The 144,179-nt window shown below is 38.5% G+C and overlaps 1 protein-coding gene and 1 long non-coding RNA gene across 2 annotated transcripts; one reads left to right on the forward strand and one right to left on the reverse strand.

Annotated features, from left to right (window-relative positions):
- The first annotated feature begins 14,260 nt into the window (after positions 1 to 14,260).
- Positions 14,261 to 120,151, forward strand: PTGER3 (prostaglandin E receptor 3). The gene is given in 6 exon segments (XM_032426120.1): positions 14,261 to 15,771; positions 45,626 to 45,805; positions 117,249 to 117,353; positions 117,355 to 117,754; positions 117,757 to 118,068; positions 118,071 to 120,151. Coding segments are annotated over 6 exon segments (2,115 nt in total). The 5' UTR covers positions 14,261 to 14,877; the 3' UTR covers positions 118,295 to 120,151.
- On the reverse strand, positions 98,498 to 102,806 carry LOC116645750. Its single transcript, XR_004302022.1, has 3 exons — positions 100,299 to 102,806; positions 99,354 to 99,532; positions 98,498 to 98,749 (listed from the first exon to the last, which is right to left on the reverse strand). It is a non-coding gene; the product is annotated as an uncharacterized LOC116645750 (long non-coding RNA).
- Positions 120,152 to 144,179: the final 24,028 nt, after the last annotated feature.

The raw sequence follows: 144,179 nt of genomic DNA on the forward strand, positions 1-144,179 counted from the left end.
AAACTAAGAAATCAGCATTGATGTATTACTATTAATTACAATCCAGATTTCATGTGAATTTCACCATTTTTCCATTACTCTGTTCCAGGATCCAGTCTAAGATACCACAGTGCAGTTAGTTGTCATATCTCTGCAGTTCTCCTCTGGTCTGACAGTTTTTCATTAGTTCCTTGACAACCTTGAGGAGTACTGACTGGGTATCTTGGAAAATCTCTCCCATTCTGAATTAGTCGGTTTTTGTGATGATTAGACTGGGAGAAGGGGAAATTGGAAAGAATATTAGAGGAAAAGTACCTTTTTCATCATATATCTGGAGTACATAATACCTGGATTTGCCCAAATTCATCATTGTAGTTAGTATTTGCCCCTTAACCTACTCCATCTTTTGGAAGCAAGTTACTAAGTATAGTCCACCTTCAGAGTGGAGATCAGGGAATTAAACTCCTGTTGGGGAAGGCGATCTACTCACTTGGAATTCTTCTGTAAAAAAAGCTCTCCCACTGTATCTGTATGGACTCATGCATATTTCTTTTATACCAATGCTATGTTATTTTATTGCTCAAATTCTTCCAGCTTTGGCCTTGGGGAAGTTCTTTGAGATTTGGCTCCTGTGTTTTTTTGACATACCTCCATTCTTCCAGTAGAACATAAAGTAGATGATGGAGGAGGGAGGGAAGAATTGTTGGGAGAGAGATCATCCAATAGGTGAAGGAATGGGATCAGATTCATCATGGTGGGGTGATGGGCAGGGGCTAGGGCACTTTGACCTTAAAAAAGAGCCTTGGCAATTAATTATCAGGAGGGACGGATCCGGGTAGCATTAGAACCAAGTTTGTAGTCACTGAGAGTCACCAATAAACAATATAATTTCTTTACATAGCATTGCACACACTTATAAAAAAAAAATGTAATAATAGTTCCTAAATGTACATATTTAGCAAAATAAAAGGTACTAGCATAAGAAAAATATTTACAACCAGGTAAATTCCTAAATAATATACCTAAGAAGATTATGAGAAAAGTTATATAGTAGTATTCAAGAATGTAAAAAGGATTTGAAACTGAAAGTACATAGGACAGCCTTTTCCCATTAATTTAGTGGAGGAGCACCTTTATAAAATATTTAATGGTAGAAATAAAGTGATAAATATTGGGAGAATTAGTTCTGCCTGAATGAAAGCAAAACTCCTGACACAAATAGTTTTGAAGGAGACGTTTATAATGAATGTGAGCTAATTTGCAAAGGCTCAAGTTCTGGTTATGCTTTTAGGGTACCAAAAATATGACTGGGAAAACTTGGAGAAAGGAGGAACCTCAATCTGTCAGAATTAGACTAGACCACATTGAACACTGACTGAAAACAATGATGAGTTAAGATCTTAGTGTTGTACTCAGAGCAAAAAGTTTTGCTTTTTGCAAAGATGAAACAGCTGTGGCCTATTAGGGTCATCACAAAGGCTGAGTATATCCAGCCTGCAAATACTGACTTTTATTTTCCTCCTACTTAATGTTATTTCATATATACTAATGCTCAAATGTTTATTTCATCACTGGTGACAAGCAATTCTTTATGTCATTTCTTTGCTTAAAACCTGTGCCTTCTCCTGGCTTTCAGGATTAAACTAAAATCCTTTCACATATCATTAAGAAGTCATGACTTATTTTTTCCAGTATTCACACCTTTTCTTCCCCTGCGTCTCAGGCACTAGCCACCTTAGCCATGCTGAACCACTTGTGATAGATTTTCATCATTATACAAGTTTCCTACACATGGAATGCCCTGTACAACCCACCCCCCCCATTATCACTCTCTCACTTGGCCTTCATGACTCAATTCAGAATGCTAGGATGCTATTCCTGGTTCCTCTGAGTTTCCACAGGATTTACATGATTTTCCTGCGAGGCTTGGTCTTTACCCAGTATTCCTAGCTTTTAAACATTTTGTCCTGGCAAGCACTCAGTGTTTGACAAAGGAGTCCGTTAATAGCTGTTATGTTTCTTAAGAGGTTTTTATTAGTTGTCTTTTTTCCCGTATTAATGTAGGATAAGTTTTTGTTCTTTACCAAAAATAATTCTTTGATTGCTGGAGTTTTTCTGAAGTTCTATCTTTGCAAGATTAACCAGCATGAAAATTAGTTCCCAAACTTAAGTTTCAAGAACAGGTTTTTTTCTACTTAAGTTTAATAAGACCATTTCTTCAGTGAAAGCTTTGAAGTTACCAATGCAGCTATGCTTCATTGGCGTATAGAATCTCTAGAAATTTCATGTAAATAAGCTGTTTTCCTCAGTGTTGTGTTTAAAGGATGCAATTTGTATTTTTGGCAAACAAGATAAAATTGGGAACAACAGCCTCACTGGTATACATTTTTTAATCTGCTTAGATTTTTTTAATGACAGAAGCACTAAAAAAATACTAAGCTGGAAGTAAGATCTTTTGGTCAGCTACTGATTTATTCCTAACATGCCTCAGCAAAAATATTAACCTGAGCAACTTTGCTATAAATTGGTAAATTGTGTTCCTGCAGTGCATGATCATTGAACTAAGTGTAATGGGGTACATTGTTTGCAAAATAAACAATATAAAATGTAGTTTGCCTCATTCTGATGTAAGAGCAGATTAAATAGCATTCAAAATGATTCTATGTATATTAAAATATTATAAATGTAGGTCTTTAGAACAGTAGGCATATCATGCACTATGTATAACCAAATTTAGTAAGTACAGTTTTTTTTAAAGTACAGTTTCAAGGCTTTAAAAACTTCAGTGGAAAATAGCATAGAATATATCACTGCTTGATAGTTACAGCACTGGAGTACATTTTATTGGCAAAAATGATTTGAACATTTTCTTGGACTTATATAACACTGGCTTTTATGAGGAAAGTGATCTATGAGTTATTTGCTCACTAGTGAAATGAAAACATGAATATAAATACAAAATGGGAGTGTTAAATCGTGGATGGAAAAAAAGTGATATAAGTAAGTCTTTATATTAATCTTCTTGGTGAAATTATTGCTTCTTTAATCTACCTGTTGGCTTCAAACCTGAAAATGTTCCCTGAATACTTACATCATAATTCTGAGCAGAGAAAATAAATTATCTGCATTCTTGTAATCGAAAATTGTAGGTTAGAGTTTAAGAATTTTAATGTGATATTAGTGAGTGATCAGAGAATAGGAAATTATTTGCACCTTTGTAAGTGGTGTGATTAGCATTACAAGATTGCATTGCGTTATGTCATATAAAACTGCCATTGTTGATGCATTAGAATCAGAAAAGGAAAGGTCAAGAAGTGGTTCAGTTGGCTACCAGATAGGAAGACCACATCAATACTTCCTAGGCTACATACCCAGCGCTGCAGAGTCTGCAGTACTAAAACCCTAAGATGGAAAAGTGCTGAGACAGATTGGGACATTTTACTTCTGATAGTTGTGTTTTTATATTTTCCCTCATTTAATGATGATGGGTTTAAACCCAGGCTTCTCATAAAGCATCTCATAATCAAGATCTAAATGAAGTATTTGACCATTATAAACCACATTTTGAAGCAAATGATGACTGACAGGAACTCTAACATTAGACTTGTGAGTTTGGTAAGCCATTTAGGATGTAGCAAACTTTCCTCTACATTTGATTTCTTATGTCAGCAAAGGAGGAAAGAAAAGGAAATATCAGGATTTGTAAGTAATTGACATGTAAAATCTTGCTCAAGGATTACAAAGACTGAACATTTAACACCCCATCACACTCTTGTCATTAGTGCCATTTTTATTGCATTTGCTGGGGCTTTTTGAATCAATATGATCTCTTCATTTTAAGATCCTTAATTTTTTTTTATCATTGGATGATTTAGCACAGGCCTTTTAGAGGGTAATTTGCCAATGTCAATATTTAGAACATACTGAAGCATTGTTTTATTCAATTATTTACAAATGTTGATTGAGGCTACTGCATGCTTGGCAGTGAACTAGTTAATGATTAGATGGGGAAACAGCAAGGTATTCTAATGAATCTTTTATCAAAACTAGGAAAACAATAGTTACAAATTTTGATTAGTACCGTGAAGGAAATGAGCGGTGGGTAGAAGACCTGAAGGTCAGGCAAATTATCCTTAGGAGAGTAATTTCTGAAAGATCTGTATCAGAGTTGTGAAGTCTGTTCTAAGATGATAGCCAGTGAAGGTGGTGTAAGGTTTAATGAGTAAAAAAAATAGCATAAAATGTAGTAGAGGTAGAGACTCCATCATGCAAAGCCTCTAGGCCATAGGAAAGAATTTGAATTAGATTCTGAAAACAGTTGGGAAATATTGAAAGGTTTGAAATAGTCCTACTTAGCGTTAACATAACTTTGGCTGCTTCTTGGAGAACAGATTAGAAAGACCTACTTTATGGGAAAAGAACAGTGAGAAGGCTTGCCTAACCAGATTAAAGTTACAGCCTTCATGTGACCAAAATAATACAGTCCTAAATTTAGGATTATGTGACTGTGTTGGGCTTAAAACCTGGAAGTAAGATAACACAAGGAAGAAGGTAAGGGATTTTAAATCATTTTTAAGATTTCATTCCTCAAGAAATGATGAAAATTTCATACTGATTTAAGGTAAACTTTAATAGTCAAGGAAGCGTATTTCAGTTTCTTCAATAACCACGAAAGAAGGTACAACAGAAAGTTGTAAGAAAAATAGGATAATGAAAATTTGATAATTGCAAAAGATTCTCTTAAAGAGAAAATCATGAAATACATCAGGCTAAACTGTATCTGTAATTAAAATGGATTATACATCCCAATTATAGGTTATCACACTGGATTAAAATTTCCAAAATCCCATTATATCTTATAAGATGCATTCAGAGTAAGAACATAGGTTGAAAATAAGATGGAAAAAAGGTACCAAGCAAATACTAACCAATATGTGGTGATATTTTTTATTGTTAATCACCATACATTACATCATTAGTTTTTGATGTAGTGTTCCATGATTCATTGTTTGCGCATAACACCCAGTGCTCATTTAGTATGTGCCCTCTTTAATACCATCACCAGCCTAACCGATCCCCCCCATCCCCCTCCCCTCTAGAACCCTCAGTTTGTTTCTCAGAGTCCATAGTCTCTCATGGTTCGTCTCTCCCCTCCGATTTCCCCCCCTTCATTTTTCCCTCCCTGCTATCTTTTTTTTTTTTTTAACATATAATGTATTATTTGTTTCAGAGGTACAGGTCTGTGATTCATCAGTCTTACACAATTCACAGCGCTCACCATAGCACATACCCTCCCCAATGTCTATCACCCAGCCACCCCATCCCTCCCACCCCCACCACTCCAGCAACCCTCAGTTTGTTTCTTGAGATTAAGAATTCCTCTTATCAGTGAGGTCATATGATACATGTCTTTCTCTGATTGACTTACTTTGCTCAGCATATTAATATTTTTTTAAGATTCTATTTGAGAGAGCACAAGCAAGGAGAGGGAGAAGCAGACTCCCCACTGAGCAGAGAGCCCCATGTAGGGCTTGATCCCAGCATCCCGGGATCATGGCCTGAGCCAAACATAGCCGCTTAATCAACTGAGTCACGCAGGCACCCCTGATAAAAGGGTCAATTTAACACTAAGATGATCATCATAAACTTGGAAGTGAGTTTAAGCCCAGGCTTCTCATAAAGCATTCCATATCAAAGTCTAGTAACTTCAAAATGTTAGGAGTGAAAGGGTGAATAGATCTGTGTAGTTAGAAATCATAATAGCTTTCTAAGTAACAATAGCGTTAAGCATATGGAATAAAAATGATCAAGTTGATGTAATTGATAATTGCAAAACATTACTTCGAGTAACTGCACATGAGAGTATTTATACATAGACTGTTGAACCATACAACAATTCTCAAAGGATTTATAGCACAGAACATATTTGGCCAGTGGGCTTAAACTAGAACTCAATAGCAAAACTAGAAAGTAGTTCGGATTTAACATCCCCATATCTCAAAGAACAAATGACAATGGAAATTTAAAATATCAGTGAGATTGACCTAAAGCAGGACCTAGAGGGAAATGTGTAACTTTGAAAGCATATATTAGGAAAAAAGGTAAGCCAGTATCTTAAGTTTCAATGTCAAAAATAGATCAAACACGAAATAGAAAGAAAACAAAAATAAGCAGAAAACTTTTGCTTCCTGGCAAGGTTTACCCTTCCACCCAAAACAATATATTGAATAGGGTATTGCAATACATTGAACAAAAAGAATGGAAGACAGTGATAATCTGGTAAAGGGAAACAAGGTGAAACCTATTGAATGTTGCCACCTTACTCCTTTGGGTTTCTGGGATACGTCACAGGAGTTTCCTGGGTGGAGACTCCCTGAGATGGAGTGGGGAGGACAGGAAGGACAAAGTCACAAACATTCATATGGCAGGTAACAGGAAAAGTGCACAGGTGGAGATCCCTGGTAGGTCCTCCAAGTCTTCAGATAAGTCATGAATAGCACATGCCTGAAAAGAAACTTCCTCAAATGCAGGAAGCAAATAACCCCAAGCATAGAAACAAAATTACAGCAAATCTGTTAATAATTCCCCCCCATAGTAGTCCTTCAAAAAGGAAGTTAAACTTCTACCTCTTTACCACTTGCTACAAAGTAAAAAATGTAAATCTATTGGGTTAAAGATATGAATATTAAAGCAAAAATATTTCAGAATGTAATTTGGGTTTAGGAATCAAGAGATTGATACTTCTTTTTATTTATTTGAGAGAAAGGCAAGTGGGAGGGGAGAGACAAGCTGACTCCACACTCCACACGGAGTGCACAGCCTGATGCAGGGCTCGATTCCACAACCCTGAGATCATGACCTGAGCTGGAATCAAGAGTCAGAGGCTTAGCTGACTGAGCCACCAAGGTGCCCTGAGACCTTAACTTTCTTAAGCAGGAATCCTCAAAAACATAAGGGAAGGGGCGCCTGGATGGCTCAGTTGGTTAAGCGACTGCCTTCGGCTCAGGTCATGATCCTGGAGTCCCGGAATCGAGTCCCGCATCGGGCTCCCTGCTCAGTGGGGAGTCTGCTTCTCCCTCTGACCCTCCCCCCTCTCATGTGCGCTCTCTCTCTCTCTCTCATTCTCTCTTTCAAATAAAATCTTAAAAAAAAAAAAATAAGGGAAAAAATGAGCATTTTTTTCTGAATAAATTTTTTTTACATATGATAGTAGACACAACACAAAAAGTAAAAAAGGCAAATGACAAGGTAGGAAAATGAGAAACAGGCAATATCTCATTGTGCAAAGAGCTCCTATAAATTAATAGTATATGACAATCCAATAGGAAAATGTACAAGGCAATTAAAGAAGTTAATAGACATGGAAATAGATTTAACTTCACTAGTGAAGTTGGATTTAAATTCACTAGTAGGGAAATTCAAAATACATTTCACCCATCAGATTGTAAATATTTTATTTTATTATTATTATTAAAGATTCCATCTATTTATTCGACAGAGAGAGACACAGCGAGAGAGGGAACACAAGCAGGGGCAGAGGGAGAGGGAGAACCAGATTCCCCGCTGACAAGGAGCCCGATGCGGGACTCAATCGCAGGACCCTGGGATCATGACCTGAGCCAAAGGCAGACACTTAACAACTGAGCCACCCAGGCGCCCAGATTGTAAATATTTTAGACAGCAATACTACTTCAGTGCTGGCAAACAAGCAGAAAATCATGATATTTTGAGAAATATCTTTGCATGAGCATAGAAAAAAATTGGGAAGAATACATCTCAATCTGTTAATATTGGTTTTGGGAGTGAAAAGGAGAGATGAAGAGGATATTATTAGCATTTTAAAATATAATCTAAATGCTATTTAAACTTTTTTGTATAGCTTAATTTGTTATAATAAAGTTTAAAATGATAAAATCAAGGCAATTAAAAAAACTATTGCAGTAGATTAGGGGCACCTGGGTGGCTCAGTCATTAAGTGTCTGCCTTCGGCTCAGGTCATGACCCCAGGATCCTGGGATCGAGCCCCGCGTCGGGCTCTCTGCTCAGTAGAAAGCTTGCTTCTCCCTCTCCCACTCCCCTTGCTTGTGTTCCTTCTCTCGCTCTGTCTCTCTGCCAAATAAATAAAATCTTTAAAAAAAAAAAAAAACTATTGCAGTAGATTAAAAGATGGTAGTGACCTGAACCAGGTGGTAGATGTGGAGACAGAGACAAGTGAATGTATATGAGCTATATTTTGAATTAGAATTAATATTATCGGATGATAGATTGGAAGACAGAGCTGATGGAAAAGGAAGACTCAAGGATGGCCATTGAGTTTCTGGCTTCAGCGAGTGGATGGTACTGTTGTATTCTGAGATGGGGAGGACTCATAGAACCAGGAGTGGGGAAGAAAATTTGAAGTTCCAATTGAACACACTGAGGTGTCTATGGGCTATCCAGATGGAATGACAGTCAGTTGGATATATGAAGCTGAAGTTCAAAGAAATATAGACGGTAGATATAAATTTGGGGGTCATTAGTGTATAGAAATTCATTTTTTTTTTAATTTTTCTTTTTAGATTTTATTTATTTGAGAGAGACAGAGATAGTGAGAGAGAGCACAAGTGGGGAGGAGAGGGAGAAGCAGGCTCCCCGCAGAGCAAGGAGCCCGATGCGGGGCTCGATCCCAGGACCCCGGAATCATGACCTGAGCCGAAGGCAGATGCTTAACCAAATGAGCCACCCAGGTGCCCTAGCAGTTCATTTCTAAGGATTTATCATGTAAAAAATAAGTCATACAAGTACACACACCAATATATACAAGAATATTATTGGACCATTGCTTCTTATAGCAAAAATTGTAAATAATCCAAACATTCACAAAGGATTTTGTGGATTATTTGTGGTATTTAAGAAGAATGAAGAATTTCTATGAATACTGACCAAAAGAGATAATCAGATGTTGTTAAATGTTAAAAACAAAACACAAAAAACAAGTTGCAAGAGTACTTCCAGTAATGATTGGAGGCTAAAGAAGTCACGGGGAGGGGCACCTGGGTGGCTCAGTCGTTAAGCATCTGCCTTCGGCTCAGGTCATGATCCCGCGGTCCTGGGATGGAGCCCTGCATCTGGCTCCCTGCTCGGCGGGAAGCCTGCTTCTCTCTCTCCCACTCACCCTGCTTGTGTTCCCTCTCTCGGTATCTCTCTCTCTCTCTCTGTCAAATAAAATCTTTAAAAAAAAAAAAAAAAATACTTCATTTAAAAAAAAAAAGAAGTCACGGGGATTTTTCTCCTGTTTTAATCTAGAAGATTAAGTAAAATTACATTTAATCTACAGTCCATTTTGTGTGGCATGAGATAAGGTTTATGTTCATTTTTATTTTCATACAGGTATCCAGGTTTTTTTGGTAACATTTGTTGAAAAGACTTTATTAACACCTTTGTTGAAAATTGATTGAATTTATATGTGTGGACAGGTGTGTGTGTATAACCTCTCTTTAATCTCTCTTTTACCTCTCTGTCTATACACACACACACACACACACACACAGCTATATATATCTACCTGTATAGATACAAATATATAGATATAGGTAGGTAGATACAGTATTCTGTTTTATTGAACAGATGTGTCTGTCTTTATGTTATTATCACACTGCCCTACAGATAACACTTATAAAATCTGGTTAAAAATTTTAAAACAACTAAAACTCACTGGAAAGCATTCAAAAGCTTACAGAAATTAGAAAAGAGTTTAATCTCAAAACAACAACAACAACAAAACCCTGCAACTAAAAGGGGTAAGAATTAAGGGTTACTGGCATTTAGGACTGAGGATGATGCCCAACCCTCATGACTATGTCTGTGGGATATCAGTGGTGGAAAAATCAGTCTCATTGGCAAAAAAGTGTCAGAGATTGGAGTTCAAGGCTGAAAAGACCACTGCAAATTTAAGTAAGAAATCCAAATGATAAGAACCATAAAAGGAATGAGAACTTCTGCCCAAATATATGTTTGACAGCTAAACTATGCATGAGAGAGAATCCTCCTGAAGCCTGGTGAAAAAGCAAGCAGAGGTCAGAGTGTAATCTAGTCTTAAAAGGGAAAACTACTCAAGGGGCGCCTGGGTGGCCCAGTCGTTAAGCGTCTGCTTTCGGCTCAGGTCATGATCCCAGGGTCCTGGGATCGAGCCCCGCATCGGGCTCCCTGCTCGGCGGGAAGCCTGCTTCTCCATCTCCCGCTCCCCATGCTTGTGTTCCCTTTCTCACTGTCTCTCTCTCTCTCTGTGTCAAAATAAATAAATAAAATTTTTAAAAAATATTTAAAAAAAAAGAGAAAACTACTCAAGACTATGTCCATGACTTTGATGCTTTTCTTAAATGAGTTTATTCCCCATCATATGCACCTTAGGTGGCAAAAAGTTGAAGCTTTACAAGCTTGAAATGTCAGAGCACAACCCAAGGCTGGCAGAGAAGCTGGAAATTAGAGGAGAATCACTGTAAGTCAGGAAAAACACAGAGAGGGTGGTCCCCATCACTAACTGACCAACAAATTATGTAGTATAGGGTAGATCAACTCTCAGACCAGCCATGAGAAACTATGAGAACAGAGCAGAGATAGAAACAGCTTTATACCACGAGAGGAAATGGTGGCAATCTGAATTCAGGCAAGTTAACCACCTGATGGATGACTGCACCATCTGCCCTCCTCCTCTACACCCCCTCCCCCCCGCACCCCCGCCCCAGACCAAATCAATAATCCCATAAGAAAACAACAGAATCTGCAGTCACTACAGTATATTAACTACAATGTGCAGTCTTCAACTAAGACTACTAGGAATATAAAGAAACAGGAAGAGAAGTTTGAAGAAAATGCAGTCAATACAAAGGGACTCAGTGCACCAGATGTTTGATTTAGCAAAGACTTCAAGGATTTCCTTTATTTTGTTAAAATGGCAATTATATTGATTGATGTTTGAGTGTTTAAATCTACCTTGGGTTCCTGAGATAAATCTCATTTGATCATTAAAACTGTACATATTTTTCCAGTTTTTCATGAAAATCGTACCTAAATTTTTAAATTGGATTTTATATAAGATCTTACCTCGATGGCAAATCACAAAAACCACTGAAATTAGCACTCCTTTCTTCTGTTATTTCAGATTTTAAAAACCAAGAATTTTGTCCTAAAATATAAACTCCATAAGTGTAGACTTCCATGTATTTCTTTTATATCCCTAACAACTAGTACAGTGTCTGACGTGGAATAGGTGCCCAATAAATACTTTTTGATTGAATGAATGAGTAAAAAACATGCTGAAATTAGCAGTTGGATCTATGGAGTAAGAATTGCAGATATTTTCCATCCATGATGAGGTAATCAAGGGCCCGTTTATTAATCTTGTTTTTGTAACCGTGTCTATTTTAAGATTTCTTAATACAAGTTCAGTAGAAGTAGCAGAATAAATTCATCAATACTAGCTAAATATTGATATATGTTGTGAATTTAAAAAAATGTAAGATACTGGGGGAAACAATAAATCTGTAAATTAAAATCACTTCTAGAGAAGGATTTAATTTAAAAATAGATAATGGGTGAATATATACTTAAATTTTTAAAAAACATATTTGAATATGTGGTCTTTCAATGATCTGACTCTAACTTTAATACTCCACTGGTCTATTGATTAAGAAGACATGACAGTTTGTGCCCTCAAAGGAAAATAAAATGACCATAGTTATGTATTAATGAGTAAATCTCTAAGAAAGGTATCAGAGGTTCCTTAAGCAAAGCATATACCTGTCGTTTACAAATTCTCTTTATTAGGGCGTACAGCATGTTATTAGGTTGGTCACTAGAGGGTGCTGGTGTTTCAGACCAACACAATTCAGACTTGCTTTGACACCAAAAGGTGCCAACCAGAATCCAACAGGCAGCATCCTATTCTGTGACTCCTCAGATTCCCTAAATCACTAGTTTATAAGGTAAATAACTACAAAGCAGGCAACTTAGAATTCTAAGATGAAGCAAATTGCTGAAAGGAGGGAAGTGTTACACAAAAGAGCTGAAATGCAACACATTTAGAGTTGATTAGAAACATCAACTTCGCTTTCTTTGCTGTATGAGTCATGAAAAAGTCTTAAGTCTTTAAATATATAATTACACTAGAGACTCACTGCTGAAAAATTTAATTTGATATGTACTTTCATCCCAATGCTTTAGATAAAGTATGTATCTAATAATAACATCAATTATGATTTTATTTTTAAAATGACATTTTAGAAAAAACTTTCACAATTATGGGTTTCAGATTAATTCGAATTAATTAGATAAAAGTTTGGGGAAGATTTAAAAAGTAAACCACTTTACTATTCCTTCCTAGCTCTTGTTCTCATTAGAAACATTTTAAAAGAGAAAATTCATGGGATGCCTGGGTGGTTCAGTCAGTTAAGCATCTGCCTTTGGCTCAGGTCATGATCCCAAAATCCTGGGATCGAGTCCTGCGGAGCAAGGAGCATGGTCCTTGCTCAGCGGGAAGCCTGCTTCTCCCTCAGCCTGCCTCTCCCCCTGCTTGTGTGTGCTCTGTCTCTCTCTGACAAATAAATAAATAATCTTTAAACAAATTAAAAAGAAAATTCAAAAGTGTAAAAATTTTTAAATGACATCAAAACACAAAATGAATAATAATGTCATTAATGCATGTTGTTAAAGTTTAAATTACATTTTTGCTTTTCTCCTTTAAAAACTATATAAATTCGGGGTGCCTGGGTGGCTCAGATGGTTAAGCATCTGCGTTCGGCTCAGGTCATGATCCCGAGGTCCTGGGATCCAGCCCCGCGTCGGGCTCCTGGCTCGGTGGGGAGCCTGCTTCTCCCTCTCCCTCTGCCTCTCCCCCTCCTCATGCTCTCTCTCTCTCTCTCTCTCTCTCTCTCTCTGTATTTCTGTGTCTCAAATGAATAAATAAAAAAAATCTTAAAAAAATAAAAACTGTATAAATCCGGGTGCCTGGGTGGCTCAGGCTGTTAAGCGTCTGCCTTCAGCTCCGGTCATGATCCCAGGGTCCTGGAATCAAGTCCAGCATCAGGATCCTTGCTCAGCGGGAAGTCTGCTTCTGCTTCTCTCTCTGCTCCTACCCCCTTCCCCCACTGCTCGTGCTCTCTCTCTCTCTCGCACTCTCACAAAAATAAATAAAATCTTTAAAAATTTAAAACTATATAAATCCTATAATGATATTTTTCAAGCTCTCATACAGAATCAATACAACAGCACAGAAAGAATGTGAGAACATGCTCCATTCTCATCACCTACCATTCATACAGCCAAAAAAGATAACAACTAAGCTAGGAAAGGCAAAGGAACTAAGGGGGCTTGCTCCAGAAGTCAGTCTGAAGTCTGAGTAATGGTATTCATACAGCTATATGATCAGGTTTAATTTCTTAAATATGAGGAAAAAATGAAATTTACAAATATTTTAAAATCTTTTCATCTCCTGGACAATGTGAAGAGGCAGAAAATCCAGACCCTTCCAAAATGTGGAAACAATGCTACTATTGGTCTTCACCTGCTAAGAGTGGTTATGGTATCCACGCAAACGACACTATAAAGACGGAGGCTGGAGAATTGCTGGAAGACTTTGCGCATAGCCTTTAACTTCATGGAGCCTCAGTACCTCATCGTCAAAGGGGGGTAATAATAGCAACAGGACCTTGGAAGATCTCTGATCAAACGGGAAACTGCTTGTGAAAACACACTAAATACTGGTTTAATAGAAGATGTTACTAGACAGTTATGCCCATTTTCACTAAATGTGAAGACCTTCCTAACATCTAACTGCAGTTTCTAGTCCTAACTGTATGAGAATGGGCAAGGGTTGGAGAGTGGTTGGAGGCTTTGGAAGAGCGTGCTTCTCTCCGCACCCCAGTCACTCCAGCTCCCATAGGCTGGCGGGCGGCAGTTGATTTCACTATCTGACAGGCAAGTGGCTGCCACCTGCCTCTAGCCACTTTAGCCCTAGCTAATTTTTTAACAGGGGGAGGGGGAGATTTTAGGTGGAGAGCGATAGCTGAGATTTCATCTTTGAATCCACTCTCTGATTTTGTTTCTCTTTACGTATTCCCTTTGTCGCAAGGCACTATTAGTTTTATATTTTCAGAGCGCCCCCTGGCAACAGAGCAGCTTGGTCGGCTCATGATCATTCTGGAGTCCCCAAGTACAGAAAGGGAGAAAAGTTCACATTCAACTATGCAGAGTGTGGTCGGTCTGGATTGATTAGGAACAGGTGAGTTACACTTGCCAGGGTTACAAAAGAGCTTCAGGAGGAGGATCCGGTCCCTACATTAGCGTCGGTGGGTGGGTAAGGAGAGGGGCGGGCGCTCAGGTCGGCCTTGGCAACTTGCCTGGGGTCTGGAAGCGCGGGGAGACATTTTAGCCCGGGCCGCCCGCGGCCGCTCCTCTGGCAAAGAAGAGGAGGCGCGGCGCAGCGAAGGGAGGACCGACTAGGCGTCCCGTCCGGCCAGGAGTCGGAGCACGGAGTCCTCCGGGGAGTTTCCAGGCCAGGCGGCCAGGACAGCGGTCACGCAGCAGCCAAGAGACGCGCGCAGTTGCTTCTCCATCCTCCTCCCGGCGCACTTGTGCCCACACCCCCGGGCGCCCCGCCCTCCGCCGCCTTATAGAAGGGGCCCGCACCTCGCGCGCCTCGGAGCTACGGGCTTCCCCGAGCAGACGGCGCGGCTGCCTGAAAGCCCAGGCGCCACGGCCAGAGGAAAGAAGTGAGGCGGCGGCTACGCCCCGCATCATGGAGGGCAGCCCAGCCCTAGCCCCAGTCCGGGTGGACACCGACCTTCGCCGCCGCCCGCGCCCCGTCCGCCAGCTCCCGCTGCTGCTCTCCGGGCGCCGTCCTCTCCTCACCTCGAAGCCAACATGAAGGAGACCCGGGGCGACGGGAGCGCCCCTTTCTGCACCCGCCTCAACCACTCCTACCCGGGCATGTGGGCGCCCGAGCGCTCCGCCGCGGCGCAGGGCAACCTCACGGGTTCCCGGGACCCCCGCGAGGACTGCGGCTCGGTGTCGGTAGCCTTCCCGATCACCATGTTGATCACCGGCTTCGTGGGCAACGCGCTGGCCATGCTGCTCGTGTCGCGGAGCTACCGGCGGCGGGAGAGCAAGCGCAAGAAGTCGTTCCTGCTGTGCATCGGCTGGCTAGCGCTCACAGACCTGGTCGGGCAACTGCTCACCAGCCCGGTGGTCATCGTCGTGTACCTGTCCAAGCAGCGCTGGGAGCATCTCGACCCGTCGGGGAGGCTGTGCACCTTCTTCGGTCTGACCATGACTGTCTTTGGGCTCTCCTCGCTCTTCATTGCCAGCGCCATGGCCGTCGAGCGGGCGCTGGCCATCCGGGCGCCGCACTGGTACGCGAGCCACATGAAGACGCGCGCCACCCGCGCGATGCTGCTCGGCGTGTGGCTGGCGGTGCTCGCCTTCGCCCTGTTACCGGTGCTGGGCGTAGGCCAGTACACCATCCAGTGGCCCGGGACGTGGTGCTTCATTAGCACCGGGGGAGGGGGCAACGGGACGAGCTCTTCGCACAACTGGGGCAACATCTTCTTCGCCTCCACCTTTGCCTTCCTGGGGCTCTCGGCGCTGGCCGTTACCTTCGCCTGTAACCTGGCCACCATTAAGGCCCTGGTGTCCCGCTGCCGGGCCAAGGCCACGGCGTCGCAGTCCGGCGCCCAGTGGGGCCGGATCACCACCGAGACGGCCATCCAACTCATGGGGATCATGTGCGTGCTGTCGGTCTGCTGGTCGCCGTTGCTGGTACGTAGTTCCAGCGAGTGCGGAGGTCAGGGTGGGTGTGCGTGGCGGCGGGCAAAGGAAACCTCTGGATGTGGCAGCTTCTGCAGGGGTGTGTTTGCAACCACAGAGGACTGGAGAGGCCTCTGCCCCCCCATCTTGATTGTGGCTTCAGAGTTGAGCTCTTCATTTATTTGCTGAGCACCTTTCAAGTGCCAGGCATCGTGTTAGGTTTTGTTTATGCACAACTGGAGACTACAGGGCTGCTCACATTCTAATCAGAGAGAGTAGGAGGATGCCCAGCTGTCATTTCAGTGCTCGTGCAGAGATACGGGTTTCTAATGGGTGCAGTGGGAGCTGAATGGCTGAGACAACTGTAGCCTGGTGCTATGCGTTTTCTCCTTAGTGTCAATACCTCTTGCAGGCTGAGGCGATTTTCAGTCTGCGAAAGTACCCTACCTGCGACAGCAGGCAGGCACAGCCGTCTAGAAGTTTCTGAGGCTGTGTGCGCTACCCCAGCAGAGCTGGGCTAACCTTTCTTGCAGGCTCACTCTTGACTGGAAGCAGGAGTGAAGACACATCTTGCCGCTGCAGCCTGCCTCAGCCCTTTGGAATGGTGCTGTACCCTCTAGGAAGTGTTTGAACCGACATTCCGTCAGTGGGACCCCAAGGCCTGGGAACTCTGTGACCAGGCTGTGCTTGCCCTGGTGCCGAACACGCAGCGCTGCGGCAAGGCCAGTCCTGAGTTAGGATGGTAGGGGTTTCGGCACTTCCTAGCTCCTCACAGAGGGGCACAGCCTGGGAGCACGTGATGCTTACACTTGCTTCTTCTGTAACACCCAACCCTACCTGGTACTTTCCAGATTTTCTTCTGTGGTACTTTTAGCTAGAGATTTCTGTGGCTAAGTGTTGTTTAGAAATACCTGATGAATGGATATTTGTTTAGGTTCCAAGTAGCCTGGCTTACTAAGGAGGTATGGCAGAAAGAGTGACCTGGTCATTGTGGCAGAGTTATAGGTGATTATATATTGGACCTGGAACGTTATTACTCAGTTGTGAAAAACTTCTGAAACCCATGGACACGGTTTGCAGAACCACTCTCATATTGTTTTTCTTTTTGGTGATGAAATATACATAACATGAAATTTACCATTTTTTAGTGTGCAACTCAGTGGTATTAAGTATATTGACCTTGCTGTGCACCACATTTAGTTTTAAATTCCTTGTATTTAAAAACAGAACCTTAGTTCCTTTTTCCTTCCCACTCTCCCTTGCATTTGACAAAGCAGGTATTGCAGAATACCTGTGTTTAACTGGTGTAGTATATTTAGAGTACAAGTCTGGGCTCCAAATCAGTGACATGTGGTGACAAGGAGAGTTATGTCGGGACCTAGTTGCTCACAAGTCACTGTGTGGTCACAGTTCTGCGTTCCAGGAGCTGGAACTCAGGCTGATGACGTCACCATGACTTATCAAGACCAACACCAATTTTAGGCATATTTACTTCTATGGTTGGAGATATATAGGTGGCCAAACAGAAGGGGGAAAGAGTTCTAAGAAATAAACACTTTATTAATGTGGTGATTAACATAACTTTAAAGGCAAACAGAGTATCTGAATTTTTCACAGCTATCATTTGAGGCTGAGTTTGCTCTTATCACACACTTTATATCTTTGAGTTTGCTCTTATCACACACTTTATATCCTAAAAGAAATGCAATTAAATCATATGAATAAAATGCTTACCTCTACAGTTAGCCAGACGAAGAGAAACTATGCAGTGTGTTTTTATTTCAAAAGTTTGATTCTAATGCCATGGGATTGGTAGCCCTAAGAATTTAGATCAGTTTTGAAAGTTGTAAGCTAGGGTGGCAAAACTCACTCTCTTAAGAAAGACATATTTGGAACTAGTCCTATTTAATTTCTGCATTCAAAAAATATTAACTGGTTTGCAACTTTTTAGTGGACACTGTATTGATTCAGTTCTTATAAAAACATTAAACTGAAAATGAAATAAATTCAACATGTAATCATATCAAAGAGGAGAAATTCATGGTTTCCAAAGTAGGTATTTTTTAAACCAAAGGAAACGGTTCTGTCTTCTGTTTTGTGCACCGTCGAAGATAAACCTTCAACTATCTTCAGAAAGATCTGCAATAAAAAGTTATTGCAAAGAAAAGAAACTGGCAAAACTGCTTTCTTAATAGGTTAGGGAATTGTAAGAATAAAAACACTAGAACTTAGTGAATTGAATTTTTAATGTGTTAATGTTGAAGGGAAAGATCTTTTTTTTACGTCTGTTTTATAACTACAGAAAAATATAGATTCCCTATTAGTTTTTGTTGAGTTGGGTGTAGGATAGTAATCTAATTATTCACACTCCTTACATAAAAGGACCCTGAGTATATCTTATTTTGAAGACTATCACAACTATAATAATATTCAATGTTACTGATGGAAAACTTAGCAGAGAAGAGATCCCGTAATAAGAAAACGTCTAACCTGCAACAAGTTTCTGTTACATAAATACTTAAATAGAGGTTTATCCATGGTGTAAACAAAACTTTTTTACTTTTTTCTTTTTCCCAAAAACTTCACAAAATACAATGTGAGATGTGAAATTGAGAATACAGTGGGAAGTGATGTCACTGTGATAGATGACCTACTATTTGTGGTCGCTTTATGTTTATATGTGGCATCAAATCCTATTGGAATCAGCCAGTTGACTCAGCAATGCAATCTATTTGACTTTTTATTATTATTTTATTTTTTTACCCAAATTCACCAACTAGTCCAGTTATTAGACATGATAGCCAAGTTTCTAGAAACAGGAATCACCTCAGGATGTTGTTCACCAAAAGCCATGAGTACATTTTGTCTTTGTGTAAACCTGACCCTCCCCAAACAGGTGGAATGTGGCTACCACTGTCACTCTCTTAAAAATAGTAAATAGCTCAGTCAGTTAAGCGTCTGCCTTTGGCTCAGGTCGTGATCCTGAAGTCCTGGGATCGAGCCCCACGTCGTCAAGCCCCAGGTCAGGCTCCCTGCTCAGGGGGAGTCAGCTTCTCCCTCTCCCTCTACCCCTCCCCCTGCTCCTTCTCTCTCGTGTGCGCTCACTCTCTCCCTCAAATAAATAAATAAAATCTTTAAAAAAAATAGTAAATATAAAACTAACATTGTGAAAAGTGAGGTCTGAGGAACAAAGTTTCTCTTCTACAACTTTGGAACTGGATAAAAGCAGCCGTAGAAACTTTTGCCTTTAATCTTGAGCCTGCGAATTCTGCTCCGTATCCACAAATGCAAATAGGGATGCTTCAATTCAAGAAGATATTTCACAATGTGGATGTGACTTCTTTTAAATTTAAGGAATCACTGATCTATTGTGACAAATGAAACTTGCTTTAAATATACCATGTGTGACAAATATATGCAATAGACTATTTATAGAGGTAACCCTGTTTGTAGTACAGAAAAGTATTATGGAATTGTTAATTTTCTCTGCCTGTAAATTTCTCCCTTATTTAGGATGTTGCTTGAGGGAAAATGATTACAAATGTGAATTGGCATTATAGGAAAAATCTTCTCTAACTTGTTTTTATAAGAATTGAGATTATTCAGAATTCTTTACTTTTGTTTGTTTGTTTATTAAAATATACTTTAGGCACTGTGGAAGGGATATTAAGTAGAATTATTGAAAACTGGTCAAAGAACTATAATCTGTTCAGAGAAGCAGAAACCCCACATTTATGAGTGAAACAATTAGAGAACAATGCAAGATTTTATGTAATTAGTGCCTTTGGTTCTGGGAAGAATGTCCATCTGACTTTAGCAGTGTAGACTTCAGGGAAGAGGAGGGATGGCAGAGCTTGGCCTTGCAGCTGAGAATTGAGTGTGCCCAGGAACCAGAACAGAGCGTGTCCACTAGAACCATGGGAAAATGCTTTGAGAAGGTTTATGGGATCATACTGAGGTTGTTAGGATGAACATGGGATGAGGACAACGTTCTTTTGCCAGTAAACCATAGGACTTCTATTTTGGGTTTCTGAAAAGGGGAGAGAGTTTTTAAAAGATTGATAGGGCTGTGGTGTGTGGATAGATTTGGGCTGGAAAATGGGAAAGAGAGATCAGTTACAAGTTGCTTTTGCAAGTCAGTTAAGGCTTTAGTGTAGAGACAGTGAGAAGAGATGAGTCAGAGAAGGAAAGGTAATAGAGAACTAAAGTTATCAGAAATGGTTGATTTAAGGAGTGATTGATTGACAAATATTTCTTCTGCATCTATCCTCTTCATTGCAGTTAATATTTTCACATCCATTATCCCATTTAACTGCATCCTGTAAGATTGCCACTATTCTTTACATCATTCAAAGAACACAAGTATAGAGAATATTAGAACTAGATTTCATTTATTTTCAGTTTTTGTTGTTGTTGATTTGTTTGTTTTTGCTTAGATAGAGGACAGGAATTCTAGCTCTAATAGTGGGCCCTGATCAACTTATATATATCTTCTTATCTGTAAAGTATGGAGGTAGGACCTATAGACATTTAAGGTATTTTTCCCATTTATGTTATTCTCAAGTTCTCTTACTGGGAAGAATGATGGTTCAATGAACAGGAATGGGAAATTTGGAAAGGAGACTGGATGGCCAATTGTTTTTTTGTAAGAATGAGCTCCTGAGTCACTGGGGTTTTAGACAAAGTACGTATGATGATGGTGGATTATCTAAATGATATATCTAGAAACCAATATAACTTGAAGATTAATGAGATAAATCTGGGCTTAAAAAATACAGAGTTTTTATTTTGAGTATAACAGAGAGAGCCAAGAATTAAACAGTTCTTAAGCCATTCTATTTGAAGAAATTCAGATGGTCTAGAGTTGTAATATAATTGTGACTCATTGGCCTTTCTCTTTTGAAAAAGGTGTAAAGGTCAAGAAATCAATTATGAAAGTTTCCATGGGCTCAGTTTCCTGGGAATAACCTTCAGGAATATGTGTTTCACACATTTGTAACAGACAGTGATTCCTTCTGGGGTGCTGAGGGGTGGCAGTGAGGGATTCCGGGTCATGTTTCAGTTTTCAGTTCTGGCCTTGCGTGGCAGGGAAGTTGGGAGGGAAGTCCTCCCTTAAACTCATTACATTTGTGTAATATTTTTTTTTAAAGATTTTATTATTGATTTGAGTGACAGAGAGAGAACAGGGGAGGGTCAGAGGAAAAGAGTTTCAAGCAGACTCCGGCTGAGCATGGACACCAACACGGGGCTCCATCTCAGGATCCTGAGATCATGAAGTGAGGAAACCAAGTCTCTCTTAACCGAATGAACCACCCAGGTGCCCCACATTTGTTCCACATTTAGACCTCGAAGGTCTAAAACTGTAACATGTCAAATTTTGACTCCCCCATTTTCCTCAATTCCTTATCATAGAGCTAAGTAGGAGGTTTGTATTTCAACTCCCACCATACTTCTTGAGGATTATTAGATGGCCTCTCAAGTACGCCTTATTCCCTAGAAAATTTCAACTTCCATAGATTAAAGAAGATAACCAAAGGAGCCTGATGTTCCTTGGGGTTCCCCTTCTATCTTGACGCCTAAATATATGCCCATATTTTACAGTAATTCATTCATATGCAGAAATGACAGTTGGACAATGAGTGACTTCTTTAGCAAGGGGAACACCACACACACACACACACACACACACACACACACACACACACAGAAGTAGCATTTTGGAGTGCAAGAAATTCTCTGTGCTCTTTAATCAGAACTCTTGTCTCTCCATTTTTTCATTGGCCACTTCACCCTGCAGTCAACTGATAGCTGCCAAGCAGTCACCCTTCCTGGATTGTCTAAGGTCTCAAGTTAGAAGTCATTTTATTGGAAAAGACTTCCTTCATCCTCTCTAGATTTGATCGGATGCTCTGGCCATTTGGTTCCATCGCACCTACCTTGCATTTCCCAGTCATAGACTGAGTCACACTTCATCGGACATATTGGTTAATTGACCTCCTGAGGCCAGGTACAGTATCTGTCTTGTTGTCTTGTTCTTTTCCCTGGAATGGTCATAATTGCATGCCATACAAGGTATGCCCAATATATGGTTATTGTTTGACTATCTAAGCACCCAAATCAGAAGACACTGTCTGGTCCCAGTTACGTAAGCAATTAATTGTATGACTTTAGACAATTTACTTGTTATCTTTGTGAACTATTTGCTTTTCTTCGGCAAAGTAGGAATAAAAACACCTACCCAGCCTGTTTCACAGGATTGTAATGAAAACCAAAGTAAATCTATGTGAGAATAATTAGGAATATCCCTTTAATATTATGAATACCACTATGATGTTTTACTGGATAATAATGTTGATTTCTTGTGTTCAGATAAACCTTTCCCCCAGGAAACTGAAGAAAAGAGACAAGTGATGTTTTACAGCTCAATTAGTTATAGTTCACTGGGGGGAAAAATGTGCGGTGCAGATTTTTTTTTTTTTTTTCAGAAAAAAAGAAAATAAGAAAAATGGTCCATCTCAAGTGCATAAATTTTTACAAGGTATTATAATTCATCCCTTCTCCCCTACCCCTGCCACCATTTTGTCAGCTCTGGAACCCTTTTCCCCTCATGGCTACCAGTTAATTAACTCTCTAAATCTAAAACATTCTGGGTCCCATCTCCCCTTTCCCTAAATGTGGAGGTGTAACCACTACCTTGCCCTCTGAAGACCTCTGCCTCAGGTCCATAATGTGCCCCCTTGTTTTTCGAGTTGGAGACTCCTGTCCTCACATAAATGTTTAAGTCAAATTAATTGTGCATCTTGTTATTGTCATTGGTCAGATTGTTCTGCAGACTTCTGAAGGGTAGATTTGGCAACTCAGTTGTCCTCCTCTCTTCACAGATGACCACTAATGTTGACGCTACACAGAATTTAGGCTCACAGCCTAAGACTGAGTTTACACAATCCTTAAATGAGGCCCAAGCATGAGAATTGCAGAGTTGTAAATTGTCTCACAATTTGACCAGGTCCTGACAAGACATTAATATTATTTGTGGTCTATAAATAGCACAGAGTATGATTTTCCCATCCAGTGGCCCTCCTAGATGGTCCCTTGGGCAACATTCATAAGAAAGACATTTCATTGAGTGATTTTGGAACTTATTAAACATGTATAATATTACTTTACCATATGATAGGCATTTGAAGAGCCATAAATCTAAAAATGAAAGATAGTGGCAGAGATGGAAGAGGAGGCTTGATTTTTCACACCTTAACTCTGTTAGAAAGAAGGAAATTAGCTAATTTAGGCAAAAGTTATATAATAGAAGTACAAATAGCTGTACTATTTTTTAAAATCTTGAAAATACAAAAAATGGAAGGTCAAGTTAGAGCTGGAAGCCTACTTTTTAAAAATTTTTTAAAGATTTTATTTATTTATTTGACAGAGAGAGAGAGAGAGTACAAGCAGGGGGAGTGGCAGAGGGAAAGAGAAACAGGCTCCCCTCTGGGCAGGGAGCCTGATGCGGGGCTTGATCCCAGGACCCTGAGATCATGACCTGAGCCGAAGACAGATGCTTGACTGAGCCACCCACGTGTCCCAAGCCTCTTTATTTTAAGAATTATTGACCCTCCAAAAATTCAAGTGTAATTTAAAAGATATATTTTTCACTAATCTTTTGATATTTCTGAAAAATATTTGATTCCTGAAAGTAGATTTGATCTTTTTTCCCTACCTTCTGAACTTTATAAGTGTCATTTTCTGTGGTTGAGAATATGCTTCTGTTGGTGTAACTCAGGAAAATTTGGAAAAAGAAATATATTGTTAATGTGGAAAATGCTGAGAGATTGTAAAACATAAGACGCATGTGGGGGAATTCACCAGACAGTAGGGTGGAGCTTTCACCATGGTCTCAATGTAGGAAATTTCCCTGATAATGTCCTGCTACCAACCACCTTGCATGGGTCTGGTAGAACATGCACATCTGCATTCCTGTGCCTCAACAGTCCTAAGGCCCGAGTGGCAGTTAGTGATGAAATGCCCCCGTGAGCACTCCTCTCTGCTTCATTAGAACAGAAGAAGATGACTAGAGAAGTAGGTGAGGGCCCCAGAGAGAATAAGGCACTGGGGAGCAAAAGACCGGGATTCTGGTCTAGGCTTTACCACCACATGATAGAAGTCACTTTATCTTTCTGGTTTTCCCTTCCTCATCAGTAAAGTAAAAACTATTATCAACTCTAACCTTCCTTTCAGCTCTGACTTCCTGTGGCTTGAAATAGATAAAACTGTCCCTTGTGGACATACTGTATTAGATGCGTGAGAGAAAACACCCAAAGACTTCCTCGGAAGAGGCAGAGGAAATGTATGCAAGTGAACAAAGTATTTCACACATTCTTTTATACAGTCATTCTATAAATATTTTTGGAGGGCTTGCTGTGTGCCTGCTATTCTGCTCACCCTGGTGGTACCGTAGTGACCAGGGCTGACTTCGATGATTGTACGCGTTGAGCAGTTATGCAACTCTAGGGGGCACTGTTCACATTATATTCTAGGTGAATGACACTCTTAAACAGTGTGCAATCTGTGCTACACAATTTTCTCTCATGAAGCTTTCAATCTCCTGAGGTAGCAGACAGTGAAGAAAAATGATGCCAATAAATAGATGTCACCAGGCTGATGGGTCATTACCATGGTTGCTCTCACTGCCACATGGTGCTCCCTTGTCCGGGCAGAAGGGCAGTGCTACTGGTCATCTGCAGCTCTGAGGCCCTGCTGAAGCATGTCCCTATCCAGGCTGTAGTAGGTCTGTGCTTGGGCGCCATTGTCAGAGAGCACATTGATTCACACCCATAGCTACAGCCACAAAGCTCAGCAGTGATTACCCAGAGGATAACCACTGTGCTACAGTTTATGGACCCAGAGGGCAGCAGGCCTCAGGCCACGTACTGTCTGGAACCAGCCTTCTTGGGTCCTTAGTCTCTGGGTTGTATTCAGATCACCTCCTGAGAAGTTTGCTTTTCCTTTCCAATGAATTTCCTTTTAAGACTTTCCATGTCTTTTCCCACCACTGAATGTAGCCAAAGTCACTCTACTCCAGGTTTCTTAGCTTCAAATCTTGGGAGAAGAGGTGAGTCTGTCAGCAACCCCTCCTTTTTTTTTCCAGAAAGCATGATGGTTTACCTCTTCCTAAGCAATCAGTGGTGTGTACCAGGAGTGTTCTGTGGATTTTCTTGTTACACCAATTTCCACTAAGTAACCTGTTCATTCTACATTTACCAAAGCAATTGCTTCTTATTCTGTGAGGTCTGCTCCGATGTGACTTGCTCTGTCCACCTGAATAGAGAAATGGGGGATAGCTTCTGCATCCCCTTACATATATTACTAAAACAATAAGCATGTTATGAAGGCAAGAAAAAAGGTGCTTTGGGAGAATGTCAAAAAGGATGCTTTCTTCAACCCTTGGTGGCATGTGGCGTGGTTAAGGAGGGTCTGCTGAGAAAATGTCACTTATGATGAATCTTGAAAGATGATACTTAGAGGAAAAAGGAGCAGTGTGTGAAGTCCAGTGTGGGAAGGAGTGGAAGCATCAAAGGAATGGACAGAAGGCCAGTGGACATATTGGAGTGAGAACCTTCAAGGTGAGGCCAGGGAGGTGGGTAGGGCCAACTATTCAGAACCCTGTGGGTTTTGTTTGGGTGTTTATATTTTCATCTTAAGTATGATGGAAAGCGACTAAGAAGTTTGTGTGAGGGAGTGAGTTGATCTACTTTATGTATTAAGAAATATCGCTCCGTTGTTGCTTCCTGCATTAGAGAGGCAGGGCATCAGAGCCCACCAGTACTAAGGTCAGATGGAGATGTAGAGTCATTAGTAAAGAAAATTTCTTTCCCCTTAGTGTTACTTGAAAAGAAGGGATGGCCATAGTTTGGTACTTGGTTGGGGGAGGGGGGAGGTAGTCTGTGCAGATGAACAGAGGAAAAAAATTGAACCAGGTGTGCTAGGAATGGTAAGAAAATCTGTTTTTGTTGAAATATGTTTGAGAATGTTAAGAAATGTTATGAGTCAAAAGGGATTGAAGGATGAGGGAGAGAGAAGTGCATTTGTAGATTGCCTTGAAGATTAGAAATAGGAATTTGTATTTCATCTTGGGCAAGTTGTATTGCTTTTCTATACTCCTGTTCCATATTTGTAAAATAAGAAGGTTCACATTATAAAATCTCTTGGCTTATGAAGGTCATTTAGTAGAACAACTCATCTAATGTTTGATATCTTTCTAGAATATTCTTGGTGAGATTGTTTAAACTTTGAACACCTTTACATCCAGGAAATTAGTTGCTTTTCATGGGGCACAAAGAATTCTCTTATAGCCAAGTACTATGCTGGGCTCTATCTTACGAACAGTTGTTTGTTTCAATTTCTTACAGTTACCCTAAGAGGTAGGCATACTGGCTCCTACTTATAGACAATGAAGAAATGGAAGCTGAAAGAGGTTGAGTGATTCACTTAAGATAACAGGGCTAGTATGTGGCCAAGCTGGGAGTCAAAGTACAAGCTCTTTTCTCCAAGCCACCGTGCCTCAGATAGCTCAATTCATCTTGAGTTGTTCTTTCTGTTATAAAAATTTCAATTCCCTTATGTTGGTTGAATTGGAGTGTTGATAACGCTAGTCCTTGGTTTATATGGAACAGTATTAAACTTAATTAGACTTTTTTTTTGGTTATATGATACTTCTGTATTAGGTATCAAGGAATTCCACTAAATTTATGAATGGCAAAATAGCATGAAATTATCTTGACAATGTCAGGGGCAGAAGCCATGATGTAACAATTAATTTAAGTGACACTTTGTTGAATATCAGTTGTGTGCCAGGTACCATGTTACAACCCGACAGGATGATGGCATGCCCTTTCCTCAAGGAATGCAAGGAATGGGTTGTCTGCTGAGTGATTCCCTAGAGAGACTTGAGGTTGTGACTAAACAAGCAGTATTATTTTCCATTGTCAATTTTGAACATTGGATCAAAGCTGAGGACCATTTAGAATTCATTTATCCATTCATGCTTTCAGTGATTGTTGAGTATCTACTATGCACCAGGCACAGTACTAGATGCTGAAACTATAGTAATGACATAGACTAGTTTCCTGCTCTCAAGGAACATGCATTCTAGTAGAAGAAGAAAGTCAATCCACAAATACACTAGAAGTCAGATTGTGATAAACACTGCTAAGAAAATAAAGCAGCGTGATGTGACAGAGGAAGCCTAGGGAACTTTTATAGATTGTCAGGGAACAATACCTCTGAGAGGTAGCATTTAAGCTGAGACCTGAATGAAGTAAAGAACCAGGTATGGATGATCTACAAGAAGGGCATTCTAGGCAGAGGGAACAGCGAAGGCCTCACCTGGTGTGTTTGAGGGAGAGAGAGAAGGCTCCAGTGGCTGAAGGGAAGTGAGAAGGAGGGAGTGGAGTGCTGTAAATTGAGATCAGAGAGGGTGCTGGGGGTCAGACTGGATCAGGCCATACTAAGGAGTTTTGATGTTAATTTAAGAGAACGCTAGAAGGTTTGAATCATGGGAGTGACATTATTGGATTTATGTTTTTGAAAGGTCCTGGAGTGCAGAAAGGCAAGAGTAAGGCGCAGGGAGACCAGAGAGAAGGTGCTGAAGTTGTCCAGGTGAGAGACGATGACAGCTGGGCTTGGGCTGGAGAAGTGGATGTATTCACACAAAGGGATTTGAAGATAGAGTTTATAAGACATTCTGAAATGTCTCTAATCCCTGCCCTGTGACTCTGACAAGAAATAGGGTCCTCTCTTCTTCTCTGGGCCTCTGGTAGTAAGGTGGCTCTCTGTCTGCAAAAGGCTTTCCCTTTGGCTCCTTAACAAGGAAGTGACCACTGCAGGCTTACACAGCTAATAATGGGCAGAGTCAGGATTAAGTTCTATCTAATGGCTGCTATTTTTTTTTTCCTGAGACATAAATCAGAGTAGTCACCCAGAGAAAGAGAAGTAAGCAAGTTTGCTTATGAAATAATAGGATGCCATAAGAATCCTGATCTCCAGAAGAAGATCCAGACCAAGCTAAGCTTAAAAGTAGAGAGAGAGACAGGGAGAGGATTGCTTGATTCACATAAATTGCAGGAGTGTCAAGGTTGGAGGTGGCCCTCTGGAAGACTAAAGCCAGGACTGTCTCTTTTCTGTATCTTTGATTTCATGCCATGTGTCAGAATCCCCAACTCAGGCTCTTCTTCTAAGGAATTAATTTAAGGCATAGCTTTGCAGCTCATTGGCAAAGTCCTATGCTGTTTTTTTGTTTTTTAAAGCTTTTGGTTAATAGGTTTATATTTACAGTCTGCATGTGGGGTTTTCATTTCGCTTTCATAGCAATACAATATTTCAGTGATTATGTCATCTCAAAACACTGTTTCAACATTTTTTTTCTTTATTATAATTTTTTTTTTTTTGCAAATACAAGAAACAGTTATACATGACATAAAATCTCAGGACCCTGCTTCATCTTCAAAGACTAATGTAAATTTTGTTAGGCCACAATTAAAGATTTAGGCTCAGAGAATTGTCCAGAAGTGAGTAAAGAAGGCAATGTGAGATTTACAATGGAACAGAGGTGGCCATATGAGGCTCTGAAAGCTCACGCTTTATTAACACTGTAGCGAGATGACCAGCGAAGAAAATAGTTCTTTCTTGATGTTGCCATAAAGGGTGAGTTGTAGTCTGGGTTTGATGTTAATCTGGCAACTTTCTCTTTATAAATCAGTAGATGTGCTAACGGCCAACATTCTGGGTGGCAGATTTTGAATTTATTAATGGTACTAATTTCCTCCAAGAATAGACTGAGGATTTTCCAGGATCCAGAAGTATATTTCTAAATATTAGCTTTTGTTCCATAAAAGACATGAAGGAACATTTTGAATTTTTTTTTTCTGTAGCATCTATTTCTAATTAAATTATGCCATAGATCAGTTTCAGGAAGCATGGGAATATCTTCTGACTTCAGAGCTCTAGTCTCCTCCCTAAACTTGGTTCTTGGTCACAAACAACAGATTCTGACTCCAAGCACACGGGGCATATTATGAAAAGGATATCAAGGGCTCATGGGGTCCATAAGAAGCTGGCAGGCCAGGTTTGGAAGACAGGCAGGGCCCAGGCTATTCTGGATGCTGAGCATCAGACCACACTGCCAAGGTCGTGCTGCAAGACAGTTTGCTGCCTGCCGCTGGGATGAATCCGCCATCTCAGAGCTCCCTTCCCTGTCTCACTCTCTCAAGACTCAGAGTGCTGGGTGCAAACCTGACTGCTATAGTTTAGAGTTTTTACCCACTGGCTATATCAAGAGGTCACCAGAAGAAGGATCAGGCACCTGCAGCATCTTGTTTTTGAGGTAGGAGGTGATAGTGGGAAGTTAAGTGCTGGGATTTCTCTCCCACTTAGAATAGCAGAAAAAGTTCTTCATACTTGAGGTATTAATAATAAGAACAGGCAGGGGTTCATTGTTACCACTGAATTCATTTTCAGAAACATTGTGACAGGGGCACCTGGGTGGCTCAGATGGTTGAGCGTCTGCCTTCGGCTCTGGGATCGAGTCCCGCATCGGGCTCCCTGCTGGGCGGGGAGCCTGCTCCTCCCTCTGCCTCTGCCTCTCTCTCTCTCTCTCTGACTCTCATGAATAAATAAATAAAACACTTAAAAAAAAAAAGAAACATTGTGACGGTAACACTGTATCTTTCAAGCCTGTGTGTGCCTGCATGGGTGTGTGCGCATGTGCGTGTGTGTGCCTGTCACTTATTGGGTTGGAGTGGAAAGAAGACCGAAGGACAGGAAGCCGAAGAGATGCACAAAACAAAAAGACATATTTCTTCAATGCCTGCTACGTGCGAGTACTTGAGAATTACTGTGTTAAGCCCTTTAAGATATTATCTAATTTAATCTTCACAACAGTTTATCAGTGTGGTGTTCTTCATCCCTGTTTCTCGGTTGCACATTCTAAGAGTCCAAGGGTTATACAACTTTCCCCGATTATACCCCTAGAAATTGGTAGCCACGAGGCTTTTTTGTGCTATAATGTTTTGTTTCATATTGGTTGTCTCTGCTTTTATTGGTTTACTAAGACACTGTCCTATTAATTCATTGAAATTGTACAAAAAACGAACAGGTTGAATGAGAACAGTCAAAAAATCACACAAATCGGCTGGGTCAGATAATCACAGGGATTAAAGATTTTCTGCAGAATCTCATTGACCCATTAATTGGCTGGCCTTCTGAGGAGCTTGGATTTCTAGAGAATACTGTGCAAATCCCATAGAGATGAGAATTTTCACTTGTCCTACAATAAACTCTTCAAAGTTTCCATTCAACACGATACCTACAATGTAGGAGGTGTTTTCTGTAAAGGTGTGACATCAGTTTAATCCAGTGGTCTGTCTTTTCAGGCTTAGCACACTCACATACAGTGATAAAGTTTTACTAGACAAACATTTTCCAGTTAGTAAAATTCACAAATATTATTCTTTTCACTGAACTATTTATAAAACAAATAAAACTGTTTATTGAGTTCTCTTTGCTTAGTGGGAAAGTGTTTGACTACAGTCAAAATTAGAAAATTTGTTTTGACAGTTTTAAAACTTGCAGCATGATATAGTGCAATTGGGAGTCTTGCAAACCTGCTTTCATCCTTTTTTTTCTTATAATTGTGGAGAAGAGAAAGAGCCCTAGCAAACGAACTTCAGTGAGCTCACAGGGACTCTCTTAGAGGAATTCAGACATATTACTCGTTAGCACCCTCTCACCCAGATTAAAAGGCTTCAGATTCCTTAGCTGAATCCTTGAGATCCTGAATTTGGCCACACTTACTACTCACTTTCTCCCCCTCCCCCAGCATCCTTACCTTCAGTCATCAAGATCAATCTGCAGTTCCTAGGATGATTCACACAATTTCCCACTCAGCAGTAGGAACTCTATCTCTTAAAACTCTCCAGAAGTATCTGATATTTTAGGAGGCAACGCTTTCCTGATGCTACAGACAGATTTAAATGCCTTACTCTGTACTCCATAGTGCCTGTGTATACTCTGATCACTTAATTATGCACAGTTTTATTTACAATTGTCATAATATTTATTATGGCACTGAAGACGATTGTCCACAGTAGACAAATGCTTACTTTACAGGAGGCACTGTGCTAAGCATTTCACAGACATCATCTCATTTCATTCTGTCAACAACACTCTGAGAGGATATTGCTATCTCCTTTTTCAGATGAGGAAAGCAGTTTGGAGATGTTAAGTAACTTTCCCAGATCACATAGCTAACAAAAAGCAGAGCTGACTTTCAAATCCAGATTTGTCTGATTTTATAGCCTACGTGATAAATGACTAAACGGTATGGCCTCCCTCTTGTTAATATTCATTTATTTGTCTGATTCACTGTACACTGTAAAGTGCTTAAGAACAGAGCCTTTGCCTTATTAGTCTATCAATTTTCCTGGCCCATAGCAGCCACTCAATAAGTGATTATGGGATAAATGAAAAAAATGAAGTTGAAGTGAAAAAGACACTAGATTTGGAATCAGAAAATCGACATATAAATCCTGGCCTTTAGAGTTTTACATATATTACATGGATTTAATCTTCACATAAATTCTTCAAGGTGGATGATATCTATCTCTTTATTTTATTTTATTTTACTTTACTTTTTCACTTGTTGGGGAAGCAACTTGCTTTAAGGTCCAGAGTTTGCAAATGGTATTGAGCAAATCAAACCCAAGTATTCTGGATGCCAGAGCCACCAAGACAGCTGTGTCTGATGAATATTGGGTAGTATTTATGCAGTACAACTTGTGAGCATTTTAGAAAACATACCTTTTCCTTTATGTGTTACTTTTAGTTTTTCCATGTTGTTGTTAGTAATAACAATCCTTAGAAAGATTAAAAACTACCTTCAGGTTAGACAAGAATGGGAGACACAACATTGTTTTTGTAATGGGAGAGAGACGTTAATTAGAAGCAGTGGGTGGAAGCATTAGAAACCGTTACTCTAATGTCTGGTATCCAAAGCAGAAAAAACAAAAAAGGATGTTTAGGAAGGTGCCCTGGGGAAAACAATGGAACAATGAGGAATTTTAGCAACAATAGGGAAACAGTAAAAATAACAAAGAAAGGGAAAAACAAGGCTTCAAAAGATGCTCAAAAGTTTCAGTATAATTACTTTGCCCTCAGTTGTTATGAGAGATGATATAATATATTGCCTTCAGAATAATAAAACCTAACTGCAAATCCAGAGTTAGGGCAACCTTCAGAGTTGGTTAATCCAGAAGTTTAGCATTGTCATGAAGGACCAAGGCTTGTCCTGTTTTTTGCATTCTGCCGTGTTGGCCTCATCCTGTTGATGGTTTGTTCCCCTCAGGTTTTAGGATGGTTGGTAGTATAGCAACCTAACCCCATGTCGATCCACAGATTCACTGTCCACGGTTTCAGTGGTCTGGAATCGGATGATCCTTGTGCTAACGTATTGTCAGGAGGTCAGTAGTAGCCTAATGCTACGTCACAATGCTTACATCATTGACCTCACTTCATCTCATCATGTAGGCATTTTATCACCTCACATCATCACAAGAAGAAGGGGGAGTACAGTACAATAAGATACTGTGAGACAGGGCGCCTGGGTGGCTCAGTCGTTAAGCGTCTGCCTTCGGCTCAGGTCATGATCCCAGGGTCCTGGGATCGAGCCCCGCATCGGGCTCCCTGCTCTGCGGGAAGCCTGCTTCTCCTTCTCCCACTCCCCCTGCTTGTGTTTCTGCTCTCGCTATGTCTCTCTCTGTCAAATAAATAAATAAAATCTTTAAAAAAAAAAAAAAAGATACTGTGAGACAGACCACATTGACATAACTTTTATTATAGTATGTTATTATAATTATTATATTTCATTATTAGTTATTGTTGTTAATCCCTTACTGTGCCTAATTTATAAATTAAACTTTATCATAGGTATGTATATATGGGGAAAAACATAGTATATATGGGGTTTGGTACTATCTGTGGCTTCAGGTGTTCACTGGGTGTCTTGGAATGTATCCCCTGTTTATTATTGGAGGCTAGTGTACATGCTTTCTAGTTCACTTCTAGCAGGAGTAAGAAGCTGTGTTTTTCTACGGCTCACTCCTAAAAATGTAGAAACTTTTCCCTAGATATCCTCAAGGAACTTCCTCTTGGATCTCATTGCCTAGTAGGGTGTCACATCATCCTCCTGGATCCAGACACATTCTAGTATTTAGCAATGAGGTCAGCTCTGAAGTACCCAGACTCCAATAAAAATACATGTACTGATGAGAAGGGGAGATGGAAGAATGGATGTTGGGTCGGCAGCCAACAGTAGACACTACAGTGATGAGACCTATGCGGTTTAATTGAAAGAATATATGGGAAAGGCCATCAAAAAGTATAAAGCCCTAGGGGCGCCTGGGTGGCTCAGTTGATTTAGTGTCGGACTCTTGATTTCGACTCAGGTCATGATCTCAGGGTTGTGAGATCGAGCCCTGCATTGCCTCCATGCTGAGTGTAGAGCCTGCTTAAGATTTTCTCTCTCATTCTTCCTCTGCCCCTCCCTCCCAGGTCATGCCTACACATGTGCCCTCGCTCCCTCTCTCTCTAAAAAAAAAAAAAGTATAAAGCAGTAGCCCTGCATTGTCCATGGTGGGAACCACTAGCCACATGCGTTACTGGACACTTGAAATGCGATAACTCCAAATTGAGAGTGTAAAATACACATCAGATTTTGAACATTATGTACAAGAAAAGTAAAATATCTCAATAATTTTTATATTGATTACATATTGAAATAGTATTTCAGATATATTTAGTAAATTAAAATATATCACTAACATCAATTGTACATGTTTCTTTGCTTCTTTTAAATGTAGTTACTATAAACCTTAAAAGCATATGTGTGGCTCTCATTTGGCTTGAATTATATTTCTTTTGGACAGAGCTGCGTTAGGCCATTGACTTTCCAATTGTTTCAGGTGGAGAAACTATTTCAAAAAGTTTCTTTAGAGAAACAGACAAAAACAGAACTGCTCTCGTCCGGTGGGGTAGGGAGCGGGAAATGCCAATAACATCTATTCACCAATTCCTGCAAAAACATTTATGAAAATACTTACATCAAATATAGATTTTAACATGAAATCAATAAAAGTCCCTCAGATAGTAAGAGGAATAATTTTATAATTACTTGCTTAAGATCTTCCTTAGGAAGCTAAATAGCGCAGTAAAAATGCCTTCATGGAACTCACACGTTAAGGAGAGAGGGAGCTGATGGGATCGGTTGTTGGGATTTGATTATCTTCTCTTAGGAAACTATAGTCTTTGTACGAGTTTGGCTTCTGAGTCATGGGAAAAATTGATTTCCTCCTCATGTTTGCTTTCCTCTGGTTCCTATTAGTTACTGTGCTGTTGGACCAAATGGTCTGAATCCAACTAAACCAACAGAGGAGACAAAAGCAGCCTGAGGGGGCAAACAATGGAAGATGAACAGGTTACAAGTTTCCATTTTCCTACATCCCATGTAATATGAATTCAGTCTTCTTTAAACTTTCCTCAAACCTGGTACAAAATTGTAAGCACTAACTGTACTTTAAGTGATCTGTAAAGTCTGATTTTCTGAAAACAAAAAACACACTCTTTTCAGAAGAACATTTTGAAAAATAAAGTTTATCATTTATCACTCAAATAACACATGGCACTTGATAGTTTTCACCAGCCACATACATGGTGCATGAAAGGAAGGAGTGATTGTGAAGGCATATGACGAGGCTGCTACATGAATCTCAAGGAATAATGGGGGTAAAAAGGGAGCTGTGTCTCTATGGACATAACAAGTTACCATTCTGTGGTGTCCTAGCCACATTCTTCCTAATCAGAATCCACGTATTTAGGAGGCAACAGTGAGGGGATCTTTTATGCTTCCTTTCACTACTTCACTCTGAAGAAGAATAACAAAAATATAACAACTAATATTTACATAGTACTTACTATAAGCCAGTAAGTCTGAGTGTTTTACCATTTACTATACACCTTCATCCCTGTTAATACAGCAGAGCAGCGAGCTGAGTGGGATGCAGGAGCCGATGTCTTCGATGCTGCCACTTGGTAGACCCGAAAGGAAAAAGGGTCAGCAGAAATGTTTGGTGGCAGCTTTTTCACACAAGCAGTAAAAGTAGCACAGTTCTCTTTAGAAATGTTGAGGCAGGGGCGCCTGGGTGGCTCAGTTGGTTAGGTGACTGCCTTCGGCTCAGGTCATGATCCTGGAGTCCTGGGATCGAGTCCCACATCGGGCTCCCTGCTCAGCAGGGAGTCTGCTTCTCTCTCTGACCCTGCTCCCTCTCGTGCTCTCTCTCATTCTCTCTCTCGCAAATAAATAAATAAATAAATAAATAAATAAATAAATAAAATAGAAATGTTGAGGCATTGGATACTGACCATCCTGCCATGATTGGGAAATTATAGCATGTTCCTTTTAATGTCAAAGAAAAAGTGATGTCAATGCATGACACCTTAAGCCCCTCCCGTTGTGGATCTGGCACTGCACAATTACTTAGGCCCTGTTTACAGTCAACACCACAAGAGTTAACTATAAAGAAAGCTGGTAAATTTTATGAAGAGGTGTTTTGTATTGGGGAAAAGGAAAATGAGTTACACATAATGTTAGGAAGTTCCTGTGCTGACGCCAACTAGCAGCCTAACATTGGCAGAGAATTTTACAAGTAAATTAAACTATTATTGATGTGTTATCTGTTAGACTCTGAAGGGTATTTTAAATACTTATTAGAACATACGTATAAGATACATTTTCATATTTGTAGGCAAGAATTCTATAAGCAAGGAACACTGGAATCCTATGTAACATTTTTATAGTAATAAAAGAACTTTTAACTTATGATGTATTATAAACTGATAGAAAATAGCCTTACTAAAGACTGTGTTGATATGCATGTTTTATTTTGGTTTTGTCTTGAGGTATAGTTTTGGAAAAATTGTTATTAAATACACAACAAGAATTCTTCCCTTCTTATAGATTCAGTATGTTTTATTTTAAATATTTGCTTCTCCTATTGATTCTACAGCCCAGCTCTCCAGCTTATTCCAGGTTACTGCTGTAAATATAACATTCTACTTAAAATCATGAGTGATAAGAAAATGTACTTATAGCCCATTAGTACTTAAATTGAAACTGTTATCCTGGCTAATTATAATAACAGAAACAACAACAACAACAAGACTTGAAGAGGGATAAATATTGGTGGATTTGTACATTAGATAAAAATTCTAGAATCTGGTACCCCCAAATGGGAAGGGGTACACTTTCTAACATTCATTCATTGGTTAATTAAAAAATATTTATAAATCTACAATGTAATATACTCTGTGTTAGGTGCTTTCTCAGATACACCTAAAAGGACCAAATAATCTCTACTCTTGTAACAATGTTTATTAAGAAAGACTGAAAATAAAAGCAAGCAACAATATAAAATGTTTAGGGATGATAAAGGAAGTAAAGAATTTGGGGAGTCCACATTAAAACTTATCCACTAGGCTTTTGGCAAGGGAAACACCAGGTAAATTGACATTTCAAGTCTACACAAAAAATAACTTGGAATTAGTCAAGTAGAAAAGGAAGTAAGAGTTATAAGACCTAGGGATCCACATTTGTAAAAGCTCAGAAGCAAGATGAACTTTTAAAGGACTCAGAGAAGTTCAAGGTGATTGGAATATAGATGTGAAGGTAAGGAGTGGTGAGGCTAGTGAGCTCAGCAGGGGCTGAGTAGTGATGAGCCTTGAATGCTCATTTAAAGGCTTTACTCTGGGCAATGAGAAGCTATTGAAGAACTTTTCAAAATGGAATAACACAGTAAAATTTCCATTTTAGGAGCATCTTTTGTAGGCAGAATGGCGGGTAACAAATCATGTAGTAGGCTATTGTGGTAGTTCAGATAAGAGATGGTGGTGGTTTGGGTTTAGGGTCAATGGGAGTGGATATAAGAGAAATGATAGATTTAAAAATATATACTAGGAAGTTAATGGGAGACTTTGTGATTGATTGGATGTGAGGAATATGGATAATGAGGTGGAATGGGGAGAGAAACACAAGAAAGAGACAGAGAAATGAATCAAGATGAAGCAAAGATAACTCTTAGGTTTCTGTTTTAGAGAGCTGGGTTCACTGAAATAGGCAGGATTGGTGGAGAAGCAGCTTTGAAGAAGATAATAATGTCAGTTTTGAGCCTATTGAATTTAATGTAAGACATCTAGACAGAGCTGTGCTATAGGCAGCCAAATTAATCAGTCTGGAGCTCAGAGAAGAGGTATAGCCTATAGTGCGCAGATGGATTTTGAAGTCATTAGAGTAGAAGAGGTCACCCACAGCAGGAAGGGGAGGCAACCTCCCACTATTTAAGATAGAACCCCAAAATGCTGACATTTTCAAGATGGGTAGAGAAACAGGAGCCGTGAAAGAGACCCCAAAGGATCACCCAGAGGGGTAGCAGGGAAATTAATGAGAAACTCAAATCAAATGGCAACTTAAATATTTGGGAATATTTGGGAAGTGGCAACCTGTACCTTTGGCACCTGAATCTTAGGGCAGAGAATGTTTCAAGAAAGTTGTATGCTGTTGTACGTAGGGAGGTGAGAGTTCTGCAGAAGGTTTGTGTATGTAGGGAGGTGAGGGTTCTGCAGAAGGTTTTATTTTCTCAAGATAGGAGAGATTTAAATATGTTATTATGATACTGGGAAAAGGCTAAAAGTTAAAGATAAAAGAAAGAGATAATTTTAAAAAATAAGGCCTTTGACATTTATGATGGATAAGATCCAGGGCGCAGATAGAGCGTTAGTCTTAGGTAGGGGATGGGACACCTCTTCTGTTTGAGCAAGAGGCAAGGACGAATGGTTAGCTACAGATGCTGAACTTGGTGGTGAGAAGGTGAGATACCCCTAAACAGCTTGTTTCCCTTTGAGGTGAAGGACAGTGGAGAATGTGTGAGACAGCTACTGTGGTGAATGAAAGAGAGAGAGAGAGGAGGAGAGAGATGTGACTAGGGAGTGAGACAAGGTCGGAAGGTTGGGGACCATGAATTGAGAGAGACCCCAATCTGCCCATATTCACCCGGTGTTCATCCCAAGTACAAGATGTGTCTATGTGGATCCCCCTATGAGATCCAGTCCCCCCACAGCATGGCTCCAGAAGAGAGTGTCATTTTGACGTGAGATCACGTTAAATAAAAATTTCTCAAATCAGGGTAGAACCATAATCAGCCTGCACTGCGTACAGGCTGTGACACAGGGAGGGATTCTTTGGCATGTGGTGGCTCTACCCTCCATGAATCACAGAAGCCAGCACTGACCGCTAAACATCACATTCCCTTCAATAAGCCATAATGAATTGATGATTAAGTTAAATGTTTTGATCAATTACAGAGTGTCGGACTGTTTACCTATTTGTTGTTAAATTATGCACACATTGACTACCTAAGAATTCAAACAGAAATGACCATGTGATGATTCCAGGATGGACTGTGACACTAAACATTTTACCAATAAACTATTTAATAGGTTATTGTTTATACTGAAGCTTCCAACTACTCTGCATTTGATGCTTCTCTTGTAAGTGTGCAAATAACACGTTTATTGTGGAGAATCTGGAAAACAAAGAAAAAATAGAGAAGAAAATAACAATTGCCCTAATTCCCACCTGGAGATTGTTTTTAAAATTGGATTATACTACATAGTAAACATTTGTTTTTACTTTTAACATCCTGAATATTTCTTCACGTTATTAAATATTTTTCAAAAACATCATTTTAAATGGCACCATTGAAATACATATATATTATGCAAATCAGTGGATGTCCCATAATTTAAACTGTGCCCTTATTGTTGGCCTTTTCAGTTTTCCTAATTTTCTTTTGAGGTGAATATCTCTGCACAGAAAACTTAGCCCACATCTCTGATTCCTTCTTTAATCGTTTAGCTACTCTTTAACAAAAATTTTTTGAGTATAGTTGACACACAATGTTACATTAGTTTCAGGTGTACAACATAGTGATTGGACAAGTTTATACGACATGCTGTGTTCACTACAAGTGTAGTTACCATTTGTCAACATACAACACCGTAATTGTCACTAACACTGTGGATCTCTGAGTGGATGATAGGATTCAACATTTTGGGTTTAAATTAAACTGTATTTTGGCAGAAAAAGAAAACTATCTTAAATCTAAATATTTGCAAAGATGAATGTTCTTTAAACCTTGACAAAGGCATATTCTCTAGACTTTCACTTGACTCCTGAGATATAAAGGTGTGAAATATAATAAAGATAGCTCTTCTGACATGTATATCACAAAGCTAATTTGTCTTCTACAATCCAAGGAATAAATACTTTTGTACAGTAGGTTTTGCCTTGCCCCTTTCAGCCAGAATTTGAATACTTACATAGTTACTGACATTTTTTGACTATTCTAATAGAAAGGTATCTATCTAGGCATAACATACGTCATGAGCTATACTGAGCCAACTCACACAGAATTTACAACTCATACTATTTGAAAGGAGATGGTAATTCTTATGTACTAAATAAAGTGGTGGTAGGCTGCAGGTTTCTTTTATGATTTGAAGGTCCCCTATGCAGTGATTGATTAATGGTTCTGCATTACCAAACATCTTGAAAGTTTAAATTTTTTCTTTAAAAAAATATACTCTATTAGGTAGAAATTTAAGGAAAGCAGACATATAGATAATACATTCATTTCCTAGTATTCCTCAAACATCCACTGGTCTATCCCTGAACGTCAGAGCATTCTCTTCTGGAAGCATACACAATAGTGCAATAGCCCGGGGCTTGGGAACAGGTATACTTTGTATATGGAAGACCTTAATTATTCTCATCTCATTTTAATTTTTGCAACTCCATTACTAGATGGGGAAGATATTCGGTAAGCATGTATTAATCATGTTTTAGAGAAGGGAGAAATTAAGATCCAAAGTTAGGTAATCAGTCCCCAGCCTAGATGCAGAGCTGAGTCAGATTTATGGTGGGTCTCTAACTCTTGATGTTTGCCAAAGTCATCTACTTCTAAAAAAAATCTTCCCAAAAAGCTTTATGAATCTAGTCCCTTGTACTATTCATATGCCCACTTTCTAACTTTGTAATTTTCCTCTCTCCTCTGTTTTCCAAAAGATACATTTGGGGTTTTCCTGAAGACGAATTTTTATCTTTTGTTTATACGTTTTACCTTTCGGTTTCTTATCTTTTTCAAATTAAATCCTTATTCATTTTCCAGCTTTGCCACAGAACTTTGCCACAGAACTATTAAGAAAAAACTTAACCATAGAGATACATATATACATATGTAAGAGGCCTTCTGGGCCAGCCCTTTTGTTTCCTAGTGAGTTTACTAAAGCATAGAGAGTAAGTTGCTTGCCTAAAACCACACATCGTGGCAGAGCCAGCAGTCACTGTTTTGAAAAATTTTATAAAATTATGTAATAGTAAAGATGAAATAACATGATGTCTAGTAACATTTTTAGTGTTCATGAGCTGTTTATTTTCAACTTTCAGATTAGATAAGGCAGAAGAAACTTCTGAAACAGTAGAGCGTAGAGTGCTGAGATGATTTGGCAACTGGAGAATGACACTGTAACTAGACTGGAAAGACTGCAATTATTTCTTAAACCTACATTGAAGCTTCTTCCCATGATAATCCTTCAAATTATGTAATTAAGTGATTTAAAGCGCCCAGACTGGTTTCAGTGTATTATAATGTAGTACATTTATCAAATGATAGAGGGAATTTCCAGTAGAGCAGGTTATTCTCCCTTAGCCTAACAACAGAGGATTATGAAAAACAAAACATCATAGATAAAAATTGGCTGTGAGGAAAGTTCTCTTACACATTTACATTAGGAATAAACTGGAAATGCATAAAAGCTACAAAATGGAGCCTAAGGGCAAGTAAGCAATTTTATTCACTCCCCCACAAGTTAATTTTTCTGGGTTTATTCATTTATTATCTTTAATAGATATTTATGACCTATAACTCAAGGCATTTTTGAATTAAGAAGTCAAGTACCAAAGATTTTTAAATGTGTAGTTATAAATCCTGCTGCAATAAAACAAAATCCAAATGCAGAATATTGAGAACTAGCTCCTTGGTTAGTGCTTTGCACATTTAAAAGATCATTATCTCTGGAAAAGAGAGAGATTGCTTTTTTCCTTTAGGTGGAACAAAGCAGTTGCCCTTGACCCTAGACAGGGATGGAGAATTTAGGGGACACTGGTATAGTTGTGTTCCTGGTTATCACGGGTACAAAAAGAGCTCTCTCTTCCTGCTGATAACCAGGGGGAGGCAAGAGGCCTCAGAGAGTCACGTGGAGCCTGGGGAAGATGCTGTCAGAAGAGCTGCATCTCAGGGCAACCAGAATTAATCTTACCATTCCCTTGACCAGATCACTATACGAGGCTGGTCAGAAGCAGCGTCATGAAGAGTATTCATGAATTTGCTAAAAAAGTAGCCTCTGTGCTGGCCTAGCACCTTGTTTTTTGTTTGTCCTTTTTTTCCTTGTGTAAGGAATTGAATTGGACTAATAGGAAAAATTATTTCCATTAGAAATCTACATATTCATGTCAAAGGTTTTCTCTAAAAGTCTGAATGTCTGAAAAATATTTGCAAAAATTGTAATCACTGTTTAGCTCCTTAAATACTGGTAAATCAACAGACGGATGTTAATTTGCATTTATGTTCAAGATTAGATGGATTTGGGAGTCCTACTTCCATCCCTGCTGCCATTTGGAAATGACAATATCATGCTTACTGCCTTTAATTCTAGTTATTGTCATATTTCGCGTCTCATGATCTCCGGGAAAAGCTAGAGTGTCTCTCCCCATGCGCCAGCTATTGGTTACAGAGCTTGGTTTCATAATTTCATAATCACTGCACTGTCCATAGTAAATTACGGGAAATTACAGAGAACTAATCAATGTAAGGCATATGAAACCTATATTAGCCTAATAATAATTTAAAATTATTAGCCCCATAAAAACTAATTTTAAAATAATCAAGGAAGACTGTGTAAAATGACTGAAATCCCATTTTAATTAGCAATTTTGTTAATTTTCCTGATTATAAAAAGTTGGAGAATTTCAATACTTTATCTAAAAAATGAAAATGTTAGTTAAGTAAGTTTGTTGGGCTTTTTTTAAGATTTTATTTATTTATTTGAGAGAGAGAGAGTGAGAGCATGCGAGTGGGAGGAGGAGCAGAGGGAGAGAGAGAATCTCAAGCAGATTCCACGCTGAGTGTGGAGCCTGATGCAGGGCTCGATCTCACGACCCTGAGATCATGACCCTGAGAAATCAAGAGTCAGATGCTTGACCAACTGAGCTACTCAGACACCCCTAAGTGAGATTTTAGATCATTCTAGACCAGGCCCAGAGCACTTCCTGGAAGATGGTAGGCAGTCAAATATATTTAACTGTTGGATGAGGTGAGGGGTTAAAAGAGCATTTTATACCTTTTAATCAAACACACTGAAATTTAATTGATGCTGCTAGAATAACAAGAGTTCATTTTTACATGTTGCAAATTTAGAAATTGAGATTATTTAAACAGGAGTTAGGATGAAGTTTACTTTTACTTTATGTTTTAAAAAAAAAAAGTTTCCTAAGAAAGTGAACAAAGTAAGCAAGCTTGCTGAGATGTTGTATCTATGAGAGACGGTAAATCATTTTCAAGCAAGTTCCTCCCATCCCCTTGCCACATCTGTTGAGAGCTCAGTCTGTAGGTGTGTTAGTTTTCTACTGCAGTTCTCTAACAAATTAGTATCAACTTAGTGGCTTAAAACAAGACCAATTTCTCTTACAATTCTGTTAGAAGCCTGACATGAATCTCACTGGGTTAATATCAAGGTGTCCATGGGGCTGCATTCTTTTCTGGAGGCTCTGAAGGAGAATCGGAGACTTTTATTTCCTTAACCTTTTGCAGTTTCTAGAAGCCATCTCCATTCCTTAACTCAATTCATGGCTCCCTTCCTCTATGTTCAAAACCGGCAACGTTGTATCTCTCTGACTCCCTCTTTCTTACCACAGCTGGGTAAAATTCTCAGGTTTTAAGGATTTACGTGATTACATGGAGCCCACCCAGGTAATCCAGGAAAATCTCCCCATCACAAGACCCTTACCGTGAATCCTATCTGCAAAGTCCTTTTTGTCACATGTGATAACGTATTCACAGGTTCTGGGAACTGAGATGTAGATCTCTTTGGCGGCCATCTGTGTACATGGGGAGAGGTAGCGTTCAGTTCACAGGACTATGAGCCAGCATCAGAAGATACTGATGGAGACTGACTTATTTTTTTTTAAATTGGTGTATAATAATTCATATTTATTAATGAAGGCAATTATCAACTTCCTTTATTTATTTATTTATTTATTTATTTATTTATTTATTTGAGAGAGAGCATATGAGAGGGGTTAGGGTCAGAGGGAGAAGCAGACTCCCTGCCAAGCAGGGAGCCTGATGTGGGACTCGATCCAGGGACTCCAGGATCATGACCTGAGCCGAAGTCAGTCGCTTAACCAACTGAGCCACCCAGGCGCCCCATCAACTTCCTTTAAATGAAACTTTCACTAATTGTTTGAAATGTTTTTATATACATACAGTTTTTTAAATAATTTAATGATTGTTTAATGGTAAGTTATTGTTTAATAGTAATAATTCCACTGCCTTCCACAAGTCTATGTATTTCACATAATTTAATTATATAACAATATAGCTTTATATACATGAACTATCTTATATTCTGTTTTCACCCAATTCTTAGATATACTTCTATACAAATAGGCCATATTTTATTAAGTTTTACTCCTGATGTTAGAGATTTATGTGTTTACAGTTTCTTACTAATGTAGATAATGCTTCACTGAACATTGACTTATTTATACAGCTGTTTTTGCTTTTATTGGGTAAGGAAAAAATTCCTTTGAAAGAAATTTACAGGGTAAGAATATATGACTATCTTCAGGTTGTCTACACATCCCCCTCTTCTTATTTGTTTATAGAACCATAATTTTGTTCAGGTATTGACTATATAAGAAGCAAGTGCCATTGTTGGGATTATGGGTTTGTGGTCTGGGGTGTCTTGGGTGTTCAGGGATGTTGACTTCAATTTGAGATATATGACCTAAGGACAAACATCCAAATAAGTGTGGGCCTCAAGAGAGACCTTGGCTTCAATGAAAATGTACTGTGAGCAACAAATGCAAGCCTCATATGTAATTTTAAATTTTCCAGTAGTGACATTTTCTAACATGTAAAAAAAAAAGGGGGGGGGGAGCGATGCTGATTTTAATAGTATATTTTATTTGATACAATATATCAAAAATCTTAACATTTCATTATATAATCATTATATATTCCAACATCTCAATTTGTTCCGGCCACATTTCAAGTGCTTCATAGTCGTGCACAATTAGAAAGATGAATTTAGGAGCCAGTTATAAAGTCAGCACCTTTCTTTGCTTGTAAATGTGAACCTGTGTTTGGCTTGTTTCCGGGGATTTTTTTTTTTTTTGCTGTTGTGAGTAACACTGTAATGAACAGTCATATATAGAACTCCTGGTGCAGGCCTTGAGGATGGCATATTCGCAGGCTTAGGATGGCTGGCAGGTAGTAGGTGAAATGGTGCTCACTTTATTCTCCAAGGTGGTTGCTCCAGGCCACATGCCAGCTAGTGGTGTGGAAAGAGTCCTTATTGCTCCTCCCCGACACAAACATTTGGAAAAGTCTCATTTATTCATTTTGTCAAGCTAGTGGGTGTAAAATTGTTTCTCATTTCCTCACAATTTGCATTTTTCTGATTATTAATGAGCTTGAAGACCTTTTCAGAAGTATAGGAACCTTCATTTTTTTCCTCTTCTATAGATTTCTATAGAAATCACAAATATTTATTCATTCAAATATAAATATACTTACATATGATATATGTCATATATTAATATATGTATCACATTATATATTTATTCACAAATATTTTTTGAGCGCTGTCTATTAAGTATTGGTCTAGGTATTGGGAATATACTCGTGGGAGGGAAAATAGTCCCAAATCTTGCCTTCCAGGAGTTTATATTCTAGTGTGTGTATATGGTGAAGAGGGAGAGACAAAAACAATTTTAAAAAGTGAAGCAGCATATGTCAAGTGTTGTTAGCAAACCTTGGTTTAAGTCCGGCTCAGCCATTTTATGTCAAGGCTTAACTTGGCTTCCGCAATTGTAAAAAAGGAGATGGTAATAATACTATCTTCATTGTTTATTCAGTGCATATGAAGAACTTGACACAGCCCTGGCAAATTGTAAGGACTCAGAAAATGCTAGTAATAAGTATCATTTCCCCCTTTTTTCCTTCTCCTTTTTCTCTGTAATTTCTTCTCAGAACTTCTGAAGTTTAAGATTAAATATGTTTTGGTTTGTTGAGGTGTTGGCTTTCGTCAGGGTGTCAGCCTATTGATCCTTTCTGTGACACGACAGATGACCTTAGCTAATTTTGAGATGTGTTTTTGAGATTTCAAGCGTCTTAAATCCCAAGAACCAAGAGCCTGAGAACGTGTACTTTTTAAAAAGCTACATCATGTCAAATGCCAAAAATGTGGGAAAATCTGTAGGAATGCCTTGTATTCATTCATGGCTGTGTCCTGTGAATGTAAATTTTGCCTGAATTAATCATCTCAATCTAACAACCAATTTACTGTAAACCATGCGCAAAGTACTATATAGAGGAGATGCATGTGACCTTGTTAATCTTTGGAACAATTATTTGTCCCTCTTTCTTAGATCATGATGTTGAAAATGATCTTCAATCAGACATCAGTTGAGCACTGCAAGACTCACACTGAAAAGCTGAAAGAATGCAACTTCTTCTTAATAGCTGTTCGCCTGGCTTCACTGAACCAGATCTTGGATCCCTGGGTTTATCTGCTGCTAAGAAAGATCCTTCTTCGAAAGTTTTGTCAGGTAGCAAATGCTGTCTCCAGCTGCTCTAATGATGGACAGAAAGGGCAGCCTATCTCATTATCCAATGAAATAATACAGACAGGAGCATGAAAGAGAACACCTAATCAACTTGCATGTTCACAGCTTTTGGCAACAAGTAGCCATAAACCTTACTGTGAATTTAGGCATCTCTGGCATGCCGCTGTTTATGCATTGGAGGAGAATTTTGATATAAGGCTAAATGGTCTCAGAAGCGTAGATAAGCCTCCATGTGCCCAAAGTATTGAAACACAAACAAAGGAAAATATATTATTAACAGTCTAGTGTTTGGGGGTCTCTGCCATTTGTAGCTGAATATGTGATTATTTATGAGATGAAAACATTTTTTTTTATAAATGATCTTGGTCTGTGATGGGGATGGAGTGGGGAAAGTTAATATTCCAGTATACCAAGTACACGGGAGATTGAATCCATAGATCATCAGAGATAGGCAAAAATTTGTTTTTGTTCAAAGACCTGGGTCTTCTGTGTTCTCTTTCTTTCTCTCCATGTCACTCTTTTCCCCTTATATTTTTTAAAAAGTTGCATTAGGATAAAAAAACATATAATGTATCCATAATATTCAGTGGTATTGATGTAAATATTGCTCAATGCATAAATTATCTGTTGAACTTACAAAGTTTAAGTTTTGGTTGTGTCGGTAATTAGGTTTACTCATTATCTAAATAAGAGACAAATGCATTTATTTGAAATATGACAGGATTTGTGACTATCCAAATTACTATATGTTATTCTTTTTGAATACATTTTTAATTCCTAAGAGCCGGATAAGATTCATGAATCTGATCTTGAGAGTCAGTAGAGTGATTTTTCAAAATACTATTTAAGAACTGATTTGAGAACTAAATATAGGTACTGTGGTTAATTATCTTCCCTGATCGTTCCACCAAAAGTATTCTCTAGTCTTTTGGATATTTAAATGTTAACTCCGATTTCAGGACCAATAAATATTTTGAAAGTTCCATAAAGACTTTCCATAGTTCGGCCTATTTATGGAATAAGAAAATTAATAGTATTGAACCCTCATAACACTTTCTCTGTTCTCCCTTCAAAGTAGCTCTATATCTAAATATTTATTATTAATTTGCTTTTCTTATACTCTACATGTGTACAAACCTTGATAGCTAAGCTTGATATCTTTATGGCACAAGTAGATTACTACACTAAGTTTTGAGAGTTGCACTTAAAAAAAAAAAAGAAAACCTCCCCAACAAACATAGCAATCTTTTAAGTGAGACCTACACAAAATGCTCTTTGTATCCTTCAGAGCATTCATTTTGCAAACTCATTAACCTTTCTCATGAAGATTTTAATTTACATCTTACCTTATTGCATTCCTAGTTTTAAAAAAATTGAGATTTATTTTATATTTCTTTATAGTAACTACTTTTTTCCCCTGTGTTTAGTAGGCATTTGAGGAATAATTGATTTTCATAGGTCCGATCTAGTAGATTAATATATAAACCATCCTATAGGGGTCAGTCAGGAATAATCAATTTTTATTATTATTATGAATAACCATGTCAAACTGAGTGGATAAACAAGATCTGCTAAGAGTGCTTATGTAATTCATGATGGTTCCACTAGCCTACATTTTAGAAAAAATGATGATATATAACATAATACTAAAACCCTGATACAAAATCTCTCTATGCTATAGAATTGGATTATCCCACAGGTCACCTATGAAGAATTAGACAAAGCTACCTCCTTTTCCAGGAAAAGAAAAAGTGCACTTAGAATAAGTACTGACCTTACAACAAAGAGGCTTTACTTCTTGAATGTTCCTCTGGTCCCAAGTCATAATCAGATTGACACACACACAGTATGGATTTAAGTGGTACGAGTGTGATTGGGTTATCCTTCCCAGCACCTAGCACAACACTTGAAATGTAGGAAGAGTTCAGTATTTATTCAATGAACGAATGAATGAATGAATGGCTGCCAAAACCGAGTGTGCATCGGTGAGGTGCCTGCCATAGGATTGAAGGGCTACCTGCCCTTATAGTCCATCAAACTGATAAGGTGAATGATTGCTGCTTATTTAAGTACAGAAATATGAATTTATCTTCAAATGTGTAGTAGCGTATTGCTGTACAACAAAGTGCTTTATCTGTATTAATAATTTAAGAGACTGATACTTCCAAATGGTAATGGAGATTACTGTCAAAGAAATACCACTTTTCATCCAAGCACAGAAATACATAAAGACAAAACAGCCTGAAACTTATCCTTAAGTACAAAATAAATTTCTGCCCAGGGATACATGGCAGGAGTGGATACATGGCAGTTTTTCAACAAGGTTGAAAGGGAAGTGGAGAAGGAAAAATTACGTAAACGGCATGTGTTTTTTTTTACCCAGGTAGCCATTGGTTCGTCCAGGGAAAACCTGGTAAGAAATATAAGTCCCAAATGATTTCAGCGTTTGGATGATAGTTGAAGTTAGATTTCAGAGATGTTGTGCAGAGGCCCTAGATGTGATCAGGAAGTGGACACTGAAGTCACTGCAGAAGAATCTGTGTTTCCAAGTTTAAGTTTAGGCCTTTAAATTCATTCTCATATACTTTGTTTATCTACATATATGTCTGAGCAGGAAAAGAAGATGTGCACATAAATTATGACGATTCTTAACCTGACAGTATTGGTTAAAAAATAGAGGCCTAGGAAACCACATGGGAAGAAGTGAGTGAGTACAATGTAGAAATTAAGGTAGAATCAGCTATTGTAAATTGTACATAACAGTGCTGATTTTCTAAATGATGAATTTATGCAGCTAAGCTGTGTCATAGAAGAGAAGGATGACATGCAATCCTATAAGAATATTTTACTTTTCAAATAAAATCGGTGCAGCAGATATCTCAAAACTATTTTAAATGGAAGAAACAAAATATGTTATCTTAAGTTTTACCAAAATTTGCCTAATGCTGTATACCAAGATATTTTAACAAATTTATTAGATGTGTTTAATCATGGCAGATTTAAATGACTATGAATCAAAAAGTGCACATCTATTTCTACTTAACACTTCTTATCATATAAAAGATCTCTCAACTGTGTTATAGAATAAAATTGTGGAAGCTCGTGTAAAAGTTAACTGCAAGAGACCCTGGGACCGGGGCTGGCATTGAGTAATGGACCAACTAGAAACTCTGAAGACAAAACAGTATTTTTCAAAGGTGGTCAGTCTGTGGCAATATTCTAATAATAGATTTTCAAGTGAATTAGACCTTTTATTCATTGATACTTCTTATATATCTGTTGGCGTTGAGTACTAATTTGTGACTAGTTTCAATCGTCCTGTGTCAACAATCACTTAATGGTTCTTTTGTATTGGGATTAAATCAGAGACAGAAAGTAGAAAAATTTTTATCATTGAAATTTTAAGCACATACATTCCTGCTTATTTTTTAATACTTTAACCCCAAAATCTTCTCTCGAAATAAACAGGATACCGGAAGATGAGGGACACAGAAAGACTGCAGAGTATTTATTCCTATGAACATACTAAAAGCTTAATGTGGAAAAATTAAAATTTCTATGATTTACCCATGTGAAAAGTTAGACCATCACCGATGCCAAATCTTCAGAGATGTTGTTTATTGCTGGTTCTGTGCTCGCATGTGTCTCAAAATCTGCTAGAATTGAAGTTTAAATAAATGTGCAGAATTGTGCACATAATTGAAATTATATCATTTTAAAAATGAAGACTATTTAATACTGTGGCTACGTCCAGAGGACTGCTATCTGAGTTGCAATAAAATTCTGATAAGAGGTGGCATACATCTGTGATGTTTTCTAACATAGGTTTTGATAGAGCCAATTCACAAAATTTGAAAATCAACCTAAAACTCACATGCACATTTGTTAAAGAGCTGTATCAGTTCAGTATTCTGAGACAACGAACTGGTGGTGATTATATATGAAGCATGAAACAGAATTAGGGAAAATGTTAAAATTAAAACTCCATTATATTGGCATCATTTATATAAATACTGATTTCCTAAGAAAGTTCATATTCGGGCGCCTGGGTGGCTCAGTTGTTTAAGCGACTGCCTTCGGCTCAGGTCATGATCCTGGAGTCCCTGGATCGAGTCCCGCATCGGGCTCCCTGCTCGGCAGGGAGTCTGCTTCTCCCTCTGACCCTCCCGACCCTCCCCCCTCTCATGTGCTCTCTCAGTCTCTCTCTCTCAAATAAATAAATAAAATCTTTAAAAAAAAAAAAAAAAAAAAGAAAGTTCATATTCAGCTGACTTACTCCCACCCAAAAGGTTTCAATTTTATTAGGAATTTGTATCTATAGTTATTGAGGAAAATCTTTTACATGTCTTCTTCCTTGAATGCCTTTTTTGGATTGAGTCCACCTTGAATAAAACTGAAGTAAAAAGGATAGTGCAGAGTGACCTTGTTCTTAAAGTGACAAAGGGAAAACTGAGACTGTGCTTCTCTCAGAAAGACTTTAACAAGTCGTCTAGAATTAATGAATTTTTTTTTTAACGAGGAGATTGACAATTCATGTTAAAGTCAGATGGAAAGATATCTTAAAAGCATGCTACTTAAAATTTTCTTTCTCACTTGTCCCTGTTCTCTACTCTTCTAAAGAACAAAAGAGCAAAGAATTTTTATTTTATATGTTCTCTATTTTATAATTCCTAAAATGAGGACTTTATTTAAAAGTTTATAATTTATACAAGTTGAATTGTAAACCATTACATGATGATACCATAAGCTGAGTACATTTTGATTCTCTGGAAAAACAATTCACTCAGATATACACCATATTCATTTATATATCACTCATTTGCTTTATTGAGAATCAGAATTCTTTCATTTTCAGAGGTTTTAAATCAATCAGTTTAATATTATCAACAACCTAAATATTTACTGGATTACATATTTCTTCATTAGGAACGAGACTGTGACCCCAAGCCCCTTGCCTCCAACCTGTTTATTCATTTTCTCAACAGAGAGAAAGTAACATAAATATTTACTGTTGGTGAAACTGGAATTAGAGAACAGCTTCATATTTCTAGCATGCTATGCCTTAATATATGAAACAGAACCAAGTCTGTTTTTTTAGTAAGTCTGCTTTGATGGAACAATTTTATTATGGGAGTAAAGATAGGAAGGAAAGAGATCATCATGAGGAACAAAATCAGACTTTTCAAGCTTTTTGAGCATTTTGGAGATGATTCCACCTCTAAAGTTATTTTCAAAAGTGCAGCTCTTACATTCTTTTGTCAATTGCTTTAGAAACAGAGTATTTTAGCCTCTTAATTAAAGTGAATCAGATATCTAGACAGAAGGTAGCCAATCAGCAAATTTCAATAGTCATTTGAAAATAGTCTCTTCATGTATTTTCTGTTTGTGTGGAAGTCAAAGCAGTAATGTTAAACAGAGAAAAATGCATATGACTTACTGATACACTCCAGTGTTCTTTCAACTTTTGAAAAGGTACTATGTGAAGTAGGCAAGGGGACGGGGTGTAGAGAACATAAAGAAAGACATGGAGGGCACCTTGTACATTTCCAACTTGTTAAAATTCTTCATCCTTTTAGGCCATGCCACAGAATCAGAGAGGAAGGGACCACATTTATCTTTATACATGTGAGTGTCAGTAGGACAAAGCAAGGAGTGGCCAGTATTCTTTTCTCTAAGAGCAGGTGTTAAGTTCACTCAAGTCATCACTGACTACTAAATTCTTTTCCTTCCATATATATATGGAATTTGTATGAAATATTTTACTTTCTCCCTCTTCTTTTACCAAATGTTTATGTACAAGTAGTGTAAAGCTGAACATTTCTTTACACAAACAAGTTAAAAATAGGCACAGATTATCTTCATTCATTTACAGTAAATGAGTGTAAGTACTATTTATGTGGTATATTTAAGTAAGAACTGAAATCATTGGCACTTTAACCAATAATGTAAAGCTCAGCATAGAAAGCGTATGTTTCTCCATCTTTCCTATTCAGCCTCCTATCCCTACACACTTGGTTAAGTGGGAAGGTATACTTTTGTCATCTCTGTGTAAAGTTTTTTTGGAGTTATCCTAAGCATAGTTAAACACATCTTCCAGTATATTTTAAAGGTTGGTCTTCAGGATTGTGGAGGCAAAGAGTAAAAGAGACTTTGAAAACTACATCAAAATTTTGATGGCATTCAAGTCATAGCTAGTCTGTGTATTTAATAAATGTTTGTTTCTCATGTTGTGTTTGTCAATGGAAAATAAAGTTGAATGTTCTGAAATGTTCCTGTCTTTTTTTCCTGATGTCAGGAATATTTTATTTATAAATGTGTTAAATATTTTGCTGAAATCCTATTTGACACGCTTTGTCAAATAACAGCACAATGTAGGAATATTTTATTTATAAATGTGTTAAATATTTTGCTGAAATCCTATTTGACACGCTTTGTCAAATAACAGCACAATGTAATATGCAACAGCATTATGCTATCTGGATGATTACACAGTTTTGTTTTACATTCCATAATTGTGTACAGTACAAATTATCACTGATTTGCTGTAGATCTGAGGTGCCCTTTTCCCATTTTCAACATGATATCTATTCATGTTATAATCCCAGATTTTTTGTTTTTAATACAAAAGCACATTTATAAATTATTCTCAATTTAGTTAATCCTCTCTTTTGTGGGTTCTAGTGTAATCTATAGACAGCCAACCAAGGCATTGTCCTTGCTTATAGTCAGACCCTTTGATAGATTTGTACCGGGTTATTGGTGTGAGATGATTACTGGCAGAGACACATTTTGGGCTGCTCCAATACCCTGTTCTATGTGTTCATTCAGGACAATCTACCTCTTCCTTCTTTAGTGAAGGGAGATGTTCTGTAGAATATAAGCTGCTAAGCCAAGCTTAATAAAAGTAGCACATCAGGCTTGCCCTTCTTCCTCCTAAGAAAAGGTATTTAGGGAGAGCTCTGACAATGCCTTCTCCCATGGGGTCCTAGGCTCGCAACCAGCTTTTATGGTCTTAGAGTCTGTGCTCTGTAACATCAGGTAAACATCATGGTGGTACCTTCTGGTAGACCAGAAATACCACTAGGAAGTTGTTGAACCTATATGCTATAAAATAGGACACTGCGGGGCGCCTGGGTGGCTCAGTCAGTTAAGCGTCTGCCTTCAGCTCAGGTCGTCATCCTGGAATCCCAGGATCAAGCCCCGCATTGGGCTCCCTGCTCCGTGGGAAGCCTGCTTCTCCCTCTCCCCCCCCCCCCCCCCCGCTTGTGTTCCCTCTCTCACTGTCTCTCTCTCTCTGTCAAATAAATAAATAAAATCTTTAAAAAAAAAAATAGGACACTGCTCAGTTTCAGGTCCTTGGAGGACATGGGTTCAGACATCCTTAGATATTCTTGGGGGGTTGTTGTGCTCACCCATACCAGTTTTGGGCAAATCCAGTTTGGAGGTTGGGTACTCAGAATCCAAGCCAGTCCCCTGGGCTTGTTCTTTCCTTCAACATGTATTTGTTGCTGTACCTATTATGTGCCAAGCATTGTGGTAGGTGTTAAGACACAAGGATTTTTTTCTAAAAAATCAGCTTTCAATGAATGTATAATCTGGTCGGGAAGAGGAAATAATTTGATCAGAGCTGCTATTAGAGTAAGCATACAGGGGAGGTGACGCTAAAGTAGGAAACCATTTCCTGTAGAAGATGAGAGTTAACCTGCATTTTGGAGAAAGGAATGGATGGTAGTTGGGAAGGGGAGGGCATTTTGGGATACTTTTTCACTTCATACTGTCCCAAATTATCATTTCCAAGGCATTCAAGCTAACTAACTTCTAGGGGCCCTGTGAGAAGTATAGGTCTAAATAGAGCATATATCTGTAACCTCTCAGGATGGGCCAAAGTGGCATGGCCTTGGGGCAGGATTTCTCCTCAGCCCCTCGGCATATTGAGCCAAATAATTCTTTGTTATGGGGGCTGTCCTGTGCATTGTAGGCTGTTTAACAGTATCCCTGGCCCCTACCCACTAGATGAGAGTCATACTTCCCTAGCAGAGACGATCAGAAAAATGTTCCCAGCCATTGCCAAATATACTATGGGGGACCTAACTTCTCGCAATTGAGAATCCCTGCCTTAGGGCAAGGGCCATGGCCATCACGAAGGTGCTATATGTGTCTGAGGGCTTGCAGAACAAGGCCATCTGTGGGATCTTGGATCTGAGAGGCACCATTCTGGCATTTCCTGAAGGGGCAGGCACTAGAATGCCAGTTTGTGTCTACTGCACAAAAATGTGGCGTTACCACTACAACAATGCCCGGATCATCACGGGCCCTGATCCACTTCTGTAATCACATAAACCTATTCACAAATGAGGAGGTCCAGTTTCTTAGAAAGTATCACCTTTCTATTGATGTCTCCAATCTCTATTTTGTTTTTGATAAGAGGCCGTGGGGTTATATGTCTCTCAAAGGGATATCTAAAGGGAATGAGTTCATTTCTCCCAAGACGTTTGAAAATCTTTTAATTCCTCTTAAGTTCACATTTCCAGACAGGTGCCTTAGGAGGAGAGAACTAACTTACCAAACTCTGTCTTTTGTGGGATTTTGGCATATTTGGTCAGTGTCACAGAGCTGTAGCAGCTTTATTTAATCTGAAAGATGATTTTTATCAAAGAGCTATTCCAACTCTGGGCAAATGTCTCTTTATTGGCCTGTGTTTTTCTGAGCTCATGCCAGTGGGCAAATGTCTCTTTATTGGCCTGTGTTTTCCTGAGCTCATGCCAGTGGGCCAGTACCTCAAGTATACAGAGCTATCACCACACATTTTGAAGACAAAGTTCAACTCACGATCTCTGTAACTAACACTTAAACCTCTGGTTTGTATGGAATGGGAAGCTAGAAAACTTAAACCCCAAATCTGACCCAAAAAAGTTAGAACAACAATACTCATTGATCTACTGTAAATTTCTGAGGCCAAGTAAGAAACATCTATGGATAATCAGTGTTTATGCCTAATATTCTTATGCAGTTTTTAAAAGAAGGCTTTGAATATAATATACAAGGTTGTTTGAATTTGACTTTGACAAGAACATAGGAAGAACATAATTCTGAAACAATTACCACCAATGGGGGTCTTTTCAAATTAGATTTAACTAGAACATACCTGATAGAACACTGACTTTTAATCACTTTGGGGTCAGAGCCCCCTCTGGTAATCAGATGAAAGGTATGGATCTCCTCCTCACAAAGAGCACAGACAATTTTTACACAGCGTCAGAGACTGTACCGCCCTCCTGAGTTCTGTCTGTGGCCGCCTTGGAAATTTATGGACACAGGTTAGGAATTCTCACTGTGAGAGTCTTTATGATTCAAGGAACCTCACGGCTTTCCATGTTTGGTTAGAAAGCTAAAATCTAAAACTGGAGTTAAGTCAACAGAATTACTTCCCTGTGAATGCCAAAATTCCCTGATATCTCATTATATGCCCGTCATAGTAAAGCAACATAGTCAGGGATAGAATTTTTAAAAGAGGAGCTGCAATCGTTTAAAAAAAAAATTGCCATCACACGGGTAAAAGAAAATAACACAATCCCAACCAGAAGAGGGGCAGCATAGGCTACTCACAAAAAACAGGTCGAAAGTGAGAGTACTATTTTTTTTTTTAAATACAAGTAATTCAGTGATGCATTTGCCTTACAACAAAGAGCTTGTTTCAGTTTTCCCTTGTGCTGACCCAACGAAAGATTTAAAATGAAGCTATTTAAAAGTCAATAAAAAAATTACCCAGCCTGAAAAATACAATGTCCCAATACAAAAAATCTAAATGGTTAGGATTTAACTTTCTGTTACTTTCTGTTAAATAACTTTGCTGTGTTACATGTGTATATGGATACATACACATTTACACTTCTGCATGTTCTTTGCATTGCAATTTAGAAGGAAGGCAGCAAGGATGACCTTATTGATTGATCCTTTCAGTGAGAATGCAAGGCATACACTTACAGATCTTCTTACAAATGTAAAATTAATGACGCTTTACGCCAACACTTAAAGCTATTAGTAAAATGCTGTATTGATGTTTATAGTTTGTGTTTCTCTACAGGGAAAAGTCTAGAGCAATTAATGACGTTTATCTTTGCATTTTTCTAGCCTTATTGAGGAAGATGGAAATGAGATCTTAAAGCACTGAAGTATTTGTCTATTGGAAACAACTCTTTGATACCAAACCATCCTACATTCTGGATGTGTGTACATGAATTGGGACAGCTATATGAGGTGTGCATAAAATTGCAAGTTGGTTTTCATGAATCAGTGGTTTGGAGTCTTCTCCCTTAGAAGATCCATAAAAAGCCATTTTTAGAAGAAAAGCTATTTGTATTTTTTTCTTTTTTTTATTATGTTATGTTAATCACCATACAACATCATTAGTTTTTGATGTAGTGTTCCACGATTCATTGTTTGCATATAACACCCAGTACTCCATGCAGTAGGTGCCCTTTTTAATACCCATCACCAGGCTAACCCATCCCCCCACCCCCTTCCCCTCTAGAACCCTCAGTTTGTTTCTCAGAGTCCATAGTCTCTCATGGTTCATCTCCCCCTCCTATTCCCCCCCTTCATTTTTCCCTTCCTGCTATCTTCTTCTTCTTCTTCTTCTTCTTCTTTTTTTTTTTTTAACATATAATGTATTATTTGTTTCAGAGGTACAGGTCTGTGATTCAACAATCCTACCCAATTCACAGCGTTCACCATAGCACATACCCTCCCCAGTGTCCATCACCCAGCCATCCCATCCCTCCCACCCCCCACCACTCCAGGAAACCTCAGTTTGTTTCCTGAGATTAAGAATTCCTCATATCAATGAGGTCATATGATACATGCGTTTCTCTGATTGACTTATTTCGCTCAGCATAATACCCTCCAGTTCCATCCACATCGTTGCAAATGGCAAGATTTCATTCCTTTCGATGGCTGCATAATATTCCATTGTAAATATATACCACATCTTCTTTATCCATTCATCTGTTGATGGACATCTTGGCTCTTTCCATAGTTTGGCTATTGTGGACATTGCTGCTATAAACATCGGGGTGCACATACCCCTTCGGATCCCTACATTTGTATCTTTGGGGTAAATACCCAGTAGTGCAATTGCTGGGTCATAGGGTAGCTCTATTTTCAACTTTTTGAGGAACTTCCATGCTGTTTTCCAGAGTGGCTGCACCAGCTTGCATTCCCACCAACAGTGTAGGAGGGTTCCCCTTTCTCTGCATCCCCACCAACATCTGTTTCCTGACTTGTTAATTTTAGCCATTCTGACTGGTGTGAGGAGGTATCTCATTGAGGTTTTGATTTGGATTTCCCTGATGCCAAGTGATGTTGAGCACCTTTTCTGTGTCTGTTGGCCATTTGGATGTCTTCTTTGGAAAAATGTCTGTTCATGTCTTCTGCCCATTTCTTGATTGGATTATTTGTTCTTTGGGTGTTGAATTTGATAAGTTCTTCATAGATTTTGGATACTAGCCCTTTATCTGATATGTCATTTGCAAATATCTTCTCCCATTCTGTCGGTTGTCTTTTGGTTTTGTTGACTGTTTCCTTTGCTTTGCAAAAGCTTTTTATCTTGATGAGGTCCCAATAGTTCATTTTTGCCCTTGCTTCCCTTGCCTTTGGCGATGTTTCTAGGAAGAAGTTGCTGTGGCTGAGGTCGAAGAGGTTGCTGCCTGTGTTCTCCTTTAGGATTTTGATGGACTCCTGTCTCACACTGAGGTCTTTCAACCATTTGGAGTCTATTTTTGTGTGTGGTGTAAGGAAATGGTCCAGTTTCATTCTTCTGCATGTGGCTGTCCAATTTTCCCAACACCATTTGTTGAAGAGACTGTCCTTTTTCCATTGGACATTCTTTCCTGCTTTGTCAAAGATTAGTTGACCATAGAGTTCAGGGTCCATTTCTGGATTCTCTATTCTGTTCCATTGATCTATGTGTCTGTCTTTGTGCCAGTACCATACTGTCTTGATGACAGCTTTGCAATAGAGCTGGAAGTCCGGAATTGTGATGCCACCAGCTTTGCTTTCCTTTTTCAACATTCCTCTGGCTATTTGGGGTCTTCTTATTTACTTCTTTATTTTTGGCTCAGTAAATATCACAAAGATTAAGTCATGTAGATTTTCATACACTTGGGCTTATCAGTGGTGTGTATGTGTCTGTGTGTCTGTGTCTGTATCCGTGAAGTCCATTATATCTCAAATGTGTATTCCTTTTTAAAAATTTTTTATTGTTTTTAATTTTAATTCCAGTGTAGTTAACATATAGTGTTAGTTTCCTGTGTACAATGTAGTGATTCAACACTTCCACATATTACTCAGTGCTCATGTCAGTATACTCTTTAATCCCCATCATCTGTTTCACCCATCCCCCCACAACCTCCCCTCTGGTCACCATCAGTTTGTCCTCTATAGTTAAGAGTCTGTTTCTTGATTTGTCTCTCTTCTTTTTTTCTTTTGTTTTTGTTTTCATCTGTTTTGTTTCCACATAAGGTGTTTGCCTTTCTCTGACTGACTTATTTTACTTAGCATTATACTCTCTAGCTCCACCCATATTGTTGCAAATGGCAAGATTTCATTCTTTTTTATGGCTGAGTAATATTCCATTGTATATATAGACCACATCCTCTTTATCCATTCATCTGTCGATGGACACTTGGGCTGCTTCTATAATTAGGCTATTGTAAATAATGTTGCAATAAACATGACAGTGCATATATCCTTCTGAATTCGTGTTTTGTATTCTTTGGGTAAATATCTAGTAGTGGAATTATTGGATCATATGGTAATTCTATTTTTAATTTTTTGAGGAACCTCCATACTGTTTCCCATAGTGACTGTACCAGTTTACATTCCCACTAATGGTGCACGAGGGTTCCTTTTTTTCCATATCCTCCCCAACACTTGTTTTTTATGTTGTTGATTTTAGCTATTTTGACAGGAGTGAAGTGGTATCTCATTGTAGTTTTGATTTGTCTTTTTCTTTTTTTATTAATTTTTTTTTGAATTTATTTGCGAGAGAGAGAATGAGAGACAGAGAGCATGAGAGGGAGGAGGGTCAGAGGGAGAAGCAGACTCCCTGCTGAGCAGGGAGCCCGATGTGGGACTTGATCCCGGGACTCCAGGATCATGACCTGAGCCGAAGGCAGTCGCTTAACCAACTGAGCCACCCAGGCGCCCTTTGATTTGTCTTTTTCTGATGATGAGAGACATTGAGCATCCTTTCATGTGTCTGTTGGCCATCTTTAGGTCTTCTTTGGAGAAATGTCTGTTCATGTCTTCTGCCCATTTTTTCAACTGGATTATTTGGGTTTGGGGTGTTGAAATGTGTGTTTCTTTTCTTAAATACATTTTATTTTTTAATCACAATACTATGTGCATCCCTTTAAAAGGTCAGATAGTGTAAAAAGACTCTGTTCTCAGTCTAGCCCACCCCCTAGCACTCTGCTTCACAGAAGTCACTTTCAGCTTTTTTTTCAACATTTCTTCTAGCATATATGACCATATTTCTAAATGACGTACTTGTGTTGTTGTCTCTTGCTTCATCAACTTTAGACATTGTATGTTGATTTATTTTGCTGGATTTAGCTCTCTCCTCACCCATTTTCCCATTATAGTTATAACACAAATTTTATTAAATCAGTATTCAGTGTTTGCATTTTTCTGACAATGCAGATATCCCTCATTGCTGAGTCATAGTACTGCAGTCATGTTTCCTTTCTGGGACACATTTTTCTTTTTTCTAGAGTTAAGAACTTATCGAGTTAAACTTGCTTATTAGCTTTCTTTGTGCCCCAAACTAAACCTTAAAGTTTTCCAAGTGCCCAAGCCTATCTGATCATCTTTACCCCCTTTGGAATCCTGGATTTCTTGCCATTGACCCTTTTGCCTCTTTTTTTTATTAGATACCAAATTTTCTAGATCCTATGTCTGGAATTATTTCTTGAATTATTCACTCATTTTGAACACACCTGCTTTAAAATGGGCTTTTTAATAGAAAAGAAATAGAATCAAACTCCTAGAAAAGAGAATGGTCTTAAGTAAACATAAACACTAATAATAATGGTGATAATAACAATAGTGGTAAAGATCATTTTATGAGCAACTATACTTTACATATGTCATCACGTTCTCATGTCAACACCACAAGGCAGGTGTTACTGTCACCACTCTCCAGATGAAAAGGCTGGGGCTCAGGGAGGATAAATCACTCCACCAAGTCCACCGAGCCAGTGAGAAGTGAAGCTGGGGTTCTCACCTGCTTTCAGGTTAGAATATATTTGGCCCATGATCCCTGAGCAAAGAATTACTACTGTGATTATTTTCTGAAGCTTCAAGTTTATCTTTGAGGGTTCCACGAAAGCCCCACGAAAGAAAGGTTTTGACTATCGTGCTGCCTGGGCATTTTCAAACAGCCACAGACAATCTTGGGCAGAAGTAGGGAGGCAGCTTCTCCAACAGTACTGATTAGGGTCAGCTAACAAGATTCTTAGCAAAAATCCGAACGTCCCTATGCCCGACCTGGGCATGTGCACAAGCCTGCAAACATTCTGACCCTTCCTTATGAGAGATGGATTTGCTCCTGCAGCGGAGGGAGTATCAGCTGCCTGGTCGATGGTTGCACAGAAAGGCTGCCTTTGCACTTCCCTCCAGGCCTGTGGGTTTTGCGGAATGCCAGTTTATCACGATGTAAGTTACTAAGTATACATCGATGCAAGTTACTAAGTATACATCTCTTTCAGCCCCGCTGTCTTTTGTTTCTTTTTTGTTGTGGTTTTTTCCTTCCACACTTCCTCTCCTGCTTATAAGGTAACTCAGGAGCAGCCTTACTGAGAAGCTTCCTAATTACAGGGGGCCTCCTGGAAGACTATGTACAATTCAAGACGGAAGAGAGGGAGAACAGGCCTTTGTCAGGAGTTAAACCCTTCTGTTTATCATCTCCCCTGCTTAATTTTGAGGTGTGCTCAAACTTCTTCCTGCAAAATATAGTGCAGTTCCAGAGTGGAGAATATTTTGTCTTTAAGAACGAGAAAAACTGCCCCCTGTTTTTGAGTCTTTCTTCCCTTGTTGCTAGCAGGCGAAAGCTATTTGGTATATCTGACATTTTATTCATTCACCAATATTCTCTTCAACTAGCTGCCCTGATTTCCACAGAGCTGGTCAGACTGATTAGAAAGGGTGCAGAATATTTTGCTCAAAAGAATAAAATCTTGGCATCTCCAAAACTTGAATTCTGTTATCAGGAAATGGATTCAAGTGGCAACCCACCAAGAGCTGTATAATTTGAAAAATCGATACATCTTACAGTTTATCTTTGGTCTAATTTTGCATGTTATCTCTACTATTTCAACATAATTACAGTAGTCAAAAATTCTCAGGCATCTCAGGGATCAATTAACATTTATTCAGAATAGGCTCAACCCAATTACATGTAAATCTTTACTTAATTTTTTTTTTTTTACTAATTGGTTAATTAAACCAAATCAAATGAATCAATGCTTAGGGCAAATGTTTGAAGGGTAAATTCCCATTTGTCTGCCGTCTTCTGTGTAATTTGCTTGAGAAATGGAGCTTGGAGATTTTCATATGGTTTGTTATTAATAATATAATTTTAAAAATAAGGTAGTAATTTATGGACCTCATTTCATGATAGTAAGTTTTAATATGAGAATACATTTAGAAAAAATTAAAATAACAATGAATAATTACATACATTACTTAAAGTTCCTTAATGGGGAACACCATTCTCCATTTCATTGGATGAAGAATGATCCTGTCAAACTTAGGGGATCTTTCTCAATTGCCCAAGACAACCATTTGGAAAGGATAGAGGGATATTCTTGAAGAAAGGCAAGAGACAACTAAGATGTCAGCTAGATAAGTAAGATCTTTCAGGAGATGAGTATCCTGTGGGGCACCTGGGTGGCTCAGTGTGTTATGCATCCGACTCTTGGTTTCTGCTCAGGTCATGATTTTATGCGTCACGAGATTGAATCCGGCATTTGGCTCCACATTCAGTAGGGAGTCTGCTTGAGGATTCTCTCCCTCTGCCACCATTTGCACATGTGTGCTTTCTCTCTCTCTCTAAATAAGTAAGTAAATAAATAAATCTTAAAAAAAAAGATAAGTATTGTGGTCAGATTACCAGTAAGTTTATGAAAGTATGTGTTTTGGGGGCACCTGGTTGGCTCAGTCAGTTAAGTGTCTGCTTTAGGTTCAGGTCATGATCCAAGGGTCCTGGGATCAAGTCCCACATGGGGCGCCTTGCTCAGCGGGGAGCCTACTTCTTCCTCTACCTGCTTCTCCCCCTGCCTGCCACTCCCCCTGCTTGTGCTCTCTCTCTGACAAATAAATAAATAAAATCTTTGAGAAAAAAAAAAAAGGAAAGAAAGTATGTGTTTTGGAGTCAGACCTGGGATCAAACTTTGGTTTAATACCTGTGGAACTTGAAAGTAATTCCTTAAACTCTTTATGATCTTTGAATATGAAGAATTGGGATTTTTGCACTTACTTTATAAGGTAGCTATGAGGATTAAATATGTAAATATTCCAGAAGAGTGATGGGTACAATAAATATGTAGGGGGTATTGTTATTGGTGTTGTATTAGTAGTGATAATAGTAGCCACAGTGGCAATGTCAATTGCTTGAGGAATCCATAAACCATATTGGTAAAGTGGCAAAAGACACCCTGATCCCTGTACTCATTCTTTAATATTATGTTGGGAGACCCGAGCATACAGCATTGTGTTTGAGAGGATGGGAATCAAAAAAAAGACTACGTTTGGTGGCACAGCCTAGTTCTGTTAAGTTGTTAGTAGACTGACCTTAATCAAATTAACTTAACCTTTTGAGGTCCCTGGGTGGCTGAGTTGGTTAAGTGTCTGACTCTTGATTTTGGCTCAGGTCATGATCTCAGGGTGGGATGGAGCCCTGAGTCAGCCTCCACACTTGGCGGGGAGTCTGCTTGAGGATTCTCTCTCCCTCTCCCTCTGCCCTTCCCCTTGCTTTCTCTCTCTCGCTCTCTAAAATAAATAAATACATCTAAAAAAATTAACCTTTCTAAACCTTAGTTCTTTAGCTATAAATGAAGATAATAATCTTATCTAAAGTTAACACATTTTTCAAATATTTAATGAAATGTTTCATGCAAATGCTTACCTAGTGCCTGACACATTAATAAGACTCAATAAATGGTTATTATGTTATTAGAAATTATTGTCATTAATATTAAAAGGAAGCTCAGAAGACTTAAGTCGACTCAGTTTCTAACTGAGGCTGAATGCCCTTACAAGCATACAAATTTTATCCGATCTTCTCAAGACTTAGGGTGAGAAAATAAGGATGTGGGTCAACTTCATAGGAAGAGGAAGAACTTATAAGAAACAGCAAAATAAAGAAATTTAAGTTTTCTTTATGGCTTAGTGTATGTCTTTGTGAGATAAGGAAATGGTTCCAGTAGCACAGAAGAGGTTTTGTGGTTGACTTATTTATTTATTCTCCAGTGTTACTGAGATAAAATGGTCATAGAACATTGTATTCATTTAAGCTGTATAACATAATGACCTGATATATGTATATATTGCAAACTGATCTCTACAAGTCTAGTTCACATCCATCAGCTCACATACTTACATTTTTTCTTATAATAAGAACTTTTAAGATTTACTCCCTTAGCAACTTTCAAATATACAATACAATATTGTTAAGTATAGTCATCATGCTGCACATTACATTCCCAGAACTTAGTTATCTTATAACTAGAAGTTTGTACCTTTTGACCATTTTTACCTATTTCCTCCACACACAGCCCTGCCCCCCACCTCTTACGACTACCAGTCTATTATCTGTTTTATGAGTTTGGTATTTTCAGATTCTGCATATACATAGAGTCTTTGTCTTTATTTATTTTACTTAGTATAATGTTTGCAAGGTGCATCCATGTTGTTGCAAGTGGCAAGATTTATTTCTTTTCATGGACGAATAAACTCCATCCCATTATATGTATGGAAAGAACACTTAGATTGTTTCCATGTCTTGGCTATTGTAAATAATGCTGCCATGAACATGGGGGGCAGATATCTCTTCTTGTTTCCTTCAGATATATACCCAGAAGTGGAATTGCTGGATCATATGGTAGTCCCATTTTTAATTTTTTGAGGAATCCAGAAGAGGTATTTTGAAAAGTCCCTATGATAATGTCTTCAAGTGAAATCCAGGAAAAATAAATAATAAGGCATACAAGCAGAAAAGTTAATCTCAGCACAGTAGTTCTTGTCCGAAAAGCAAAAAATAGGATCTGGTCAAATCAGTGAATGCTTTCTTACCACTATTTAATGTAGATTAGTGTAACATATGTCTGCCACCTCAATTTCCTGATCTATTAAGGACCTTGGGGGTAATAATTTCTAGTTTATAAGGTAACTGTAAATATTAGATACTGTAGGCAAACCACTTGGTATTGTTGTTTTTAAAAATAAAAGTCATTTTACTGGCAAAAATGGATTTATTTGGGAATAGCAAAGAATTGCAATTCAGGGCAAGCAAACTATGGCAAAAACCATAGGCTAGTCCATCTCCATCAAAGGAAGTGAATGTTATTTTATGGAGAAGGAGGAAGTTGGGAGGGGTTTCTTTGAACAAAACTCCATTGGAGAAAGGTAAGAGTTCAGGGTGATGATAGTTTCTCATTATCTGAGTTGCTGGGGTAGTCAATTCTTGTAGGAGATGCATTGCACATCTTTTCCTGTTGGGGCCTGTGACTGATGATTCTTTCCTGTTGACCTCTCTTCTGTTGGCATCTGTAATTGACAATTCTTGACCTTGAATGGTATGGCATGAGAGTTCCCCTTTCTGGCCTTCCTACTCCATTATAGTGTGGAGTATAATGGAGTGGATATTCCATTATAGTATCAATTTTCACAGTATACATGCCATGTTCCATCATCATCATCATCATCATCATTTAAATACAAAATCCTCATAAATTTCTCAAGGTCCAGACAGAACAATATTTTATTTCTGGGTAACTTCAGGTCATTTGTTTTTCTCTAGCTATAAAGTCAGTAGAAAATAGAACTGCCAGAGAATTTTTGGACTGTGATGCATTGGGAAAAACACACAATAAAAAAAAAAGACATTAAATCAGTTTAAATTAGGATGGAGGTGTTCTCTTTCCTCTTAGTACTTGGATTGAGAACAATAACAACTTGGTCATTAGTACCATTACTTCTCTGGTGATGAGTATATCTCCAAGAAAGAAATGAGGATCAGATTATTTATATTGGATTTTGATAGATTTTGATCACTGATTAAATGAATAATTTGCTGGATTTATTTTGTCATTGATGCATCTTTAATGAAACCCTACCATGTGGGTCTAGGTCTTGGGGAGCCTGATGTTTATCAGATTCCAGATTTAAGATTCTCTGATTCTTCAAAGTGACGTACCAATTTTCATTCATTACATTTAGGACTTTAATATTTTTCTCAAGCAGTGCAGAAGAACACAAAGACCAAAGGAAAATTCCTAATTTTCTACCACTCAAAGTAAACCACTGTAAATGTTTTGATTAATATCCTTTCAAAAATTTGTTTTTACAAGTTTCTCCTCAACCCTAGCTTCAACTAAGAATTATGGTGAGATTCTCTCAAATGTTTGAAGGAGTACCACATGAAATATGAAGTGATATGTCCTATAGGCTGGACTAAGATTTATGGGCAGTAGCTACAGAGAGAAGGATTTTTTGACCCAATGTAAAAAGAAGCAAAAGCAGTGATGCTTAAGGTGGAAAGGCCTATCTTAGAAAGTAAGGAGTTTCCTATGGCTGCAAATGTTCAGACAAATACTAGGGAACCACTAGGGGGTTTGCTGTAGAAGCAAGAACTACAAATATCTTTTGTTTGTTTGTTGCCTTTTTAAAAAAAGATTTTATTTATTTGACAGAGAGAGACACAGTGAGAGAGGGAACACAAGCAGGGGGAGTGGGAGAGGGAGAAGGAGGCTTTCCACGGAGCAGGGAGCCCGATGTGGGGCTCGATCCCAGGACCCTGGGATCATGACCTGAGCCAAAGGCAGATGCTTAACGACTGAGCCACCCAGGTGCCCCTACAAGTATCTTTTGAAAGTCTTCTTCCAACTCAAGGTTCTATGATTTTATGCATCAAACCAGTTGTAAATTGGCTACAGTATTTGAGATGGTATAAAAAGATGGCTGAATTTAGCTGTTGAACTTAGTGCCCTGCTTTAAACCCCTTTATATGTGGTTTATATTCTGTCTCATGTGAAACTGAATTGTTGTTGGATCTAATCTCAAAGCCAGCCTTCAAGGTCTCTATGTTCATCTTATCAGTTTATAACTTTTTTGGAAAACTCTGCTCAGAAAAACAGCAAAAATGTTATCAAAAAGAGCTACTGCAATTATTTTCCAATTAAATCAGAATATCTGGTGGCCTTTCATAGCAATGACTTTATTAGCTGGAGTATCTGATTGTCCTCACTGACTATAAAAGGCCATCAAGAATATGAATTTGGTCAAACTCAGCTTATTATCTATTCTCATCATGTTTTACCATGTATAAAGCATATATTTTAGGAGCATAATTCGTGCTGGCACGAATAATATTTATCAAGTTTTTGTACATTAACAACTCTATTTCATTTGTTTCATGACCAAGAGAAAAAAGAAATGTACTTTAAAATACAGAAACAAATGTTTCAGTAAATGTTTAAGGAGGCTTTTAAAATTTGAAATAACTCTAAGGAACAAATACCGTTACATAAATAGGGAGGGGTTGTGTATGGGTTTTTGTTCTGTTGTTTGTTTGTTTTCTTTATCAACAGTGGAATTATTCTTCAAGAAAGACTTTTTTTTTTTTTTTTTCATTTCACTGGGTGGGGCAAAATGAGTCATGTTTTCCAGTTAAATTAAGCCTAAAGGAAATATGCTACTGATTTATACAACATAATCCTTAAAAAGGTTAGAAATAGTTACCTCTCTTTTGAAGCACAGAATGAGACACTGACATGCTTGCTGGAAGTGTTGAAATTGTTGGCATCATTCATTGCTTTCTGAAGAACATCGTGAGCCACTGCAGTCTGAGAGTTTTTAACATCATCAGTGGGAAGGCAGCTTTGGGCAGCCTTGTGGAAGAGTCTGGGGATTTGAAGACATAGATTTGCAACCGGGTTCTTGACTTACTAGCTGTGTAAATGGGCAATTTTTAAATCTCTTTCTAACTCTGTTTACTCTTTTATAAATTGGAAATAATGATACCTATATCACAAGGTAGTGAAAGGAAATAATAAATGTACAAAGTACAGTAGAAACTCAGTCATTTATAGCCGGTATTAACATTAAATAGCCTTACTTGCCTTTGCAAAAAGACATTAATACCACCTTCAGGAGTAATATTAGTTGTAAATGTGATAACTTAGTATCTAATAATCAACATTTGTAGAATTCTTTGATAATTTCTAAGGCATTTTGGTATCTGTAGTTTTACTTGATTGAATTGTTCAAGTAGGGAAGGAAGTATTGTGATTATTCAAATTTTATTGATAAAGCACTAAGACTAAGACTAGGTGGGTACAACTTCCAGCTGTAAAATAAGTAAGTCGTGGGGATGTAAAAGACAGCACGGTGACTACAGTTAATGATACCGTATTGTGTTTCTGAAAGTTGCTAGACAGTAGATCTCAAGAATTCTCATCACAAGAAAAAAAAAAAAACTTGTAACTATGCATGGTGGTGGATGTTAACTGGACTCACCATCGTGATCGTTTCACGGTATATACAAATATCAAATCATTATGTTGTACACCTGAAACTAATATAATGGTATATGGTAATTGTATCTCAAAAAGAAAAAAAAAAGACTAGATATAGTGATTGGACTTCGGGGTTAAACTTCAGCTCTCTACTGGCCTAGGAGTGAGTTTCTTCCCCTTCTGAGCCTCAGTGTTCTCTTTTGGAGCGTGGGCATAGTAGTGGTGTCCTCAGAAAATGTTGGTGTTTTCCCAGTTCCCACTGCACAAAGCCTGAATTCTTCACATATTCAAAGCTCTCAGTAGGCTGGTGCCAACCTACCTTTCCAGTGTTATAGACAAGATCCCATCCTCTGGGAGTCCTTTCCTCAAACATATTATGCACTTCCATAATTCTGTTCCTACCGTTTTCTTTGCTTGAATGTTCTTCTTAATTGGGAAAATTCTACTCATTCATTAAGGCCCGCTGTCATTAGACCTACTTAAGAATCCTTTGCCAAAACCTGGTTTGGAATTAACAACTGCCCCCTTGTGCCTCCATGATAATTTATTTATGCCTCTGTGATTACTTCTCACTGTTTGACTTGTATGAGAGTCAGCTGCACATGTTTCTAGCTCCCCCACTAGGCTCTTAGCTCCTTGAATGAGAGACCACATCTTTTTAATCTTAGTGCCCCAGACCCTCCCATTTCCTCTCCTCCCCACAGCCTCCAAGCCAGTGAAGACTGAAATATAGACACATAGTAGTTGTAGAAATATCTTCTCCATTTATTTTAATGACTGCAGTAAAAATAGTATGAATAAAAAATGTGAGATGTCCAAAGGAGGGGTTTTAGTTGAAAAAATTAAGACTTACAGAACTTATCACAATGCTAGATATACAGTATGTATTTTAGCAAAGAGTTGTTAACTACAATTAGACTGACATTAGAGATGACGGCGTCCAAACTTTTGACATCCATGTTACTCAGAATGCCTCCTATCCCTTCTCAGTGAATGTCCCTTGGGCCATCATTAGACAAAGTATTAAATTGGATGGAGCATTAAATTATTAATTTAAAAGTATTAAATTAGTCTCATTGAATGCAACACTTTTTACACTCATGTTAAGGTTATAAGGTAATGTGAAGGGAAAATCTTGTCTGTGTTGATTCCTATGTCTGTGGGATGGCCTTGGGTAGGGGGTGGGCAGTCACGAGAGAATCTTTCAGGCTGGCAAAGAGAAGGCAGATGTGGTTAGCAGGATGGTCTGAGGAGCAGAACTGCCTTTGGCCACAAGGTCTGAATAACTTGAGCTTGGGATCCCACAAGCATTTTCCTGGCTCTCTCAGCAACACCGCTGTGGAGTCAGGGGCTGATAGAGTGGAAAAGACACTTCCCTTCCAAGAACTGAGAGCATTCAAAAGAAACAAATTCTGACCACCTCCTTTTGACATGTAAGGAAGCTGAACAGAGAACTATCAACACAGCTCCCAGGCTTTGATAGGTTAACACTTGAAAACACTTTTCTGCTTCCTGTCAGGTGCTCCTATCCCTGGACCACAGCTTCCCCATTCGTTCTAGTTATCACTCACTCAGCCCGTTCGTATTTGGCTGCTCTATCCGCCCTTACTATGCTGGGCCACACAGGGATACAAAGTGCCCTCCAGGAGCAAAGCATGCACTGTAACACATTTCAAAGACTGAAAAACTCAAAAGCACCCCTGAGCAGCCTCCCCAGGTCATTCTGGAAGCCTCCCCTCTGGGCCCTTCAGAGCCTACAGATCATATTTCCACTCACGCTCCTGAGCATCACCCCAGGTTTAATGCATTGCACGCAGCAAGAGGAGAGTCTAACGTGTTGGATATTTTAGCCTAAGTTACAAAACATAGATTTCTGCCTACACCAGTTCACTTTTCAGTATGTAGTGAATTCCTAAGAAAGTAAGCAGAGCACCAGGATCCTCTAGCTCAGGTACTAAGAGCCCAGCCACCCACCCCCCCACCCCCACCCCTGGTCACAGGGGAGTGTTCACCAGTATCCCATGTGTTGACAGGTGCGTTACAGAGCAAACTAAAGACTGGAGGGTCTTCCTTGGTCTCTAGACCCTTTAAGAAGGACATCATCTGTTATACCTCGTGCTTTATGGGGAATACATATCAAGGTGGGACCAGGATACTGAAAAGTAAATGAATTAAAGATGAATGTGTTCCACTGTGCAGAAAAGGGAGGATGAGGTTTTTAAGAGATTATCTGGTTGTGGGAAGAAAGTAAGCACATCCAGCTCTACTATCCACATTCAGTGTTAGAAGAGGGAGGAATTTAACATTGAGGAGCCTCAGTGTACTTTTATTGAAATCAGAGGAAAAATAAGGTCAATGGAATTTATTTTCAACTATCTAATGGAATCGGTCTCAAAGAGTTCTGCCCAAATAATGTAGTTATTTATGTTGTGAGTCTCAGACATGTTTTTGCTATAATATTCAATTCAGTCTCAGTGATCATTCATCAGATGCTTCCAAGATGCCAGTCACTGTGCTATGTGCTTAGAAGCTGTACTTCTTATTCTTGCTTCTCTGAGGGAGATTCATAGCAGGGGGTGAGGATTCCAAATAGTATTTCCTTATTTTCTTGAGCCGTAAAGGAAATCAAGTGAAAGAATGACTTGTTTCCTTGCTCTTTTCTAACTCTAAGCTAGGCTATTTGTGCATTCGAGGGCACAGTAGAGAGGAGGTCATATTTTGGTATTTTACTCCTGGGTGTGTCTAAACAACTGATTACATAGAATCCTACTCCTGGAAGAAGCAGTAGAGACCATTGAGTCAAGAGGATTTTAATTGGGTTCAACGGAGCCCTATCTGCAGAAACTGATGTGTGTGTGTGTGTGTGTATGTACGTGTGTGTGTGTGTGTGTGTGTGTGTGTGTGTAAAGTGGACTTAAGGACAAGGGTGATGGGTTGGATTTTGAACAGTACAAAGGTAGTATTAGTATAGCCTGAACTCAAGATCTCCCTTTTATCTGTCATATATATCAGGCTTCTAATTGGAATTTCATTTAAAGAAATGGTTCTGCTTTTTTTTTAAATTTTATTATGTTATGTTAATCACCATACATTACATCATCAGTTTTTGATGTAGTGTTCCATGATTCATTGTTTGTGTATAACACCCAGTGCTCCATTCAATATGTGCCCTCTTTAATACCCATCACCAGGCTAACCCCTCCCCCCACCCCCCTCCCCTCTAGAACCCTCAGTTTGTTTCTCAGAGTCCATAGTCTCTCATGGTTCATCTCCCCCTCCGAATTCCCCCCCTTCATTTTTCCCTTCCTACTATCTTCTTCTTTTTTTTTTTTTTTAACATATAATGTATTATTTGTTTCAGAGGTACAGGTCTGTGATTCAACAGTCCTACACAATTACAATGCTCACCATAGCATATCCCCTCCCCAATGTCTATCACCCAGCCACCCCATCCCTCCCATCCCCCACCACTCCAGGAACCCTCAGTTTGTTTCCTGAGATTAAGAATTCCTCATATCAGTGAGGTCATATGATACATGTCTTTCTCCGATTGACTTGTTTCTCTCAGCATAATACCCTCCAGTTCTATCCATGTCGTTGTAAATGGCAAGATTTCATTCCTTTTGATGGCTTCATAATATTCCATTGTATAAATGGTTCTGCTTTTAAAAGAAAAACACTGTTTCTTCTACACCCTACTCTCCACACTTCTGACACCAAACATGTAGGGTTTTCCCCACACCAACCAATTCCTCAACAACAGCTGGGTGTCCTACAATTCAAATATGATGCTAAGTATTCAGAGTTAGTGCAGATCTCCAGGTTAAGTGCTCAGTCTGCAAGACTGCCCCCTGCTTCAGATGCCAATCACAAGTCCAGGCCTCCCGGACTTCTGACCAACAGGCCATATATCAGAGGTTCCCAGGACCCTCATATTGGGCTCAGTAATGTGCATGAATGGCTCACAGAACTCAGGAAAACAGTTTACTTACTAGATACCAGTTTATTACAAAAGGATACAACTCAGGACCAGCCAGATGGAAGAGATGCATAAGGCAAGGTGTGCAGAAGAAGTGTAAAGCATCTGTGTCCTCTCTGGGTACACCTCCTTCCCAGCACCTCAGTGTGTTAACCAATCTGGAAGCCCTCTGAACCCCTTACATTAGAGTTCTTTTATGGAGCTTCAATACATAGGCATGATTGATTATATCATTGGCTATTAGTGATTAACTCATCTCCAGTCCCTCCCTTCTCCTCAGAGATCAGAGGGTGGAATTGAAAATTCTAATCCTCTAATCATATTGCTAGTTCCCTTGGCAACTAGCCCCCCATCTTAGGGGCTTTCCAAAAGTCACCTCATTAACATAAACTCAAATGAGGTTGAAAGGGGCTTCTTATGAAAAAACAAAAGATGCTCCTTTCACCTCTATCCTTCTGGAGCTTTTTCAGGAACTGGGGACAAAAACCAAACATTATAACAACATCTTTATGACTCAGAACTATCTCAGGAGCTGGGGATGAAGACCAAAATATATATCTTTTATTATATCACAATATCACAGTATTCAAAAATATAAACCACAAATTTAGTTCAACTGAGACTCAGAGTTGAAGTGACTTGTCCAAGGTCACACAATTTCTTAGAGACAGAGCCCAGACTAGTACTCATGCTTTCTTCCTAAGCTAATTTCAACCTTGGTGGTTTTTCTGACAGCCATCTAGATGGTTGCTTAGAAGCAGGGATTCTGGAGCCACACTCCTTGGGTTCAGATCATAGTTCAACTACTCACTAGCTGTATGACTGTAGGTAAAGTACCTACCCTCTCTATACCTCAGTATCTTAATCTGTAGTCAGGATATTAGTAGACCCTTCCTCTCAGACTGTTAGGAGCATCGAATGAGCTAAAATATGTAAAGCATTTAGAAAGGTGCTTGATGTTTAGTAAAAAAAAAAATGTGTTGAGCTATTATTATTCTTTTTTTAAAGATTTTGAAAATCTCTCCTGATCCTACAGTACCCACCATAAGACCTAAAATCCTAGAACTAGTGTTCTTTTAAGCAAGGACATGGAAGGCTCCTCTTAGAAAGTAAATGCATTTTCTTGGTAAAAAGAGGACAGTAAAGCACTGCCCCTCTCTAATATCCCAGAAACAATATTTCTGTTAGCTCTAGCCACTTAGTAGGGCCTTATAAGAATGAGACATAGAATAATTAAGCTTTAGCGGAGTTGGGGATAGGATTTCTTTATAGAAACTAAGGAAAGGGGGAAAGCTGAAAGGGAGACAAATCTGGAGGGAAGGTACTGGTAAGATAAAATATGCCTGAAACAAAAGTGGCCCCTTTCAAAATTCTCTTCTATGCCCACATCAGAGACTGAGGCACAGAACAAGTCTCCATAGAGTCCCTAGAAAGGATTGGTGCCAGGGTCTCCTTGAGCCCCTCCCCGTCATTTCTCTCCTCCCTTCTCACTCCATACACATTCTCCATTCCCTCACTTTCTGGCTAGGTAATATATTGAAGGTAGCAGTGAAGAGGGAGAGAAATCAAGCAAGTTTATAAGACTGAGAGTTTGGAGAGGGGGCAGGAAGGAGGATGTCCCACTAGTCAGCCTTTGCTGATGGGAGCTGCAGGGCGGTGGATTTTCAAGAAGGGAACAGGGAGCAGAACGTCTGGCATCCATCACGCGTGTTGCTCTTCTCCCACACTTTCCCTTGGACTGTCAGCTCTAAAGTGTGAGGCCGGGGCCAAGCCCCACGTTCATGTCCTTGTAGAGTATCTCACTTCTCAACATCGTCTTAGAGAAGGCAAGTGAGAGTAAGTGAGAGAGAGAGATACACACACACACACACACAGAGTGAGAATGACAGAGACAGAAAGAGAAAAGAGCAGAGCTGAGGTGACTTTCACTACTAATCACATGGCAACTCCAGGTCACTTAGATATGAATCAGAAGGGAGCCTATGAAATGAATCCCAATCCAGAAGGCAATTCATTCTTTCTTTCTTTCTTTCTTTCTTTCTTTCTTTCTTTCTTTCTTTCTTCTTTCTTTCTTTCTTTCTAGCTATCATCTATCTATGTATTTATTAAGTGAACTCTACCCCCCCAACATGGGGCTCGAACTCACTACTCTGCGATCAAGAGTCACATGCTTTACCGACTGAGCCAGCTAGGTGCCCCAGAGGCCATTCTTTTTTTTTTTTTCTTTTTTTTTTTTTGAAAGAGAAAATTTTAATTTCATAGTGAAGCATTTGATGATTGTGTTTTTTATGTACATATTCTCTCCAGAAGGCCATTCTTAACAATGAAATTCATCAAATAACCTGCTTTTATTTGAGCAAGAAGTTCATTCTCACCTTTGCTATCTGTGAAATGGAATTATAACCTGTGTTATTCTTTTCAGGTAGACACTTGTCAGATAATCTAGTGTTTTTATTACTGTGAACCTCCCTGTGATAAGCAAGACTGTGGCGTGGTACACCGCAGTTAGTGAAATACTTTGGTTCCATTACTGACGATATGTCTTTGGTAATTCAGAATATACAACAACATTGTGTAGGTCCAGAGTCATTTTTATGACCATTGATAATTGTTCAATGCTGTGAAAATGAATTCTGCTATGTGAAATGTCTGGAGGCTTAAATCCAGCTTAAAGGGAATTTGCTGCACACAGCATCCAGATTTCAATCAGTGAGTGACATATTCTAACTGCCTCTTCTAACACCATTAATAAATTTTTTTTTTTTAATTTTCAGTGTCTGTCCACGTGTTTCTCTTATGCTGGTTACAAAACAAACAGTTGCAAATTAGCCTAATACACATTTCCAATGGTATTCTTTTAGCCTAAATACTTGAATACATGTAGCCCATAAAAACTCAAACATTATACAAACAAAACTGTTCTGCAGAATCACGAAAATGAGATGTAAATAGAGAGAGGTGTTTAATGTGAAACGGAGTCACTTTTTAAAGTTAATTATCTCAGGAGGTTGAAAACAAAGTGCCTCTCCCAGTGAAACATAAGTGAATATGCCAAAATGATGTTAATAACGCTGATAACACTTGGACACATATTTATTTCATTTGATTGTCCCAACTTCCCTATGAAAGGAAGTGGAGCCAGTGTTATCATTATTCCCACATCATGGATAAAGCAATTGAGATTTATAAAATTTAAGCGAGCTTGTCCGGGTTTGAAGTGAGTTAAGACTGAAGTCCAGCTTTTATGATCGATTTCTGAGCCATGTTGTGAACCCAGCTTTGCATGGGGAGAGAGCAGATTTGTATTACACAGTGGTATGATGCTATGCCACTTCTCTTTGACCATACAGAAATATTGTACAAAATTGGGGAAAATTACACGCCAACAATTTGAAGTCAAATTCAACTTTTGGACATGACCTATGTTAGGGCCCCCAAACCAGTCTCCTTATGTCAAATCTTAAAGCCTCAAGGATTGTACATGCTTGGTAATTGATTCATTTTAAGCTAGACATGATGAAAACACTATTAATTTCCTTATAGTAGTGTTGGTCTTTCTTTCTTTTTTTTTTTAAGATTTTATTTATTTATTTATTTGTGAGAGAGAGAGAGCACAAGGAGGGGGAGGGGCAGGCAGAGGGAGAAGCAGACTCCCTGCTGAGCAAGGAGCTCGATGTGGGACTTGATCCCAGGGTCCTGAGATCTTGAGCTAAGCTGAAGGCAGACACTTAACTGACTGAGCCACCCAGGCGTCCCTCAGTATGGTTTTTCTGTATTACTTTAAGTGTTTTCTTGAAAACTGCCTAGAATTTATTCTAGCTGATGGGATGCTTCATCAGTGTGTTAGGTTTTGGTCAGATGCAAGAAACCAAACCAAACCAAAACAAAACAGAAACAAAAATAACAATGGCTAAAAGAAGATAGAAGGGCGTTTCTCTCCAACTTAGATAAATTCTGCATGTAGGCAGTCCCGGGCTGATCTGGCCATTCTTGATCACCAGAGATGGATGCTATTTTTAGCCATTCTCAGTGCACTGCCTCATGGTCCAATATAGCTGCTTGAGGTCCAAACATTAATCTGCCTCTTTTCAGAGAAAGGAGGAGGAAGTAAATAAAAAAGAGCGTTCCCCTTCCCTTTAAGGAGTTTCCCAGAAATGTCACCACTTTTCCCTTATATATAATTAGCCAGAATTCAGTCACACAGCCACACCTAACAGGGAGAGAGTTGGAAATGAGTTGTTTTAATTGGAACCCAGCTAATAATCAGGGTTCTATTATAAAGAGGGAGAGAATGGATACTGGAAAGCAACTGGCGATCTCTGCCTTAGTCAAAAAGTAGTTCCTTATTTTATGTACCATTTCTATTATTGAAATATATTTCACATATAACAGTGTACAACACATTAATTTGATACGTTTAAATGTTTTCATATGATTGTCATTGAGGTGGAAATTAGCACCTCTATCCCATTACGTAATTATCATTTCTTTTTAGTGGCTGGAATAAATTCTAGTCTCTCAGCAAACTTAATGATTATAATACAGTGTTGTTGTCTGTAATCACTGTACTGTGTATTAGATCTCTAGGACTCATTTACTACTTGTTGCCAGTTTGTACCATTAAACAACAACTGTCTTGTACCTCCAATCCCCTTCCCCCGGTCAACCACCATTCTACTCTCTGTTAATATGAGTTTGGCTTTTTCAGATTCTACATATAAGTAATATCATTTCATATTTGTCTTTCTCCGTCTGATTCATCTCACTTAGCATTGTGTCTTCATGGTCCATATATGTTGTCACAAATGGCAGGATGTCCTTTCTCATAGCTGTATTCCATGACATTTTAAATGTCTTTTCTGTATTTTATGTCAGAAAATCTATTAAGTTTTTGCCTAAGGATCATAGTTATTATATTATGTTATTACATACTATATTACTATTATATTACTAAGAACAAGAGAAGCTGAATAATAAATGATTGGCTAAATTATTTTGTATTTAAGTAACTGACTTTCAAACTATTTTGATAGAGGATCTAGATTCCAGATGGCCAAATTTTGACTAATGGGACTTTCATCATTTTTCTTTGTTCTTGTCACTTAGAGAAATGAGAATGCATTGAGGATTTAGACTTATCATAACAATTAGATATGTACACAACATAATGAATACTATTTAATTACATACAGTTTATAACATTTTTACTGGTGATGAGTCAAGTTTTTCTTTTAATGCCTCACACAGTGTCTTACACATCAATGAATGTTAAATTGAATTGACCTTCACTACTCAGTTGAATCTATTTGCCTGAGAGTTAAAAGACCCTTGATAGCTTCTGCTAGTATTCAATCACTAGTCTAATGACTCGTGTTACACTGGCTCTGATTTAATCTGATTGTACTGGATGGTTGTGGGTTATTGCTGAGGATAGATGGAACCACAGGGAATCAAGTCCCGTCTTGGCTAGGTAAGGGTTTTGCCTTAGACAGTGTTCACACCTGCAGCATCAGGGACTAGAAAATCCTCCAGAGTACTGAAGTGCATAGAGATCAGTCAAATCAGCTCTGCCCTGGAGGATAAGGATTAATTTATTATGAAATTCATTACTCAGCGCAATTACCATATTTACCATCGTCTTTAATCTCACTCAATCCTTCTCAACTATTGATTTGGTAATATACTATAGGAGTGAATTTGATTATTTTCTTTTTATCTGAGCTGTATGTCCTGTGATTAACCTTTTGAAGCGTGGACAGACATAAAATTGCAGTAAGACCCTCCACTGACTGTCTCCGATTATAAGTTATACAACAGAACAAAACTTACACCCTTTATAAGGCTTAATTTGTTTTTAGACAGATGTGCTTAACTTGTTTGGAATTAGGATGGCCTTCTTTTATTAGTCATCTTGGGCACTGTTTCATTTTCCTTCCTGGTCACCTTTATAATGCATTGAACTGAAAAACAAAAAGCTCATAATCAGATTTCTGAAGGTAGTCACCACATTTACTAAGCGCTGTAGGCATCTATTTGGCTATTAAGAGTCTCTACTTTTGTTAATGGCTAGGGTGAAAGTTGTACAGTGTGCAACTTAGATATTTTTAAAATTTCTTTTTACAAATTTTGTATAGAGAACAAAAATTCATCACAAATCCATGTTCTCTGATGGCTGAGGCAGAGGCTGGGAGGTGGGACAGTAGAGGATGGGTTCTTCAGCTTACAGTTGAAGGTGTGTTGTCCATCTGATTTTCTCACTTTGTATAAACTCAGTGCCTTGGAGGAAAATGTTCTTGCCTAATGGTTTCTCCCACTTCCCCCTTCCCTTACCCAAGACAGCATCTATATGAGGGAGAAAGCTTATGTCCTCTCATGATAATGCGGGCAGATGAGAAGAGCCACTTGTCTACACATAGCCTTGATCCTGTCTGTTGGGTCCTCCCATTCTCCCCAGAGTTGACTTTGGTCTTCCTGGTTGTGGGGTAGCTGCTGACATCCCCGTTGAGTCAGGGTTAGTGAATCTGGTGAACTGTTTCCTCAGCACATTTTGAGCACTGGGGTCCTACTTTGCTGGCTTGGCCCCATTATTTTCTTACTGGCACAGTAGACCCTCAAGGCTCTGCCACTTCCTTCCTCTGGACACTGGCTTCAGCTGTCTAACCCCTAGGAGCGAACATGGCCCTAAACATAGCAGCTCCATAGCAGTCCCTCAGGCATTCAGCTTTCCTTTCTCTTCTATGAACCCCGGGGGGCCTCCTCCACCATGTGAAGGCTGGGGATACTCAGAACGATTATGGCCTCTTCTCTGCCATTCCCCTTCTCTGGAAGTGTCCACACATATGTGCCAGGCCAACCTGCGAGGCTGTGTCCTCAAAACTCATAGCCATCCCTTCTTTCCATTTGGGGTTTCTATTTTTTCTGTCATCCTTCCACTTCCGGAGTTTGATGCTGAGACAGTTGTGGAGCAGTAAGGACATTGTCCTCTCGTCCCAGCACTAGATGGCCTTTTGTCTGCAGAGATCCCTCCATGCTTTTCCTCCTTCTCTTTGGCACTCACTCGCCCATTTCCCTGGGGCTATAATGAGAGATGGGTTGCCACAGGTGTGGGGAGGAGACTGAAATAATACTGTTAGCAACCCAAAAACTAATTAAGAAGTGTTTAAATATTTAAAGGATATTGCCATTGTTTTACTAAAATGCCTTACCTATTCTTCTGAACTGCACAACTTCATTCTTTCCCATATGTGGAAAAATACATTTAAAAATATTTTTTCCTCTCAATTGATAAGTAGTAATGTGTGTTCCTACACTACCGTTATTCTTTTATTAGTAATTTTGAATAGTTAAAATAATTTTGTCATTTTGATCCATCTAAAGCATGTTATAATTTAAATCAATTAGCAGCATAAGAGCTAGCCACAATAGCCAAGCCATATCCAGTGACAGCAAGTTCTCATTACTCAACCCAACAGTTATGGGCACTAAGAGGCTTCTGGCCGGCTCCAGTTCTCCATGATGATAATCCCTGCAATGCGGGATCTTTTAGAAACTAGGCTCAGGTTAAAGTCTACTCGGGATGGGGCTGTATCCTCCTGCTTCTGAGAGCCAGGAAACTCCGATGTGGAACAAACCAACCAAATTCAGTGAGTCAGAGAGCAGCCAGGATGGTGCAGGAAAGGGTTAGTCTCTAGTGTACTGTCTTGTGGATACCAATCAATTGTTCTTCCTTCTGCATGGTTTATCTTAAACAGAGAAGGAGAGCATAAAAGATAAGGCAAGCTGTGAATTTGACCAGGTGTGCATGGTTATCACTAAGATTAAAAAAATAAATCTCCCTTCTCTATGTATAGTGCATTGTAAATCAGCCAGCAAATACTAACTCGTGCCATTCTGCATCAGACATCTTGCTGGGCTCTTTGGAGTTGGACAATATTTACAATACCGTCCCTGATTTTAAAGCTAGAGGCTTGTTGGAAAGACCATTCGTTCATTCAGCAAATGTGTATTCATTGAGTTCCTCCTTTGAGCCAGGCACTGTGATTTGTGGGGGTAAGTCAGAAACAAAATAGATAGGAACCTTGCTTCCATGGAGCTTCTAATCAGGTAATATTGTATTCAGTAAGTGACTCTGGCTGTAACCAAATTTCCCCAGTTCTAGCCATATGGAGTTCCTTTCCTTTCCTATCAAATAAAAGAATTCAAGTACATTCTGGGGAGCCTCCGCAGGTGCAGTCCCTCCTGAAACCTCTGATGACTCCAGGCATCCTTCACGTTCCACCTTCACTTGGCGGGTCTCACTCTGGACTGGCGCTCTGCATTCCTGCTGGTCCCTTCAGCTTTTCTCTGTTCGGCTTCTCTAGGCAGATGTCCGCTCCCTGCAGTGTTCACCTCCAGACTGTCTGTGAGCCTCTCCCTTCTTTATCCAAGGTCTCACGCACACACGTAAAGCTCTTCTTTATAAGAATCTCTACTGAGAGCTTCATCTGAGGAAGGGGTGAGTGGAGAGGGAAGAAGTGAAACAAACAAACAAACAAACAAACTAGAATTTAAAACCAGAGATAACTATTCCTTAATGTGCATTGCTGTTCACAGATGGATGCCATCTATCTCAGCTCTGCGGATGTTTCTTGTATGAGTCACACTCAGACTTTCTTTCAGAGTCCCAGGACTGTAACCCCTCAAACCTGCTCTAGCTCTCAAGCAATCCCTCCTCACAAAAAAGGGAAGCCAAACATTGTTTTACCACCCAGAAACACCACTCTGTCCACCAGGAAGGCAGCCCTTTACAGCGGTCTACAGAGCAGCTCTGTGCCTCTGTCTTAACGCTTCCCTTCGTGGCCATGGGCTTCACCTTTCCAAAACCCAAAAGGCTTGTCTAAGTATTTTCCCAAACTAAAAGAACTGAATTCCCCCAAACATGAATTCCACTGCTACCTTTGTATCACAGAAATGCCTTCAGTCTGTTGTGTTCTGCACAAGTAAGGGGAGGCCAGAAAGGATGTGAGGGCATATTATGTGGCATCCCCCTCTTATGGGGGCCAATACCAGAAGGATGGATAAGTCTTCTGGAGGAAAAGTAGCTGGATAGTGGGAGGCAGGCATATGGGGAACAGCATTTCATATATAGGGAACAGCACGTGCAGAATCCCCAAGGTTCCAGGAGGCACAACATTCAAAGAATAGCAAGGCAGGTACTGATGAGGCATGGAGAAGGAGAGAGAGAGATGAATTAAATCTGAGAGGTGGACAAGAGCCTTGTATGTCATAAAATTGATTTTGACCTTTATACTAAAGATCATAGGAAAATAACAAGCAAATGACAAGCAATTTTATGAAGCACATGTGTGGGCATATTTGTGAATGTATGTGTATAATGACAAGGTTTTCTTTATCAGCATCTGTGTGGAGAATGGCTTAGCTAATGATATCAGGTGGCATATGCTAGATGCTAAATGAACAGGAACAGTAGTATGTACTGATATTTTCCCACACAAATGTAGAGCTATTAGACATCAAAAATTTCTTCCCAAAGCCCCAGGAAGAAGGAATACTGCAGCCCAGTCACAAATGATGTTCCCAAAGTCGGAAGCAAAATGTAATACTGGGATAATTATCTAACAGGTCTGTGTGATTATACACATTGCTCTAAAAGTACCTGGTAGGATAATCTTATGGAAGAAAGATTCCTCCTGAGTTGACATCAAAGCAGACATAGGGTAAAACCAATGAAACTGAAGCTTCAAAGCACATCCTTCACATAGGCCTTTTGGAGCCTGGGCTTATATTCATTTTATTAAAGAAAAGTGTATACTCTTCAGGTTCCTCAAAATCTGGATCTACTTCTATCTGATATAGTACCCAGGCATTCATGGAGAAAGTGGGATCTGAACTAGCTTTCGAAGGAAAATTAAGTTTTGTATATGCCAAAAGGAATGAGAGCTCATTTGAGGTGAGGAGGACTGTAGGGATAGTATATGGGGTGAATTGGGAGGCAGTGAGTTGATTGATCGATGAAATCTGATTCCCCAACTCATTATCTAGGGTGTCCACAGGGCCATGGTTTAGTTATTTAGGTTCTTTGGGATATAAGAAATGGAGTACCTCTCAGTTACCTCAAGCAAGGGGAGGTTTATTGTAATAAAATTATATTGAATATTATGGGCAGGAACATGTAATCTTGGGTTGGAGGATAGATCAGGATCCAGAGACTCAACATGCGGAATAAACAGATTTTCACACTAGTCTTCCACCAACTTTGGACCTAGCTATTTTCTACCTGCTTGACTGTGTTTCCATTACCAACTGCCAAGTCTCTCTCTCTGCTGTCAATATATGTTCTTAACTCCATAATTTTTGCTTGCTTACAATATCTCCTTCCTCATGGCTCTGGTCCTGCTCTGGTCCTCATTTTCTTAACATTTCAAAATTCAGATTCCCTGAGAGGAAATTTCTGCCATGTCAGTTCACTGTTCCTTGACTAGCAAGGTCATAGATCAATGGCTAGCCTATGGCTTGGGTTTGTATAACTTTTCCAATTGGGTATGCCTGGGATGTATAGAATCCTTATACAAAATATGGCAGCCTATGGCTGCCCCATCAGCAGGGTTTGTGCAGAGGAATTTCCCTTAAGAGCGTCTGTAGGTGTGACTGGCATAACGAATGGCATGTTCAGTATAGCTGAAATAATACTAGCTAATACTTCCTGAAAGCTTCCTCTCTGTCCCTCTGTCAGGTTCTGTTCTAAGCACTTCCTATACATTCACATTGTTCCCATTTAGCTGAGGAGGAAATTGATGCCCAGCAAGTTTAAGTTACTTGCTCAGGATCACACAGCTAATAACTAGTGGAACCTGGATTCTAGCCATGTAGTAGTTTTAAGGTCCATTGTATTCTACACCATATGTGAGATTTTATCTGAGATGTTAGGAGGGCTGGTTTGTAGCAGAGACTAGAGACAGAGAAATCACTTAGGGGACTAAAGTGGGTTGCAGTGATGCAGTGGGTGGACAATAAAGGAGGAAATAAAAAAATGCAGAATGGATTGGAAAGAGAGGATTTCTCAGACATGCACAGGAAAACAAGAGCCACCTGGATTTGATGATAAGTTGGAACAGGCGTTTTGAAATAAATATTCAAATGAAACACATTATACATGCCCTCCTAACGAAAAAACAAATTGGAGAATACATTTGAAATTCCTTAGCAGTGGAAAAAATGATGAATTGACTGTTTGAAAGTAGAGTATCTAAAGACTTTATCAAGTGCTATGGAAGAAACTGTTATGTTCTTTCTTACAGAGAAGTATCATACCGTGAAAATGTCCCTGCCTCTAGATATCCCCCACAAAAGGCTGGTTAGACTAGGTTATTGAGAAACTCTGGTTTTTCTAATTTAGTCAGAATTTTGAAGGGAAAACGTCCCCCTTCTTATTTATAGCATGGAATAAAGAAAATTTCCGGGTGAGCTATACCTTCAATGTTGATATTGAAGCTTCTCAGAGTGCCCCCAGGAGACAAATGTGAGGGCCAGGAGCTGTAATAGACGTGGCAGAGGCGTGAACAATATTCCACGAGAGCCAGAAGCTAAATCACCTATTGCTATCTGTGGGGTCTGGGACACTGCTCTCAGAAGCCAATTTTTAACCTATACTCCTTCTTCCTGCATTAGGTCTCAGCTACCAGTCATCAGTTTGTAATTCCAAAACTTGTGTCCGAGTCTTAGACTTCTTTGAGTGGGTAACAATCCTGCTTCCCCCGTTGCTATGCAGCTCTACCCGATCTCAGTTCTTCTTTTTCATACCCTATACCTCTTGATGAAAACTCACACCCCTCCTAAATCACTTTTATTTCCCTTCTCTTGAATTCTTGGGGTGTTTATCATTTGTCTTATCATGAGGAAAACAGTGTTAACTGTATTCAAGGTATATTCTCTTTAGAATATATTTTAATGTTTTAAAAAGGAGAAAAGATAGAATGCCTTCAAAAGACCAGGTTTAAATCAAAGTATTAGAGGCCACCTAACCTAGTTATTTTGTAATTTCTGTTGGTCAGGGAGGCTGTAAAAACCCCAAAGATGAAGTTCCACTGAGAAGAATATATACAAATACAAATCTCCATGGTTCTCATGGAGAACCATGAGAACAATCATTAGAGGGGAGGGCCTGGGTCTATCTCTTTTGTTCCTCTGAGAAAAGAGCAGAAAAGGAAGGACAGTTTTGAAGAGTAAGAAGGGAGAACTGTTTCTTCTTGTTGGGTTGGTAGTGTGAAATAGCAGGACGCAGCGCAGACATGGTGAAGATCAGCATGCGCATAATGACTGTAGATGATGCACCAGCTGTATGCATTTCCTTAGAACTTTGCTGAAGGTTACATATTTATCTTTATTTCTTATACAAAATAATTCATTAATTGATTTTTTTAAATCAGAAAGCAATATTTTTATAGTCAGGTAATGAATTAAGAGCCAAAGGTCTAGTTTCTAGTCCTGGTTCTAGATCTACACTTGAGCAAGTCACTTTACTGAGCTTTAATTTTTTTCACTTATGAAATGGAAATAATATCAACCTGCTTAGAGACACTTTATGTAAATCATTCATTTAAACATCAAATAGTAATTAAGCTGTATTGTGGAAGCCTCTGGTCTAGTCACTGTGGGTGCATCAGTTGAACAGAAGCAGATAAAAATCTCAGTCCTTGTGGGGCTCATTGATTAGTATAATGGGCCAGGCTTTCTCCCTCCCTCCCTCCCTCCCTCCATTTCTTCCTTCCTTCCTTCCTTCCTTCCTTCCTTCCTTCCTTCCTTCCTTCCTTCCTTCCTTCCTTAAATAGTTATTTGCTGAATAGCTATTATATACTATAGGGGTATTTATAAGTGGATCAAATCTGCAAATTAATTGTTGGGCTTCGTGATGGAACAGAAATAAGGAAGGTGAAATTTAAATGGGACTTTGCTGCAAACAAGCTCTGTGACTATAAGACATAATGTTAACTCATATCCTTAGCTGTAAATGAGAGAGTTAGATTGCATGATCTCTTTAGCTTTAAAATGTGCAGTTTTGTTTATTCCTACAGGGATCACAATGGTGACTAAGAACTCTCTCGGTCTCAGGATATGGGTTGCAAATTCCAACAAATAAGATGATGGCAAAAGGCACTATGTTATACTCTGGAGTGTGATTATATGCCACTTTCTTGCTATTTCAATTGTTTCCCTACTATGTTATACCAAGGTAGGAGTCAAAAAGTGCATAATACATATTATTGTCTGAATCTGGGGAAACTCATTTGATATCAGAAGCCTAGATTTGCATTTCAACAATCTAAAATTACCTCTATTTTCCCCTCTCAAGTAGGTCAAATTCTGTTCCTATTGACTTATGTGTTTTACTTACTACTTTGACCAATGACTCCCTTTTTACATATCATAAAAATAGAAAATTTGGAAAAAATTAAATTTAGTTCAGCCCCCATCAGAATAATTTATTCATTCTAGATTAATGAAGTTTTATTATATGTGTATAACAAGAGAGGGACAATCTTATAAATATTAGATCTTTCTTATAAATATTAGATCTTTCTAATATTGTCACCAGAGATGACAATAAATATCCAAAGTTTCCAAGACACTAGTTTTACTGTCCTGGGGGTGGGAGACAGTGAGGTCGCATGGATTGTAGTTAGCACGTATTCTGGAACCTGACTCCCTGCATTGGAATCCAAACTCTGCCACATGCTGCTGGGTGACCCGAACAAGTTGCTTAACCTCTCTGTGTCAGAGAGGTTAAGCAACTTGTCGAGAAAAGATGATAACAGTGCCAACTTCAAAGAATACAATTCATTAATATTTATAAAATCTTTAGAACAGTGCCTGAAAAAATGGAAAGTACTTTATAATTTGGAGCTATTATTTAGGAGAGAGTTGAAGGTAGAGGAAGTAGGAGTAGCAGGTGTAGCACATAGAGAAGCTGGGGGTAAAAAGGGAGGTGAGAAACTGGATCGCATGCACAGGAAGGGGAAAAGGTCAGGCAGTCAAGCACAGGTGTTTCTGTGTCTTTTATTTCTTAGGCTAAGGGAAGTCTGAATATTTGAAGGTGGCTGGAAAAAAGTGAACAGAAAGATGGAAGAAAGGAGGGATGGCTGTGGGGGCAGGGTGATCTGTAACAAGGACACAGGTAATTAGAGGTGATAGGAGGTAAGTACTTATCGAATAGTTATCTGGGTTCCTCAGAAAGCCAGCCAGCCAGCCTTCACAGTATGTTATGGATCTGGCATTGAAATCCTGAAGAAAACAGTGCAGACTCCCATGCTGTTCAGGATCAGGCAGTGGAAGGGAGAAGTTAGTGAGCTACTGTGAGGTGAGTGTCTCATCCGAGGACACTAATGACATGCTAAAGAGGAACTATAGTCCTGGAGTACAGCTGGGTTATTCTGGAAGGAGCCTCACAGACAGACCAACGCAGTCTTCAACAGAGGCAGGGCGGCTCCAGGAACACAGGCATCAGGCATCTGCGGCCAAACCACAGACGGCCCAGGGGCCACCAGCAAGCCATGGCAGGAGACAAAACAACTAGCTGTGTTCAGGTGTCTGTGGGCTGGCTACTTCCACATCAATGTTTTTATCACAATTTCCATAGGAACATAATGTGGCCCAAGAGGCAAATTCAAATTGAAGATCACACACACACACATACACACACACACACACGCACACGGAGTCTTTTCTATCTTAACTGGAGTCTTTAAAAATATCCTGTAATATGGCTTAGAAAATAAATTTGCTCTAACTGAAATCTTTGGGCTCTCCTATCCAGAGAGAGACCAGCATCGTTGGCACATCGGGTATCATACATATTTGGTAATTTGGGAAGAACACACAGAGCTATGAGCTTAGCTGAAACAGGAGGAAGAGGACTTATTTTGAGCAGGAAAATCTTGGGCAGCATAAAGGACACCATCTTCGTGGTGACAAGGGGTAAAATATTTAAGAGCGGCACATCAGGGCCTATACATCCCACATAATCAGGAAGACCCATACTTGAGTGTGGATGAAAACCAGTGTATTAAAGGGGTAAAGCATTAAAAAAACTTTGGCATTGCCTGAGCTTTAGTGGGTTCTACATAGGGTTTTGACCCTTTCTCTCTGCCACCCGAGGGAATTCTTTTTTAAAATATCGCTTCTCAGTGTAGATTAAAAAGTTTTGTCCCTAGCTAAAGAGATCCTAGGCATCAGGAGCAGGAGTGGAGAAGATTATTTTCAACAGGACAGCCTTTCCAGAGTTCTCCAATCTAGGCACGCAACCTCCTCCACTACCACCAGCTAAACTTAACTTGCTAAATATGTGGCTGGTAGTGTATCCCACAAAACTGGAGTCCTACCCAGAACCTCTGAGATACCATATAGCAGTTCTATGTACCCATTCCCAGCTTCTACTTGTTTTGCTGCGAACTGCTCACACTGTGACCTTCAGAGGCTCACACAAGGGCAGAGCCAGAAGGGCCTAAGAGTTCTGTTCCCCCCAAAGCAACCATGACTGATGGATGTGGGAGTAGAAAAGCCTACACCCCTGGTTAATAAGTGAAACAAACTTTGACATGTAATTTATACTCCGGAGTTTCCCAAAGGTTCAAACTGAGGCTGGAATCACTTAAAATTTCACTCCTGCTTGGCTTCTCCCTCTGTGTCCTACTTTCCCACTTCCTTACTCATCTTCTTTTTTTCTTGGAGCACATTCTTAATAAGTCACTTGCATACAAATCTTTGTCTTAGTTTGTGCTTCTGGGAGTACTCAGCCTAGGACAGTCCTCACTTATTCATTCATTCATTCAGTCAGTCAGTCAGTCATTCAAAAATGTGCACTGAGTGCCTAAGTGCCTTCTTCCCAGTCTTGGGAAGAAGAGCAATATATATAGTTAGTTAAAATGTAACAATAGATACTCTTAAGGGAAATGTGGGGGATATAGAAATTACCCATTTCTAAGCCAAGGGAAACTTTTAATATATGAACATATTATCACACCTGAAAAAGTGACATACATATAGTAGGTTCTTGTGGGTGCTGAAAAATTTGATCAGTCTTTGTCTCATACTGTTGACCATTGAGGAGAGCCAGTCAGTTACTTAGAAATTGATTTAGTCACAAACATTTATTTGGCTCCTACTGCGAATTAGAGTTTGAGAAACTGACAAAGTATAATTTGACTAATGTGTACAATGCTATAGGAATACAATAAAAGAAATAATACTTTTCCAAGAAAATGAAAAGCTGGGGCTTGGAGGGTAAGTAGAATGAATTTTGGACAGAAGTAGAGAGAGGCATTTTAGAAAGGTAAGAGCAAACTCCACAGTAATCAGGTGTGAAAAAACATTGGCAAGTCTCAGAGTGCATAGTTTAGGGACTAAAGCAAGGCTCCCATAAAGGGGAGAGTCAGGAGATTAGAGATTAACCTGGAGATACAGGTTGGAGCCACTCAGCAGTGGGTCTTCGGTACTCCAGAACTTTATCTTGTAGCATTGGGGAACATTCAAAGATATTTAGGATTGCCAAGGTTTGCCTTAGAAATAATATGAGGGTGGCTCAGTTGGTTAAGTGTGGGACTCTTGATTTTGGTTCAGGTCATGATCTCAGGGTTGTGGGATAGAGCCTTGCGTCGGGCTCCCACTCAGCATGGAGTCTGCTTGAGATTCTCTCTCTCCCTCTGCCTCTGTCCCTTCCCCTGCTTGAGCACTCTCTCTCTCTCTCTCTCAATTAAAAAAAAAAAAAAAGAATATGAAGGATGTGTTCAAGAGGAGAAAGACTTGGGTCAGAACATTAACTAGTTAAAAATTGTTCCTAGGTTAAATCATAAATAATTTACAATATTCAACCATTTTTGATCCGAAAAAAATGTCAACTTCATATAGTTCAAACTGATTTGCTAGCCAAGAAGAACGGGGGTGAGAATCTGAACAATGGCACAAAGACTGGAGGGAAGGGGTACAATAAAAGAGACACATAGGAGAGAAAATGGGCATGAAATGAATGATGCACTGGCTGTGGGGCCAGACTTAGCTGCAGAATATTAGGTGTGACGGTAAAACAGAGTTTTCTGAGAATGATGGAGTGAATCACGGGGTGTTTGTCAGGGAAATAAGGCCCACCGGACGAGTGGCTTAGAGAGTGCAACAGGGAACTGTACCATGCTTCCCATTCCCGGCTCTATCCCATGTTACCTTGCAGCGCTTCATTTCTTCAGTTCCTTCTTTTTAAAGATTTTATTTTTAAGTAATCTCAACACCCAACATGAGGCTCAAATTTACAGCCCTGAGATCAGGAGTCACATGCTCCACCGACTGAGCCAGCCAGGCGCCCCTTCAGTTCCTTCTCTTTCTGCTACTTGACGTTGGACAGACATATGATATCCAGATTCCTACAGTTGTATCTGCTCTTCAAGTTAAGCCAACAAATAATGCAACCCCAAGTATTAAGTTAAAGCAGGCCTCCAAACAATAATCTAAGTAGCATAATAGCAGGAAGAGAAAAACCTAGTGGTCGTCTAGGGCAGCTACCCAATCTAACTAGATTGTTCTTTAACAGGGGCACACAGGGGATTCCGAAAGTCTCAGAGAATAAATAGAAAATCCTGGTTGTTTTTTTTTTTTTCCTACTCTGACCTTAATTCTGACCACTCTTCCAGAGCCACAATATTTCTGTTTTTTTTTTAATTTAAATTCAATTAGCTAACATATAGTTCATCATTAGTGTCAGATGTAGTGCTCAATATTTCTATTAAAAGTGTCACTGAACTTCTTCTGTTTGTGCTGAAATAGAAATTGGCCAAAATGTAATTTGTGTTACAAAGAAGACATGTCATTTCATTGTCCTTCAAATAACACTGCTTTCCTAAAACAGAAATTATCTATTTGCTTAACACAGTCAGGAATTGGAGAACTACATGTCTGTCTGGATAGCTTATATCATTTACGCTACTTGAAATGGGCATGCGCACGCTGTTTAAAATGATCTAACTAAACTTTTGAAGGAAAAAATACTCTAGGAATCCAATAAAAAAGACTGACTAAGGAAACATTGAATTTGATTTCTTTCTGCTTTTTCTTGTAACACTTCTTTGTGAGAATTTAATTTCATTCTGCTACTTCTTGTAAGAGAATTAGTGAGAAATGTATACCAAGGAAATTTTTTTCTTAGTATTTTTTATTGAATCCAATGAATTTAAGCTATTATTTGGAGAATATTGTTCAGGGATGGGCCTCAGCCAATAGTACAGCATTGTTCATTCATGCCACAAATACTGACTGTCCATGACCTACGTGCCAGGCACTGTGGTAGCTGCTGGAGACACAATGGTGGGCAAAACTAGGCATGGTCCCTGTGCTCATGAAACTTGTAGTCTAGAGATAGCAACAAATGCTAAACAAATAATCACAAAAATAACTTTGTTTCCAAACTACAATGAGCTCCTGAAAAGAAAATAGTGGGTATCACATAGTGGGGGACCAGTCCTAGTCAACAGGATATTCTCTGAAGAAGTGATATTCCAAGTTGAGATCTGAAGGACAAGTAGGAGTCAGCCAGCTGGTGAGGGAATTGGAGGAATACCGTAGGCAGCAGAAGCTTCAAGTACAAAGGCCCTGCGGTAGGAAGTAGGATGACACTGTTCATGATATTCATAGATGCCTAGTGTAGTCTGAGCAAACAAAGCTGGAGTTGCAGCAGAGGCTAGATCAAATAGGACCTTTGAGGTCCTGTTAAGAATTTGGTCTTTATCCTAAGAGCAACAGAAAGTCACTGAAAGCTAGAAGGTGGTAGAATTGGATTTACCTACACCAATCATTTGAAGCCAGTGAGTTTTTATTCAGTATTTAACAAGTGCTGTGATAACTGCTCTAGGGATTTAGAAGTCATACTAGGCATGGTCTCTACCCTTGTGTAATATCTGGTGTGAGATTGTAAGAGGAAATAGAGGGTGTGTCAAAGCTTGGAGGCAGAAATGAGATAGTCTTGGGAAGATAAGATCTAAAATATCTTTATTTAGTTGGCTATGGCCAATGCAAGTTGATGTATAGAGTTCTGGTTCTGCTTCTCTTTAAGAATGTTGAAGGAAGAGTCATCTGACAAAAGGAGTCATCATCAATAATTCTGTCCACTGAAACCCTCTGTCTGTTCACAGATCAGGCACCACACAAACAACTATGCATCCAGCTCCACCTCCTTACCCCACCAGTGCTCCTCAACCTTGATGTGGAGTGACCAGTTGGAAAGGTGAGATTTAGAAGCTGTCTAGATTTACAACATAGCCTTCCCCCATCTCTGCTCTGATCTGCCTTCATGGGACAAGGACGGAATATCTCTAAGAACCAAAGTGCAAATTAAGCACACACACCTGATTAAGGAGGACTAGATTCCTTCGAGAAGTTGTTTTTACAACTTCACTTAGATTTCCTCCAACTAAAATTCTCAGACTGGCTCCAGGCTGATCTTGTGACTGATCAAGTCTCATGTAGTAAAAGATCCTGCGTGTCACTGACTTTTCATACGAAGAACAGAGTCCAGGAGGATTTTAAGGCTAAGCTACCTTGTTTTGATTTGACATCAGAGCTCAGTGTACTTCCCACATGGTCAGTACACTCTTGCTTGCCCTTTGACTAGACCTGCTTTGTAGAAAACGTGTACTTCAATGAAGGGACACTCTAGAAAGCAGAACATGATGCTGAATACAATGCATAGTTGGTCATATTAAATTTCAAACATTAGCTTCCTCCCTCAAACACCTTACTTCAATATCTCTGTTATTGACTGTAGGGTTAAATGGTCATCTGGGTGTTACTCTACTGTGTGATCTTTTTTGTTTTAATGAAAGAAGATGAAAAGTTTTAATTATGTTTTTTCAAACATAGCGTACTTGGCTTTTCAAATAAGTTGAACTCTTCATTGTAATGGACAGACAGCATGTTCATTTTACTTCATTCCCTGGGTGAGGCTGGGTTCAATGACTACACTACTCCATGTAAGTTGTTAAGACGGATGTGGACATTTGAGCAGCTCAATGTCTTTAGCCATTTGTTCTCCCATGATTGAAGTAACTAAAAGATAATCACTTCTGTCTCTCAGGGGAAGATCAAAATGTGTTTTTCAATAGAGATGTAGCATGCGACAATGCCTAAAGGATACCAATAAGCTGGTTGATTCTGGAACATAGCTTAAGTCCCGGGGCCAATAAAATTTTTACTCAACTCACCTTTATGGTCCTACATCCTTCTCTTAAATATCTGCATGTAATCCACCTATTCTGGGCATTTTTTTTTTTCTGTAAACACAGATTTCCTTGGAAAACAAATGAAAGGAAAAGAAGGGAGATATCCAGTTCCCATTTCTTTATTGGTGGGCTCATTCTCATTTCATTTCTAATTTTTAAAGTAAATTCTATTGTCCTTTCCCTTCATTATGAAAATAAGCCAGGCTCTCTACAGAAACTTTGCAAAATAAGGAAAATTAGAAAGAAAAGCAGCTTCTTAAACTTTACTTCCACTACTCAAGAAAATCTCACCATCATTTTAGTAAATTCCTTTTCATCTTTTTCCCCTGCACTTCCCTTGATTTTGTTTTACATACTTAGGATAATATTATATGTGCATATTGTATCTTGTTTTGACCCAATTTAACATAAAAGAAACATTTCCCAGACTATTTATAAATTCTTTAAAAAGTAATTTTAATACTTACATGTATCTATTAAAAGAATACATTGTAGTTTACTAATCATAATCTGTGTTCAAATTTGGCACCACAACGAATGGAAATATATCATTACCTAAAGACTGAAATGCAATTTAAAAATATTTGTGATTGTTTTTATCAGAAGTTTACTTTAGGAAATAAATAGCATGTAAATTTTTAATATTTTTTAAAGATGCATATAGTGTGACTGCTTTCCAGGAAACTATAGAGATTTGAAATTTCATCAGGAATGTTGGAGAATTTCTGCTTTGCTTCATCCTAACCAGCACTGTATATTATTTTAAAACACACACACACACACACACACACACACCATTGGTTTGATAGGAGAAAAATTGTATTTCATAGTTATTTCAATTTGCTTTCTTCCTTTTATCCTTCTAGGGTATATACACTGATTTGGGGCTTGTTTTTATGGCAAGATTATTTGACCACTCAATGTGTCTACAATTGATACAGCATCATGATTTGATTATTCTACTGGACTACAAGTTTGGAAACCAGAAAAATTACTTATAAAAAAATATACTTAGCATAATTAAATAATTCAGAAGCTTAAGTGATCCAAAATACCAGAGTTATTTAAATTGCTTTTATTTACAAAACATACGTGTAATTACTTCAAACAAGAATGTTTCGATGTCTAAGACATATGTATTTCTCACTTACACCTTCTCCTCACACCATACCAAAAAAGTACCCCTACCCATGCTTATTACATCTTTCTCTCTCTATTCTAACAGATAATGAAAGAACGGAGCTGACTTTTTATTGAAATTCCTGCTTCCCTGAGTTTGTGTGTTTCTTCCCACCTGAGAAGGAGAATTTATGTTTGATTTGGATTGTTTCTTCATTTTCATCTTTTTAAAAAATTCAATGTTTTTTCTTGCCAGTAATACCCACTGAAACCAGGTTTATGATCATAATTTGTGACTTTGAGTGTTAAATTGGCTTCTGGGACTAGGTTTTGAGGACATTTTTAAGAAGCTGGGGGTGATTTCACAGATAATGATTGGTGAAAAAGTGAGAAAAAGAAAAACCCATTTTCTAGGAGTTTTCCCCCACTTCAAACCTTTGCCTGAATCTCAACCAGTGTGGACATCTTTGCATTTTATGGTAGTTTTGATTTTATAATGAGTTTGAAAAAATCAGTATAAGCTTTCAACAGTGAAAAGTCAACATTTTGAGAGAAAGAATTCAATTAATAGGACATAAACTTTAATGGGATAGAAGAGGGTGCCGGATGGAGGCAAGAGGGCATCGTTACGGAAGATACTTATGCCAGATGTGTGATGAATGTATTGGAGATACCGTGTCCCTCTGGGCTAAGCTTGGAACTAAACATCTTTAGGTCTGTATTCTGGTTATGTGTCACTGTGTAACTCAGCAATCAACGTCAGTGTTATTTGTCTTTGGAGACTGAAAGTAGTGGATGCAGCTAAGGGCTTTCCTGAAATGTCACAGGAAACAATACTGAGGCTACAGGATTAACTGTTGTGTTAGAGCAATAAAAATCCAGGCGCAGCCCTCTGATTTACCACTATCTGTTCAGGATTTCTTAAACTTTCTTCCCACGTGGCATACAAAAAGGTAAAATTAATAAGTGACATAGTTATTCAATATCAAATTTTGTTACTTTTTGAGAAATAAAGAAATCTATTTTATCTGAATTGAAATGAGAAACTCTATGAACTTTTAACAAATACTTTTGAGTCACTGGATGTCTTTCAGATAATGTCCTTACCTGTTTGTAAATTCAACCAATCTTTCTTTCTCTTGCCTTTCTTCCCCAACCCCGCCCCTTCCTCCTTCTTTTTCCTCTCCTCATTCACTTAATTCAACACGTATTTATTGAGTGTCCTTTAAGCACTGTACTAAGGGCCATGCTGTCACCACCTATGAGGACATCTTAGGAAGACACGATAATATGGTATCAGTAGTTTTGCCATAGGAGCCTATACTGTGACTCTACTCTCCTCCCTGTCAACTAGATTAAACCAGAACAGTGAGTCATTCCTTGAAATAGTTGAGTCAGTTGCGGGTTAGCTGGAAACCACAATTATTTTCATTCAAACTTGTATTTTAAATGGCTTTATGTAACTCACACGAAGATGATGCTGTACACAATCCCTTTATTCAGATTTAAATTCAATGAATTTTATTGAGCAAGTAGAATTTGCCAGCAATCATAAGAATGCCCATGCTTCTGTTACTGCTATCTGCCCATCATCCATCCATGTGGTTGTCTAGTTGCCATATGTTTTTTTATTTTATTTTTACAAAAGAGGCCTAGGGCTACAGAGGGCTTGCCCAATGTCACATGGCTAATATAAGTAAGAATTTAGATCCAGTGTAAGTTCTTTGATTCCAGGTTTATTTTCTTTCTATAGTACAGTGGGGATGTGAGATCTGTTTCAATAATATTCCATTTCTAAGACAATGTGATGTAGTCTTAGAAGCATGGGTTTTGGAATGAAACTTGGATTTAAATCCGGCTGTGTCACTCACTAACTCCATGACCTTGAGAAATTTAATTGCATTGAATCTCAATGAATTAATCTATAAATTAAAGATAATAATACTTACCTGTGGGGTTATTGTGATAATGTATGTAAAGTGAGTCTAACAGAGTAGATACTCAGTAAGTACTGACTGCAATAAATTCTTTATCCAGACTTATCTCCAGCTATATAATATGAGTTCTCAATTTCAACTACAAACTGGCTTCCTGATTGTGTAGGCTTACATGTCATGGACAGAATCAACTTCAAATCTCTTGATGCTGTTCTTGCTTATAATACCTCATGATTATTTTTCCCCATGTAAAACCTACACTTCTCCCACATGTACAAATTTGACCTTGTCCTTGGGTCTTGAACAGTTAGAGTATCTTTTTTCTCTTCTTAACTCTATGCTACTCTGAAGTTACACAGTGATCATTTTGATGATTATTGTATTATTCTTCAAATATTTTCATTATGTATGTCTTTTTCCCTTAACAAAAATTCTATTTCATGGTGGACAGGACCCTTTTCTTATATTTTCTTCATAGATCTCTTAGCACTAGTGCAGTATTTGACACCAAGAAAGATGCTCCTTATTTGGTAAATTCTCAACAAAAGTAACATTTATGTACAATATTAGCAGTTGCAAATTTAAATGAATGTGATAGAAAGCCCTTTATTTCCATGTTGCTATTTAACTTGGGAAATTTTATGTTAAACTTTTCTGATTTAAAAATGGTAGTCCAGGGGCACCTGGGTGGCTCAGTCGTTAAGCGTCTGCCTTCGGCTCAGGTCATGATCCCAGGGTCCTGGGATCGAGCCCCACATCAAGCCCCGCATTGAGCCCCGCATCAAGACCCACATCGGCTCCCTGCTCCGCAGGAAGCCTGCTCCTCCCTCTCCCACTCCCCCTGCTTGTGTTCCCTCTCTCACTGTCTCTCTCTCTGTCAAATAAGTTAATAAAATCTTTAAGAAAAAATAAAAATGCTAATCCAGGCAGAATAATCACTTGTGGTTTAACATGATAATGTTTATTAAAATTCTATAGATGAAAGTCATAAGGTAATAAAATGATTGGAAAAGTTTGAAAAATAATGACTATTTGGTAAAGATATTTCTCACATAATTAGGAATGATCTTTGTCCAATTAGTTTGAAATCTGATGGAAAGACAGTATATGTATGTATAAAATACTTTTGAAGCTTTAATTTTTAATCCACAGAAATGTATCCATTTCATTAAATTCACCCAAAATAATAAGTTCTGTAACATATGTTCTCAAATATTCAGGATCATGATTCAGCAACACACTGATTTTTAACAAGTGCTTTCCTCCTCATTTTTTAAATTATCTTGCATAAACATTGATTCTCATAATTACGTAATGAGGTTACACTGAGAATAGAACTAGCCCTCAAAATAAAATGAATTTCTGCCAAAGAGTTACATGTGGAGAAACAGGGCTTGATCTACAGTTTTATTGTAATTATAGTACCCACTGTAGAGCTCTGTGGAATACATATGCAAAAAAATCCGTGATATTAATATGCTTTGCAGCTGAGTTGTATAGACCTGGTTCTTGACTACGTATAATATATTCTGTGTAATTTTAGACCTGTGACTTTTGTGTTGGAAGAACGAATTCCTGCCTACTCCCACCTCCATCTGATTACAGATTTCCTACAGCACCACCACAAGCCAATGTGAAATAAACAAACAAACAAAAATAAACACCCAACTATGCTGCTCTCAGGAGAGGGTATTGTGAAGAGGAGTGGCATATAAGGGAATGGCATACAGGGAATATTAGGTTTGGAAAATTAGGCTTCTATGAGAAGCTACATTTATCCAAATTCTCCCAAGGAGGGAGGAGAAAACTAGAGTAGTTATGTTTTATATGTAAATGTGTATATGTGTCTTACAGTTATAAGTGGATTTTGATCCATGAAATATGTGAAAATTCAGACAGAGTTGAATTACTCCACATTTTTACTGTCTATAAGAATGACTTTTAAAAATTAAATAATAAAACCCAGATTATAAAGGAGCCATATAAACTATTTAAGAGAAAAATTTTTTTCAACATCTTCAGTAGTTGGAGGCACACTCAAAAGAAACTTATTGCTAAGATAATTATTCAGGTACCTTAAGGATCCGTATAAGATATACCTAGCTTGATATACTTTTAATGACGATGAATACTTCAATGTTTAATTGTTGTCTTAAAAATATTTGTGCTCATATTTTTCATTAATCCAGGCTTTTACTGAATATTTTGTTAATTCAAAATATCTCTAAGCTCATCCCATGGATAAAAGTGTTTCTCCATTTCATTCAGGTTCTAAGGCTTTATTTTTTTATTATCTGAAGTGCCTTTTTATATAAAAATGATTTGTACAAAATGTATTTTTAAGAGCTTTTATACTTTGTTTTAACAAAATTCTCAATCACATTGTAAGCTCCTTGTGGGCAGGACCCATGTTTATGTTTTATGTATCTCTTGTACCTACAGAGCCTAGAACAGTACTAAGCTCACAGAAATTACTCAATAAAAACTTGATGGAGAGGCTAAGTGGCCAGACTGCAATCTATGTGAGTAATGCTTAAGACAACTAGGTATGCGCACTATGGGTGAGGGTGGACAATTGTTTCTCTATTTACTCTTCCTCTTTGATATTATGCCATTAAAAAAATTAATTCCAGTATAGTTAACATACAGTGTTATATTAGTTTCAGGTGTACAATATAGTGATTCAACAATGCTATACATTACTCAATGCTCATCATGATAAGTGTGCTCTTAATCCCCATCACCTATTCACCCATCCCTCCTCCTACCTCTCCCTCTGGTAACCATGTTTTTTCTCTATAGTTAAGAGTCTGTGTTATGTCATTTTGTCTAGTCTAAATTTGAGTGGCACAAGGGAGTCTTTTCTATACTTCTTGAAGAAAACAACTGTAAATATTTGTTGAGTATGGGATGATTACTTTTAGAAAAAGAATAAATGAGATAAATATAAGTCTGCATATAAAATAACTTGTCTTTTAGTTAGCTATGTCATTTCTTCTTACCTTAGTATAGAGCTGGATTTTAACTCTATACCTAGAGATAAATTAAGGTATTGCTGAAAATGGATAGCCTGTGAAATAAAATGAACATAATTTGCCCATATGAGGACAGTAGAAAATTTTCATCTTATGAATTCTTTGAGGAAAGTATAGTGTACTCTTTTTTGGAAACAAGTAAACCAGAGCCTTAGTAAATGAACAATAGTCTTTATTTGATTTCTTAATGAAAGTTAGTAATTGCTGATTATAGTTTTCATTAGTTTATTGATTTAACTTACAACTTAAATGTTGAATCCTTTTAAATGCTTTGAAAATGGACAAGAAATACTTGTGCAGCATTACCTTGAGAAAATAATTTTTTAAATGACAGGTGTACATAGAAAACATGAGAACTTAAGCACTGAAATGCTATGGCACAGGAAGGGCAGAAGGAATTACACACCAAGAAGAGCGCCTAGGTGGCTCAGTCGGTTAAGCGGCTGCCTTTGGCTCAAGTCATGATCCCAGGGTCCTGGGACTGAGCCCCACGTTGGAGGGGGGGTGTCTCTGCTCAGCAGGGAACCTTCTTCTCCCTCTCCCTGACACGCCCCCTGCTTGTGCACGTGCACTCTTTCTGTGTATGTCAAATAAATAAATAAAATCTTTCAAAAAAAAATTACACACCAAGAAAACACAATGCCATTAAAAACACAAGATTAAACCAAAAAGAGACTACTCATAGAGATGCAGGAATAAAACAGAGGGGTGTAAATTTGTTACAAGATTGGACAAAGTATGATCAGTAATATATGCTCCATGAATTCTTGCTGATTGGTGCCGTGGTGGTAGTGGGTGATGCTGCTGCTGCTGGAGAAGAATAAGAGATAGGCAAGCAAATTAAGTGAATGTCATACTAAGAGAATAAGCAGGGATTGGGGAAAAGATAATAATATATTTTCAATAAGACTTTGGAACAAAGGAAAACAAACAATTGAGGTCATCTCTTTTCTGTATATCTAACCATCCTTTAAGTTCTGTTAAATCTACAAGTATTTCTTAATTCTGTCTCTCCAACTTCACTGCCATGGTCTATATCTACGCCTCCATCATGTCCCATCTGAATTACCCCAGTAACTTGTGTCCTACATCTGGTCTTGGACCCTTCCATTATCTCCAGCTGCTACCACTGTGATATTTTGTTAATAAAATGAAAATCTGTTCATGTTATTTTCCTTCCTAACATCCTTAACATTTTCCTATGGCCTTCAGAATAAAGTTAAAACAACTTAACTTAGTCCATAGGGCTTTCTACAGTCTAGTCTCCCCTGAGCTTCTGGTGTCCTCTTCCATGTCTGCCTTGTTTTCCAGCAATGCCAGACTGCCATCCCACGTCTTTGTGCTGCTTCACACAGGCTGTTCCTTCTATGCTGGATACTCCCTTTTCTTCTCTACGTGATTAAACCTAACTCACCTCTCATGAGTTTCAGCTCAAGTATCAGTTCTTTCAGGAAGTCTTCATGATAAAACCTCTGTCTGTGCTGTAACTCGCTGGCTTATTTACCCATCTTCTTTGCATGGCCAAGGCAGGGAATATGTATCTCATCTCCGTGTCTGTTGTGTGACATAGACTTGGCATTCAACAAGTCCTTGCTGGTGAAAGAAAGAACACAAAGAATATGTGCAACAATGAGCTATGAGTTTGAGCAAAAGCAATAATTCAGGATAATTCAAACCGTGTGTATGTTACTTAAAGCAGGCAGTTAGCCACACTTCCTGAATAACCATTCAATGCTTGGCTTTCCAGTCACAGAACTAGTTATATATTTACACTTGGCTTTGGCAGAGATTCTGTGGAGGTAACAGACAAAGCTGAGAAAGAGCCCCACAATCTTATCTCACTTGGCAAAAGTTTAGATGCAAACTTAGAAACTCAAGGAGAAAAAACAAACTGAAATATTGCTCTCCAACTTCATCCAGCATTTCTTCAAAGGCAGAATAGTGTAGTCTTGTAGAGGCAGCTCAGTCTTTAAGGTTGGATAGTCCTGGGTTTGTATCCTGACTGACACTAGGTAATTATGTGACCTTGAAGATTCTATATTTAATATCCCTTAGCCTCAGTTTCATTATCTGTACATCAGAGTAACACCCATCTTATAGGGTTGCTGCAAAGATTAGAGATGACACGTGTGAGGCCATTATTCTTAAGACCACTGTAAGTCCCCAGAGGTAAAAGATGGCCCAAAGAAAGCCATTTACAGGATACCTCAATTTTGAGTAAGCAGCTGGAATTTGAATCAGAGAGATAGAAATCATGTGTGTGCCAAAGCAGCACACAAGCATAATAGGGCCCCAGGCAATTTTGCTATAAGCTCTTTGCAAACCTCCAATTGCCCTTTAAGGAGTTAACTTGAATTACCAACAGCCAGCTGCTGAACCAATGGGATGTCCCCTGCAGGTGCCAGCAAGAATATTCCTGCAAAAAATGAGAAGGTGGTTTTGAAATAAAACTCACACATAAGTACTTGTGACATTAAAGAGGAAACAGCCTGAGGCTAAAGCCTCCATTAATATTCAGAGCAAGATGTGGGTTATGGGATAGTAAGGAACAGAAGAGAAGTAGTAGAGTCACCAGTAAAGGCTACACGATCTGGGCCTGTTTCAGGTTGGTCTCTGGACTGCATCATGGTACCAGGGCCAGTTGGTATTAAGAAAGACTGTCTCCCAGGGCCATCTGTTCATGAAAATAAGGGGTGAGGTTCTAGGTTTGGTCTACAGGGCAAATAGATTAGGGTTACAGAACCCAGTTGTGCTACTCTTAACTCAACCTACAATTACTGCCATATTGCAAAACCCCCCCATTGATACCACATGGGAAAATGATAGATGCTGTAAGTGAACTCAGAGATTTGGTGTAGCATTTCCTGAACTTAACTAATTATACCGATCATCCAAAGTTTGTTAAAATAGAAAATCCAGGTCTCTCCTCTGGAGGTTATGAGTCAGAAAGTCTGGCATGGGAACCTAGTGTTCTTTATTTTTTAAAATAAGCTCCTCCAGATGAGTATCTTCATCAGACAGGCTTGACAACATTGATATAGTCCAACAGTTCTCAAAGTATTATCCCCAGACCAGCAGCAGGAGTATCACTTGGGAATTTATTAGAAATGGAAATTCTTTGGTCCCATTCAGATCTACTGAATTGAAATTGGTTGGAACCCAGAAATGTGTTCTAGAAGCCCTCCAGCTGATTCTCATGCACATGAAAGTTTGAGAACTACATATATCAAATGTGTTAACAAAGACCTGGAAGCTGGGAGTGTAGGGTAGTAGTAGGAATTATGCCTAGTCCAAATTTTTCTAGGACTTGGAAAGTCATGGTTTCAATCCAGGTGCTGACTGTTGATCTTCCCTTGATATTACTACCTTTTTTTTCTATTTTCTAAGCAGTGGTTTGTTTTTGTGGATCTCATTTGGTTTCCCAAATGATGAAAGCCATGTCCCCTTCTCCTTCCTGATACAAAGGTACTTCATTATTTATTTTCTTACTTGAAAGCCTTCTGTTGCTTAGCTCCCATCTAAGGACATTGGTTGAAAGCCCAATTGACTCTATTTATGATTAATGTTCATAGTTCTATCAAAATGTTTTTCACTATTAGTATGTACTGACTGAGCTGCTACAATATTTTTTAAAGGGAAGTATAAGAAGAAGACAAACTGTCTTGCTCTCCTTCTAAGTCTCACTATTTTTCATCCTTTGGAAGGCCAATGCACTGCCTAGAGATATTGTCCATTTTAAAAATAGCCATCATTTTGAAGGCTAACTCCTGGGATCACAGCTAACATGCAAATATTCCCATTTAATATACAGGAGCAGGGATAAAAAAAGGAATCATTAATGAGCCAATGAGACTATTTGCTGGCACAGTAGTGAAGAAGGTGTATTAGTTTGCTAGGCTTCTATATCAAAGAACCACTGACTGGGGGGCTTAAACAACAGACATTTATTTCTTGTAGTTTTGGAGACTGTAAGTTAGACATCAAGGAATTGGTAGGGTTGCTTCCTTCCATGAGCTGTCACAGGAGAATCTGTTCCATGCTACTCTCCTAGTTTCTGGTGGTTTGCTAACAATCTTTGGCATTCCCTGGCTTGTAGACATATCACCCTACATAGTGTTCCCCTTATGTGTGTGTCTTACATCCTATTTTCTTCTTTTTATAAGAACACAAGTCATAGTGGACCAGTCTATTGCAGTATGACCTCATGTTAACTAATTGGGTCTGCAGTGGCCCTATTTTCAAATAAGGTCACATTTTGAGATACTGGGGGTTAGGACTTCAACATATGAATTTGATTAGGGGTGAAGGAGACAATTCAACCCTTAACAGATGTGTTGTTTGATTTAGGGAGGAAGCCACATGTACACTCCAAAATAATAAGACCTAAAATGGTGCTGCTTCTGGATTTAATGGGTTTAGGGATTGAATAAAAATCTCAATGTGCATGCCAGCCCTGGCTCCAATTAGGAAAGATAAATCAAAAGTGATCATATGTCTGACACTGAAATATCTGCAAGTTTTTCCAGTAAATAAACAATACAAAGCTCATAAACAAGTGTTAGGAAAGATATTTGTGTTGTTTGTATCAAATTATAAATGATCAAATTAGACTAAAGTCAAATTGCTCTATTTATGTTGGAAAGAGTGGGAAGTTGTAGGACTAACTGTAAAGTTATCAACTCAAGTTGATTTCATTGCTTTGAACAGTCAGATTTTTTCCCTGGTAGTTTCCAAATAAAAGCAATATACTCACCTAGAGGTTGAAGTTTTAAGGGAAGCTAGATGCTACCCACTTGAAGGAGGGTAATTAAGGGGCACCTCGGTGGCTCATTTGGTTGAGCGTACAACTCTTGATTTCGGCTCAGGTCATGATCTCAAGGTCATGAAATTGGCCCAGTATCAGGTTCCACACTCAGAGTGGAGTCCGCTTGAGAGTCTCTCTCTGCCTCTGCCCTTCCCCCTGCTTACATGTGAAATCTCTCTCAAAATAAATAAATAAATAAAATCTCTGAAGAAAAAATTAAAAAAGAGGATAATTAAGGATGTACAAAGTCATTTGAAAGAGGCATTTAAATAGGTATATGATGCTATTAGTGAACACTGAGGGTAATAGTAGTCTAGCTAATGCCTTCTTGAGCTAGATTAGCTTATTTGGAGATTTTTAATTACAATTTTGTGCTTGTACGTAGATTTGCCTTCAAAAGAGCATAACAGGCAATTATATCTCTCCTTTATCTGCTAATTAAAGTCTCATCTTGGGTTAAGGGTCAACTGCTTCTCCTACTCTTTTTAATGTCAAGGTCCAACTGTTGACACCAATTCATGATGGAACTTTGGAGGCTTCTAAAGGCTATCCATGATCACATTGAACATTGTTTGGCCTTTGTTTCTGATGCACATATTGTTAATCCGATCCTGACTTAAAGGTTGTGCCAATAAAATTCCATTGGCTGTTCTTTTTTATTTCATCCCTATATTTACATACCACCCCCCGTACTTTTAAAAAAGCTAAATAATGGTTCACAAGGCACGTACTTATGTTCCAAGGAAGTGATGCAATTGTTTTTGGCAAAATAATGAAACTTTCAGCATAGTTCTGAAGTTCTCTTTGTATCAACACTTCTTGCTGTGTTTTCAGTTAGAGTGGGAGATCTTGCCAACAACTGGCTGTTACTAATCTGGTTCACAGCTGAATAAATCATTTTCTTGAAACAGTTCCCCATCAAAACCTAATTATAAATGCCTATAATTACCCAGGGTATCTGTCTATACACTAATGGTGGTAGGAAATAGAGGAACTGCATTGATATGATCCATTTGACGACGACACCCACCACGTACTTAATAATCTCACACTTCACATTTCAGACTCTGAAACAATAAAGGAAACTAGCCTTTCTTTAGGGTGGAGATGGCGATCCAAACCTGTAGATGTTCTCCTCTTAGGCAAGGATGGAAACAGAAACTGGCGGTGGCATAAACAGGAAAAGTTTAGTTAAGACCAATCTTAGACTGGGCATTGGGAAATTCCTCTGTGTCTTAGGTTTACATTAGATAGCTGGTTATTTGTCTGAAAAATAAATGTATAATTGTGTGTAGAAAGGAGATCAGTGGCCCTAAAATATATTTCTGTAACAATTCCAGTGATGAATGCATGATAAAATCAAACAGAATTATAAGTCTTTCAAGCAGGAGGTTCTGCTTCGTGAACCAATGACCAATTTCTCATGATATTTTTTTAAAGATTTTATTTATTTGAGAGAGGGAGAGAGAGAGCATGAGCACGAGTTGGGGGAGGGGCAGAGGGAGAGGGAGAAGCAGGCTCCCCGCTGAGCAGTGAGCCCTACATGGGGCTTGATCCCAGGACCCTGAGATCATGACCTGAGCCAAAGGCAGATGCCTAACTGACTGAGCCACCCAGGTGCCCCAATTTCTCATGATATTATCAGAAGTGTTACAAGAAGTTTTTATATCTCTATGTCACTTCTGGGGAAAGAGGACAAGGTCAGGATAACTGCAAGTGCTTCCAATCTCTGCTGATAGAACAATATCAGATTGTTCAGAGAAGGAGAATGTCTCCACCACATTTTAGAACTGTTCTTAATAAAGATTTTTCTTCCTCTTCCTTCCTCCCCTCTTCCCTCTGCCTGTCTTCCTTCCTTCCTTCCTCTTTACTTCTTTCTTTCTTTCTTCAAATATTTATTAAATTATTGAAATCCACTTGATTGTGTGTTACTTGGGAATAGGAGTTAGAGAATGATGTGAATCTATATAATGCAAAGGGAAAGGAGAAGTAACATTTTTAAAATTTATAATATATAAGTGTTTTATTCACTATCCCATATAACACTCACCACCATCCCACAAGATTATTACTGTAAACTTCTTATTTTAGAGGTGAGAAACTTGAGGCCCATCTCTAGAGTAGGGCTTGATTAACTCACTTTCCCAAGGTCTATAACTTAGATGCTTGAATTCCTATTCAAACCCAGGTTTGCTTGGCTACAGATCTTGTGTTTTCACTGTAACCTTCAAGATGTTTCCAGTGTTTAAGATGGTCTGCAAATAGACAAAATGTTAGAAATTATGTTAGCTACAAGAAAGCAATCATAGTTCCTTAGAGAAATGATGGGATTTAAAAATGTAGCACTCTTCCCCATTTCCTTCTCTCTTCATGTAGGAGAAGGTGAAAATGCTCTGAAGCTGTGGGACTTTTTTTTACCAAAACACATGGCTGTGCAGGATACCTCACCTCAATTTCATTTTCAATGATATATTTCTAGTTTTTTTTAAACCCTTGTTCTTTTTTCCTTCTCTTTTTATATTTTATAATTTTATTTATAATTTTATAATTTTATTTTATAATTTTATTTACAATTTTATTTATAATATTTTATAGTTCTTTTTATATTTTATATTTTATAAATGTAGAAAACATAATTTCATCTTCATTCTGTGATAGCATATGCTGTTAAAGTCAAGATACAGTATTGAATTTCCTTCCCCAGAGGTAGAAGGTCCTGCGCTGGTGAAGGGAAAGAGGGTGGTAGCCTGGAAATCAGAAGTGCTGGTTTGGGATACATGCTCTTCCACCTCCCATCTATGTGAACTTGGTAAATGACTTAAAAGCTTAAAGCTACAGTTCATCATCTGCACCAAAGATCTTAACGCCCTTTTGCAAGATCGCTGTAAGGCTTGATATGAAGACAGTACAGAAAGTGCCTATACATTTTTAAGAGTCATGCAGACACCCCACTCTAGCATGGCCGGTCCTGAGCCCAGGGAACACCCTGCTGAACTATCATGGTACCGACCCCCCCCCCCCAACCCCACACACTCCAGAGAGCTTCATCAAAGTCCTCTCTAAAGACTAACCAGGAGACCTGTCTGGCTTAGCAGACCTAACAAGCTAGAGGCATCCTCTCTGTCATCCTGGGTTCAGGTGAAAGGTATCCCCTTGCCCTTCTCCACCCAAAGGCTCAAAATACCACGTTGGAGCTTTAGTCTTCTAATGCAAGTTAATTCTTACAAAAACACAGCTATTTTAATGAATGATTTAATGAGAGCAGTTTGTGACAGTGGAGTGGGAGGAGGGCAGAGAGCATCAGGCACACAGAAAGAGACAGGTGTGCTCGTGACTAGGGGGGAGTCTGCAGGGAGACAAGGAGAAGTGAGGGGATAAATGACAGGTTTTATCCCCCCATTTCTGCAGATTCTTCAGATTCAGTCCTTCCTACATGGATATATTCTTCTAGATTTTTAGTCTATTTGTTATTACCCTTCTCAAAAATGCCTATTGTCATTGAACATCATCTATGGTTTGGCGTCCTGCTTGGCACTTGGCAAATTGTAGAGCACACTTATGCTATTGTCTCTTTTTTACAGCTGAGAAAAAGATGGATCAGAGAGCAAGCAAAGTGCAGAGAATGATGAAAAACAGGTCCATTCGAATGCAGACCTCCTGACCTTCTGCCAACTATACTGTCTGTCATACTTCCCTAATTTGGAAATTTGTATTTCCCTTCACCTAAAGAATGTGAAGGAAACTTTACAAGGCAAGAAAACAACGTTATACAGTAGTGGCAGCCTCAACAACAATAAAACCCCAAATCTTAGTTTCTTAAAACAACAAAAGTTCTTTTGCCTTCACTTAGCTTGCCTGTTGAGAGTTGGGTGTGGAGACTCGGTTGCAGGTCATCCTCATCAGAGACTCAGGCTAACCGAGGCTTCCAACATCGCTGGACCCCGCAGTGGTGGAAGGGAGAGCGGCAGAGCATAGAGCAGCACCCACATACTTCTAGAGCAAGCAGCACGCTGTGCCAGTCGAAGAGAGTGAGGAAGATAATCCTACTATGTGCCGAGAAAAAGGAGAAGTGGGAGTACTAGTGAACAGCACTAATATGTACCCCAGCATCTCAACAGAAAAGATAGAATAAAAATGAAGAAATTAACCGCAGAAGTACTGAGTTTAGAAAGCAAGGTCCCTTTCAGCTCATTGTTTGATTCCAAGCCCTGCTTATTTTAAGCCTTTTTCATGTGTTGACTTACTTGCACGGTGGGAGATTTTCAGCAACTGGCACCATTTTAAATATGAGGAGATACAGGCATATTTTTAGCAAAGCTGAAAAAAACAGGTTGGTCATGGAAATTACCCAGTTTAGATTTAACAGCATATGGTTCACAATTGCTAGACGTTGTTGCTTTAGTAAGTGGAAAATTTTTCATACGCATGGTGTTAACACAGCACATCTCTGGAAGAAATGCAAGAGTGTTTTAGTATTTTGTGTAGAACAGATGTATCTGGAGTGCTTGTAGAATTTGGTGCCCTTTTCAGGTGAAATGAAGCTATGGATCTGTGAACTGATCTGTACACTGTCCAGGTTATTAGTTATGTCCAGCATATTCTTTTTTTAAATTTTTATTTATTTATCTGTTTTAGAGAAAGAGAGAGCATGAGTTGGGGCAGGGGAGACAGAGAGGGAGGGAAAGGGAGAATCTTGAGCAGACTCCAGCCCAGCATGGGGCTTGATCTCACCATCCTGAGATCATGACCCGAGCAGAAACCAAGAGTCCCATGCTTGACCAACTGAGCCACCCAGGCTCCCCTATTAAAGCACATTCTAATTCAAAATCATTAGACTGGTAAAAGCTTCTACTTTTAAGATTCTGTAAAACCTACATTGACCTTGAATTAATAAAGCTAGGAAGTGCGATGCATGTAAAGGTCTTTAAGGAAGGCAGGGTTCATATCCCCATCCTGAAGTTATTTCCTGTAAGATCCTTAGTTACTTTCCTAATTTTTAAGGCTATTTCTCATCTGTTAATGTGGGGCATATTAATAAGTACATGTGGCTAGTACTACCACAAAATATATCTCTACCTCCCAAATATATCTCTATACTGTTCACTACTCTTCATCTCGAATACTCCTAATTCATGCAAAACTCATCTCTCAGCTAGACCACCACTGATAGCCTCTTAATGATTTTTCCTCTTCTTTTTCCAGCCCATTCATTACTCGGTAGACATAGGGATATTACTCACCCGAGGACTTTTGCACATGCTATCCCACTTTTTTCCCTATTTCCTGCATTTTTGCTCTGTTTCTTCTTTTGGTTAATGGCTTAAATACTTTCTCAAAGCAGTCTTTCTTAAGCTTCCTATCTCTGGTTGTTTTCTCTTATTATTTGCTACCTTAGCTCATTTGTTTCCTTCATAGTGCCTACCCTAATTTATAATTGTTTTCCCTTCTTTGTTTACTTCTTTCTTTTCTGTACTTGAACAAGGGCAGAGACTGGCTTGATCTTGTCCATCCTTGTCTTTACCAAGCACAGAGCCTGGTACATTGCAGGTGCCAAAGAAATGAGTGAAGGTGTGATGGAGCGAAGGTGTTGTTGTGAAGAGGAAGTGAGATAATTCAGTGCATCTTTAAGCACCTAGGTCGCGCTCAGTAAATATCAGTATTCTGTCCCTTTTCTTTACCAGGGCTTTCCAATCAATCTACACCTCTTCTTTACATTTCCTTGCTTGAGGTACACTGATGTGATTCCCTATCACATAGAAACGTCCTAGGAATCTAAACTAAAAGGTAAAAATAGTGAAACAGAGGGAACAGAAGAGATTACTCTTGGCTTTGATACATTTGTCTTTTCTACATCTGTGCTTTTGCAGATTATGTACTGACATTTTCACATGACCTTTCCTGTGCCGAATTTGGAGATTTGAATCAGCTAACAAAACAAATTTCTTATTATCTCTTCCTATAGGTTATGCAGTATCTTTGAATTTGTCTTGAGCAGTGGTGTTGCAAAATTATTTGACTATTTTATTGCGATTTCCTCTTATTATTTAAAAAAATGAGTGGAAAATGAAAATATAAATATGCATAAACTGGGAAAGAAAAGGTCAGGGTGAGAATACAATTAAGGCAAAGGTGAAAACAATTAAGCATATAATGGATGGTTAACATTTAGTTGTTTTGGGCATGTTGAAATTAAATTGATTAATAGTGTCTTTATAAAAGAAAAGAATAAATTTAAAGAACAGCATGAAGTGCTAGAATTTATTATCAAGTATTATGCCTAAAAGTTTAGGCATAATTATGAAATTTATATCAGTTTCTCTCTGTGGAACAGAATTCCACTCTAATATCCATCTCTTGTATGTTTGACTTTCTTATGTATTTTTAGTCTGATTTTGTCTGAAAGTAGCAGATTGCTCGTGGAGCATGCTCCTCCGCGCCCCGCCCCCCCCCCGAAGATGGACAAACCCACTCCCTGAGTTTACTTATGAGGAACTTAGGACTCAGTGAGGTGAAGAAACTAGTCCCACAAGTTGCCTCTGTTCTTCTTCATCAGTTGCCTGAATAAATTTAGAGGCGAGGTCTGCAGGCAAAGAGACCAGTGTTTATTTATAAGTAATCCTTCACAGTTTTGAACTAATACTCATTTATAAATGGTGTCTGTTTTGGGATGGGAAATATTTACCAGTGGACAGCCAACAGTTCTAGATGCACAAGAAGAAAGACCCTTAAGGAGTCTTTCGTTTTGATTTCTTCTTGGTTAATAATCCCTTCATTGGCTACAGGGTGTTTATTTCAGTTTTTTTTTTTTTTTTTTTTAGAAGAATAAAGATCAACTAGTGGAGACCACACCTTGTGTTTCTAAAACAATGTTACTTTAATGAATCAGGTCCAGAAGAATTTTTCTGACTCTCCTACAATCCTGACCTGCTCCTTAACTCTTGCCAAATTGTTCTGGAATATGCCTCTGCACTTTGACACATTTACTCTTTAGATTTGGTGTGTCCTGAGGTCACTGAAGTTGGCCGAGTTCTTAATATTGCTCTGGATTTGCAGAATAAATTTTAGAGTTCTGCCCATATTTCCCAGCATTTAATCCCCCACAGACTTATCCCTATTTTTCTTTCATTACCCACTTCCCTCAAGGCAAATACCATCCTCATTGCACGAGCCTTATTTCAATTTCTCAGCAGCCATATGTGACTAGTGGTTACCTGATAGTACAGAAGGTCCTATTGAACCTGCTCTGGAGTATCCCTATCTTCACTAGACTTCCCACCAGTTTCTTTCAACAGATGACTACCTGATCAACAAATGAGCAGCCCAGATTGGAATGCATCAATGACCACACAACTCAAGCTAAGTCTTAGTACAAATGTCCTTGACATTTTTCTCTTTTCAGTTAATGGTGCATATCGTTGTTTTCCAAACTCTTTCACAAGGCTTACAAAATCCATCATGACCTTTACCATTTGTCTAACTTCATCATTCCTTTCCCTTGAACTGTATTCTTCTCAACTACTTTACATTTCTTGACTCCAATTTTAAACTTGCCATTCCTTGTCTGGAATATTCCTCCCTTCTCATCAATGTCTCAAGTACTTTCTGGTGCTGTGGAACACTTTAAAAGGAGGTGCTCAATCCCTTTGGACAACTTAGAAATGTGTGGCTAATTTAATGTTGCTTGACTATTCATATCATTCAACATCAGAAAGCAATTTGGGGCATAGGGAGAATGTGGAACTGCATTTTGTACATGGAAAATTATGAAATGCCAAACTTTTTAAGTGAAGAGGTCTCAACCCTAGGGACTTAAACTGTTCCAAGTGTTTTGTAAGAAACAGACATTTTGTATCTTTATCTGTAGGCGTGTGTGTGTGTGTGTGTGTGTATGTGTGTGTGTGTAACTCACTCCCATCACTAAAAAATGTCCTCTTGACCCCTATACCCCACACCTGAAGAGACAATGGAGGAGCTCTGCGGATAAGGTGCAGATTCAAACTACATTTGAATCTATTCCAATATTTAACTTTGAGACAGTATTTCAGTACTAGCAGAGCCTTTGAGAAACATGCTCTAAACATCCTTGCTTATCTTTTGTGATCTCTAGCTAGAGGAAAACTTTGGGAAGGAGAACCATCCACAGCAAGAGTAGGGTTGTCAGGAGCAGCAGAGACACCTGACTCTTGCCTGGTTAAGAGCATTTAATGATGAAGCCAAATCATAGCAAAGAATGCCAGAGAGTTGGGAGTACCTGCACTGAAGATGTCTCCTAGTACTAGAATATGTTAGTACTAACATTTGAACTGATATCAAATGTGAGCTTACACCTCACCTACGCTGTCTCTTCATTATCTCCCTGTCTCCATGTTTGGGGCGCAGAGACCGAGGACAAAAGTTTCTGCAGGAAACGTCTTCACTTTATGACAGAAGTACAAGGATCTTTTTCTGGCATGTTTACTCAAGACTGGATAATTTACTCTGAGGCACATGTTTCAGATTGATAAGAAAATGGAATTGAATTTTAGAATCTTAATATACTTATAGTTGCAATACCATCCTGAAAATGCAGTAAATATAACAAAGATTTCACAAATCCCATTCAATAGATCCCAATTTGACCAAGATCAGAATATTCATCTTAATTTTCAGACATTTGAACCAAGAATTCATAATCTTAATTAAGCCAAGAATGTAGACTGACTTGAGAAATCACTCACAATTCAGATTAAATGCCTCTGATCATTTTTCTTTCTCAGTTCATACAAGGTCTGCTTCAGTAAAACATGCTTATCTGTTTCTGTATAATTAAAAAATATCCCATTCAGGAATGAAGTACGTAAAAAAAAATAATCAGATACACTAGCTAAACTATTGCATATGAAGTTGTACCAGTTTCCATTCTTGGTGATTAGATCGTGTCCCTCCACTTTCTTTAAATATCACAAAAATGAGTGTAAATTAGTATGCAGCTATTTTCAAATTAATGGTAACATATAAAGCTCCATGTTCAATTTTGCAGGGAGTGTTGGTTTTGCCTAACAGTCATTACTGGCCCCCCAGGCAGTAAAGCATGGCCCAGGCCCTGTCTCAGGCATTACAGGAAAACCCTACTATTCCATTACACTCACTATGTCCAGAGCCCCGATGAAATCCACAGTTGTGTCCTCTGGCACTTACAGTATGTTTTGATGACTATGAAATATTTTTAAAAACATTTTGTTTCTTAGGATTCTCAAGCACAATCACCCATCCTAGCAAAACAGAACAAGCCATAGCATGTATAAATATAAATTTTTAGAACATGTATACACAGATAAATAAACACAAGTGTATGGAGTATAACTGTTTCTAAATGATACCATGCTGCTTCTTTTAGTTGCCTGGACTCAACATTGATGTAAGCAATTCACGACCCCATCAGCTTTAATGAGTCTCAGCAATGCAACCTGAAACTCAACAATCCTGTCTCCAGCCGTGTGAGAGACTCTGTTTGTGTATTGTCTAATGCACAAGTTGAGTTATTTTTCTAAACATATGATGTTCCCCTTTACTTTCAGAAGGCGAGAGAAAATAAATTTGTCAAGCATCTACCTTAGCTTAAACATGGTGCTAGATATATCGACACATGATATCATGTGCCATTCTAACAATGGCCTTGAGAGTCACAATTCTTATCGCCATTTTTACCAGTGAGGAAACTAAGTCATACGGCAGATAACCGACTTGACCAAGAACATACTACCGAGGCAAGGAAGCAAACCCAGGTCTGGGACCCAGGAGTTTATTCCTTTTCTAATTTATCATGCTACTTCTGGTCACTGAAACCCTTCTTATGTCGTTACACTTGGAATGAAAATCAAGGACATACAGGGGCAAATCAATGAATGAAAGTAAAATGTAGCAGGACCTGAAACATAAGACCTGTGACCACGCATACCTGATTCCTGGAGCAAAAATAGTCAGGACCCCAGCCAAGGGCGCTGGGACTCAGGTCTGGGCCTCAGTCCTAGTGGAAGTAGGAACTTCACACAGGAAAACGAAAGCAGAAACCCAGGTGCCCAGGCTGTGCTGGCCAGATCTCCGCGAATGCCCCGAGCCCGTACACAGGACATGCGATCTTCAAAAGGTCATTACAGGTTTTTTTCATGCACTTCCATAAGTCAAGTACTTTAAAAGATAAAGATAGCTTTCTGTGAAGAAGGAACTGCTGCTTTGTGATGTCTCTTTTTAATTTAACATGAAGCAAAAGGTAACAATACAGACCTAGACCTGCTCAGTCTCATCGGTAGATGAGAGCGTCAACGCTTTCTAAAAAAACAACACTTTTATGCCAAATCAAGTCAGATTAGGTTGTATAAGATCTGTTGTCCCATGACTCTGAGTCCTTGGAAAGCATCCCAATTTCATCTATTAGAGTCACTCTCTCTGGTTTTCGTATGCACGGGCACACACCTGGTGGGCAGAGATGCAGTCTGAATGAGAGATCAGGCATTTTGTAGTAAAGGCCACATCCCATGCCAAGAGCAAAATCTCTCATGTGCTGCTTTTCACAAAATTGCAAAGCTGTAAGGACAACATTAAATGAAGGATCTGCAGCAGGGTGACGGGATGCATTTTCAAAAATCAGCTTTTGTGTTTCATTGTTATCAGTCTCTCCAAGTTAGAAGGGGCCATGTTTGATTTGTTTTTCAGCTCAGAAAACATAAAAATTGTGTCATAGAGAGATACAAGAAATAACAGGGAAATTAAGCAAAGACTTTGAAGTCAGGCTTCCTGGGTTTGAATATAGTATCAGCCAATAGCTAACTATGTGTCATTTAAGCTCTCTGAGTTTGGGGGTTTTCACCTGCAAAAGTACCTCAAAGAGTTAATGTAAAGGATAAATTAGATAAAGCACCAAGTATATAGTTAGTACTAAAAAATCAGTACTTGTTACTATTCTAGTACTATCTTCATAGTGGTAGAGATTTTAATATTAATCGATATGCCATGCACAGTGTTAGTTCCCTTATATATATTATCTGTAATTTGTATAACAACCACAGCCAGAAACCATGACTAAATAGATGTTTCTCATTACATTGTGTTAAGTGGATTGGAGAAAAAAGAGTCTAGGTTCGCCTGGGTGGCTCAGTCGGTTAAGCCTGCCTTCAGCTCAGGTCATGATCCCAGGGTCCTGGGATGGAGCCCCATGTCGGGCTCCCTGCTCAGCGGGGAGCCTGCTTCTCCCTCTCCCCTGCCCCTCTCCCCTGCTTGTGCTCTCTCTCTCTCTCTCTCTCTCTCTCTCAAATAAATAAATAAATAATTTTTAAAAAAGAGCCTAGAGACACAGGGATGAATCAAGAGGCTACTAGACTGGTTCAGATGGGGAGTTCTCATGAAGATGGTGGTAGTGAGGAGAAGGAAAAACCACTTAGGATTTGGCATTTGGAGAACAAATGTTGGCTGTGATGGCAAGCAATAGCAAGGATTTAAATAATAAGCCTTTTTATTTAATCTCTCTGACTAAAATCCGCTGATGATAGAGCACTGACTTGACAGAATATTCAAATGAAGAGGTAAGACTGTAAAAAACATATCCAAAAATGACACACTAGGTAGCATTTGTCTTCTTCATTCAGTACCAGCAGATACTTTTTTGAGCATCTGCTGTATTTCAGATACAGTGCTAGGCATTTGGTCTATATAATAAGACTTGGAATACACAATAAAACTTGACCAACTCAAAGATATGTAGAGAAATTATAGCCAGACTTATCTGGATGTGTCGGTTGTAAATAACAACAACAAAAAGCACCTCAGACTGGTTTTAGAAAAGGACATTTATTGCTGAAATAACTGAAGGGTCTGGGATCTTGGTGCTCAGATGACATATGGACGATCTGGGTTTTTCTGGATTTTTTGCTTTGCCTTCTTCTGCATTGGTTTTATTCACTGGAGTGTTGTCTTTTCATGGTGGCAAGATGACCAGTAAAAGCTCCCGGCTGCCATCTTTACTAGTTAGGCAACTCCAGGAGAAAAAAAAAATTTTTTTTTCAACTTCTCACAGCTTCTTAATAGTTCTAGCAAATATTGGTGATGGAGATATTCGCCCGGTGTTTGGATCACATTTCCCTTCTTGAACTAATTACTATGGCCTGGGGTTGGCCCTAATGAACCTTAGAGACCTGAAGAAAGGGAAGTTACTCCAGATAGGATGATTGAAGTGTTATTACCAGAATTCAGAAGAATGAATTGGGTGATCAAAAATTACAAATGTTAATCATACTATCCAATTGATTCAAGCAAGGTTCCCTTTTGTTGCAAGTAACAGAAATCAATCTTAAACTAGCTTAAGCCAAAATGGAATTTGTTATAAAACCTCATGGAATCCAAGAGCAAGGAACGTTATCAGGACCTCACAAGGAACTGAAATGAGGAAACAAAATTAATTGGCATTACACCTGCTTTCCCCGTAACCCTCTCTATCTCTCTCTCTACTGATCTATCTCTCCATCTATATTTGTAAGCATGTTTTAGTCTTTATTTTTCTCTGCACAACTTCTGTATTTGGGATATGTCTCATTCTTTGCCAAATGTCTGTTTCTTAGTGCACATGACTATCTCACAATAAACTCTTCTGGAATTTATATCTCCTTGGTTTCAACCACTCAAAAAAGACCAAATACCTTATCTCACTCTCAATTCAAAATTTATGAAATACAATCTTATTTGTCAGACTTGGATCTGATGACCACTCTGGTCCAACCAAATGTGGTACACAGCCTGGGTTAAGCCCACCTCTGCATAAAGCGGTAGCTCTTGGAAAAAAGAAGCTATTGCAATGTGGATAAAATATCAAAAGCAGTCTACTACAACAACGCCACCAACTTTACTGAAAGAAGATCTTGTTCTTGCTCTAAAACTCATCTTCATCTTCTGGACCTTAGTAAATATGCAAAGTGATAATCACACAACAATATAAAAAAAATGGCCAGGCAGAGCCTCCAATAAGGAAATCCAGTATCGAAATCAATGCTGCATGTTTGGCAGCCTGGCCGGATATGTTGGGAGGATATACAGCAAGAGAAAACCCCAATAACTACTTATTTACTTACTTACTTACTTACTTACTGGTAAGCTGCAAGTTGCAGAGAAAAAGTTAATCCATTCTAAAGAATGATTATTCACTTCCCACAAATATTCTAACATATCGTCAGGGGTTAATGAAGCAGATCAATGAGGCAAAGTTGCTTTCCTCAAAGATTCACAGAAGAGTTAGGGAGACAGACAAGTAAACCAGTGATTGAAAAATAGCTATGATAAGTGCTCAAAGGGGGTATCTCAGAATGTTCCCGATTTTCAGAGGAACAAACATCCTGCTTCAAGGAGTGTTTGCTAATTTACTAGGGCTGTCATAACAAAATACCGTGGAATGGTTGATTTAAACAACAGAAATTTACTTTTTCACAGTTCTGGAGGTGAGACTTCCAAGATTAACACGTTGGCAAGTTTGCTTTTTCCTGTGGCCTCTCTCCTTGGCTTGCCAGCAGCCTCCTTCTTGCTGTGTCCTCATGTGGTCTTTTCTTGGTGTAAGTGTATCTGTTGTCTCTCTGTGCGCCCAAATCTCCTCTTCTCGTAAGTACACCAGTCCGATTGGGTTTACCCTAAAGACCTCATTTAACCCTAACTATTTCCGTAAACTCCCTATCTCCAAACACAGTCACATTCTGAGGTACTGAGGATTAGGGCTGTAACTTATGAATTTAGGGGAGGGGGAACACACTTCAGTCCATACCAGAGAGAACGACACACTTTCCAGAGGAGCAATATCTGCTGCAATCTTAAAAGATAAGGTAAGAAAGGGTATGACTCTGCAAAAACAAAGGTATAAAAGCAAGAGTGAGCATGACTTATCTATGGAATTTTAAGTAGTTTGGTAAGGGTAAAACTTAGGATACATATGAGAGGTTGGAAATCGGTAAAGATGAAGTTGTACATATAATTAGGGATTGAATTATAAAAGGTATTTTATACTGGGGTATATTGCAGGGGGTGGGGTTAAACTATGGTAACAAATATGCCTCAAAATCTAATACACATTTTTGTATTCAAACACAGCAAAACACAACAAAGATTTATTTCTCCCTCTAATAACAGTCCAGGGTGGGTGTTACAGATCCACTAGGAGCTCTTTTTCACACAGTGGCTCAGGGGCCAGATTGCTTTCATGTTAAGGGTCTAAACTATGTGTCAAGGCTGGGGTGCTATGTCCAGCATTTTCTCTTTAAGGTCTGAACCAGCAAGTAGCACGGTTCACTTGTGCTTTTGCTGAGAACTAGTCATATGACCTCTTCTGGTTGCTGGGTTATGGAGGTTATGATATCATAAGGGAGGTTGCGAGTAAAAGACTTTCATGGACATAATTCCATTATGGAAAACATTTTGTACATAGGAGCTCTATCAGTCTTGTAAGTCATACTAAAGAATCTGGGTTTAGGCTCTCTGCTTCTCCCCGTTTGACAGACACCACATCTTCTGGTGCAGTGTCAGCCGCATCCCAGAGACCCGATGGTAAAAGTCGGAGGAAACGGATTTGGCCTTATTGGGCATCTGGTCACCAGGACTGCTTTTTAACTCTGGTAAAGTGGATATTGTCGCCATCAGTGACTCCTTCATTGACCTTAACTACATGGTCTACATGTTCCCATATGATTCCACTCACGCCAAATTCCACGGCACCATCAAGGGTGAGAACAGGAAACTTGTCATCAATAGAAAGCCCATCTCCATCTTCCAGGAGCAAGATCCAACCAAAATCAAATGGGGTGATTCTGGTGCTGAGAATGTTATAGAGTCTATTGGGGCTTTCACCACCATAGAGAAGGCTGGGGCTCACATGAAGAGTGGGGCCAGGAGGGTCCTCACCTCTGCCCCTTCTGCTGATGCCCCCATATTTGTAGTGGGTGTGAATCATGAGAAGTATGGCAACTCCTTCAAGATATCCAGCAATGCCTCCTGCACCATCAACTGCTGGCCCCTCTAGTCAAGGTCATCCATGACAACTTTGGCATTGTGGAGGGACTCATGGCCACAGGTCATGCCATCACTGCCACCCAGAAGACCTTGGATGGCTCCTCTGAGAAGCTGTGGTGTGATGGCCCAGAGGCTGCCCAGAACATCATCCCTGCTTCTACTGGCACTGCCAAGGCTGTAGGCAAGGTAATCTCTGAGCATGGGAAGCTCACTGGCATGGCCTTCCATGATCCTAATCCCAATGTGTCTGTCATGAATCTGACCTGCCGCCTGGAGAAAGTGGTCAAATACAATGACATCAAGAAGGTGGTGAGCAGGCATCAGAGGGCCCCCTCAAGGGCATCCTGAGCTATACTGAAGACCAGATTTTCTCTAACAGTGACTTTAACAGTGACACCTGCTCTTCCACCTTCAATGCTGGGGCTGGCATTGCTCTCAATGACCACTTTGTCAAGCTCATTTCCTGGTATGACTATGAAGAGGGCTACAGCAACCAGGTGGTGGACGTTACAGTCCACATGACCTCCAAGGAGTAAGAGCCCCCTAGACCATGAGCACCAGTGAGAGCAAGAGGAAGAGAGAAGCCCTCAGCTACTGGAGATTTCTTGCCCCAACTCATCCTCCAATACACTGAGAATCTCCCGACCTCCAGTTTCCATCCCAGACCCTCTGAAGAAAGGAAGGGGCTGGGGAACCCTACCTTGTCATGTACCATCAATAAAGTATATCAATAAAGTATACTGTATCCAGCCAAAAGAAGAAGAAGAAGAAGAAGAAGAAGAAGAAGAAGAAGAAGAAGAAGAAGAATCATCTGGGTTTTATACTGAGAAAGAGGGAATGATTTGGGAGTTTAAACAGGAATGACATGACTAAATTTTCACTTTATTTTTTATTTATATATTTCTTTTTTCAAGTTTTTAAATTTCAATTTAAAAATGTAATGCTGGTAGCACCATAAAGAAAGGACTTGTGGGGTAATATTAGAAGCAGATATAATATGAAGGAGGCTATTTTGGCAATTCTGGCAAGTGGTTCTGAATTAAGCAGTGCCGGTAGGGGTGGAGAAGATGGGGCAGATTCCAACAATATTTCAGGAATAGATTCACCATGACTCCTGACCTATTTTTTATGAGAGAAGAGGAGGAAAATTCTAGGTATCTTGTGATTTCTGGCTTGAGTGAATGAGGAGATCTTGGTAACATTAAACGAGGAGGAATGGGTGTGGGAAAGGCTCAGTCTGAAACATACTGAGTTTGAGACTTCTGCGGGATCTCCAAATGGCAGTATCCAGTGAGTTGTTGTATATGTAAATTACACTTATCAGGAGAGAATATGAGGCTTCAAATAGATTTTATATTATTACAGTGATGATGAGAGGTAGTTGAAATTTCATATGAATGGGGTCATCCATAGTAATCATAGATTTATGTAATGACATAAGAATGTTGATTTCCAAATTCCACTTTAAACCAAAAAAGGGTTTTAGGTAAAAAAAGAAAAAGAGTTTAAATAATGTCAAGTTATGAAATCAGTAGGTTATTTATTTCATTAAGTATGTAATGGCAAAAAGAAAACAAAAAGTTCCTGCCAAATGGCAGATTCAAATACTATAAGAAGAGAACCATCACAAAACAGAAAATCATTACAAATAAGAGGGGAGGTTTTCTGAACTTGAGAAGGCTTCATGCATGAGTACTGCCATTATTATATGTACAGTCAATGAAGTACACATTTAATTAATAACCCTATGTTCTCGTAAGTATCTATCACGTTTGTTGATAAAACTAGAGGTGACCAATTTTATCCTTCCTGGCAAATAACCAGCCCCTTTCTGGAAGCCCTGAATTATTTATATTTATATTTTCATTAACCTGTTAACTCAAGGATTGTCTCAATGTAATTACTAGTGGATTAAAATGATCATGTGACCCCTGAGTGAGAAATATGAACGGAAGACCCCAATGAAAGACCCTGTTAGGTGATTGTTAAAAAAATGCCAAATAAACAACTAAATAATAACCAGATGTTAGAAAATGCTTGAAATTTCTTTAGATGATATTACTAAATTCAGGGAATGAAAATGTAAAATGTTTTTAAAGTATGGCAAAATACTAATATTTCCTTTCAGTTAGGATCATTAGGGTGAATTTTGTAAATCATCACCATAATTTTAGTAAGGCTTACTTACAGATTATACTTGAGTTTAAGTGTACTGAGAAATTCTACAGTGATTTGACTTTTGCCCTGCTAATCTGGTGCTCCAGCTCAAGTGTGATGCTTGGGTACTGACTCTTACATTTGATGTGTTACCTTTTTATCCCCTTCTGAGGTCTGATTTCTATTTTTATTTCTATATCACAAAGTGTTTTAAAGAAGCCTTTTGCTAAAATGCATCCAGATCCTCCCCTATTCTTTTTAAAGGAGGAGGGATATATATAGTATTTCAAAATAGATATCTGTAATCCAGACTGCAGAGTCTTTTCATTATAGAATTTGAGTTTGGCTCCAAAATGTCAACTTTCATGTCAAAGTTAAAAGCCAATACCTTGAATAAGGGTTAACTCTTAGCCAATTTTGATAGGAATGAAATTATAGAACTAAATTGTTATTATTTTTAATAATATAAAAGCGAAATTGTACTTGAAATCAAACCTAGTCAATTGTTTTATATGATGCATAAGTATAATAAACAATGATTAACTTTTATGTCTTTAAAAGTGTCCTTCATTTGCATATTTTATATTTAATTAACCATGGAAAATAATAAAGAAACATCATGGATTTCTTTAGTGGACATAGAGAGTCACTAAACTATTTAAATAGGCTTTTTGGGTGATGGGGGTTGACCAACTTCAAATTGAACTGAAGATATCTAAAAGGCAATCTCGAGTACATCCACGTTTGCAAGATCTTCACCTAATAATTCCTTTTGATGTTCTCCAGAAATTTAACTGATCCCTTTTGCATAACATACTGGTTGTGGATTATGTGGCTTAAATTGACATCCACATGCTAAGGACTTCCAAGTCTCTCTCCTATTTGGACTTCCCACCTCTATAGCCAACACCTGGCAGGACATCACAGTCAACTTAACCTCACTCATAACCGGCTTCCCAAAGCCTGCTTCTTCCCTGGGGCTCCCCATGCCCTGGCCACCAACCTGGGAATCATCCTGGATGACCTGCCCCTCCTGTCATTATAGTCACATAAGCCAATTCTGCCTCTATTTAATGTCCTCAAATCTGCCCATTTGTCTCTTTCCTCATTGCAGCTAAATTAGTTCAAGCGCTCTTATGTTATGGCTTATTCTAATCTTTCTTGCTGCCCCCAGCCTTGTTGCTCCCACCAACCCTCAGCTTCGCTCACCAAATCTATTCACTGTGTAGCTAAAGTCACCTCTTCTTCACATCATTTCCCCATGCTGCAGCCAGAGAGATATTTCCAAAGCATAGAAATAATCTTGGCACTTTTCTGATTAGAAGTTTTAAGAATTTCTCATTTCTCCCAGAATAAAGTACAAACTTACTAGCACCACATATATGATCTTTAAAAATTGGGGCCCCTTATAGCTCTATTCTATTATTTATTTAGTTCCTAAATGTACCAGGCCCCTCTACAGCATTTTGGACTTTGTTGAGTGTTGTCCCCACCTCAAAACCTCCACCCACTGCCTTATCTTCCACTCTCTTTAAGGACTTAGCCTTGATTTTATTTCCCTGGTGAATTTTTCCTGACCAACCGAGGTTGGATTTTATATTCTTCCCATCTATTCCATCAGCACTCTGTTCTTACCCCAACGTTCTACTCCTCACATCATATTTCAATAATTAGTTTATTTATCTCTCTTCATGTACTTCAAGCTCCTTAAAGTCCTCATTGGGAGCAGGAACTGTTTTTTTTTTTTTTTTTAACCAGTGCCTCCACAGTGTCTAGCACCAGCCTTGAAATACAGTAGGCACTTAGTTAATATTCACTGATTGAATAAATGGAAACTAATTAGATGTTCTTTACATAGAAGTGACAAGTGCATACATTTGATCGTTGGCTGTAAACATGATTCTATCCTAGTAAGGATTCCTTTACTGGTTTGTAATTGACACCAAAATGGGCCCAGGGGAATCTAGGAGCAACAGGAAGCAAAGAAACCAAGGGCTTAGGGTAAGAGTTTCTAAATAGAATTGTGGGTGGGCATCAAGAGCAAACTGCCTTCAAATCTAGGACCTAGGTTGGCTCTAGTTCCTAATACACAAACTTGACTTATTAATGCTGAATAAAGAAGGCTTTTAAGGTGAAAAAGAGATGGTTAGTCTCAGGGTCAATGGACAAATTACAGTTGCTTTGTTTTTCCTTGGTTCAAAACCAGCTCCTAGGCTATATCCATGCTCCATACATTTTCACCAGATCCCTCTTCTACTCACTAGAAGGTGACCTTTGGCAGGTTACTAAATTTCTTTTTTTTTTTTTTCAGATGGAAAAAACAGAGATAATAACACCTGTTCATTACTGCCAGGAATAAATCATATAAGGAAATTGCCTGAAACAATAACTGGAATAAATGTAGTTTTTTACCTTGTATCAAATGGTGTGACTTTAGAAAATTGCTGGAAGGAGCAAGCAAGTGGAGAATCTGACCATGGAAGTATGACAAAATGGAGGGAAAACCAAGAAAGTCTTCTGGTTCTTTTCTGTGCCAGCATCTGGGAAAACAGCAGTAGTGTCCTCCTAAGGACCAAGAATAGAAAAATGTGCGATGATGCATAGCAGCTGACTCTCACGTCAGAAGGAGTTGTTTTTCTTCAGGCTTTCATTGTGCATTTGGAAGTGTCTAGGAATAAAGTATGACCTGTGCTTTCTATGTTCTGATGACCTAGTCTGAGGTTGCCTGCGATAGAGGGGACCAAACCCATGTGAGTCCCATAAACGATTCAGGGTCTGGCCATTACACACAGCACCTTTATTAGTTGTGCTCTCTTGTGTAATAAATCTCGTACGCTGAAAGAAAATACGTGTTGCATTGTAAGTGCTAACTTAATTTGTTAGAGTTATGACATTAGAATATATTTCACACCAAATAAGTGATGTTTATTATATAGTTTACAGAGAAATGTTATATGATCTCTCAGAAACACTGAGCTAACAGGTATCTTTGCTGACACTAAATACAAACTACCTGAGCTTTTACCAACTGCAGCCCTGAATTTCCAACTGCCACAAGTGATTTTCTCCTACTATGCCTCCTCACCCAAAACTCATGTATTTATAAGCATAATCTTCCTCTCTATGTTACACTGAGACCAATTGCAGTCTCTAATCCTACTTTCCATGATTTAAATGACACCTACCTCTACATGATTTGAATCGATTTTGATCTCTACTATTTTTAAGTCCTTTTATTTTGGTTTTAATTATGTTCCATTAGCCAACATAGAGTACATCATTAGTTTTTGATGTAGTGTTCAACGATCCATTAGGTGCATATAACACCCAGTGCTCATCACAGCACGTGCCCTCCTTAATACCCATCACCTCTGCAAATTTATTACACATTGGTCTGTTCTCAAAAAACTTGATGTTTTCACATCCTAACCCCAACCAAGCTTCTCACTTTTCCTTGAAAAGACCATGTATCTCTGCGACTTCGTGTTAATCGCTTTTCTTAGCTTATCTTCTATCCCTTTCAAACTGGCAAATTTTAATTCCTAGTTCTATTATCTCCTCTTCTGTAGTCTTTTCTTTTTTTTTTAAGATTTTATTTATTTATCAGAGAGAGAAGGCATGAACAAGCAGGGGGAGCGGCAGGCAGAGGGAACACATGCAGGGGGAGTGGGAGAGGGAAAAGCAGACTCCCCACTGAGCAGGGAGCCCAATGCAGGGCTCGATCCCAGGACCCTGGGATCGTGACCTGAGCCGAAGGCAGACGTTTAACCGACTGAGCCAGCCAGGCGCCCCTCTTCTGTAGTCTTCTTTGAATATTTTGGTAGTTACCACTTTCCACACCATCTCTTCACTCCCATGGGTCGCTGAACTTAACAATACCACTGAAAGTATCTGTGTATGAATATTCTGAACTCCTAAAGGCTAGAAGCAGGTCACATTTATATCGATATTCCTAGTACAAGCCAGTATCTCTCTAAAAATATTTATGAAAGAGTACCCAATTCTTTATAAAATATTGTAAAAGCAAACACAAGCAATAAAACTGAGCCAAAACAACAAAAAAAGAATGTGCTAAAGATAAAACTTTTACACTGAATTGTCATATTAATAGAACCTGGAATTTTGCCTTAATAGGTATTAGGGTCTGTCTGAATTGATCCAACTGATTTTTCAATATTGCGCATGACAATTCAGCATAAAAGTTTTATCAATAGTACATTCCTTTTTTGGGGGGGGGTGTCCCTGAGCTGCCCTTGGTTTTGGTGTCAGTCGGGTCACCCAGCTAGTGACCAGCCTACTTTCATTAGAGAATCCTGTATATAGTGAATAAAATCTCTCTATTAAGCCATCCGAGTTTAAAAAAATAATAATAATAATTTAGGCTAAAATGCCAAATGACGGAAAAATAATTTTTTGTTGTTTCTGCTTATAATAATAACTGAGCAGAAAGACTAGGCAAAAGGAAATGAGAAATGCCCTCACTTAGTCTAAATTAGAATACCTAGGTGAAAATTAGAGGAGGAAGTAAAGAAATATTTAGATTTGGTTGTGTATTATAAATATGTGCAAACAAAAGTGCATCTCTTATGTCACCTACAGTGAGAAATTTCTGAAATTAGCTCCCAGAGCCTCTTATTAACCCATTCCTGTCTTTAATGTGCTTCCTTCCAACGTTTTTATTCTTTTTCTCAAATCTCCTAGATGCTTTCTTGCGCTTGACTTTAGGATCAGGGCACCTTGGTGGGTCATAATAGACACAGTCTTCTCCCTTTATCTCTGGTTTAAAGTATAAACCACATGTTTATATAAAGCACATCTGGTGATTAACAAGTATCTTAAAGAGCCAAGAAGAGAAAGTTGAAAGCTGCTAGGTCAGAAGAGGTCAATTTGAGGAAGCAGTCATTGTGACAGCTGACATTATGGCTTGTAACGGGCTGGGCCAGCTGTGTCTTATGGAAGTTTTTTTTCTGTTGTTATGGCTGCTTCTGTCAGGACAGCAGGTCTGGAGAGTGTTTTAGAAGGCTTGCTTTTCATAATCCAAATGATAAATCATCTTATGTAACTATTAACTTTATTTACATCTTCACACTGATGTAGGCAGATTCTCTGGATGATATTACATGGATGGCCTGTATTCCCATATTTATGGAGACACCTATTTGGCCCTACAGTCAGTCCATGAGCATTTTTATCGTTCAATATTTTAAAGTCCTATGCTGGTGATGGATGGGCCAATTTTGCTGATGTGGGAAAGAAGCAGGGAGAGACTGAGTTTCTCAAGAGCAAACAGTTAATGTGAAGCTGCAGAGTCAGGGGACGTAAAAGATTAAAAGAAACTCTGCTTTGCCAAACTGAGTTTCCTCAACAGAAGTAGCTGAATTCCTGAAGTGAAACCAGTCACTTTGAGATATGTGTCTTATTTATGGCGCAACATTTTCACAATGATGTATATTAGTCATGTGTATGCTCAGAGACACAGGACTGTGAGAGAAGAAAAGGAGTAGAATTCAATAGGCCAGTTACATTGGTTAGCTTTGGTAAAAGTCTTGGTTGAGATTGTTTTGCCTTGTGGATAGTTTACTGTGTGGTCTGATGTCCCCCTTCCCAGGTAATGAAGAGTTAAGTTTTCTAATTTTTACCTGTGCTTCTGATGAACTGGGGTAATAAAATTCTGCTCTTAAGTCATAGAGACATGTATGGATCACTTAGTAGACACAATAAGCCCCTGAAAGAAAGTCAATAAAGATTTTTTTCTACCCTGATTTTCTATCAGAATTGAATTGAATCCTGTGATAAGGCAGGATAGCTACATAATGTTGGGTAAACCAATGAACACTTCTAAGCCTCACTTTTCTCCTCTGTAGAAAGAGGGTAATGATAACTTGGTCTAGAGGAAGTCAGGAGAAGAAAATGAGAATATATGTGAAGAGGTTAACACAAAGATGGTGTATAAAAGTTTTCAATAAATGAAGCTATTACTATCACTGTGAGAATGATGAAATCTTTGAAGATTTTATTCTCAGCAACTGGAGCCATCCTATTCTTCTATGTGCTTATTGATTTATGTGCTTAGAGCATCATTTAACTTCTCAATTAGCTACCATGAAAGAGACTACTCCACCTATTGCCAACTGCTTGCAGTGTTGTTACCATTTTGGAGGATATGGCAGCAAATCAAAAAGTTAATACTTCCTTAACTTCTGAGTTAAAAAAAAAAAACAACACTCTGCCATTATCCCTTCTTTTTTTTTTTAAAAGATTTTATTTATTTATTTGAGAGAGAGAGAGAGAATGAGAGAGAGAGAGCATGAGAGGGGGAGGGTCAGAGGGAGAAGCAGACGCCCCACCTAGCAGGGAGCCCGATGCGGGACTTGATCCTGGGACTCCAGGATCATGACCTGAGCTGAAGGCAGTCGCTTAACCAACTGAGCCACCCAGGCGCCCCTGCCATTATCCCTTCTGAAGTCATTATTTCCAAGAATACCTAAGCACTGAAAGAAAAAGTATACAATGAGTCTTGCTATTAAAACTGAGTGGTTGTGACTTTTCTTACTCCCAGTGTTTGCTCAAGGACCAGATTGTTGCCAATGGATGAACAAAGTAGAGTCTTTGCTTCTTAAGCAGTCATTCTCTCCTTTCATGTTCATAACACCTGTTTATTTGGCATTTGTTATGTGCTGGTCCCAGGCAAATAAAAATGAATCTGAGATCATCTCTGCCCTGCCAAAAAACCATTGCATTGTTTAATGATATATATTTGGGAAAATACTGTAAATATATAAATTTATTTCAGCAAACATTGAGAAGAACATTTTTCAAAGCACAGTACTATGTGGGGAAAGATAACTAAAGGCATTTCCTGATAAGCTAGATGATAGGGAAAACTCAATTAAAATCCAGGAAAATTAGTGATGACAACCACAGCAAGGAATAAATAAAGTGTTATGAGAACTCAGAGAAGACAGAATTTATTCCTATCACAGATGAACCTGCAAGCCTTCTTGAGGCAAAGGAAACTACTATGGTTCTTGAAGGATGAGAATTAGTTTATTCATTCATCCATCAAGCATTTATGAAACCATTTGTAAGTCCTAGGCACTATAATAAGTATCAGAGTTGGAGAGAAGATATAGTTTTGCCCTTCAGAAGCTCATGGTCTAATTATGCAAAAGAGAGACATGTAAGCAAATAATTATAATTGGTGGATTTATAATATTAAAGTATTAATGATGTACTAATTAGATTCTAATTTAATCTAGTCTTGTTACTGAGGGAGACCCTGATTCTACTTTAAATCTACAATCATGTGGGTGTCTATGTGTGCATGTCTATGTGTATGTGTGTATAGATGTGGGACCTGGAAACTCTTCACAAGGGAGACATTTGAATTAAGTCTTGGAGAAGGGTAAGACTTCAGCAAGCTGCCCCAGGGACTGGGGACACAGGAGCCTTCCAGGTAAAGAAGGAAGGAAACTAAATTTCCCTAGAAAACTGCAAAGAAAGTGTCTGTTTTTCAAAGAAGACATACAGATGGCCAACAGACACATGAAAAGATGCTCAGCATCACTCACCATCAGGGAAAGACAAATCAAAACTACAATGAGATATCACTTCACACCAGTCAGAACAGTTAAAATTAATAACACAGGATATAACAGGTGTTGGTCAGGATGCAGAGAAAAGAAACCCTCTTACACTATTAGTGGGAATGCACACTGGTGCAGCCACTCTGGAGAACAATTTGGAGTTTCCTCAAGAAGTTAAAAATAAAACTACCCTACAATCCAACAATTTCACCATGAGGTATTTACCCAAAGGATACAAAAATACTAATTCAAAGGCATATATGTACCCTGATGTTTATGACAGCATTATCTACAATAGTGAAATTATGGAAAGAGCTCAGATGTCCACTAACTGATGAATGGATAAAGAAGCTGTGGTATATATATCTAATGGAATATTACTCAACCATGAAAAGAATGAAACCTCTCATTTACAACGACATGGATGGAGCTAGAGAGTATTATGCTAAGTGAAATAAGTCAGTTGGAGAAAGACAAATACCATATGATTTCACTCATATGTGAAATTTAAGAAACAAAACAAATGAACATGGTGGGGGAGAGAAGAGAGGAAAACCAAGAAACAGACTCTTAACTATAGAGAACAAACTGATGGTTACCAGAGGGGAGGGGGGCAGGGGGATGGGGGAAATAGGTGATGAGCATTAAGGAGAGCACTTGTGATGAACACCCGGTGTTGTATGTAAATGTTGAATCACTAAATTCTACACTTGAAACTAATATTACATTGTATGTTAACTAATTGGAATTTAAATAAAAACTTGACATTGGGGAGGGTATGGGCTATGGTGAGCGCTGTGAATTGTGTAAGACTGTTGAATCACAGACCTGTACCTCTGAAACAAATAATACATTATATGTTAAAACAAAAAAAGAAGATAGTAGGAAGGGAAAAATGAAGGGGGGGGAATTCAGAGGGGGAGACGAACCATGAGAGACAATGGACTTTGAGAAACTGAGGGTTCTAGAGGGGAGAGGGGTGGGGGGGATGGGTTAGCCTGGTGATGGGTATTAAGGAGGGCATGTATTGAATGGAGCACTGGGTGTTATAAGCAAACAATGAATCATGGAACACTACATCAAAAACTAATGATATAATGTATGGTGATTAACATAATAAAAAAATTTCAAAAAAAAAAAGAGTGGAGTTTAGTGAGAGATGGAGAATGAGATCTTGTAGTGGGAATGAGCATGTGAATTGTGATCTAGACATGAAAGAGAAGAAGCAAAAACTCAGGTAGGGACCAGATCATGTAAGGCTTTGTACTCACCAACAGGGAGTCCCTGTGATGGCTACAGTTAGCTCAGTGGCTGGAAGCTGCTGTGGGTGTCTGGGTCAACACACTATAGTCTGGTTCAATGCTGCCAGAGTTCCGATATCCCTCATCCCACTCCCAGCCAGCTATGTTGAGAATATATACACTCTCAGTTTCAGAAGCCCTGAAGCCAAAGTCTATTGGCATTTCTTGACATACTTTGGGAGCATAAAATAACCCTTTATTTAGTTTGGAACTGTTAGCTTCATCTTTGGATATAAATGTAATTTGGGTCCAAAAATCAGAGACATAAAATAGGACTATATAGCTGGAAGCATATTTTAAACTGATAAGAGATTTCTATTTCTTGAGCAAGAGTTCAGGAACGATTTCCTCTACGCTGTGTTGCTCAAAATAGCTAACTTCGTTTGTTCTTGGGACATTAGCATATTTGTCCATATTTCATTTACTCATTCACTAATCTGTCCCCACTGGTAGAAGACAAATACTGTTTATTTTTCCCTTTCTACTGGAGTTTTCAAAGATCCAATAAATTATGGGAGATAAAGTTACACGGTGAAAGTATTGCTTATTTCTCCATCCAGTTACTAGTAACATAAGAAGCAGCAGAGAAAAGTGCCCTTCCTTGTAAACTTCTGGGAACTTGGTAAAGAATTACCTTTCCACCTATTTCCCAGTTCACCACTCTGACATAAACACCATTTAGAAAAACTGGTTTAGGGTGAAAGCAATGTCATTTCATACAGAATGATGTGTGTCACAAAGTATTTGATTAACCAGGGTGGCCAAAGACAAAATTAATTATTTGGTCAATATTTTACTAGGTTTTTCAGTTATTACCCATTTTATTTTTAGTTACTACTTTCTATTCTCCATCTACACATCTGATGTTTTATATGAATGTGCTTAAATTGTAAGGTCAACTGCAAAAGTTAACCCAAAGATTAAATCTTATTTTCTCAGAAACCTGTACCTGGCCTCATTCTCATAAGGCATGTTTGCAATAAAAGAAAAAAAAAAGATGACTTTAGGAAAAAAGAACCACTTTTTTTTAACCTCACTGTTTCTTTCAAATTGCTTTTTATAAAACCACAGCAAGATGTGACAACAGGATGATAGATAAGAACTACACAGCTTTTACCTTTTGAAAGTAAAAGGGGCCTCTGAAAATGGACTTCATATGAAAAGTGCAGAATCGAAGCACAGCTATGTCTATTAGTCTTTATTAGTACTTTATTTCATAACTTTGGATTAATCATTAAAAATACCAAAGGAGTTATATGTTTTCTAGAACAGAACAGAGCATTCTATACGAGGCCAGTTTACAAAGCTCTAGTTCACAGCTATCCTGAGGAACGGAGCTCCACAAAACCCGTGGTCTGGGGACTCTCTCAGTTCAAAGCCACTAGCAGGAGTTTTGCTTAAATCAAATCTTAGAATTGGACTCCCTAGTTCCCACATTGTTACTATGTGTGTTTTTGAAACAAAACAAAACAAAACAGAATCAGGTGTACAATAGAGGGATTCAACAATTCTATACGTTACTCGGTGCTCATCAGGATAAGTGTGCTCTTAATCCCCTTCACCTATTTCACCCATACCCCCACCCACCTCCCCTGCAGGAACCATCTCTTCTCTATATTTAAGAGTCTTTTCTGGTTTGTCTCTCTCTCTCTTTCTTTTCTTTGTTCACCTGTTTTGTTTCTTGAATTCCACATATGAGTGAAATCATACGGTATTTGCCTTTCTCTGACTTATTTCACTTAGCATTATACCCTCTAGGTCCATCCATTTTGTTGCAAATGGCAAGATTTCATTCTTTTTTATGGCTGAGTAATATTCTATTGTAGATGTATACCACATTTTCTTTATCCATTCATCTATTGATGGACACATGGGTTGCTTCCATATCTTGCCTATTGTAAATAATGCTGCAATAAATATAAGGAAGCATATATCTTTTGAAATTAGTGTTTTCATTTTCTTTGGGTAAATACCCAGTAATGGAATTATTGGATCATATGGTAAGTCTATTTTTAAGTTTTTGAAGAACCTCCATACTGTTTTCTACAGTGGCTGCACCAGTATGCATTCCCCCCAACAGTGCAGAGGGTTCCTCTTTCTCCACATCCTTGACAACAATTGTTGTTTCTTATGTTTTTGATTTTAGCCATTCTGACAGGTATGAGGTAATACCTCATTGTGGTTTTGATTTACATTTCCACAATGATGAGTGATGTTGAACATCTTTTCATGTGTCTATTGGCTATCTGTATGTCTTCTTTGGAAAGATGTCTTCTGCCCATTTCTAATTGAATTATTTGCTTTTTTGGTGTGGAGTTGTATAAGTTCTTCATATATTTTGGATATTAACCCCTTCCTGGATATATCATTTGCAAATATCTCCTCCCATTTAGTGGGTTGTCTTTTTGTTTTGTTGATGGTTTCCTTTGCTGTACAAAAGCTTTTTATTTTGGTGTAGTCCCAATAGTTTAATTTTGCTTTTGTTTCCCTTGCCAAAGTCCCTCCACATCTTTTAAACACATGCTACTACATTAGCAATTGCAGTTAGATATATTTTTTAAAATCTTAATTCCAGTATAGTTAACATACAGTGTTAAATTAGTTTCAGGTGTACAATAGAGGGATTCAACAATTCTATACATTACTCAGTGCTCATTATGGTAAGAGCACTCTTAATCCCCTTCAGCTATTTCACCCATCCCCCAACTCCCCTCTGGTAACTGTTTGTTCTCTACAGTTAAGAGTCTTTTCTGGTTTGTCTCTTTTTTTCCCTTTGTTCTTTTGTTTTGGCTCTTAAATTCCACATGTGAGTGAAATCGTATGGTATTTGTTTTTCTCTGTCTTATTTCACTTAGCATAATACTCTCTAGCTCCAACCATGCCATTGCAAATGGCAAGATTTCATTTTTTATGGCTGAGTAATATTCCATTGCATATACACACACACATATAGCACATCTGAAGTTAGATATTTTTAACATGGTCAACGTGATTTATAATTTGGAATTTCTATAAAATGCAGTGGTTTCAATCATTTTCATAGGAGAAGACTACTTTTTTTCCAAATTAAATATCTCATGAAAATTATGGTACTTCTTGCCTAACAGCTGGTCTCTCAGCTTAAATGTCACTTTTCCTGGGAAGTCATTTTTATCCCATAAACTAGATTTATAATTAATTCTTCTTTTGTAACATAACTGCATGCTTTATTGAGATACACAGTAAAGCAGTAATATAATACAAGAGTAAGGCATATATTTGGTGAAGTCTGACATATTGTAAAAATGCAGTAAAACTGAAATTTAAAAAAATAATTAGTAAATGTTACAGTGTTGGTGTTGAAACATAATATACTATGATACTCAAGTAAGAACCTAGTTATTTATAATTAATTCTTGAGGGATTTTTGTTTGTTTGTTTAATGCTGTAAGTTTCTTGAGGCATAGTTATTATCTTCCTATTACCAATAGTCTCTAGCCCAGTGCCTGTGACATAATAGGGACTATACATGGTCCCTATTATGTTCTGTGTGTGTGTGTGTGTGTATGCAAATATATATACACACACTAAATATAGATATTTATATATATTACATATATGTATTACATATATTATATATGTGTATATTAATGATGATAAATGAGTTCCTTCACTAATAACTGAAAATATTCTTAAGCACTACAAGAACAGAACTCTACATAGTACCTGGTAGATAAAAGTTGCCAGTATTTGTGGAAAGAATAATGTCCCTTTAGACACTCCAAGTAGCTATAGCATTCTCTGGTGCACAAGTTGAAAACCATTAGATGAGTGGATAGGGCACCCACAGGGGAGCTAAGACATCTGGTTTACAGGTTTGAGTTTGGCATAGCCTCTGTGTTTCAGTTATAATTTCTGTTTCACTTGACTTATCTGGAGGTACTTGACATCATGGCCACTGGCTTTTCCACACTTTCCTGATTCTCTTCTCCTCAGCCTCCTTCACAGTGGACCACCTCTAGGAATCCAGTACAGCTCTCTTCACCTTTTTATTTGACATGCTGTTTTTTGAATGATCTCATCTACTTCTATAGTCTTAGTTACTTGTGCATTGGTGACGTCTGGGCCTTATTTCCAGAGCCCACCATTCTCTTGAGCTCCAGAAGGTATTTCTAACTGCTCCCAGACAATCTCATTTTTATGTTATATAGATGCTTCAAACTCTTGGGTATGTAACACTATCCTCTCTGTCATACTCCATAATTATGCTTCTTTGACTGTATTCTCTGTTTTGGTTAAGGGCATTGGTTTGGAAACTAATAGTCATCTTAAATGATTGTCATCTCCTTTACATATGACTAATTCCTGGTAGTTTTACCTCTTCAATAGCTCTCAAGCCCACTCTACATAATTTGTTCACAAAGCCACTGTATTGGGTCAGAACCCCAAGATCTCACATGAATTACCTATCCTTTATACTGCTGATAAAATATCTTCCTTTTTAAATCAGGAATACAGCATTTCATTCCTTACTGAAAATATATCAATGGATTATATGCCTGATTTAATAGTCTCTGTGTAGCTCCAGGAGGAACAATGAAGTTCAGGAAGAAAGTATTGGGACTTCTATTTATATTCAGTCTTTTTTATTATGTGATATTTGATATTTACTAAAGAATGTGACAAAAGTACAAGTTATAAAGTATAGTAAAAAAATGCATAGCTGTGAACTCACCACTGACTTACATCCTAGAACATCACCAGAACTGTCCCATCTACCTCTGCTTTCACCTCTCCCCACCTCTTGCTTTCACCTACCCATCCCCACCCAAGTCAAATTTAACTTTTTTATAATTTCCTTACTTTTTCATAGGTTTATGACATATGTATTTATTTATAAATACTATATTGTATAGTTTGCTTGTTCCTAAACTTTCTAAGTGGTATTACACTATATTTGCTCTTTGTAACTTGTTTCTAAATTCAGTATTATGTTTTAAAGATTTGTTCATAGTGTTGTGTGAAGCTGTAGTTCATTAATTTTTACTGAGGAAGAATACGCCACTGTGCAAATGCCTCAAGAGTTATTTATCCACTCTCTTGTTGATGGATATTTAGATTTTTTCCAAGTTTAGCTAATATGGACAATTCTACTATGGATAGTATTATTTTTTTAAAGATTTTATTTATTTATTTGAGAGAGAGAGAGAGAGTGAGCAGGGGGAGGAGCAGAGGGAGAGGGACAAGCAGACTCTGTGCTGAGCACGGTGCCCAATTTGGAGCTCAATCCCACGACCCTGAGATCATGACCAAAGCTGAAATCAAGAGTGGGACACTCAACTGACTGAGCCATCCAGGTGCCCCAATAGTAGTATTAATACGTTCTCTTGGAGGCACATGTAATACTTTCAGGAATATACCTGGCAGTAGAATGGTTGTATCATAGAACGGCAAATGCCCAAATCAATATATTATCAGTTATACAGACACATACTTTATTTTTAAATGCATTAAAGATATATTAAGGATGAGTGCCCAACACATTATTTTTTTCTAAACAGGAGTGGGTAATCAAAAATATTTGGAGACCACTGGTTTATAGAATTAAATAACACTCCCAGATTTAGCTCCAAATTCCCTTTCATTTCCATTATTCCTAAGCAAACTTCATATGCTCTTGCTGCCGTAAGCTTCCACCGCTTATGTCATCATGATAGTACTCACTAGTTTGAGTACTTGTGGTTTATTCCATGTCAGATTCATTCACCTAGATTAATAGTCAAGAACAGAGTTGCAGTCTCTTTCATTGTTGTATCTCTAGTATCTAGTCCAGTGGCAGTATGTAGCAAGCAATATATATATATATATAATGAATGAACAAATGTAAAATGATAGGAATAGCATTTTATACAGCTGAAAAGATAGATGAAGTATCACAAGAAAATCCTGCATACTCTGGAGGAAAAACATTATACAAATTCAAGGTATTAGTGTTTATGATGGTATTTAATCAATGGTGTTTTAAAGTCTGAATATCAAAATACATGTTTTAGTTTGGAATTAATCAGGAAAGCCAATTCTCTATTTACTCCTTATGTTCACCTTAGATGCACTAGCACCATAGAAAAGCAATAGAAAATTTTCTTCTGTCTCTAACTTGGTTCTCTTTATTAATAGTTCTAAGAGGTGGAGGTTATGTTAGAACGGAAAGATAACCTGACTCAGAGCAAGATTTCACTCTGTTCAGTCTTTGGCTAGCCATGTGAATTTGGACAAGTCATTCAATTTCTTTGATACTCTATACAATAACTTTAAAGAGCTATTGTTTATTAGCATGTGTCAGGCACAGTGATATGCATTTTATGTGTATTATCTCATTTAATAATAGGTAGAAATGTTACCTTCATTTTATAGAAGTAAGTGAGGATCAGAGAGATTATACAACTTGCTCAAGGTCCTACGGACTCAAGTCATAAGTCACTTATCCTTCTCTAGAAATTGTTTTTTTTTAATCATTATGCTATTCTACCTTGCCCTGGCTTCTTCCCAGGAGTTTTGAAAGGATCAAATGAGATAATCTATGTAGGAACATTCTATACTTTTAAAAACTTTACCCGTTCAACAAATATTTAGTTTGCACTTAGCACATGCTTTGTTCTGTAGTAGATACCAAAGGAAAAAAAAAAAGATGAATTATAAAGTCAGTACCTGGAAGATCTTGAAGTCTTGTAGAGGAGACATAAATATCTATTAAAGACAGTAACACAATAGTGACTGCTTTTTCCCTAGGCTGGGAGTCAGGGAAAACTTCACAAAAGAGATGCCATTGAACTAATACGTAAAAAGATGCCTAGGGGTTTTCCAGGTAGAGACTGTCCAAAGCAGTGGAAACAGCAGGAACAAAGACAGAGGAGGTAAAACACATGATCTATAGGAAATGGTAAGTCAGCCGTTATAGCAAAGTACAGGATGTGGGGCAGCATATGTAGCAGGAGATAAAGCCAGAAAGAAGTATAAGTTGGAGACAGATTATAAAGGACTTGGGAGTTTGGGGTTCTTTTATTGGGTTAATGGTTAGCAAAGAAATGTTTTAACTAGGCAAATACTATGATGTTGATAATAAGAATAATAATAATGATAATTATTCTTATAACAATAATAATGGATAATATTTATAGAACACTTAATTTGTGCCAATAACTACATTAATGCATGCCGGATTTACTTATTCTTCACAGTCACTCTATGAGGTAGGCACTGCTTTTACTCTACACACTATGCTCTTAGCCACATTTCCAAACTGTCACAACAGTGGTGACCTCAGAATGTGAATGCAGTAGGAGACGAGGTGAGATAATCCTACTGGTAGGGGTGAGGGGCTAGGAGATCAGCTGTTTTGTTTTGTTTTCTGAATATGCATTTACATAGCAAACACATTCTTTCTTCTTAATTTATTTGAGATGGTTCAAGAGGACTCTGATAGAGATTGGGAGGTTAAAGTCTTCCCTTCCAAAGCTTTCTCAGGGTGCCATCCCTGGGAAGCTCTATAAAACAAGAGGGTAGATTACAGGGCATTGTTACCAATTGTGAGGACCTGCAGCACTCAACAGAGCTAACGGAGGCATTGAAGTGGTCATAGTAACATGGTTGGCCCACACATACAACAGGCTTTGAAGCATGGACAACTTATTTATGCACGTGCCCTCGTGTCTTAAAATCACTGCTGACCGTAGCTGTTTTTGTTCTTAGTTTTTTATTTAAATTCAATTTAGTTAACATATACTGTATTATTAGTTTCAGGGGTAGAGGTTAGTGATTCATCAGTTCCATATAACACCCAGTGCTCATTACATCAAATGCCCTCCTTAATGCACATCACCCAATTATCCCATCCCCCCACCCACCTCCTCTCCAGCAACCCTCAGTTTGTTTTCTGTAGTTAAGAGTCTTTTATGGGTTGCCTCCCTCTCTGTTTTCATCTTATTTTATTTTTCCTTCCCTTCCCCTATATTCATCTGTTTTATTTCTTAAATTCCACATATGAGTGAAATCATATGGTATTTGTCTTTCTCTGACTGACTTATTTCACTTAGCGTAATACCCTCTAGTTCCATCCATGTTGTTGCAAATGGCAAGATTTCATTCTTTTGGATGGCTGAGTAATATTACATTATATATATATACCATATCTTCTTTATCCATTTATCTGTCAATGGACATATGGGCTCTTTCCATACTTTGGCTATTATGGACATTGCTGCTATAAACATTGGGGTGCATGTGCCCCTTCAAATCACTATGTTTGTATCCGTTCTGCTGACCACAGTTTTGCACAGCAGCAGATACATGATGCATTTAGTCATGCATTTCTCATATAAATGGGAAGTAGCAGGCACTTTTAACTCCAGACTTTTTCCTGCCACTCCAAAGCAAACTAAATCTTATGGGCAAAAGCAGCCCTTGTTCCAGGTAGAAAATATTCTGCCAGTGAGAATCTACATATCACATATGCGCTATAGGGAGGCTGGGTATGAGTTTGTCATGTTGGAATTGCTAGCCTCACGACTCCCCCTCTTTCTCCACACCAAGAAACGAGCTGTGCTGGGTCTGATATCTAATTAATGCCCTTTTTGACAGGCAGAGAGGTATTTGTCAGAGACCTAGAAGCTTCCTCCAGGGATATCCTTCTCTGTCCATATATTTACTTGGACAATAACTTGGACTTGACAACTACACAGATCCTGTTGTTTAGGCCTGCACAGATATTTGAGCAAGAAACCACATGAAACAAAATGATGACCAGATTTGGTAGCAAAGAAACAATGCCCCAGGGGTGGGCACATACTGAGTGCCTGTGAGACACATATTTGTGACACTTCTCCCTTTGTATATTCAGAAACATACACATGTTTTTCTGGATATATCCCTATGTCTGCCACTAAATGTATGCCCATTGAGGGCAAAACTTTTCTAGTTTTAAAAAATTCCTTGTACTTTGAATAGTACCTACAACATAATAGACTCTTCATAAATCTCTCTTTCACTCATCTGTGAAAAAAATAATGAGCACCTATCATTTACTTGCAATTCAAATAAATAAGTGAATGAGTGAGTGAGTGAGTGAAGGCAAACACAGATGAAGAGCTAACAATAATTGTAGTGTCTAAAACTAAACTTTACCAGCTTCCTTAATCGTCTTATCTGTCACCAGTATATTGGTAAGAGTTAGCCTTGTATAGAACTTGTGTCGAGTCAACAATATACAAAAGTTGTCAGGATTCTTGATTTCTCCTTTAGTGCCTCTTGTCCTTCTCAATCTAACGACAACTAATGCTCAGTAATAAAATATGAATGACAGATGCCGAATTCAGGATCCTTGCTTCAGAACATAGAACAGAACCTAACATTTACTTTGTTTTTAGGATATGTTCTTTCACAAGTTATTTCATTTAATCTTAAAATAACTATCTGAAGTGGTGGTATCATCCCAATTTTACATCTATAAGGAAACTAAATTCACACATCTATTGAGAAACAGAGGCAGCTTTTTTCCTGTTTTGTATAATTGTTCATATATGTGTTTTCCCCTCTTGACTAGGCTTGTTGAAAAAGGTTTCTCAACAACAACAACAAAAAAAAAACCCCTCAATCCTTTCTTTGCATCTGTCTCTAAAATTCCCATAATATTTATACTTTGGGCTATGGACATTGACACTATATGTCAACATGCAAACATAATCTGGGGGAAAAACAAAGTAAACCATAATTAATCATTAACATCTTGGTTCAGTTTGGTTTCTGAGATTTCCTTTAGCAAGCAGAACCCTGAGAAAGTGAAATCTTGGTCCAAATTATTTTGAAGCCCTGCCCAGTCACACTGAGCCTTTGGAGTCCTAATGAGCTGTATTACAGAAGGGGTAGAAATCTGCCAGTCCTCCATTCTCTAGTGCATTGAGAGGGCCATTATTAAAAACAGAAAATCGACCAAAAGGTTGGAAAAGTTTAGATGACAAGCTTAGTGTGGAGTAGAAAATGGATCCTCAACCTCTAAAGTTCCTCCAGAGACTTAGTCTGTTTCCTGAACATTCACTTTGCATCGTCACTTGTATTCTTTTGAAAAACTTGCAGCAGTTTCTACACACAAGAGAGAAATTCAAACAAATGTTAGGATTAATCAGGCCCCCATAACTTAGCCCCAGGAATTGCCATAATCAACAGAGCCTCTGCAAAGGACAAGGAGGTGACCTCATGAGCCAGCCCTGCCTCAGTAAGGTGTAGGGCTCCTTTAACATTTGTAAAGATACATCTTTTCACCCTAGGCTGGTGGAACTCAAAATTTCAGATGAGATGTTTAAGGTTACTTTGTGGCTGTGATAACTGGATATCCACCCTAATCTGCTACAATACTTTTCAAAAAAAAAAAAAAAAGCTTGGACATTTTATTTTTTTATTTTTTATTTTTTAAAGATTTTATTTATTTATTTGAGAGAGAGAGAATGAGAGACAGAGAGCACGAGAGGGAAGAGGGTCAGAGGGAGAAGCAGACCCCCTGCCGAGCAGGGAGCCTGACGTGGGACTCGATCCCGGGACTCCAGGATCACGACCTGAGCCGAAGGCAGTCGCTTTTAACCAACTGAGCCACCCAGGCGCCCCAGGCTTGGACATTTTAAATGAAACTTCTTTTGCAACTTTTTTGGCTTTTATTTTTCTCTCTATTGCATGGAATATAAAATAGTGCTTCCATTAAGCGTAGACTCAGCAAGAAATAGCCTTATCCTACACTTATTTTCTTTAACATATCAGCTATAGCAAAACTCTAAGTGAAAAATAAGTATTTTTCTTCAATAAAAGCAGAGATTAAAAATGCCGATTTAACTGCCTGAATTTTAGTTACTGTAAATGATAGAGTAGCAGAATGATTTCCTGTCTGAATTGAAATGATATCTAGTCACTTAAATACATAGAAGTCAACATATCAGACAGGTGCTGAAAATCCAAATTATGTCCTACCTAGGTAAATATGTTCTGTAAGATATGTTTTCCACTCTCTGTGTTTACTGACCAGCTGTGTTCCCAGATTTCTCAGCTCCTCTTGGGTTACTGGAAGGAAAAGGTATTTCATGATAGGTTCTGAGAATTAGGAAAAATGAAAGACTGGATTCTTTATAGCATGACCCAAAAGACCAACACTGGAATGTACAGACCGGAGAAATTTCCTTTTTTAGAAAGGGAAGAACTGGCAAAATTATTCCTTTGTCACCATTTCAGAATTCAAAATTGCTTTGGGTTGGGTTAGATCCCTGCAGCCTAAATTGCAGGACAGAATTGAGGCTGTGGTTCAGATGATTAGAGAAATAAATTGCAATGGGCCTGGCAGGTGGAGGAATGGGAATAGGGATGTGGAACCCATGCTTTACAGATGGCCTCCTTGAACAGAATGTAGTATCATTCCGAATGAGCCCAGGGAGCAGTTCCAGGCTGTGTTATTTATGATTCAACTTCTTACTGAAAATCAGGGCCTCTGTTTTTATTTCTGGATAAATTTCCAAGAAACTATGCCTTTTTCATTGATACAGATATTTTAAACTTAAATGTAATAGCAAAATTGTCCTTTTTTCTCTGCTTCATTTTGATTGGGCAGTTGTGTCCCAGGCAACTGGTATTTAAGGAGGTCAACCTACGTATCAGCTATCATCATCTTTTTTCGGGAACTACAATAAGAAGGGTACTACAAATTGGAAGTCTATGTTCATGTTCAAAACCTAACCACAGAGTCAGCATGCTAGTGCTGTCAGAAGCCATAGGACAGTCCATTCTAACGTTTTCTTGCTCTTGAGGAGAGAGAGGGCCCAGAATTTTGAAGGGACTTGCCCAAAACTACACAAAATGTTTAAGTACAGGGCAATGAGATTCTGATCCTTAGTTCCTATAATTCAAGTCCAGAATGATCAATGCATAATCAAAATACTTAAGATGCTAGACAGAAAAGGTAAATTCTTGTTTGGGAACAAAGTAAACAGCTTCCAAACTAGATTGGCTTTGAGTTTTGGCAGAAATTGACCAAATGAACAATTATATTCAAGGCTCTTAATAACTGCTAACCCTCAAAAACTATTAAGTTTATTCTTTTAGAGACTGTTACCAAGTTGGCAGAAGACATTCAGGCTCTGCAAACTAAACTGATACAACCTGACTCCAAATTCTAAGATCTTAACCAGTATGCTACATTTGTATCCACATATTTTCCTTCTCAGTTATTTTTTAAAATAATAATTCTTTTAAGATGTTTGGAATTCTTAATCAGTAAACCTTCTTTCCAAACTCTCCATTCATGCATTTGTTCACCAACTCATTTATTCAACAGGCATATAGAAGTTATCATATACCAGGATGCAAAGACGTATACGGCAATTTTTCTCCTGAGAGTTCATAGCCTTGTGAGGGGAACATAGATTGTAACAGAAAATTACAATTCAAATATCTGAGATTGAAGTTCATTTATTCTGGAGAATCATCTGCACAGTTCTGTGATTTTCTCTAATATGGCAGATTACAACATGCTGTCACGTAAATGCTCCTTACACTAAACTCACGAGGTAAAATAAACAAAGGTCCCAAAGAGATTAAAATGATGTTAGTAAATCTCAGAGATCATATCTATCTTGTTCACCACTGTGACTTGCACACACAGTCCTGACATATACTGGGAGCTCAGTGAATATCTGACTGAAAGGCTGAACGTAGCTAGCAAATGTCAAAACTATACATTAAACTGAGGTGTCCTAATCTTGAGTCAGGATTTATTCTGTTGCATCCATTTTCAATATCAGGATTTATTTGGTTGCATCCATTTTCAATATCAGCTGTGAGCATTACCTCTCTTTGCTCTTCAGAGCAAGGACTCTCATCTATCTTGAGTCCATCTACTTGAGATAAAACATTCCAATTAATTAATGCTTATGAAGCTATTAATTAATATATTAACAAACTTAAAAACAGTCTCAGTTGAGATAGAAGATGATTGGTTCTCTAGGTATTGCACCTCTGTTGAGTAGGTAGTTTTTTATCAGGGGGTCCTCCAGATCATATCAGAGATATGATCACTCTGCTCTCTTGTACAATGCCAGCCTTGAGAGTCCTGTGGCAAGTTTATGAGAACAGTGAGGAGCCGGAGATGTGACATTTTCTAATGGCAAACAGCCATAAATTTGTTCCTGAGATGCCCATGTTTTTCATCATTAAATGATGGACATTATAAAAATAATAGTTGTGATGATATCAAGGATGACCCTAATGAGGTTGATCATAATAGATAAGAAAAAAAGGCTATCATTTATTGAGATACAACTATGTTCCAGTGATGTGGCAAGTCATTTGCATGTTATTTCAAACAAATCCTAACAATTCCATAACATAGATAATATTATCAATTCCAGTTTACAGGTGATGGGGGCACAATAGTGTCCATTAACTCCAAATATTCAGAAGTACAATTTATTTTTAAAAGGATATGCTGTTGTCCCTCTCTTTTACTCACAGCCACGTCCATCTATTCCCATTCTATACACACATGAAATTAGATAGAATACAGGTGTGTCAGCTATAACAAAGCCAAATGTAACAATCAACTTAGCAAAATATTGAAAACCATGGAATACATCCCAACTCATTCTGTGAAGTTGACATTATTCTGATACCAAACCAGAAAGAAACATTAAAAGAATACAAACTATAGAGCAATATTTCTCATGAACACATACACAAAAATTATTTTAGAAGTTTTAGTCAAATCCAATGATATACAAAAAGCATAACACATCATGACTGAGTGGAGTAGTCTTAGAAAAACAAGGTGGTTTAACATTCAAAAATTGATTAATTAATTAATTAATTGTCTCAAAAGACTAAAGAACAACCATATGATCATCTCAATACATGCAGAAAAAGCATTTGAAAAAATATAAGGTTCTTTCCTGATAAAATACCTCAGCAAACTAGAGGTTAAAGGAAACTTCCTTCATCTGATAAATGACATTAATGAAATTCTGTAGCTTAGTATCATTCTTAGTGGTTAAAAACTGAGTGCTTTCCTCCCAAGATAAAGAATGAGACAAAAATATCTGTTTTGTATTCCATATTGTACTGGAGACCCAGCCAGGGAAAAAAGGCAAGAAAAAGAAATAAAAAGAATCTGAATCAGAAATAAGGATAAAACTTTCTTTATTCACAGCCGACTTCATTGTTTATGTAAAAAAATTATAAAGAATTTTTAAAAAGCTATTGCAACCACCAGTGAGTTTAGCAAGGTTGTAGAGTACAAGGTTAAATTTTATTTTATCTTATCTTATTTTATTTTATTTTTATTGTAATTCCAGTATAGTTAACATACAGTATTATATTAGTTTTAGGTGTACAATATAGTGATTCAACAATTTTATACATTATTCAGTGTTCATCACAATAAGTGTACTCTTAATCCCCTTCATTTATTACACCCATCCCCCTCCCACCTCTCCTCTGGCAACCACCAGTTTGTTTTCTATAGTTAAGATCTGGTTTTTGGGTTGTCTCTTCTCTTCTTTGCTTGTTTGTTTTGTCTCATAAATTCCACATATGAATGAAATCATATGGGTATTTGCTTTTCTCTGACTGACTTATTTCATGTAGCACTATACCCTTTAGATCCATCCATTTTGTTGCAAATGGCAAGATTTCATTCTTTTTATGGCTGAGTAATATTCCATTATATATATATATAGTAGAATATTATATTGTGTTCATGTGTTCATGTGTGTTCATGAGAATATATATATATATATTCTCACATCTTCTTTGTCCATTCAGCTATTAAGGGATGCTTAGGCTGCTTTCATATCTTGGCTATTGTAAATAAGGCTGCAATAAACATAGGGGGGCATATATATTTTCAAATTAGTATTTTCATATTCTTTCAAATACTCAGTAGTGGAAATACTGGATCATATGGTAATTCTATTTTTGATTTTTGAGGAAACTTCATATTTTCCACAGTGGCTGCACCAGTTTGCATTCCCACCAATGGTGCACAAGGGTTCATATTTCTCCACATCCTCACCAACACTTGTTGATTCTTGTGTTTTTGATCTTAGCCATTCTGATATATGTGAGGTGATATCTCATTGTGGTTTTGACTTGCATTATCCTGATGATGAGTGATGTTGAGCATCTTTTCAACATGTCTATTAACCATCTGGATGTCTTCTTTTGAGAAATGTCTGTTCATGTCTTCTGCCCATTTTTTAATTGGATTATTTGGGTGTTTTTAGTGCTGAATTGTGTAAGTTCTTTATATATTTTGGATACTAACCCTTTATCAGATATGTCATTTGCAAATATCTCCTCCCATTCAGTAGGTTGTC

This window comes from Phoca vitulina, unplaced genomic scaffold (assembly GCF_004348235.1).
Source record: "Phoca vitulina isolate PV1807 unplaced genomic scaffold, GSC_HSeal_1.0 scaffold2, whole genome shotgun sequence".
In the NCBI taxonomy this organism is placed as follows: domain Eukaryota; kingdom Metazoa; phylum Chordata; class Mammalia; order Carnivora; family Phocidae; genus Phoca; species Phoca vitulina.